The 108,234-nt window shown below is 46.9% G+C and overlaps 1 protein-coding gene across 4 annotated transcripts; it reads right to left on the bottom strand.

Moving 5' to 3' along the window:
* Positions 1 to 9,385: 9,385 nt before the first annotated feature.
* C19H1orf216 (chromosome 19 C1orf216 homolog) lies at positions 9,386 to 98,128 on the bottom strand. 4 transcript variants are annotated; one of them, XM_075121287.1, is made up of 5 exons: positions 97,960 to 98,128; positions 92,674 to 93,511; positions 84,272 to 84,383; positions 36,781 to 36,897; positions 9,386 to 9,712 (listed from the first exon to the last, which is right to left on the bottom strand). In XM_075121287.1, the coding sequence occupies exons 2-3, from the start codon at positions 93,496 to 93,498 to the stop codon at positions 84,327 to 84,329; spliced, it is 882 nt and encodes a 293-aa protein (XP_074977388.1). In that variant the 5' UTR covers positions 93,499 to 93,511; positions 97,960 to 98,128; the 3' UTR covers positions 9,386 to 9,712; positions 36,781 to 36,897; positions 84,272 to 84,326. The 4 variants fall into 4 exon arrangements, with proteins under 4 accessions (XP_074977388.1, XP_074977387.1, XP_074977389.1 ...); XM_075121286.1 differs by lacking the exons at positions 9,386 to 9,712; positions 36,781 to 36,897 and adding an exon at positions 70,963 to 71,286; XM_075121288.1 differs by lacking the exons at positions 9,386 to 9,712; positions 36,781 to 36,897 and adding an exon at positions 83,262 to 83,539.
* Between the last annotated feature and the right edge of the window lie 10,106 nt (positions 98,129 to 108,234).

Raw genomic sequence — 108,234 nt, 5'->3', positions numbered from 1 at the left:
CTATTTACTAATTTAAGATGGCATTTGCAGGGGAAAGGGGAGGAATAAATATCTGTTTACTAGGTGCTGATTGCCCCAGCCGAGAGCCAAAAGTGAACAAGTCATTCCACCAACAGTTGGAAAAAGACAGAGTCCATGGAGTCGTACACTGTTTTTTCAAACCTTTCAGCAGCTCTTTTTTTATCCTTCACAAGTTGTCCACCCAATATTACAGTTGTTATTGTTACGCTTACCCAACAAGCAAACAGTTAACCTGATCAGACTGCAGTCTTTCCCAGAGTATCTGTCCATCAGCTGTCTAGCTATCCTGGAAGATGTCTGTGAGCAATAGCGCACATCAGGATGTGTGGTTGTAATAGTAATACTGAATACTTCAAAAGCACTTTTTACATTTGTAGCTCACAAAGCATTTAACAAAGGCCACCCCAAAGGATCCTTCCCAGATTTTACACAGAATCTAGTGCCCACCAGGACAGGCAGTATCGTGTGAAAAGTCATGCAATACAGACATGACCAGTTTTTGTAGTTGTGGAAACTGAGGCTCAGAGCAGTTGTGTGTCACTCAAGGTCACACAGCCAGTCTACATTAGAGCCAGGTATAGAATTCAGGCCTTTACACTCTTGGGTCTGATCAAAAACTCCCCCACAAACATATTAGTTTATCAGGCATAGTATAGGGTTAGAAACAGTGTTATCTGTTGGCTGGAGCAGGGGATTGGGAATTAAAACGTCTGGGTTTGATTCCTGGTTCTGTCACTGATATATCATTTGACCCATGGCTGTCAATTAATCTAGCTGTGCTTCAGTTTATTCAGTAGTAAATGGGGTGCCACTGTTTTACCTATCTTACAGCAGTGCTGTGTGGTTTAATCCATGATTATGGAATGCTGTAGGAACACTGAGCAAGGGATGTTTTGGAAGAGCAAAGCACAAGGATTAGAATTTTTATTTTCTAGATGATTTGATTAATATTTCTGTTATGCTGCTGCCCCTCGCTGTTGTATGTTTCAGCATTGCATTTGTAGAGATAGTTTTATAATGGTCATAACTCTTGGCACTTACACCTCATTTTCTAATGAGAATCCCAAAGCCCTTCCCAGAAGTGGGAAAGTATTGTTATCTCCATGTTACAAATGGGTGAAATGAAGGCACAGAGAGGGGAAGTGACTTATCAAAGGTGACACAGTAAATTACGGGCAGAGCTAGGAATAGAACCCAGGTTCACAAGTCCCAGCTGAGCTGCTGGACCAGGCTACCTTCCCATCATGTAACACATGAATGACGCTTTATGAAGCTGAGATGATTTTTTGTTCTTATTTAGCCTGTCAGCCCGAGCTCCACAGATGCAACTTTCAGCCTCACTCCTTCATCTTGCTGTGGGCTTAAATAAAAATAAAATTAAAAATGGAGCTTTTCTCTAATCACACGGGAAAGGACTCCTGCAGCAAGAAACCTCAGGCTCCTCCTCCACCCAGGGGAGGCGAGGATGGTGAGATCCCTTTGTCATGCAAGTAAACTGATTTTGCCCAAGCTTACTTGAGTCTAGCTCACCTGTGGTGAACTGTGCTTGTCGAGGTTTCAACTGGCAAGGTTTCCATTGCTGAGCATTTGTTTCATGTGTTGTTTGTTTTGACAGATGGGTGTTAAACACTACCGAGGTGAAGGGGTTTTGTCAGTTTATATTTAAATCATGAGTTTGGTTCTCCTGGGATGCAGAGTGAACTATTAGCAGGATGAAAGGCAGCTCACCGCAGTGCTCGCTTTCATGCACACAGCAGCTTTGAATTGGGTGTCCTATGAATATGGAAAATCTCCCGTTCATCTGACCCGCGCATCCTGAAGCAGTGGTGATTATTGTTAATATGGAAAGAATGTGCCTTCCCCATATAGAGACGGTAAAGCTCCTTGCTGAGGGCCCGCTCTCACACTGAAATTGAAGAAGCTAAATGGGAACTGGATGCTCCGATAATGCAAGATGTTGAGCACCCAGAGCTATCACTGACTGGCATGCAGTGGGTTAACTGGCTCCTCCACTTGGAGCTATAACCGTTTCCTGATCTCCAGTCATCTGTAGAGTGTTTACTCTACACCTGTGATGGCAAGAATGGAGAATCGATTGGAGTTTGCAGGTGAAAATGGATTGTAACCTGCTGTCCATAGTGTCAATGGAGCTGATTAGCACGTGCGTCTATCTCTAATGGATTGTTCTCACAGGTGAGAATCATTCAGAGACCAGCTGGGGCCATGGCCCGCCTGTAGGGTGTTCATTCAGTGCAGCACTCACTGTGTCATTGTTCAGTCTGTGTCGACAAGGGGATGTTCACTGCAACAAAGCAGCAGAATGAGTGTAATTTGGACTTAATATAGCCAACGATCACTGGGACATGGGAAATGTCAGTGCTACTGTACAGGATTACTTTAAAAGACTCCCCAATAGCATAGCAGGATGCATTCCCTTCCTGCTGTATTACAGCTCAAAAAGAGAGCAAACGTTAGGGAGAGTAATAGGATGCCCGTCTCATATTACTGACAGGGGTTAGAATTGTATTTGCTTTTACCTAGCACCTTTCAGGCCCCAGGTGTCTCAAAGCACTATAGAAAGCAATTTATTAGCTAGTGATGCTGTTATTATTTATATTCCAGGGAACATGTAGAGGCCCTAATTAAGGTTCAGGGCCCCATTGTGCTAGGCACTGTACAAACATGTAGTAAAGAGTAAAGACTCTCTGCCTTAGAGAGCTGAGAGTCTTGTGCAGTGGCTCTGCTGCAACTTGTGGCTGCCCTTGCATGCTTCTTGGCAAGAGAGGGAATTTAGATGGAGGCACCAGGGGTGATATCTTAGGCCCATTGAAGTCAATGGCAAAACTCCCATTGATTTCAATGCGGCCAAAATTTCAGCCCCAGATTCTGTGTCATGGGATTTTTAACGGCTGCTATGGATAACCCACTGGTGTTGGACAAGAAAGGGCTTTGCTTTAGTGTAATCTCCGTTGACACAATGTAGTAAAATTGGAGCAATATTACATCAATACTAAATCATCACGCAGTAATATGATCTTATATTTACATGGTGCATAGCATCAGCAAGGTTAGTGATTGTGATTAAGGAATCCCTTCACCCACAAGTGCAATGCAGCCACATCTTGGGTGGAGCCTGTCAGCTATTAAACAGCATTTAGTAACTCTACACAACAGGTAAAGACAAGAATAGACAAAGAATCCCGTATCCAGTTGAAATAGCAAGGAGGATTTAAATGGGCAGAATCAGTGACCCAAAATGGAATTCAATCAGGAGACTGGGGTTAACATCCTTGCTCTTGGAGAAGTTGCCATGGTGTGATTGTTCAATAGGGACAAGCGCTCAGTGAGACTACAGGATAAATCAGGAATGTCCAGGTACTTTAGTGAGATAGCTGCTCGTAACTAAGGTAACCCCAGGAATGCCTGAAGTACTTGGAGATCAGAAACCACTTCATCCCTGGTATGAATCCACTAAGTCAACACCATATTAGCACCTTCACTCAACTGAGGCCCCAGGACTGGAGTAACAAGAGCAGGTGTAGGTCATAACTGGAATGTATCCACAGAGCTGTCTGGGGGCTCAAGTCAACTGGGGGCAGATCAGGACTGCAATGCGTTGATAGAGCTGCAGGTGGGCTCAGAACTAGAATGGAGGTGGCAGGAATGCTGTGGGCCAGGAGCAAGGTATTTTAGGAAAGGTTTGGGGGAAAGTCTGCCTGCGCTGTACTTCTTTCTAGCCAATGATCTCAACTGTTCACTTTCCTGAATGCCAAGTACACAGAAATGTTAAAAAGAAAAAAGCCCACATCACAATATGGGTCAAAGGATCCCTTTCTTTTAACAGGAAGAAGCTTTGCAAGTTGGTACATAGACTGCTTACTTTATAATGATATTCAGAAACATAGAAGTCATCTCTACTCTCAAGAATAAGAGCCAAGAATAAGCTAGTTTCATTGCACATTGCAGGAGAATTGCCACAGTACAATCCACTCCTATAGATAGATGCTTCTACTGCGGCCGCTTGCTAATTCCAGAAAGACAGCTACTTCCACACATGGATGCTGCAATAGACGAGGTGGTGGGACACACACTCTGGACCATCATGTACCAAGATGTAGCAGGACAATCTCAACACTCCAGAGGTAAAACATGCAGTGGGAAAGGTCATTTAACATGGCCATTTGCTTAGTGCTGCTACAGCCTTGAAAGGAAGAAATCTGCAAATGAGGGTTGGGGAACTGTTGGGGTTCAGAGCTTTGATTTGGTTCATTATATAGACAGGGGAGAGCTGTAGCATTCAGATCTGGATTCAGACTTTCCCAGAGTTTTGGGATGTTCCGATCTGGGATTTTGCCACGAAACCGCTTCACACTATTCTACTGCACTCTCCAGAGAGCTTCTCTCGTAGAACTTTTTTCATGCAGGTCCTAGTCTTATGCCATGTAGGGGCCAGGCAAGGAACTGAAATGTGTTCATTAAATCAAAGAAGTGGTGTGAAGCATATCATCTGGGTTGTCGTGTTTCACTCATTTTCATTGTATCCCCCAGCTTGGTGCTCCTGTTTGATCTTTTTGGGGAGCCTGAGAGGTACAATGCAGAGCACACTTGTACTCCAAGAGCTGCATGAGGTGAAATAGTTCAGTGTGTCCAAAAATGATTTCCAGTTTTGAGCAGCATGAGCCGTAACTGTGGAGGTCTGTGGAGACCAGTGTAATGATCAGATTTCACAATCAGTTGCTAAGCTTGAAATCAAGCCATGAGAGAGAAAAAAAGCTGCTTCCCGTTATTTGATACTTTTTCCCCATTGAGAACAGACCAGACAGGAAATCAAGACTCAATGAGCTTTTAACAAAACAAATGGAGACTTCTTTAATGCTCTGGATGTTTCATAGACAGCAGCATCAATTCAAACCTTCCTCTCCAATTTCTCTCTAACTCTGTCCTTCTGTTTGAATTCCTGCAGGTCACTGAAATGTCTGTCTTCTCACCATTTCCTGTGTTTCAAAATTGGGGAAAGCACAATCAAAACGTCATCATGCTTATTTGGTTAACTACTCGCTTAGTTACTTATTCAGCTAATTAAAAAGACTGGCCACTTCCAATTCTAAGGAAATTCGGAGACGCAGTTCGGAGACAGGATACAGGGTGAAATGGACCATTACTCCAATCCAACGTGTAGCAATTCTTTATATTCCTTCATTTCCACTGTGTCACTTCTATACGTAGTTCATTAAGGATTCTGGACAACCACAAGAGAAAAATAAATCTTTGGCTAGAGATTCTTATTATTTGTTAGGATCCATTTAGCATTAATCCAAAGCGGCATAGAAGACCAGACCACATACTTTAGGGTTCCTTTTTTTGCTGAGAGAAATGCACTGCTCCACAGGTCATAAGATGTCTGTAATTATGACCCTGAATAGATAGAAATGTTGTTTCTTGAGACAAATTCTATCTGACAGTTTTTACAGAACGTTCGTTCAGAGCAAAATGCCCTGTCCCCTGTCACCCGGATTGAAATTATTAAGAAAGACAGACATTTCACTGACAACTCTAGCCTCAGGGGGGAAAATATTCCTTCTGTTCCCCTCTGAAGGTCAGAGCTCACATAATGCAAAACACTTACAACACACACACACATACACACACACAAAATAAAACTTTCTCTTCACTGGAGCTCTATAGCAAACAGGAACCCATTTCACACACATTTAATAGGAAATTCAATAAAAAAGGATGATCCTTATAACAATGGCCTGTGATGGGTTTTTAGATGGGGTAAGATCCAAGTTACCCGGGAAAGAATTTTCTGTAGTATCTGGCTGATGAATCTTGCCCATATGCTCAGGGTTTAGCTGATCGCCATATTTGGGGTCGGGAAGGAATTTTCCTCCAGGGCAGATTGGAAGGCCTGGAGGTTTTTCGCCTTCCTCTGTAGCATGGGGCACGGGTCACTTGCTGGAGGATTCTCTGCTCCTTGAGGTCTTCAAACTACAATTTGAGGACTTCAATAGCACAGATATAGGTGTGAGGTCTTTTTTAGGAGTGGTGGGTGAAATTCTGTGGCCTGCATTGTGCAGGAGGTCAGACTAGATGATCATAATGGTCCCTTCTGGCCTAAATATCTATGAATCTATGAATCTATGAATTTTTTACCATAAAGCTGTTTTTCCAATGTAATTTCTATCTATTTATCTATTATGTATGAACACACATATAAACACACACATAAATACACAGTCATACATGCATACAGACACACACACATATATATACCCATATACACATTACAGAGAGAGAGATTAAGTAGCTGAGCAAATAATTCAATGTGATTGTTTTTCTCTGACAAATTTCACCAGGGAGAAGATCACAATTTCTTTGTATTTCTTTGTTATTTGAAAACAAATTATGATTTTCTTTTTTTTGCCATTTTAAAAAAATATCTGTGATCGAATTATATTCGCCGTTCACTAGCCAAGTTATGATGCTGACTTTTTATTGGCCAGATAAGTCACATGGCATTGTTTCCATGCCAGGATTGGATGAGCACACATGTGCTTTCCATCTGAACACTTACTCATGTGTCTCTATATTTGAGAGGTTGTTTGTGCTGTGGAAGACACAAGGCATGGATGGCTCCTTTCTCTATCCACAGGTCTGATTGCATGTGTTAATATGAAGGTACACGGCAGCATATGAGCTGTCATTCACTAAGACTTGTGTGGGCAGCACTCAGCTCACTTAATTTAGGGCTGCAAATTGGATTTGAGCCAAGGTTGCTAAAGGTGAGAAACTGGAGTTCAGTTCATTAAACTCCTTCCATTGCAACAGTTAAAGCAATATCCCCATCTTCCAGCTCAAACCAGCTCCTCACCACGCTGACCGCAAGTGTGTCCTCTTGGCCTTGTATCATTTGTACTAACTATCTTTGAGCCTGAACAAAACTGGGTGTATGCGTTAGCCCTTCCGTTGTGAATGCTTTCCGGATGAGGGCATAACAGCCTGGCTTTATGTTCAGAATTCTGAAGTCAGTTTTGCTTGGGAGCTTGGGGCCACCCTTTGTGATTTGACCATGCTATGCTATGGTCTTCATGCCCTTTTAGTCAGTAATCCTCTGCTTGTCTCCTGAGCTCTTTTAAATGTTAGTGAATTCAGATGACACCCCTGTGAAGTAGGTCAGTATCATTATCCCCACTTTATCAATGTCAAAAGTGAGACACAGCAAGGTTTAATGGAATACCCAAAATCAGCAAGCGAGACAATGGTAGAGATGGAAATAGAACCCAGGATTCTTGGCTCCCAGTTCACATCACTGGACCATACTTGCTCTCAGCCACGGGGGAGTCCTGATCCTTAATCCCCTATTCTAGGCACCACACCGTACTCCCACCTAGCATTAAACCTCTCCAGATGCATGGCTTTTGCATTTGTTTACATGCTGTTGTTATTCTTCACTGAGTGCCATATGGACAAAGGGTGCTCTGGAAACATGACAAAGGTCCTCCCCTGAAGAACTTACAGTCCCTTAAGTATTCAGTCCTCCAGGCTGCTGAGTGCTTCCTCGAAGGCGCTGCTCCCATTCAGCTTCTTGTGTTGAAGTCAATGGGAGTTGAAGATGCACAGCTCTTCCACAGGTTCAAGCCCTAACTCAGACTGATACAATGCACTGGACGCCAGCTGAGATGCAAGACTATGAGGAGCTATTACAGATGAGAGAAGCAAGGGCAAGTTGTAGAGTGGCTTGAAAGAGGAATTGGAAGGTGCTTCTCACATGAGGAATGGGACGTTCTGCCAGGCATGGGGAGGTGGAATGGAAGAAGGAAAGAAGCTAAGAGTGGGAGAAGGGCAGAGAGGGATAAAGGCGGCAGCAGTTACAGGAGAACATCTGGGAGAGCATAAGAGCTCTGGGATCTGACCTTCAACACCAGCGATCTAGCTCTTGTGGCCTGGCTTCCCCTCTCTCAAGGAAACCCCAGCTCCTGGACAGCATCATCTTTTCAAATTTGTAAGAAACTTAAACTTTTCTTTCTTCTTCTTCTCTCTATTTATTTATTTATTTAAGTTTAATTCTGAACAGCCGGCTGTGTTCAGCCTGACTGGTTTGTTATGGCTTATAATTTGTGTTAGGATTAATTAACTAATTACCGACAAATGTCCGTTGGCAAGATTCTGCTTCTGCTTGTCAACTTGAAGTATTTAATTATTTTAATCATTTACTTTCATCTTCAGAATTTATGCTCTTCCAAGAGCGTTTCTAGGCATCTTTTAATTATTATTCTGGGTTTTTTGTTCTGGGGTGGTGTGTGTGTATAGGGCTCGGGGATGGTATAATTTCTCATTAACTATTTCAGCAAGTCAATGTGCACTGCTACATCCTAGAAACTTGTCCCTGATTCTTAAACCGTGGCTCAGAGGGAGACAGGCTGAGATCAGAGTTGTGTGGGTGCATAAGAAGGGATGGGTGTATGTTACATAAGCACTAAGCAGGGGCTAGCTTACCAAACCTGTTTCAAAAGAGTCATCCCTTTCCTGGAAAAAGATTTTTACAGGGATTCTTGGGAACAGACCTTTGTCACACCACTATATTCAGCTTCTTATTCTATGAACCCAGTCCTACATAGATATATGCACATGATTGACTTTATTCACTCTGAGTGGTCACACTGCCTAAAGTTAAGCACATAAGTAAGTTGGTTCCTAATTGTCTTTGGATTCCAAACCAAGACCCTCCTCTCCACTAGTAATAAAGTAATAAAATAAAATAATGGGGAAATGTCCATTGATACAGCATCTTTCATCCTTAAAGGATCCCCCCCTTTTTTTTAATACGGTACAAGCCAAATTGCATGCTCACTTACACTCCATTGACTTTAATGGGGGTGCAGGGGGGCATGTCAGTGAAGAATTTAGCAATATAGACATACTCCTATAGCAAATGCTACTCCTCTGAAATGCAGCCAGCTCTGCGGTGGGAGGGAAGCAGACAGCTAGCTGAATGACAGCGCGGCGAGGGGAAATCTCAGCAAAGAGCAGATCCCTCTGTTCTTATTGAAAGCGCTATGGGATCATCAGTGTCATGGGCCCTTCCTAGGAATCCCTGTATTAAAGGGTGATTTGCTATTTTTAATACATCTAGTGGGAGAAGGACACCCATTTAAACATATATGCAATTTACTCAGTGAATTCTGTGTCCTTCAGAACATATTGAACCCTTAATGTTCCTTCCTGTCTTTCGGCTTAAATTCACAACAAGGCACCTACTTACATCATAGATTTCACTTGCCATTCAGTTTGTACACAAAACACATGCTCATATACAATACACCGATATATACACAATATGTGTACTGGTACCACATATAGACATGCTGGGTGTCCGATCAATATGCATGTATAAGGTACTCATGTATAAGGTGTACATACAATATGCTGGTATACATACAATGCATTTGCAACATACCGTACCCAAGTCTGCATGCACAGATATGTGTACAATATCCCACTATATATACACAAATGCATATGGTCTATGGAAGCATATACACAAGCACAGGTATACATAAGTATATATACACAGGGGCACATAGAGTTTGCAGATACACCTACTGCATAGCAGCAGTGTTGTCCAGTTACTAGTGCTAAGCACTCACAGCTGCCATTCTCTTCAGTGGGTATAATGGATACTCAGCACCTTTAAAAAAATATAGATAGATAGATGATAGATACACCCATACGCACATACACAGTGCCTAGGTATATATAAACAGAAACATAAAATCAAATAAGCATAAACATGTAAAGCTAAACACCAAAAAACATCCGATGAAGTGAGCTGTAGCTCACAAAAGCTTATGCGCAAATAAATTTGTTAGTCTCTAAGGTGCCACAAATCCTCCTTTTCTTTTTACCAAAAAGATCCAATCTCTCTCTGCCTGTCCCTTTCTCTGTCTTTCACATATCAGGCAGAGGGCACTTCTAAAGGGTTAAAAAATGAAAAAGGAAAACAGGATGAGCTGATAAAAGAAATAGAAAGTCACTAATGTTTTCATTATTATGGTTCATCTGATTTTCCCCCCAAAATACTTTATACTGCCGATGCCCCAAATCCTGAGGTCCATTCCGAATTTTTACTCTGTGAGCAGATCGTCAGCTGGTGTAAATCAGCATAGCTCCATTGAAGCTGATTTGCACCTGCTATGGATCTGGCTCACTGAATTCAGGAGGAGTTTTTCCCAAATAAGGATTGATGAAGGATTTGGCCCCAAGAATTTTTCTTTTAGGAAACAAATGAGTCCCTTGGACCAGAGCGCTGATGAGACCGTGCTATTTAAAAGGTTTCTTCAGGGTACATAATTATATGGAAAATAATTAGGGACAATGCAGCAGTATTATTACTACGTATCATATCACTTGAAAGTTAATCGAGAGTGATCTACAGAAAGGCCCCAGAAGAACTGAAAATGGAACTTCCTTAACTAAGGTTACTCCATAATGCTGCCAGCTTGCCAGACCGATGTTGGTGACACTGGGCCAAGTTTATCATAGGCATAACTCCACTGAAGTCAATGGGCTTACACCAAGGATGAATTTGCTCCCGTATTTCTAAGGCCCTAATACTAGATTGTGCTCAGCACCCTCACCCCTAACCCCCAGTGGAAATTGAAGATGCTCCATTCCTTCTAGGTGAGACTCTAAGCATTGTTCCATCCTGGGATCAGAAACATGCTAGTTACAATGGTCTTTGAATGTAGTTGGCACTAGATGAGTCCTAGAATAACTTCCCCAAGCAAGGGTTTTACTAGCCATTGTTGTCAGTTGAACGACATGGATTTATACCAATTAAAGAGCTGCAAATGAGGTAGGTTACACATCTAATGCTCTCATTTCTACCCACAAAATTGCAGTCACAAAATGAAATGCTGGTTTGAGAACCCTTTAAAATGTGGGACTAATTGTCACCACCGTGACACTCTATTGATGAACGCTTTAGAAATACAGATAAGATAAATAGGTGGTTGACATTTGGCCTGTTCATTTTGTGTTATTTTTTAAATGTGCCCAAATGCCCAAAGACTTAGTCATGAGCTAATTTTGTCAAATTAGTAAATCAGTGCATCAATCTCAGAGCAGGACTTATGCTACAATATAGCTCCATGAAGCCTCGACAAATATACCATGATACACATTGTAATTGACATACCTTTTCCTATACAGTACTATTTCCTTAGATCTGCATTTCAGAAAGAACAACACCCACTACACCAAGAGACTTGCCTATTGACTCACAGCCAGATTCTGTCTGGGAAGCTCTCTACAGTCCATCAGTCCTATTGCCCCAGTTTAGTCTGATGCTAAATTTGCATTGAAGCACTTTTTCCAATCCCAGATAAAGGTGTGGACATGGTGCCTGATGGGGCTACCTGTTGAGGAGTTTGTTCGACTAGGAAGCCTATTCTAAATGCCAATGTTATTACAACCCCTTGGCTAGAGCCCCTGATTCCTAGGGACAGTGCAGTGAAAAGCTGAAATGCAATACTGGACATGCTGGGGTATTAGACATACTATGCATTGTTATCCCTTCAGACGAGCATACGTTTGTGGATCTGTCAATCTTTTCAGATGACATTCCAGTGCCTTGACTTGAAACATGACAGATCCTGCAGTGTGCACTTGGAGGGCTAATAAGGGCTCCGTAGCAGCTCACCGAAAGCGACATTGCCCTGGTAAACTGTAAAGGAGAGATCTAAATGAGATTAGAAAGATTGTCTTAATTAACTTCAAAATCCCATTAATTAGAAGCCTCACTGCATTAAAAATTGCTTCAATGACCTGGCCAAACCACAGCTATAAATGAAGGCTGATACAAAAATGGCACTGGGGCACAGGCAGGAGCTGGATTGCATCCAGCTCTGGGGCTTTTTCAGTTTGACTGTTGTATTCCGGACAGTAACTTTGGACTCTTTCATGCAAAGTGATGTCTATAATGCATGTGAGAGAGGGGAATCTGCACACAGACACTATTGTTTGCTCCTCTTTCCCAGCCCAGAAACCCACTCAGTACACCCTTCCCCAAACAGACAAAGAAGCTCAGACATACACACATGCAGAGCTCCCACCCCCTGCGCAAACTCAAACCTGTGAAGACACCCACACACATATACACATACTCAGATGCATAGAAACACACAGAGAGAAATGCACATTCAGAGACTGACACATAAATGCAAGTCCACACACACAATCCCTTTCCATCGCCCACCATCACACGCATGTGCACAAACACACACAGCACACACACAGGGCCCTGCACACGCGCACACACACAGAAGAATCACTCCTGCTCACACTTCCACCTGGGCCATCCACCCACACAGACAACCGCGCTCACAGTATGGGTGTCCTCCACACAAAGGACTCTACACTAATTTTGTCTCTTTGCAGTGTATCTGGAGACCTGGACATTTCAGCACTACCCCTTTAGTTATTTATACATATTGGACCAGATTTTCAAAAGTGCCCAGCACTCCGCAGCTCTCAGTGTGACAGTCATTTAGGTGCCTAAATGGGATATGGGCTTATTGAAAATCTGGTCCACTGTTTTATCCCTTACAAAATATTTCCATCCTGGTCTTTCTACCTGCCTGGTCTTGTGTTATAAGAGAAGATGAATAAAAGGCCCAATTTACCTTCTCTATCCCATTCACTGTATACCTGTACCATGCCCCCTCTTATTTAACTCCTCTCTAAAGTAAAGAGTCCTGAGGAATCAAAGACAAGAGAGAACAAATATGATTTCCTCTGATGGGGCAGCAAAATACAGGGTGGCTGTTGCAAACAGCAGCAAGGGAGAAGGTTCTTGAATCCATAATGACGACGGGTGTGAGGGAAGGGGAGGTAGAGAAGTGCCGGATGAGCAATGGGTGGGAGGAACAGAGTGGAGATCATGATACAGGCCTTGAGGTTGCTGGTGGGGATTGTTGGATGCAGGAGACCGAGGCTCAATTTCCACCTCTGCTGCAGATTTGTTGTGCGACCTAGGACAAATCACTCAATCAACCTGGGCCTTGATTCCCCATCTGTAAAGTGAGATAATAATGCTTCTTTTCCCCCATCCTTTGTCTGTCTACACTGTAAGCTCTTCGTGGCAGGGACTGTCTCTCACTAGGTATCTGAAGAGTGCCTGGCACAATGAGGCCCCAGACTCTGTTGAAGGCTGCTACGTGCTACTGTAATGTAAACAGTAACAATAATGGAAAGATTTAAAAAGAAAACAGGAAATGCTGCGCTGGGAATAGATGGATGTGAGTTTATGTGACACCCTGTCTGGTTCACTCTCTGGCACTGCTAAATGTCATACCGTTCAAAATCAATTCGAACCACGCCTCCTCCAAAAACAGCGCTCCTGCATGTGAACATGGGCCTGACTCAAACTCCGTGGACTCCTGTCCATGTAGTGTGGAAGAGCAGAGCTGAGTTCACAGGGCTGCAGCAGAGTGTAAATACAGCAGAGTGAGCGGAGGTGGAAGGAAGCAGCATGCTTTTGAACATCAAGAGGAAGAAACCACTGCAAAGCACAATGTCAAATGCAGCTAAAGGAGCAGAGACACCTCATCTGACCTAGTTTTAATGCTGCTGAGGAAGGAATCTTCCAGCCATGCTTCAGCAGAGCTCTGAGTCGTGCCTATGTGCTATCTACCAGGAAGAAAAGAAAAGTGTAAGAAATAAAATAACTGAGTGTGTCAAAGGGGGAAGATAATTCACAAGTCCAATAATTAGCTAGAACAGAATCAAAAAGCTACACCCATCTTCTATATATGCCAACCAAAAGACCTCTTCTTAAGTATTTATCTATTTATAGGCATTTCTGTGGCATTCATCCATATAGGCAAGAATGAATGAATGTAGCCTCCCAGTCCCTCAGTGAGGTAGCTCATCATGATCCCCATTCATCAGATAAGGAAACTGAGGCACAGAGAGAGGAGGAGGTGACCTGGCCAAGGTGACACAGTGTATCAATTGCGGCACTAGGAATAGAATCTTAGTCTCTGGGCTCCCAGTCCTGTATTTTAACTATCCCTCCCTTACGCCTGAAACCAGCCGTATAGAGAGCATGATGGGTTTACAGAAATCGCCATAGGAATCTATTCTCTCTCCCATATAGAACTTGAAAAATCACTGCCGCTCACTGAGGTGCAAGGCTAACATTGGCTCTGAAGGGTATATATGTGATTCCTTATAGGAAGGAATGCCTTGCCCTACTGCAGGCTGACAGAATGAACTTCAGTTTTTGCCCCTGGCATTTTTTTACAGCTCAGCTATTCCATTTAGGACTTCAGAGCCAGTGGAAGGAAGCTCAGATCGCTTCACTGACCAGCCATAACATCTAGCCAGTACATTAACTGCCCTGTTGCCCTGATCTGATGTGGTTTTACAGACAATAGCTACTGGCTATTTAGGCAATGTATAAATTAACATATTCTGCACAAACTAGGAACATATTTAAATTAGGGGAGAGTGCCCTTTATTTGTCAATCACTCAACATCCACATGCAAATGTTCGTTCAAAAAGACAATTCCAGCCTTTTAAATTATATCTCCAACTATTTGTTTTAACAAGGGGAAAACATTGTTTGATTGTTCAACTGTTTCTTCTGCCTCTCCTCCCCATTCCTGCCCCCCCTTTAATTAAAACAATAGCAATCTGCCCCCCTGGAATTTCGTTCCCAGTTTCGCTCAGTAACTTATGACCTTCGAGTCAGAACACGCTTATTTCTGATCGTGCTGAAGTTTGCCTGGCGTTTCAGGGTCACAGATGCAGAGATAAGGAAGTCAGATAACAGATTAGCAGACAGAATATGGATACCCAGTAGAGTCTATGGGACACTATAGTTGAATGTTATGTAGATGAGATCTCCAAGGCTGTTTCGGTCCCAAACTTTCCTTGTCTTCAGCCATTCTGCTTGTTGCTTGTTGGTGTCTGATGCTGCAAAGAAGCTAGAAATGGGCCAAGACTGAAGTTGTGCATTTGGACAAAATGGAACTCAGTCCTGAAAGCAAAACCCAAACATGACCCACAATATTTTGAAAATCTCAAAACAGGCAGGATTTTGCCCTTCTCTGAAGTGCTATTGCAAATCAGGAAGCTGTTTTAGTTTGGTGCAAAATTCAAAATAGCATCTGTGGGGACAGCCCTGGAGCCCCAGCTCACAGCCAAACTCCTACTGAAATCAAGGGGAAGTTAGCATGAAAAAGGACAAGGTAGTGTGTACTGAAAAACATAAACTATCTGTAATGATGAGGTGCAAGGGAAGGTTCTGAGCTGTCTGTCCCTGCCATCTACCCAAATGAACATGGTGTCCAGCGTGATGACTAAAATGAAACCTTTGCTCACCTTTCTCCCAAAATGGAAGTGAGCAGCAGAAAGAATTCCATTCAGATGGGAACCTTGCGCCTGCCTGTCCTCATATATCAATCTACCTTCACTTGGACCAGCCAGGCAGGCTACGGACAGGACACTGTCTCACTGTTCTAAGAACTATATCAAGGTTCTAGAACGCCCAGCCACCCATGTCATTGCAGAACTCACAACACTGCCTCAGGGTTCTGGAGCACAAAATACTGTGCTGCTTTTTAAGGGACAGTAGGCATTTTTGAGAACACACCTTGGTTCCAAGGAGCAGCATTCACTCTGTGTTCCAAGTGCCCTCAGCATGCTAGAAACATGTGCCCATGTTTACAGATGCATCAGACTTCAGGAACATAAAGATGCACTGCGTTCAAAGGGGAATGGCTATTCTCGGACAGACATGCAGACAACACATTCTAGGTGTCATCCGCATTCTAGAACACACAGTTACTCTGTGTCCTAGAGAGGACATTGACAGTCTAGACATCACAGGCTCTCAGTGTTCTGGAACAAAGTTATTCAAAATTCTGCATGTCATTTCCTGGGGTTTCTATCATTTCCCTGAGAACTGTAAATCCAGTAGAAGTAAATTTCTACATCTTAACAAATTATCTAAAGGTCTTTCCTTCCACAGCAGCTGTCATAGGGCACCTGCTCTGTCTGGCTAATCTGACCAATCAACAACAAAATACCTGAGAATGCTCAGTGGCAAAATAACACTAGATACCAGTTTCCCCTGCAATTATTTCTCTTTGTAAAGAAAACACAATTTAGCTGAGAAGATCCAAATCACCCATGTCTCCAAACCTTTACAACTGTCACATCCTGGCTTTTCCAGATCTTTCCCCAGCATCTATGCAGTAATGCTGTTATGGGTGGGTGGGGGGTGGGAAAGGAAAAAATAGCTCTCTGTTGAAGAAAGAGAAAATAAATGTATATTTTGCAAAGCTTGCCCCATCTCGTTCTCTCTAAACCAAATACTGACACCTCGCGCTTCCCCAGGAAACAGAGGCCATTGTGTTTATGTAAGATCAAAATCAGCATCGATCAGGATCTTTCAGTCATTACCCTGGAATAAACTGCTTAGGATGCCAGCAGCAGGTTTTGTAAAACAGGGAGACAGTAATGGACGCACGCTTGAATGAGCTTCCAGCCATTCGACTGATAGCCCCAAGGCTGGGATTTTTATTATTATTATTATTTAGAAAATAAACTTTTGTTTGTTAAGAAAATAGATTTAAAGGAGCTGAAATGGAGTGTCTCTTTAATACCAAGAGGCCTCTCTCATAAACAGCCTTGGAAAGAGAGACCCTCATCCAGGCATCCTTGGAGGTTATAATGTGAAAAGCACATTAGAGCCACATCGTGAATTACCTTCCCCTTTCATAAAACAGTAACCCTTCCAAACGTGCTTTTAAGCTAATGGTTTGCTTTGTGTAAAGTGATCTCCGTCCCTGATGGGTTCGTGGTACCATAGCCATTTCGGACACACAACACTGATCAGTACAAGAGAGGGGAAGCAAATGCCTTTCTTTTTATTGCATGTGAAAGGCACCAGATTGACACCCCCAGAGATTGAAGTCTGGTGTTTATCCACAGAGCACAGACAGTGTGGACAGTATCAGTACAGGCTTCCTTCTTGTTCTGTCGATGCGCCTCAACCCAGACCTAAATGCAGTCACATTGCATGGTCCATTCAGCCTTTTGCCAGGATTGCTGACAAGGGGGTCAATTAATGTCAGCCACAGAGGTATTTTTTTGTAATGTGAGCACTGGGAATGGCCTGAGACCCTGCCAAACTTATTTCACAGGCTGCTTCTTGGTAGCAGCTATGTGGATCTATCAGCTGTTTCCCCACTCATTCACCACAGATATCAAGCAAGATATTGTGGCGATTACCCCAGCCCTGAATTTGGAGTGACCTCTGTGGTAGAATTCCTGGGATCTCCCCAGCACACATAATGACTGCTCAGGCTGTGGGTTCAGAATTTGGCCTGAAGAGCATCTATGCTTGCAGATATTTCTCAGTGAATCATATCCTGATAATGTTGGCCAATGCTGGGTGCCAACTCCCAGACTAAAGCAATGCAGGCCAGGTAAGTACCTAGACCAGAAGCTAGAACCGCTGGGATCCAACCACTGAGCAGCTTCAGCAGAGTGGGGAGAGGAGAGCTCTTCCTTTAGAAGGACAGCAAAGATCCCTTAAAGTTTTGTAGGGCTCCCAGATCCCACAGGGATGGGCATGTTTGAAAGGCACAGTAATAATGAATCATCACTCAGGGACAATTACTTGTTAATAACCTGTCCAAGAGGTTTTAACACTGGAGCCTTTGGGAGACAGCAAATTACTAATAAACAAGTAAAAACAACAACAGAAAAAGCCCAACTGATTTCAAAATGGTGCCTTTCTCCTCCCTGCTTCCTCCCACACTCCCCCCCCCCCACTTCCCCAACACCCACCTGCCTTTCATTTCTCTCATGCATGGAAGGTATTAATTACTAAACTTGCTTTAATAGCTCACAGGAAGTTCCCTGCGGCAATTCCAGTGCAGAGTCAGCTCTGTCCTGCGCTGCTTCCTAGCCTGTACGGCTGGCACAGCTCTTTGTGACTTTTGCTTCCTAGCGGGCAGGGGGAAGGAATAGCCTGGTCTGCCCATTGGCCTGCCCATTGGCCTGCCCTGTTCTGTTGTAGGTTCCAAGCTGCACATGCAGAAGGCTGAGTGAGTTTGGTAGGAATTTTTTTGTGTCTTAAAGAACAGCTCCCTCCATGTCCGGCTCAGTGACTTTTCACAAGAGAGTTTAGCGTGGTCACGGCCTCACTCTTACAACCACTTCTTTAGGCAACAAAACAGTAACTCTTGTGAAACATACTCGAACAATTGGACCAAACACACAGCTGGATCCTAAACAGGAAGAGTGATCTTCTGCTTAAGGCATCAGACTAGGACTCAGAAAATCTGAGTTCCAGCCGTCGCTCTGCCACGGACTCCTTGTGTGTCATTGAGCAAAACAGTTAGACTCTCTGTGCTTCAGTTCCCCATCTGTAAAGGGGAGGTAATAATCCTTGCTTTCTCCCACCTTTTGTCTGTTTTGTCCATTTAGACTGTAAGCTATTTGGGGCAGAAGAGCAGAGTGGTGGCTCCAAATGTCCACCAGAGACAGCATGTTGTGTGCCAAGGAAAAAGGTAGAGAAAACAGAGTAGACAGGCAGCTGTCACCTGCCTGCAGTGTGAGCACTGACATCCTGAGAGGGCCTTTGACAGTCACACCAAGCTGTCTCAAAGTGATCTGGATGCAAATGATCCTCCAGTAGAGGGTGGATGATGCATATTGCTCAGGGTCTGCAGATCGGGAGATCTATACAAGAATGTTCCAGGTACTGTTCTCATTGCCCTGTGCTGGGTGCATGGGAGGGAAGCAGAGAGAAGGAGGGAGGAGAGGTTATTTTGAGGATGGAGATTTCCCTGTGAGCTTATTGAAGATGGTAGAAAAATGAAAACCTATTTGTGCAAAAAAGAAGTGAAATTTCTAAGTTGTCTTCACTTCCAAGTGTTTGTAATGGACCCATTTTTCATACTTTCAAAATAATTTTTGTAGACTCTTTGCAATTTCTTCTATCAAACACATTGAAATCTTTCCTGTATCACAAACCTGGGTTTTGGTCAATAAAAAATATGTTAACATTTTGATTTTTTTTTTAAAAAAAAAAGCATGAAATTTTTCTTGAAAAATCAATTTTTTGACAATGTTGAGAGAATTTTTTACAAAAAAATTAATTTAAGGAAATGACTCCATGAATGAAAAAAAATTTCCCCCCAAAACTTTCAACCAGCTCAGAGATTATGCCACTTTCTTATATTTATTCTTAATTCCATCCCATTATCAGATCCTACCCTGTCCCATGTTAAATAATTCCTCTCCCTTCTTGATGCTTACTCTTTTACACCCTGTAATGGACATCTAGATACCACAGTGATGGGCTTGCTGGCAATACATGAAAGCAAGCAAGCAAGAAGTTAGCTTGATGCCAGAGATGTATGTCAGGCAAAACTCCTACTGCCTTCAATGGGAGTTTTGGCTGAATAAGGGCTGCAGGTTTGGGCCCAATACTGAAATGTTTATTCCCCCGGGAGTAACACTCGCTAATATGCCAACTGATTTTCTCAGTGATATGGTCAACATGCCTGCTCTCATTAAAGAGATCCTAATGTCCAAGGCTTTGTGTGAGTTATTGGTGAGTACAGAGGGGCTAGCTCACACAGGCTCTGCAATAGCAGTATCCAACTCCCTCCCCAGCCAACACATATAGACACACTTTGAGGCCTCTTGTTCTTTGTTTTGTGTTTCTACAGCACTTGGCACAAGAGGGTCCCAATCTATGGCTAGGGCTCCTAGGCACTACGGTAATAAATAACTAATAAAAATCTAATTACATTCTTACGGTCGTCCTTAGTGCGTATGCAGTCATACCGGTATACAGGTGCCTTTTACTGCTATAGTTTATTCCCTTTCCCATACTAGAATAGCTATACCATTATAAGCACCTTTGTAGCCATATATCCGCCCTAGGGAGTCTAACTGATTTATCTGTTCTGTTCAAGTTAAAGTGGTAGAACTTTGGAGTATAGATGAGCCCTAGGGCTCTGTTTTATTCTAGTAGCCTTCTCTGCTACCTAACTTTGTCAGATGTTGATGGCTCTTGTGTGTGGTTAGTTGGTTAACCTTGTTGACATGACAATGCGTTAACCTTTTACCTCCTCAGTAATAAGCATTGCAGCTTGGTCCCATTGACTAACTTATTATTCCCCAGCACTCATCTGTGCCTAACCTTGTTAAGCTTATCAGCTAGAGCAGTGTTTCCCAAACTTGTTCCACCACTTGTGCAGGGAAAGCCCCTCGTGGGCCAGGCCGGTTTGTTTACCTGCCGCGTCCGCAGGTTCAGCCGATCGCGGCTCCCACTGGCCACGGTTCGCCACTGCAGGCCAATGGGGGCTGCGGGAAGGGCGGCCAGCATGTCCCTCAGCCCACACCACTTCCCGCAGCCCCCACTGGCCTGCAGTGGTGAACCGTGGCCAATGGGAGCCGCAATCAACCGAACGTGCGGACGTGGCAGGTAAACAAACGGGCCCGGCCCGCCAGGGGCTTTCCCTGCACAAGCGGTGGAACAAGTTTGGGAAACACTGGTCTAATCCAAAGTTTGTCCTAACGCTCGGACCCAAAGCAGATTCCAGGCAGATCCAGCACATGGCAAGCTGGGCTGTCCATTCTGCCTTCCCCCTGCTTCTCCCTTCACAGTCTCTCCATCCCTCTTGCTCTGTCGTCCCCAATGACCCTCGGCTGTCCAATGGCAGCCATATCTGGTCAGTAACTCAGCAAGGCAATCAGAGGGACAGACAGAATGACTATAATAGTACCTAGCTCTTACACAATGCTTTCAATCTGTAGAGCTCAAAGCACTTTACCAAGAAGGCAAGGATCATTATACCCATTTTTACAGGTGGGGAAACTGAGGCACAGAGGAGTGATGTGACTTCCCCAAGGTCGCTAAGAAGGCCAGTGGCAGAGCTGGGAATAGAGCTCTCCTGATTCCAAGTCCAGTGCTCTATCCAGTACGCCAGACACACCAGTGAAGGGGGTGGAAGAGAGTGATGGGGAAACACCTATAAAGTTCCCTGCTTTACACCAGCAATTTTGCAATTTAATAAGAAGGGAGTAAGAGAATAAACAGGCAGAGCAGCAATGAGAGAAAGGGAGGGGGACAGAGAAAAACAGGTGCTCCATCCCCTGTATCTGCTGTCTGCATAGACACCGCACTTGTTAAATTCTCTGGAGATGTAACTAACCCACAGCCTTTGATCCAGGTGCTCACCGTGCAAGGGCATTTAGAGGAAATTACCACATGTAAAATGATTAAGCAGTGAATGTCCATGAGATAGGCACAAGAGATGCACCATGGGAAAGGCATCATTTCCAACAGTGCAGGTCCCTTGGCACTGTCCTGCATGCGACCATCACTGGCAGTGGGTGTTATTTACTCCTGATTAGTATATCATGCTTTGTCCTGCTCTTTACAGTAGAGAAAGCCAAATGTGGAAGCCATTGTTCCCATTGGCAACATCTGGGTCAGTAACATGGGGCAATGGTGCTGTGGGCAGTTGCTCAGACACCTGGGGGACGGTCGAGTAGTTTGGCTGCCTGTTTGTGTTTGGGCTGCCCCCGGGCGCCACTTTATTTATACCAGCCTACAACAGTGGGTAATGTCTCATTGTATTGACATGTGTCTGTAATATCTAATGAATGTTATGCAAAGCTTCCCACTTCCATGCGACCCTGCAGCTGACTCTTCCGGGGCAAGCAGTGAAATAGTCCCAGATCCCAATAGAAAGCTATGATAGAGGAAGGACGTTTCCAGCCCTTAGAAAAGCTGCAAGTTACAAGTCCTGGAGGGGATGGTTTTGGGTCTAAATTTCAGGTCTGGAACTCGTTGCCTACCTTCAAAACATCCCATACAGCACTAAGTTATTGTAGAAGGTAACGCTGCAGTCTTGTAATCTTGCCTATGCTCTGTGCAAGATACTACTTGGCTAGGAAACCTTCAAGGAGCACCTAGATGCTAGAGGACTTGGTGTTTGTGATTCAGCAGGGGTTGCTCTTCCCTATGAGTCACACTGAACCTGAGCACCCTTTTCCCAAGGGAAGATGTTTTAGTGTGGGAGCCTGTGCCAATTTCTTAGTTAATTACATCCTGCCTCACCATTTGGATACAAGAGTCTCAAAGATTCACTTGATGTCCAAAACCACCCTTACTGATATGGCAGGCTCCATTCCAAGGGGCCTTTATTTCCAGTCCTGGGTAAAGTGTGTTGGGATCCTTCAGGTCTATAAAACGTAATAAGAAATCTGTTCTCCCTTGAAAGCCTTTTAATTTGTAGACTCTATTCCATGCTTAGAGGCAAGGCCCTCGGTTTGGGTCCTGACTTGCCTCTCTTTTCCTGCTCAGTCTACTCTGTCCCTGCTCCCTGCACCAGGGAAACTGAGCGCTATCAACTGAAAAGCCAATTTGCTTCATGCACACACGTATGGCACCTGCAGAGACAGCATTACAGAATGTTGGAGAGAAAGGCAAAAGAACATAACAGTGAAGCACAGGACCAGAAGGACATTAATCACCTCACCACGATTAGGGGCTCACTGAACACAGGTTGCCTCAGGGCCTTTCTGCTCCTGTACCTCCGAGTGCCCCAGTTTGCAGCACTGTGAAACAAATGCAGCCCAGACGCATGCATGAACTTTAAGTCTTGGAAACACTGGCTGGTTTATAATTCAGCTCTCAGATTCTCGTTGCTTTTTCTTCCTGTGCCTCCTTCTCCCCATCGGTTCCTAAAGGCTGATGTGTCCCCATGGTGTAAATGACCATTTCTTATTTGTTTTTGGTGCTTTGCCATGTGACTGATCAGTAAAATAAGGAACATTTGTACAGAGATGGTTATTCCTTGGGCAAGTCTAGACTGGGACCCTACATGGCTCCAGCACCTCTTTCCATTATCCTCCAGTGGCTTGAAGCTTTAGCACAGGCCATGAGATTGGTGTCTTGCTGACAGCCTGAGGACTTGTAGGTTGGGCTTTTCCCCACCCTTACCCGTGTCTGTTTAGCAGAGAGCCAATTCCTGGGGCCCAACGCATCTCCCACTGAAGTCAATACAAGTTTTTCCCTTGACTTGCATGGGAAGTGGTTTGGGCCCTGGGATAGGAAAGCAATTAGGGCCCACTCAAACACAAAACTCCTGTTGATTTCCATGAGAGCAGGAGCAGGTCTTTGCCTGGTGGGGCTAGTGCTTTCAGAACAATAACCTTGTAAGCAAAGAACAAGCTCAAAGGGTGAAATCCTGGCTCCCCCTGAAGCCCGCAAGAAAACTTACATTGACTTCAGTGGGCCAGGATTTCACCGTGGGGTTTAGTTTAGTTATGTCAGTGCTGAAATCTCACAAGAACAGGTCTACTAGTTTCAGTGGTGTCACTCCAGCCCTAGTGGCAACGCATCCTTAAGTCTAGAAGCCTAGTCTGAGATTGCATCCCAATGCTTCCGCTTCAGCCCTTGTGTAGGAAGCAGTCTAGGCATGCTAGGAACGATGCATATCTGGACTGCAGTGTTATACAAGGAATAGCCGGGGGTGCAGTTCTGTTTGCTTAATGCTCTGTGTAGGGCTCTGAGGGTGGATGGGTTGCTTGAAGGACAATCTAAGGATGTGCCAAGCCATCAGAAGGTTGGAGCATGGGGGGTAGGGACTTGCAGATGGCTCATAGGGAATCTCTCTGGCACTTTTCTCACAATGAAGGCCAAGGACAGCTGGAATAGGGGTTGCTGGAGCAGGAATACTTGAGGCAATCAGCTTGACCATGGCAAAGAGCCAGGAGCCAATACACATTCTAAACCACAAGTTAGAAGAGATGGTCCCCTGTTCCAGGAGTGGACCTGATGAAAGAGAGGGGGCTTGGAAGGAGACAGAATAACAGAGGGAGGGAAAGAGAGACAAAGCTGTAGAAAGCGAAAGGAAGAGGGTTGGGAAAGAGAGACAGGATGCTGGAGACCAAGAGAGAGGGAGACCCAGAAGAAAAAACACCATGACATATATCCCTGGGAGCACATCCAATCCTGCAAGGCCATGTGTCAAAAAATGCATCAATGTTTTTCCATGATGAAAGATGCAAACTCATTTATTTAGTTCCATCCATTTATTGCATGGAAATGGATGTATATGCACATATTATTTTAACTTAATGGTTCTCCCATCTGTACATAAAACAGCCCAGGGAGTTGAGGTTGATTCATCTGTTTGCCACAGAAGATGGATCAGTTAGCAAATTATTTTATTGACCCGCAGCTCTGCTCAAGGTCATTTGTTTCAGCGGACAAGGCAACCTGCCTGGCATGGCAAACAGGGACTGGGGAGGAAACCACCTTATATTAAAACCTCAGCATGGCTAGGTCTGTAGGATTTAAGCAGGAGCCTTGCCTCATTACAAAGCATATCCAGTGTTGTGCTGGACCATTCACAAATCCTGTTTGTTCTTCTCGGTATAAATTCAGTGCTCCGACTTTAATGCTGTGGATATCTAAGATCATCTGGGGCTTGCATTCATTATTGCCTTGCTGGGATATAAAAATCTCTTTTCTTTATAAAAAATATGCTTTCCAATTTTTGGTGTTTTAAAAGCAAAACATAATTTGGATTTGGGAGGGTCAAATAATGAAAGGGACGTAACCCTCCATCCCAAACTCAAACCAGATTCATAGCTCCATAGATGTTGAGGCCAGAAAGGACCATTGTGATCATCTAGTCTTACCTCCTGTATAACATAGGCCACAGAACCTCGCCCAGTGCAATACCAGTCTGAACCCAGAGAAAAATTCAGTTAACAACCTTGAAAATTCCACCCTAAAAAGCAATGCTTCCAACTCCCATTGAATTTCAATGGGCCTAACTCCCTTGGGCACCTTTGAAAACCCGTGCTTTAGATGTCAGTTTTGTAGATGGGCTGATGCACTCAGCCTGAATGGAAGATGTATTCATGAGCTTTGAATAGCTGCTTGGTTTGGGGCTGGCTGATGTCTTTAGTCTGCTGGAAGGTGCAGCTTGGTCCTCTCCATCAAAGATGGATATAGTCCCCTATTGATTTTCAGTTTAACATTGCCCTTCATTGTGCAACACAAGGAGTCAATGGTCAGCAAGGCTGGGATAAGGGTGATATTCATTAAAAACAATGTAATGCAAGAGATACACCACAAAACCAAACTTAAAACAAAGCAAAACCTCTCTGTCATCATCTTAACCATACCTCCTGGATCGATCTAGCTATCTATTCCCATACACCCCCTCTATCTATCTATCTATCTATCTATCTATCTATCTATCTCTCTCCATCCACCCGCTCTATCTATCTAATCTATCCCCATACACCCCATCAATCAATCCCCATACACTCCTCTATCTATCTGTCTATCTATCTAGGCTGATGGCTTAGTGGCCTTTGTGAAATTAACTGCAGGGTCTCAGTTTGCTTCTTAGGGCACGTGTGTCCACATCATCAAATCTCCCCGCTGCCTAAAGGAAGAAATTGGCTGACACAAAAGAAAAACCTGGAACTGAATGGATCATGGACAAAGCCAGCACTGCACCCATTCGTGGACAGGATGAGCACTTCACTCCCCAGGGCTATCAATCTGAATTCACTTCAAATATTATTTACGGACAAAAGCTAAACACTTGTCCTTATGGCCAAGGAGTGATTTTGGAGGTGTCTCTGTTGCAATAGAGCCTCATGTGCTTCTCTCTTGCAGTAGCTGCCTCTCATCCTTTTGAGGTTCCATCCATTCCACCCTCAAGAGAGGAATCCAGTCATTTCAACCGTTCACATTCTGGCTACCCATGTTCCAGCCATAGGCTGCATTGGCCAATGTCTTGTTGCCCAGCAGGTCTATCTCAAGAGTTTCCTGACCACTTCACTGCTTCTTTGCTGTTCATCATTTGAGTTCCTTGTTGAGCTGGATCCTTACTACCTGCATGACTTTTAGCCTCCACATTTATTAGTTGATTGCTGTAGGGTTACCACAGGCTTCTGCAGAAATTAGATGTCCACTGAGTATCCTTGCATGAACTACTGCCATATTTTCATCAACACTTGTTTGGTTCTGCGTCTGTTATTCTTACTGTTGAAGGAGCTTTTAAACAAAGACATATGGGTCCCATTAACACAGCGTTTTGCTCATTTGAAGCGCCTGATCTTAGGAAACCCCAGTTGATTTTCAGTTTACGGTGAAAATTCTTTGGCCTACATCTTCACAACTAGGTGTGAAAGCACACACAGAGAGAGAGAATTTGTGCATGCAGTTACTATAATCATAAAACCTGAGCAGCTGGCCATTTGCACATGCAATTTTGTCAGGATAAGGCTGATTGGTTGGAAAGATTATTGGGATCCTCTCAGATGAAAGTCACTATAGAGCAAAACAGATTAATTATAATGAATGTACAGCTCTTACTTATTTTATTCTCCCTTTTTGCCTTAGCTTATGACAGACCCTTCCTCTGTAAAACATTTTCATTTTGCATACAAAGGATGCTGGATGTAGCTAAATTATAATGTTGATACAAGATGGTAAAAGATTAAACTCTTCCATTTGTCTCTCTTGTCTGACCTTTTAGATAATGGGCTAGACAAATTACACAAAGGAGCCAGATTCTGGCCAGAAGTGATAGCAAAAAATTCCCCTGGTGGTTGGGAACTCCCTGATGATGGGAAGCCAGTATAGCTAGCACCTGTGCCAGCTTCCCCTGCCTACTCCCATATAGAGGGAACATGCTGAGGGGAGGGAAGGGGCATGCTCGAGATGAGGCGGAGCTCTGTTCCCCTTTGCCAAATCTCCCCTAGCCTATGGCCCTTGGGACGTTATGCCAATGATGTAAGTGAATGTAGCCTTTAGGCTGCTCTCATTGATGCTGGAGCGAGGCGGCACAGAATAAGGGAGTTGAATGTGGCTCCCTGGCAAACCTCCATCCCAGCCACTCCTCACCCCATGTGAGCAGAGCTCAGACACGGTGAAGAGCCAAAACCAATGTTTTCTACTGATGAGAGCACATCTAATCAATACTCTTTGGAATGTTTCAACATTAAACATGGGCAGCCTGTTTGATATTTATGTCCATAAGAGTTCAGATGTTCTGGTGGTTGCTGGGGTTTGGTAATTGTGTGTTGAAATAGCTCCGACTCCGGGGTAAACAGCAGATTGCTCTTACCTTGATGGCTGCCATTTCCCGAGATTTGGAAGTTGGTACTAGTTTGAAATCTGTATCGCCTAAGGGAGATCTTGTCTCACCTGCTGTCTGTTTAATGATGGGGATTAGAATATTGAGTAACAAAAGGACTACAGGTTTCAGAGTAACATCTGATGCATCCGATGAAGTGAGCTGTAGCTCACGAAAGCTTATGCTCAAATAAAGCATAGTTAGTCTCTAAGGTGCCAAAAGGACTACAGAGGCTCACCACATTGGTTTGTTTAGAAGAAAATGGTCCTAATTAAAGCTATCTGCCTGGGACTAATAACGAACCCTGGGAATAATCATATTGCATTATTTTTCAGGAGGCCTCTTATTCCCACCTCAGATACTTTTCCAAAGTGTGCTGTGCCTCAGAAGGTGTCTTACGGAGGCACTGGGAAGAGCTGGTTGTAAAATGGCAATTATTTTTCTTGGAAAATTTGTACAGATTTTCATTTACTTTCATTTTCATCTGAATTTCCCATAAAACATTTTGGGACAGGGGATTTTTGCAAAAATAAATAAATTGTGGTTTTTTTGGTACAAATGTTGAGTTTTTTTTATTTTAAAAAGTGTGTTTTGGCTTTCAGTTTCTCATTGAAAAACTAGAAAATTTGCTTTCAAACAATTTTTTGGTGAAAATTTAATTTTCAACTGAAAAGCCATTTTTCCTCAAAATTATCTTTCCATGAAAAAATTAAACCAGTTTGAGTTTTAGGGTTTTCCCCCCAAAATTTCCAAATGAACTAGGAAGTAAGGTTGAGAGTTGCAAAGCCACCCACTTCCCATTAATTTTAATGGGAACTGAGCATCTAAATGCCTCTGGTGTCTTTGAAAATCTCATTCTTGTGAATAGAGCTCGAGCATCGGGAGAAGCCCAAACACTCAGGGTCAATTTAAATTGTCGTAGCTCAACTGATGTCAATGGAGCTGGGACATTTAACACCAGCTAAGGAGCTGGCCCTTGGAGTTCAGGGGCAGAACATATGATGATTATCTGGACAATAGTCCTGATTCTTCATGGCCTTCAGACTTGTATGATCACCTGTGCTAAGAAGATGTGAAATTGCTCCCACCTGTGGCAGACTGGTGAATTCTTAATTGCGGGGGAGGCATTTTACACCCACTGTGCACAGATGTAGATGATGATCCAAGGTGTAGGGTGATGGAGAGTCAGGCCCTACCAGTCAGATTCTGGGGTAAATCCAGATGAATGTCTTTTGAGGACCAGAATTTGGTCCCATCTGAATTAGAAATGGAGCAGAACCACAAATCACTTATCATCTGTCAGACCAAATTTATCCTGGGCATAAAGTGGTGCCGCTCCAAGCCAAATGGGCGTGGCACTGGTTTACATCATAACTGAATTTAATTAGATTGTAAACTCATTGGGGCAGCGATGAGCTTTGTTTTATATGTGCATACAACACCTAGCACAAGACCCTGATCCCTGACTGGGTCCTCCAGGCTCCATCACAATACCTAATAATAAGAGTAATAATCCCTAGTGTTTGCCTTACTGGGCTGGAATTCTTGCAATTTTTCTGGTCCTTTCAGCATCCACCTGGGCTGGAAATATCATGAAAACAGCCTTTCTCACCGTACTTCTGAAATTCTGGCCCATACCAGCCAGGAGCAGAAGATGCAATGTGTCTTCAATAATAATGATGCGTCATGGGGTGTAACAGGAGGAGAAGGACTTACGTAAACATTTCAGAACCTTCCAAAGAAGTTTGGTTCCAGAAAATCCAAAAAGTTTGTGAGTTGCAGAGGGATGGGTCTTATTCTTTTGAAACTGGTTAAGCCATTCCTGGTGATTGTGAACTTACTTTTGTTAATTCTCAGTTAGAACCCAGATACCATAGTGATAGATAGATCTTTGGGCTAGGACATGGACAATTTCTGTGTGTCTCTACAGGGCTAAGCACATCACTGGTGCTTAATAAATTCAAGAAATATTGAGGCAGACAGAATAGTGTTCAGCTGGTATAAAGAAAGCTCCCCAAAGAAGCCAATTTTTGCTCAGTATGTCCCTGCCTTACAGGGATGTTATCAGGATGAATTCATGTTTGTGAAACACTTTGAGATCTCAGGGAGAGGTGCTAAGTATTATTATTTGGAAACTATTTCACAGGCCTGTCCTTGGAGCTTTTAGGAAAAGGTTTCTCTTCTCATCAGTCTTGTGTGGCAGCAGGAAGAACAGGGCTAAGCTCTTGACCTGTCACGAACCATCACCTCTCCCTGCATTTGCTACATGACCCTTTTCTCTTTCTCTCTTGTATGAGATAGAACAATAAGTCCTAGTCTGCCCAGAGTCAGAGCTTTCCAGCCTTCTGCCACATACGAGACAAAGATTTTCCCCCTGTGTCATGTGCCAGTGTCATGAGTTACAAAACCAATAAGGAAAAGAAAGTAGACGGAAGCCGCATTGTTAGGGTGACCAGATGCAAGTGTGAAAAATCGGGATACCTTTTTGGAGGGAGGGTGGGTAATAGTTGCCTATATAAGACAAAGCCCATAATGTTGGGACAGGCCCAAAATATCAGGACGTCTGGTCACCCTACACATTGTAGCTGGACCCTCAAGATCCACAGGCAGCATGCTGTGTGTCCAGGGAACTAAAAGGAGCCTCCCCCAGCTGATCTGATGAGAGCTTCTGCTGAGGTTTTCTAATTCAAAGTCACTCTCATGCACAATAATCAGTTGCCATTTCCTGCTCTAGAGGTGGCTGCCCGTCAGTGGTGGGCAAAGTGACTCTTGCAGAGAAAATCTGCAAAGCACTTGGAGATCCTTCAGAACTGAATGAATCTGGGGATAATCATGCACCCTGCTCCCTCAAGCATTTAAGGCCCACTGTGCAGTGGAAATGGTGCATTCTATTGCCTACCTGTGACATGATGCCAAGAGCCTGCACAGGTGTCCCCATTTCCAATCTGCTATAGATCTGAGCTTTGTAAGAGTTTCTTCCCTCCCAGTTCATGGGGAGAGGAGCAAGCAAGGGCCCAGGGAAGAGCAGGGATGTGGCTAGTGGAACCTTGACTACACAATCCCACCAGCCCTCGTCCTCTGCACCAAGCGGAGAGAAACAGAAGCTATCGAACAGCCTGGGGGGGGGGGGAAAGCGGGGAGTCCATTGCCCTGGCCCCTGAGTGCTACTGAACCGGCAATGACCAGGCCCATTTCCTGGGGCTTGGTGCAGGCTCTGGGGCTTGGTCTGCTAAAAACACAATAAAAAGAAAAGGAGTACTTGTGGCACCTTAGAGACTAACCAATTTATTTGAGCATGAGCTTTCGTGAGCTACAGCTCACTTCATCAGATGCATGAAGTGAGCTGTAGCTCACGAAAGCTCATGCTCAAATAAATTGGTTAGTCTCTAAGGTGCCACAAGTACTCCTTTTCTTTTTGCGAATACAGACTAACACGGCTGTTACTCTGAAACCTAAAAACACAATGCTGCTTAGCAGTAACCATCAATGGAACAGGTGTCAGACTGAACAAGCACCTTGCAAAATTGCTAATCAACCCAGGAGATGCTTCAAAGCCTTAGTGAATAGGCTTAGAGACTGCACAAGTAAAGCAGCCCAAGAGGGGAGGAAAGAGTGGAGGGAACGAAGGGTACAATCCTTCTGTCTCCAGGGCAAAGCAGCACCAGAAAAATGACTGGCGGAACTCTCCCCTCTGCTCCACAGCATCGCTTCGGGCCCATTGCAGAACAACACAAAGTCAGCTATTCATGGGGGAGGAGGGGAGGCTCTCCCCACTTCTGTCCAGACTCCGTCCTGCAAACTGCTCCCCTGAAACTCAACCAGTGAAAAAACAAGGGACCCTGTTACCCAGCAAAGCGTAACAGATCTCACATCACAAAGTGTGTGGACAAATTACCATCCTTTCCCCCCCACTCCAAAATATCATTTGCAGTAAAATAAAAGTGAGAGTTTTTTCATCCACCCGCCCCCCCACAATTTTCATGCTTTAAAAAAAAAATTACAAATGCTCCAGATTTAAAAAAAAAAAAAAAAAAAAAAAGCCAAAGTAGCACATCCCTTTGTGCAATGCTTTTTTAAAAATCCCTGTTAAGTTCCTGTACATGCTGACAGTTTTACAATTTACATGACAGCTGGCTTGCTTGGAGGAGATCTCTGTTAATTAAAATAACACAAAGGGAAAGAAGCGAAATTGTGTCAGCGGATAATTAATTCGGAGCAGGGCACCAGGCTGCGCGCCTATCCCGCGAACAAAACTCTGCAGGAATTCACAGCTTAACGGGGCACAACTGAGCTACACCTCCCAGAGCAGTTCTGCCCTCGCGCCCTCCACAACCTTGCTGTCAGCATGGTGTGGCTGTACGGTGGAGAGTCATTTCCATACCATAGGAGGCCACACCCCTCAGCACCAGCCATGCCACTGAGACCCCGCAGAGGGATATATGTTGCCTGCAGATATTATCGTTAATATTTGTATTACAGTCGAACCTAGAGACCTCTTTGTGCTAAGTGCTGTATGTTCCTATAGTTTGAAGGCGTTTGGATCCATTTATTATTATTTATATTACAGTAGTGCCTTGAACTCCAGCAAAGATGGGGGCCTGTTGTGCTGGATGCTGCACAGATGCATAGGAAAAGACAATCCCTGCCCCAAAGAGCTTACAATTTAAGTAGACAAGACAGACAAAGGATGGGAGAAAGGAAGGATCATTATCCCCATTTTACAGATGGGAACTAATGCCCAGAGAGACCCAGAGTCACCCAGGGACTCTGTAGCAGAGCTAGGAACTGAGCCAAGATCTCCTGAGCCCACATTCCCTTAACAAAGCTGATGGGCCAGTCTAGCTCCTATTTAAGTCAATCGCAAGAATCCCACTTTAGAAGCAGGGCCCAGAAAGAATACAGCTTTGGCGGAGTGAAGCATGTGGTTGTTTGCTCAGGAATGGGCTAAACCAGTCAGAATTGACTCCAGCTTTGGGCTGAAACTTGAACTGTTTCAGATCTGAACTTTCTCAAAACTCTACATTCCTCAGCTCCAAGGATCTGGTTCAGGTTCAGCACTACTAATTCCATCATCCCAGCCCTGCCTCACTCTGCCAAGGTCCCTTGCCATCATTATTATCTCAGATGGGAACAGGTTGAGTTTGTATCAAAAACACAAAGCCAAACAGAAACCAACTAGAGCTCCCTGGCTTTCAGTTGGAAGGCTCAGTGGCCAGAAAGTGTAGGAGCCACTTGCTGTACCTTGCAGCCCATCCAGCTTGACTTGCCATTGGCGTCAGAGAGAGAAAAGCCAGCCAACCACCTCCATTGTTCTACTCACTGGTCTTTTCAGTGCCACCAGCCCTGGGCCAGCTACAGTGGAGGCCAATCGTGTTTCTCACAGCAGGCTGGCTTGGTTATCTCCCTGTTCCAGCACTGATCATCTCAGGGAAGGCTATCAGAAGTGGATCCGGAGACGATGGAGCAGTGCACTCACAGAGATGAGCTATGTCCTTCTTGGCCGAACTGCAAATCTTCCAGGGTCTGCCCTTCCCACTGAGCCATACAGACAGTTCCTGAAGGGGGCAGGAGCTCCCAGGTGGGCATGGATGTTATATGGCACCATGATCCCAGAAATGTTGCTCAGCTTACAAAATGAGTACTATCATGCAGTATCTATCTATCTATCTAATCTATCACCGCACACATCATCATGGTGTTATTTGGCTGGGGCGGTGGAGGAGGCAGGGAAACAGAGCTGTGCAGAGACACACGGCTGCAGAAAGGAGAGCTGATGCATTGACTGGGCATCCCTCCAGGGTGCCTGTGCTGAGCAGATTTCGTTAGGTCTGTCTTGGGAGTGCCAGCAGTGGTATTACAAAGAGGGAAATAGCTCCTTCAGGGAAGGACTCATAACAGGATTTAACTGGGGCCGAACTAAGCTCCCTTAGCCATGACCCTTAGGCTGCCTGCTGAGCACAGGATCGGGGAGCAGGCTGAGTGCATCCCCAAGCTTTGGGTAGGTGTAACTCTGCCAGCTTGTCCTTAACCTCGCACACTATCTGCTGTTGCAGCCCTTTCACCTAGTCCATGCCCAGGAAGCTGTCTCCTGATCTAGCAGCAGCTGCTGGGATGGCAGGGGAAGCCAGCTCTGTCATCTCATGGGTGACAGGAGAGGTCCCGGACGACTGGGGAAGGGCTAACCTGGGGCCCATCTTTAAAAAGGGGAGAAAGGAGAAACTGGGGAACGACAGAACACTCAGCCTGACCTCGGTACCCGGGACCCTACTAGAGCAATGTCTAAAACATTCAATTTGCGAATACCTGGAGGACGAAGAGGTGATCGCTAGCAACCCGCCTGGATTTACCAAGAACAAATCTTGCCAAACCAGCCTGATTTCCTTCCTTGACAGGACGACGGGTTTGGTAGAGAGGGGGGATGCGGTGCACATAATGCCGGACACCAGCAAGGCTGTTGACACATCCCACGTGACATCCTGATGAGTCAGCTGGAGAAATGTAGAACTACCACTAAGAACAACCAGTGGTAAAACTGCCATTAAGTGGATCTGTAATTGGCAACCCCAAACAAAGAGTAACCATTAATGGAATGATGTTGGATTGGAGGGAGATCTCAAGTGGAGTTCCACAGGGATCTGTTCTGGGTCCGGTGCTGTTTAACGTCTTTATTAATGACCCAAATGTAGGAATAGTGAGCATACTGATCAAACCTGCAGATGACACAAAGCTAGCGGGAGTTGCCAATACTTTGGAGGACAGGGCTAAAAAGCAGAGGGATCTTGATAATTTGGAGAACTGGGCTATAGCCAACAAAATGAAATTCAACAGAGACAAATGTCAGGGGCTCCACTTAGGGAAGAAAAACTAAATGCACAAATACAGAATGGGGGAAAACTCACTTGGCAGCAGCACTGCTGAGAAGAATCTGGGAGTTGTGGTGGATCACACTTCAACATGAGTCAGCAATGCGATGCTGTTGCAAAAAAAGCAAATGCAATTTTGGGTTGCATTAACAGAGGCATAGCATGCCAGTCACAGGAGGTGAAAGTACCACTCTACTCAGTGCTGGTTAAGCCTCAGCTGGAGTACTGCGTCCAGTTTTGGTCATCAGTATATAGAAAGGATGTAGAGAAATTGGAAAGGATCCAGAGGCGAGTGACAAAGATGATCAAAGGGGCGGAATGCCGCAATATGAGCAAAGGTTGAAGGAACTGGTACGTTTAGTTTGAAAAAAAGGAGATTAAGAAGGGATCTGATAGTGGTCTTCAGACACTTGAAAGGCTGCCATAAAAAAAGATGGAGAAAAGTTGTTGTCTTTTCCACAGAGGGCAGGACAAGAGACAATGGGTTCAAACTACAACATAGCAGATTTAGATTAAATCTCAGGAACTTCCTAAGTGGAAGAACAGGAGGACAATGGAACAGATGCCTAGGGAGGTGGTGGAAGCTCCTTCACTGGGGGTTTTCAAAAGGAGGTTGGAGCCATCTGTTTTGGATAGTTTAAACGCAACAAATCCTTCATCTTGGCAGAGGGTTAGACTAGATGACTGTTGCAGTCCCTTCTAATGCTAGGATTCTATAATTCTATGATCTCAGACATGGATGCACTCTCCGTGTCGCTGTAAGTGCTGGGGCTGAAAAGAAAAGTCACCATCACACCCTCTAAGGAATGTAACAAGCCCTCTGCAGTTTGATGCTATGGGATTTGCACCCAGTCCTGGCAGCATTTCGGCAGTGGCTTGTCTAACTGGGTGCACTTGGGGTTCTTTCCATGTATTGATTAGGGTGTTGCCAGACAACTGCATTCTCTGCAATGGGACTGAATTGTATGCACTTCAGTCACTTCAAATGTATGCACGTCTCAGACTCAGCATCCTCAGATTTTATTTGTTTTTGAAACTTTGGGGTTTAATTTTGTGTCTCTTAAAATAAAGGTATGGAAACAAGGAAGGTGCAGGGAGGTGCTGGGCAATGTTCCCTGTGAGACTCTGCCAGTGCATCTCAGTCCAGACCCACAGCCACTCATTGCTATGCCAGTCCTGCCAATGAATATCTATATCTCCAGCTGTTTGTCTATGGATTTCTAACCCTGACCTGCAATTCCCCCAATCTGCACTTCCAGGCACAAGCTGAGACAAAAGCTGAGTGAATAGTGGTTTATTTTCCTCCTAAACATTCATCTGGATTCTTCTTTTAAACAAATGTGCTTCCTCTGTGTTTTCAACTCTTGTGTTTGCTTTCCATGTTTGTTCTAGCCAAAGAGTTTGCTGGCAAGAAGGTTTGCTGAAAGAACAAATGTTAAGCAAACGTTGCAGAATTTTCATGGGAAGTGAATTTCAGATTCATATTCATGTGCATTTCCACCAGAAACAGGATTTGAAGAGGAATGCTTATCCAGTCAGGGAACAGAGATGATACCATGTGACTATACATTCAATCAGAACAGTTCAAATTGTAATTTTGAGTATTAAATATTTATAAGGAGGAAAACTGACAATATAGCAGGAAATTGCAAACACAGAGAGGCAAAATTGGTTGTATAAATCACCTGTTACAAACTATTCCCAGAACTCTATGTCAGACAGTCAGGGTGGGATTTCAGAAGCTCCTAAGTGATTGAGGAGCAAAAGTCCTATTGAAAGTCAGTGGCACCCTTTTGCTGGTGTACTGCACTATCCGTGTGTAGAACTGCACCATTTGCCCTCCTACATGCCCATCTATTTCATGTCTGAAATCTGGGGTGGTCAGTTGAAAAAAAAACCTTCTCCAGACTCTTAAAATCAACTCACACCTCTGCAGGCTGGGAGCTCTGGGAATGATCGCACCCTTGATAATAACTGCTTTTTCTCTTAAGCTAAAACCTTCAGTGTCTCTACATTTTTCTCCCAGCAAGAAGCTAGAGGGGGAATGATTAACTAACAGTGACAAGGACCCTGCTAATACCATGTGCATATCAAATACTCCCACATCACACCCCTAAACCCATTCATCACAGACACATACCCCTCTCACACACATGCATCTCCTCTTGCACAAACACCTGCCCCCACTCACATTCCCCACACGCTCCTGTCACATTCACATCCAGCACATACGTCCTGTAACAGGAGCTCATAAACCACACTTGCACAAGCTCTCACATCCATCACAGATACCCCCATCACACACACACACACTTTCTGCATAGACTCACACGCATTTCTCAGGGTTCACAGTGCTTGTGGCTGCAGAGTGGGTTTTGCACTGGGGGATTAGTGAGCCCATGCATAAACCCAGCTGTGACTATCTCATTCTCCTGTGGTTTCGTTTTCTATGGTCACAAAGCAAATTTTGACATTACAATCCAGACGTCAGCCCTCATGGGTCAAGATCTTATTGTTGTGATTTCACCTAAGAGGGCCCAAACGCTCATAGAGTCCACTGTTCAGCTCCAAACCCAGAACAAGAGGGTCACTTTGAAGTCTGGAGCCAAACTGATTTTTACACATAAAGGATTTGCAACCACACATGCCACAACAGAGGAACCTGCTGCACTGGCAGGAAAAAAACCTGGCTGCCTTGGCATCTGTTCCAAGGAGAAACTCTGAAAATGCAGGAGGCCTCTCAGCTGGTTCTGGATTCAGGAACCCAGGAGACTGGAAAAGGGAGACATCTCGGCATGAATATCTGAAAGAGAGAAAAACAACGAGGGTAGGGTGACCAAACTGCAAATGTGAAAAATCAGGACAGGGGGTGGGGGTAATAGGAGCCTATATAAGAAAAAGACCCCAAAATTGGGACTGTCCCTATAAAATCAGGACATCTGGTCATCCTAAACGAGGGACAGAGGGAGGAAAAGCAAGCAAGCCAGTACGATGCTTGTCTAGAGCTTGCAGTATACCTGGCTCCAGTCAGTAGTATCACTCAAGATGGGCTGAAGTCACATGATGTGGAGGTTTATAAGCAGAGTGCGTGGGTCTGGGGTTTGAGTCTGATCCATTCTAAAATTCAGACCCAGAACTGGATTTTGAAGGCCTGCAAAGTTCTGAGGGGCTTGGGATGATGATTTCAAGTAATCAGACCTTCACTCTTGTGAGCACTAAACGTAGCCTTTCCCGACCCCCAGACGAACTCCTTACACTAGTGAATCACAGTGAGATACACCCCGCCACTGCCAGAGCAGACCTTACCCCGGATGTGCCCCTGGTGCCCAGATCCCAAATGGGACCTGCACGCGGTTTGCAAACAACTGGGCTTGGAAAATGAAACCCATGTTCCCAGCAAACCAGTCTCCTTCTGTTTACATCAATATATGTAAAACTGACCACTCAGCAAGTTGGAGTTAAAGTTATGCTTAGTTAACTATTCTGCTGCTTTCTCTTGCAGCCTTTTAGTGTGCTGATCAGGCGAGCTTAGAGATGGGGGAAAGGAGAAAAAAATAAGGCAGAAAGGAAAGAGAAAGAGAAGCCCAGGGCTCCAAAGCAGCTGAGGTGTCAAAGACAAAGATTTAATGAATGTGCCTGCGGTTCACCTGAACAGATGAGCACAAGCTAGAAGGAAAGAACGAAGAAAATGGAAAAAAGAAAGGATCATTTTTCAGATTGGCAGCTCCCCTTGCAGACATCTTTTAACAAGAAAAAAACGGACTCCAGCCTTGCTCTTAAAGGGCCAGCGTTGTTATTCTGTTTCATGGCAGCGGGTAGGGTACTCCGGTCCTACCAAGTGGGATCCGATCTTGTTCTAGTTAGTAGGCAGTGGACGGTGGGGTGCAGCAAGAAGGGTGTTATGGGTCCAGATTTCTCCTCCCGGTCATATTGATTGGTTGGGTAATGATTCCCCTCGACCCTTGGGTGTCCTTACAGAAGAAAAGTAACAGGAATGGACAGTGCCTCACTCCAGACCCTCCTTGGCTATGAAAAAAGGAGTACTTGTAGCACCTTAGAGACTAACCAATTTATTTGAGCAATGATCAGTCTACACTTCAGCTCCTTCTTCTCACATCTGCACGGCTAGGGCAGTGTTGGCTTGGGAAGGCCAGTGTCCCCACTCATCAGCGTGTACTGGCAATGGCAACGTTTTTCTGTGATGGCTGCCATCTTGGCCAACGCCCCATGGATTGAACTAGGTACCTCCAGAGCTGAACGCAGCCACCTCTTTAGCTGGGGGCTGAAAGAGACTCAGCCACTGTGTGTCAGGGGGCACGTGCGCACTGACAGAGGGCTACACTTCCACGGCTGGTGAAAGAGGAAAGGGAGTCCCTGCCCCCCCCCACCCCCCATTACCAGCCCATGAGCTGCTGAGCCAGCAGGCATGGAGAGGTCTCTTAGGCTTTGTCTACACTAGCACTTTTGTCAGCAAAACTTTTGTTGTTGGGGGTGATTTAATTATGCAGGTGGGAAAGCTCTACACAGAGCAGGTACACAGGAGACCACTGTGAGGTCCATGGTGTAGACATAGCCTTAGTGATTGTAACAGGAGGCTGGGGAGGTAGGATTCTTCTGTTAGTGCTGTTGGTTGGAGCCCTGCAGAGAGCTCTAGGTTAATCAACACCTGGTCACTGGGGTCAGGTGTGGTTCATCTGACTCCACCCTGAACAGAAGGGAGGTGGGAGCAGCAGCCCTCTAGCAGAGGGAACTAGGGTCTGGAATAGGATCTCTGGGCTGCTCAGCCTAGAGGAGATGATATGGGTTGGGGGAAGAAGAAGCCCTAGGATCAGCCACGCCTATGGCTTAGTTGGGATTTCATGCAGTGCTATTTTGGAATGAGTTTTTAGTTAATAATACTAGCCCCCAGCAGAGGGTGACTTTCTTACTCCAGGACAAGTGCATAGGTTTTGTTTGGAGCTGGGCAAGGACTTATTGCCTTAGGAGCATGGCTGTGAGAGATTACATGGTAGCGTTTCAGAGATGGATGGAGAAGCACTCGCAGAAGCTACAGCAAGATCAGGCAAAGCTGTCAACTCATGTATCACGGCACCCACAGATCCCTTTCCAAGGCAAGAGAAATTCAATAAGTAGCCTGCTGGGAACATTAATCTGTATCCTGAGCATTTTACTAAATATGTTTTAGAAAAAGCCAGTGCAGGTCACTGGTTCTTCACATAGCCAGAAAGATTAACTGTGTGCGCACACAGCCCAATACATGCACCCGGCGCCCACACACTGTGTGCACACACAGCCACGCAATGCATGCACCCGGCACCCACACACTGTATGCACACACAGCCACACAATACATGCACCCGGCACCCACACACTGTGTGCACACACAGCCACGCAATGCATGCACCCGGCACCCACACACTGTATGCACACACAGCCACACAATACATGCACCCGGCACCCACACACTGTGTGCACACACAGCCCAATACATGCACCTGGCACCCACACACTGTGTGCACACACAGCCATGCAATGCATGCACCCGGCACCCACACACTGTATGCGCACACAGCCACACAATGCATGTACCCGGCACCCACACACTGTGTGCACACACAGCCACACAATACATGCACCCGGCACCCACACACTGTGTGCACACACAGCCACACAATACATGCACCCGGCACCCACACACTGTGTGCACACACAGCCACGCAATACATGCACCCGGCACCCACACACTGTGTGCACACACAGCCCAATACATGCACCCGGCACCCACACACTGTATGCACACACAGCCATGCAATACATGCACCCGGCGCCCACACACTGTATGCACACACAGCCACGCAATACATGCACCTGGCGCCCACACACTGTATGCACACACAGCCACGCAATACATGCACCTGGCGCCCACACACTGTATGCACACACAGCCCAATACATGCACCTGGCACCCACACACTGTATGCACACACAGCCACGCAATGCATGCACCCGGCACCCACACACTGTGTGCACACACAGCCCAATACATGCACCCGGCGCCCACACACTGTATGCACACACAGCCACGCAATACATGCACCTGGCGCCCACACACTGTATGCACACACAGCCCAATACATGCACCCGGCACCCACACACTGTATGCACACACAGCCACGCAATGCATGCACCCGGCACCCACACACTGTGTGCACACACAGCCCAATACATGCACCCGGCGCCCACACACTGTATGCACACACAACCACGCAATACATGCACCCGGCGCCCACACACTGTATGCACACACAGCCACACAATACATGCACCTGGCGCCCACACACTGTATGCACACACAGCCACACAATACATGCACCCGGCGCCCACACACTGTATGCACACACAGCCACACAATACATGCACCTGGCGCCCACACACTGTATGCACACACAGCCACACAATACATGCACCCGGCGCCCACACACTGTATGCACACACAGCCACGCAATACATGCACCCGGCGCCCACACACTGTATGCACACACAGCCACGCAATACATGCACCTGGCGCCCACACACTGTGTGCACACACAGCCCAATACATGCATCCGGCACCCACACCCTAGAGCAGGCAGATCCAGTCTCAGTAATGCATCTGTGGCAGGGTACATACAGACATCCTGATTGCCAACTAATCTGCAGACATGTGACACAGACTCTTTCAACTCCAGAACACTTGTGCTAAAGAAAAATCCTCCATTAATTGCTGTAGTTAAGGCTTTCTTCTTTTATAGGCTACAAAGTCGCATGCGATGACCAGGTCTGACACTCCATCTAGCAGAGGGTAGTGCTGCATGTACTCTAACCAGAACCTTACATAACATACTTAGCCACATAGTATTCGTACAGACACACATGCAGTTCCAATCATACCTACATAAAGAGGTCTGCACAGTCACACAGATAACCCCACCTCCATTTGCTCGTGAACTCACACGCCCGTTCGTGTCTTGATAGGCAGACACTTTCCGCAGACGGACAGCCTCCCGTCACAGATACCTCTGAGATACACATGATTTATTGTTGGGTTTTTTGTTTGTGACTTATTCCTCCAGAAGGAAGTTAAAAGTCAGAACATGAGAGAGATTTGGGTATGAGGTTCCTTTGCAATTCACCAAAATAGAGATTTTTCCCAGTGGCTCTTCACAGATTCTTTTCTGTGTCTCTTCAGAACCATTTCTCATGGATATCTTATTCTTCTCTAATCTGTTCCATATCCAGGTAATTGGCCATGATTTTTATCTGGCTTTTCTCTTTCAAATGTCTAGAGAAAACTATTTTAATGAAACTATATTTAATACAAAGGGTTCCAAGCCTGCACCCTCACTTCCTCTCTGCTCAAATGTCCACCCAGGATCATCTAGCTAAACTGGGGAGAGAGAGATCAGCAAGAATAATCCCTTAGAAAACCCACAGCCACAAGGGTGGCAAATTTACACCTCTCAAGGATCCTCCAGGCACTAGGAGGTGTAAAGAACATCTCAATTCCTCCAGCACTGCCCATTCTAAAAGATCCCAAAGCAAATTTGAACCTATAACTACAGGATTCAATTCACTCAACTACCAAAATACAGCCACATCTGGTGTGCAAGGTGGTAGCTTTCTGCAGCACTACATGTCACACTTTGGAGCAGGAGCTTACGATGAAACCCTCAGACGTTAGCCTGTTCTCACTCAAAAATTGGCCACAATCCAGAAGCTGAAATATGTTCTCTGTACTGGAGATGAAGACTTGAATTCTCAATTACACTAAGGCCCCGTTACACTGCTCTGGTAGTATAAAGGTGTTAGTACAAGGGTATGTCCGTGCTTCGAGCTGGGGGGTATAATTCCCAGCTGGAGGAGACATACTCGCACAAGCTTTGATCAGGCTAGTGGGCTAAAAATAGAGTGTAGCTGTAGCAATGTGAGCCAAGGGAGGGGCTAGTCACCCCAAGTATCTACCTGTCCGGGACCATTGGCGTGTACCTGGGGTGGCAAGCACTCTTACAGCTCGTGCTACATTAGCTACACTCTATGAGAGCTAACACAGGTATGTCTCCTCGAGCTGGGAATCACACCCCCCACTCAAAGTGTAGACATAACCTGTAGGAAAATCAGACCCAAATTGAGCAGATGGCTCAACTGATGACCCAGGTAAGGCCACATCAGTAGTCAAAATTCCTATTCCACAAGGTAATGCAGATTTATAGAGAATTATCGGGAGAGGACAATGTTTGTTTCACTGTAAATGTCTGATCAAAAAGCCCTTTCAAGTAGTCGCTGGCAGATGCTAAAAACACTGATCCTCGGTTTTCACATATTAGGCTTTAACTACTGATAAGTTAGCTGCATTGTTAGGAGATGCATCTTCCATCGGATAAGGTGCATGATGCTTTATGCAGAAATTGCAGCCTGTTGCACTTCCGCTGAACTCTCTAAGCAAGGCAGAAAGAAACGATGCCCAGTTTGTAAAGCAAATGCTAGCAACAGAGATTAGTAACTTCAAAGACCACTGGTATATAAGAGAGAGGAAAGGTACATGTCAAAACTGACTGCAAACCATTGGAAAAAGAAAAGGAGGACTAGTGGCACCTTAGAGACTAACCAATTTATTTGAGCATAAGCTTTTGTGAGCTATAGCTCACATGCATCCGATCAAGTGGGCTGTAGCTCACGAAAGCTTATGCTCAAATAAATTGGTTAGTCTCTAAAGTGCCACAAGTACTCCTTTTCTTTTTCCGAATACAGACTAACGCGACTGCTACTCTGAAACCATTGGAAAGTTTATTTGGGTGAAATCTGCCTGGCCTCATCAAAGTCAATGGACATTTTACCAGAGACTTCACCGGGACCAGGATTTCATCCCATGTGTCTTTAGCACCATCTAGAATCCAGAGCATCACGGTGAATCTGCAAAAATATGCTCTCTGTGTGGAGTATCAATCAGATAATGCACTGTACAATAGCAGGGCAGTTAACAGATCAACACCTGGCAATAGTGGTGAACATGAAAGACATACAGTGAGAATATTGCTTTTACCACCTTAAAATGATAAGGATCCTAGATCACCAACCGAGCACTCTTTCTCCCTTCAAGTCCTTCCCTAAAACTCGCTTTGTCCACAATGTCCAACATGAAGTGAACATGGATTAATATGTCTACCCTGCAAAGTTGACAACAAAAGTTTTGTCTTTCACAGGTACTTTAAAAAGCCCCCCACAGCGAAAGACAAAAGTTTTGCCGATGCAAGTGGCAGTGTGAACGCGGTTTTGTCGGCAGGAGCGCTCTCCTGCCGACAAAGCTAACGCTGCTCACAGGGCTGGAAGTATTTTGTTGGCAAAAGTGCCGACAAAGTACCAACAAAGAGCATTTACACACTCTGACTTTGGTGTAAACAAGCCCCTTAGTATAACCTGACAATGGACTCCAGTTCTTAAGTGCAGAATTTCAGGAATTCACTAAGATTTTCTAAAAAGAAAAGGAGTACTTGTGGCACCTTAGAGACTAACCAATTTATTTGAGCATAAGCTTTCGTGAGCTACAGCTCACTTGCATCCGATGAAGTGAGCTCTAGCTCATGAAAGCTTATGCTCAAATAAATTGGTTAGTCTCTAAGGTGCCACAAGTCCTCCTTTTCTTTTTGCGAATACAGACTAACACGGCTGTTACTCTGAAACCTAAGATTTTCTAGTTATCCTGTCACAAAATGTCCTCTCCAAATTACTCACAGAGGAATGGAATGGCCAGGAGAGCTGATCATCAGCGAAAAATATCCTTAAAGGGAGCAGAACACAACAATAGAAGATGTGTAAGTAATCCTATTGGATCTTAGAAGTGCACCAGCAGAAGCAGTGGCTTCACAGAGAAGATGCTACTGAGAAGATACATAAGGAATCCGTTTTCCACAAGGGTGCTGGGTCCAAGTAGCCTTAGGTAGAAATCACAAGATAATTGGACTGGAATGAGAATTGTATGCTTTCCCCCATCTCTAAAATGGGGATCTTGATATTGGCCTGCCTTTGTACAGGTAAAAAACACTAGATAAGAGGTAGGTAATGTTACAATTTTAAGTCATGTTAGTGACCATCTCTTGAGACAACCAGACAGATACACACGGGACTCAGATCAAATCTATGTGACTTTGAAAAATAGTTTCAGCATCTATTGACCAAACTGTACATTAAGATATTTCATAGTAAAAAATGCTGCCTTGGGGGAATTAACATAGATAAAAAGAAAAGATATATAAGGATAAGTATCAAGTTGCTGATATCTAGAGGTAGCCCAAAATGCCAACTGGGTTTTGAGGAAAATTTCAGGAAAAAATGTTTCTTTTCCCCTCAAATTTCTTGGAATTTTGTTTGTTTGTTTTTTGTTTTCCAATGAAAAACTGCAACCCCAACGTTTTTGTTTTCTTGCCCCTCGACCCCTTTTCTCTCCCTTTCTTCCACTGGTAAAATGGAAAAAGGGAGGTGGGAGGGGGCAAGAAAACTGAAATATTTAAACAAAAAATGTCTCAGTTTGTGGTGGGGTTTTGTTTGTTTTTTTCAATTTTTCAGTGAAAAAGCAAAAAATTTCCAAATACATTAAAAATATCAATGAACATTTTCATTTCAGGAAATTTTTGATGAAAAATGGTCTGGGTGGAAAATTTTGTGATAGGACTCTGAGGATGCCCGGTGTAAAAGGTATTATCACATATATCATGTGGTATCTATAGAGATACAAGTCAATATCTACACACATGTCTGATCTAAATCTAGATCAGACAATCAATCTCTACACAGAGAGAAAACTGGACTTTTTCAGAATCCTGAGCAGACTAAGGATGAGCTGAGTGCTCATCCAATTAATAAAAACTGCTTTCTTTACCTCCTCTCCTGACAGACTTGACTTCTGAGTGCTTATTAAACATTACAGATGAGGGAGCGAGGCTGAGGTGAGGCAGAAGATAGCTAGTATTTCAGGTGCTCAGGGCAGGTAAACACCTGCTTGCAATGCAGACCTCTGCGTTCCTTTCGCGTGATAATCAGCCCAAACAGAATTTACTTGCCCAGAGGCAGCCAAAGCTAGTGAATAACTCTTGATCCCAGAGGAATTGCAGAAGCAGGTCACAAGGTCAGTGCAGCTGAGCTGAGGATGAACAAAGTCAAATCAGAACAGACTTGCTAAACTTTAAACACTTGGCTTAGTGTTTTATATTCCAGCCTGGGCCCTGAAGCACATGGATTCTTTGACAGGATGTAATAAAATATGCTTATGGATGCTAGCAGATTGGGGTTTCATTTTTAATGTATAGAATTGAATTTGTTTGCAGTAAGATCTGGACACCTGTGTCCAATGACTGGATGCCTCACCCCGGGACCCTGCCAACTAAATGATATTTTTTAAGCACGCAAAGATTTAGGGCTTGATTCTCCCTGCACCTTGTGCAATTGTTTACGACAGTGAGAAGTCAGTGTAAAATGCTTCCTTTCTGATTTTGTAGTAGTTGACTCCTCCTCCCCCTTTGCACGGGGATGAATGGCTGCACAAGGTGCAGGACAATGGTGAATAAGTCCTTGGGAAGTTTATTTTGTATTTCTTTTCATTTTCATGCAGCCTCTGAGCTTCCTGGGACTGCTGGGTATTGGAAGCAGAAGTGCCAAAACACAAGCAAGCAGAAATCCATTCTCAGGGCCTGTCTATGATGCATCTTTCTCTAAATTAGACAGGGCTTCAGGCTCTTTCCAGACCTTTCCTTAATTCAGTTTTACTCCTGGGGGAATTCTACACAACAGTGCATGCACCAAATTTATGTGCCCCGCAGATTTCTTTGCTTCCCCTCAGAAAAATGACTTTCTGACGGGGAAGCAAAGGGAAGCCAAAGAGTGGTCAAGAGACCCTCCCCAGCAGTATGTTTCAGGACAGCCAGCAGAGCGGTAAATCACTGTGGGGCTGGGGGCAGGACTGGGGAAGACCAGGCTGGTTGCTCCTACCGTGTGCCAGGCTCACTGCTAATGCCGGCTGGGCTGGAGAGGATGGGACTTCCTCTTCCCCCACACGACATCCGGGGCTGGGTCAGACCTTCCCCCAGATTTCTCCCCAGCTGCAGAAAGCTCTGCAAACTCCCACCTCTCCTCCCCCACCCCCGCACTTCCTGCATCCATCGCTCCTCAGCTGTAGGGGGAGGGATCAGTGTCAGGAGAAGCTGGTGATGAGGGGTTTCTAGGACATCTCAATGGTTGTTAGGGTTGGGTGCAGTCTTCCCACTGAGTCTGTGTCCCAGGGGGTGCTGCACGGTGATCTCCAACTTCTGTGCAGCCAGTGGCCTGTGATCCCCACTGCTATGCTTGAGCCTCCACATTTATTTGGCAAATAAAATTTGCAGAACTTTAAAATATTGAGCACAGCATTTTTAATTTTTTGGCGCAGAATTTTTAATTTTTGGCGCAGAATGCCCTCAGGAGTAGAACTTTATTCTAACCGTCTTGTGCCTAGCTCCATTTCATGTGGGTGTTGGCACCTTGGATGCCACACTGTGAAGAGTTCAACCAAAGCTGTGAATTGGAACACTTTGCGCTGCCATTTTAAATGGCCATGGCCTACAGATAAATGGAATGTTAAAGGCAAGTGAGTCTGGCTACACAGGAGGTGCATTTGGTAGCACAAGGAGTGCTCATTGGCCACAGAGAGCCTAGGTGAGGTAGCACCAGACATACCCATGTGCCAGATGTACACCGTATTTCTGGCAATATGAAAGATACGCATTTGCCAGTCACACCCAGAGTTTAACTGATGCCATTTGCTGGTCACGCCCATCCCACATGGCATTGGTTAAATCTCTCCCCTCACTGTAACTCACACTAACCCTGGGAATTAAAGGAACAAGAACAGAAGTCAGAGCCCTCCTGTGAGAACGTCCACTTCTCCTGCTTTGCTTTTAAACCTCTTGCACGTTGTTTCCCTTGACTGTCTGGAGAGTCTGCGTTCAGCTGCTACAATTAGGGCTATCTAGGTTTCTGTTTAGCTGCGGGACAACATTTTTGAAGGCAGACTTTGATCTTGTTTCCTAAGAGTTTTTTCTTTCCTTTTCATGTGTGTTTTCCCCCTTTTTGGTCTCATTACTCAGGTGAACGCTGATATTCCTGAAGGCACAGAGGCTGCAAAGCCAGACTCATTGCTCTGGTCCAGTCCGGAATGCTGTGGGCCCAGTTACTCCGCCCCCCTTCGCACACCCCACATGACAACCCCAGTCACCATAACCTGGAGGCACAGGGTTGAGATATAATTTAGTCTCCAAGCAAGTTTGTTTGCGGGCTTCTCCTGGGCAGAGGTTGCCAATTATGCTCAATATACTGAACTCTGTCATCTTAGGTTCTTGTCATGCAAAATACTAGGGTTGTTTTTTCTCTGCTGTTTTAATGACATTGTCTAGGAATCCTAAAGATGGAGCTCAGGGGATGAGGATGGATATGCTCTTAGGCCTCCTGCATGTCGTCTGCCTTCTGACCCAACATCCCCCGGGCCTCTGCTTCTGCCTGCGGTGTCTGGAGTTCACAGATATCACGCATGCCATATGGGTAACTGAATGCATGGTCATGAAAGTGTGTCCTGATGTGTGTGCACAGCACTGCCCTCTCTGGGGTGGAATGAGTATTGCTCAACAGCGTGTCATAGACCCTATGCTGCTAAAAGGATTTGAGGTTCTACTTCAGCTCACGCAAGAGAGAACTGTGCTTTCATGTCAGAAGACATATCACTTTGAACTACTGACTGGTCACAGTGTACAGCGCAGTGGCAATCGAGACTGAAGTTTTACAATAAGGTCTCAGATTTGACTGGTCACCTATCCTCTTTGATATAAGGCCTGACCTATCCTATGTTGGGACTTGAACACACTTCCTAGGCTATCAGTCAGGAGTTGAAAGTTGTGCCAAATATTGGAAAAGAGGATTTTCCCTGACACTTGCCATTAGGCCTCTGACCTGACCTAGGACCTCAGTGAAGAGGTATTAGTGAGCTCCTCCTTAGCAACCAGCTCCAGGAGTCCTGCTGTAATCATTAGAGATGACATTGGGCTGCTGACGAGAGTTCAGGAGGTTTGAAGCCAGTGCCTGGGTGAAAACTGCACTGGAGCTAAAGCTGATCACAAGTAAACAAGTAAGGAATAAATTCTGTGTTTGGAGAGAAGTCAGTGTGGGGGACACAAGTGAGGGCAGGGTTTGGTCCTAAGTGCGAGGCAGTGGGATCTAAGGGCCTGATCCAAAGTCCATGACCTAGAAGAATTAGAAGCCAAGTATTGGATTCAAACTCTTGGTTCACCATTGACTTGCTGCCTGTGGTCTTGAGCAGGTCACTTCAGCGTTCTGTGGCTTCCTTTCCACCTCTGTGAAGGGTGGCTAATGGTATCTAGTTCCAACGGGCGTGGGGCGAGGGAAGCACTGTTGCAAATGAATTAATGAATAAGCTACATTTGTCTCTGGTGCAGTTCACCCGTGCTACAGCCCGGATGAATGTGACCCAAAGCCCGTATGACACTTTAAACATAAATGGTCCTGCCAAGTTCTGCACTGAGTTGCACCCTCTGCCTTCCTTTGGGGCAGCATGCTGAGGGAAGCAGAGCCAAAGCTGGCCCATAAAGTTATGTCAGAACTATTTACAGTGTTTTAGCACAAATACGGATGCCCAGCTGTGGCTAGATCTCTGCTGGCCAACCCAGGGCCCAAATAAAGCATTTAAAGCCCTGGAAATACAGAGGTCAAGAAGAAGAAACATCGGCTGAGCAGTAATAAGGGTGGAGTTCTTCCAAATCTGTCGATCTTAGTTTACATAAGAACATGAGAACAGCCATACTGGGTCAGACCAAAGGTCCATCTAGGCCAGTATCCTGTCTGCCAACAGTGGCCAATGGCAGGCGCCCCATATGATTCCTGTTACTATAGTATCTGAGTGCCTCACAATCACATAACGTATCTAATTAATTCTCAACACTACTCCCCCACCCACAGGTGGTATTATTGGTGCCTTTTCAACACCTCTGTGATGTATCACGATATTATCTCCATTTTCCAGATGGAAAACTGAGGCACAGAGAGGCTAAGTGACTTGCCCATGGTCAAAGTCTGGGATTTGACCCCAGGTCTCCCAAGTCCTAGGTTAGTCCCCTACCCACTTGAGCATCCTCCATCTCTCCTTCCAAAACATTTGTGCCCTTCAGCTTTGGTTGTGCAATTGTAATGTCACACCTTTGAGCGGACCACTGATAGATGGGATTTGAACCTGGGAACCTCTGGATGTAAGAGCAAGAACCTCAACTGCCTGAGCCAAAAGCCCATAGCAAACCAATACACCTCTCTGCAGTCTAGCCATTCTAGAGGGAACAGATGCACTGTGTAGGTGCAGGTTGCAGAAGTGCTTTACTTTATCATCATTATTATTGCTGATCATATGTTTTGTGGTAGCACTTGGAGTCCCAGTCATGGACCAGGACCCCACTGTGCTAGGCGCTGTACAAACTTTACACATGGAGAGAAGTCTCATTGACTTCAACTACTCATATGCTGAGAGTTCGGTGTGTGAAAAATACGTAAACAAAGTAGGGACATCTTGAGACTTTTGTATTTCAGTATTATCGGACTTGGGGCCAGGAAATCAAAACTAGGCCCCAAAAATATCATGTCCCTCTAACTATAGAATTTCCTCCCAGAACAGGCCAGGCACCCATGCAGCCGTAATCTCCAGTAAAACCAAGCTCTGATTAAAACTCTGGTATCAAGTGAGTTGTAATCCTTGCCACCTCAGGGCCATTTTTTTTTTTAATCTATTAAAAACTGTTTTCTTCAAATGAAATTTAAAAAAAGGATAAGATAACAAAACTCATTGCTTTTTCATATAAAAAAGGAAGAAAAATGTCACATTTAAAAAAAAAAGTTAATAAATGGCCAAGCCCCAACAGATGGGTGTGTGTGTGCAGAATTTGCATTTTTCAGATTAACATGCACGAGCGAAGATAGAAAACGCACTCGCCCCTAGGGAAATAATTTGAGAAATCTTTGCATATTTTATTTAAAAGCATGCCGCGTTAGGCAGGGTAATAATGCAGAGCGATGGTGATTAGGTTAGGCCTGAAGGGATCACAGCCTGGGACTGTCCCTCCCTTCCTCTCGCTCATCCGCCCTTCAAACTCCCCTCATGCCGTGGTTTACTCCCCCAGACAGGGCGAAGCAATATTACACTTTAGGGGGCTTAAACCACATTCTGACCAGCATGCAAGGCCCTGGGGGCAGCATAAGCCCCTTTTCAATCCCTATCATGGGGTTTAGGTGGATAGAAAATAGGGCCTGTGTGAGACCTGGGAGGGTGAAATTTATCCCTGTGCAGACAGACCAGTACAAGCCCTAGACAGCACTTAAATCCTGCTTCAACCCATAGGTGCTGTGGCCTGGAAGGGCTGAATTTGGATGTAAGCAGGGCTGAATTTGCTGAACAGTAGGGATTCCCCCTTGTGTGCGTTTTATAAGTGGCACCCTGCCTCATCACTTTCATAAGTGACTGAGAAATGTTTCCCTGTGTTTTAAACTCCCCATCACCACCATGGCCCAGCCTTGCACCGACGCTAACTGTAGACAGGCCATTGACAGGCAGGAGACCAATGCTGACTGCCCAGTTAGAGCTAGGGTGGGAAGCAAGTTTCCCAGCCTCTGAAAATGTTCCCAAACTGGGCTGAAAAATTGAAATATTGGAAATTTTCACAAAACAAAAATCTGAAAAATGTCTTGGTTCAGGCGGATCAAAACATTTTGTTTTGATCATTTTGAAACTTTTCATTTTAATTTTGACCATTTTTAAACATTCTAATTAGTTTAAATTGCAAAAGGGAAAGTCATCTTGTACCAGAAAAACAAAACTTTTCATTTAGAAAACATCAACATGTCCATTTTGAAGCTTTTTTTTTTTTTACTTCTATTTTTTATAATTTTGATTCAAGAAATTTGTCAAAAGTTACCCTCTCCCGGGGCAAGTTTTAGTGTCAATGAATCATCATTTTGCAACAAAAAAACATTACATCATAAAGTTTCCTGACCAAGTCTGCACCAAATCCTTTGGAGTTGCAAAGAATTCTGTCTCTCCTGACTGGCAACAGGAGGGTTCATTAACACAGGGGAAAGCCTGGTCACACTCCAAAACGGGTGACCTAAACTGCATGTCTCAGTGCCATATTAAACTAAGAGCAGCTATCATTTACTATTAATATTCAATATGATGGAATAACTGTGTGGCTCTGTAATAATGAGGAGGATTTATTTCTGTTATGGCAGCACCACTAGGTATGCCAATCAAGGATCATCAGGACCCTACTGAGCTAAACATTGTACAGACAAGTAGGAAAGAAGACCACCCCTGCCCCAGGGAGTTTATAGTCTGGGGTGTCAAAAAGGATGCAATTGGTGGGGAGGGATAGCTCAGTGGTCTGAGCATTGGCCTCCTAACCCCAAAGTTGTGAGCTCAATCCTTGAGGGGGCCATTTAGGGATCTGGGGCAAAAATTGGGGATTAGTCCTGCTTTGAGCAGGGGGTTGGACTAGATGATCTCCTGAGGTCCCTTCCAACCCCGATATCCTATGGTGGAGGATAAAGAACAAGTACTTTGCAAACATTAACTGACTTATCCACACAACACTCCTGTGACTGAGAGCCAGGCAGTGTTACCCTTATAATGCATGTGGGGGATCTGAGGCACAGAGAAGTATTTATCTGGCCATCATCACTGTAGTATCTGAAAAAAGAACAAGGAGTACTTGTGGCACCTTAGAGACTAACATATTATCTGAGCGCATCATATTTACAGTATTTATCACAGCACTGCTGTAAGTTAGGGCAGGGCTTTGATTTCCCTTGTACGGATGGGATCTAAGGCACAGAGAGACTACACCAAGACTACACAGGGAATCTTGACAGGGTGTTGAATCCAGTCTCCTAAATCCCAGGTTAGTGCCCCCACTGGACTATCCTTCTTTTCCCAAGATATTAAGTGACTTCCTTAGGGCCCAAGAGGAAAACAAATCTAAGAGCTGGAATTGGGGCTCACGAGTTCCTGGCTCCTTGTCCTGTGCTCAGGACATTAGTCCATGTCTCTCAGTCCCTCCTCCTCCGCAATAAATCTTCCCATTATATGGACAGAATTGGGATGTTCCTGTGAACCGAAGGCAGCATCACTGGGTTCCATGATGGACAGATCCAGTCAGCCATCCCCTTCTCCTTCCTCCTCTTCTTTGGTACAGACACGGTGCTATAACTAGATGTGGGATTGTCGCTGTAGAGTCATGCTCCAGCAATTTAACCTATAATGGTTTCTAAACTGATTTAGTGGAAACACCCATGTGGACACTCTTATTTTAGTATTAAAGTGGCTTAGCTTAAATTGATGCCTAATCGACTAATAACCAGTTTAAAATCACATCTTAGTTAAACCAGTGCAACTTTCTTGTGTAGACAAGACCCAGCCCTGTATCTCCCTTTCTGGAGTCTCTGGGCTCTGTTCTCTATTGCCCTCATGAAGTCATTCAGACCAGGCCAAAGTGAGCATAAATGCTGCCCAATCTGAAAGGTGAGGGCTTACCCCCACTTGGCACAGGTGTAGATGCCAGTACAAGGCACAGGGCATTGGTACGCCAGGCCCTTTTCTTGACCCAGGATTGAAAACCACAAAGATGTTATTAGTCTAAACATTGTTGAAATGTATTTGACTGCATCATATATGTGGATTTTCTATGACAAGGATCCAGTAGCCAATGGGAGGCAGAATCCACTCGCTGCTAAATTGCCTCCCCAGCTGCTTTTGTACAGTGTACACAGATGGGGCAAATATTAACCTTCTTAAGCACATTAAACAGCGGGGAAAGTGCATGAACAACCCTTGTGTTTTGCTAATTGTAGCTGGTTACTCATCTCCCATATGGTGCATGGAGGAAGCATCTTTATGATGATGAAGGGTATTTTCCAGTGACACAGAAGAATAGATACCTCTAAGGGAGAAACGATAAAGACTCATCCAAAATAGACAGGAGAAGACAGTTTTACTCTCAGTTCTCCAGGCGAATTCATCACCTGGGCTTGAATTTCTGGTCTAATCTCTCCTACTCATCCTTGTTGCTCTGCATAAAGAGATGATTTATAGGATGGCTGATCCAGAAGTTTGCGGGGAGGGGGAAATAATTGAATGCCACAATTCTCAGATCTACTCTGTGAGATGGCTCATGCAGAAATCATACTGCAGCGCCAGCATTGCAGATTGGTTCCTCAGTGGTGACATCATCCAAGAAAGCAATGCCTTCTCAAGGTGTTGCACCTATTTTATGTTCTCTTTATCCAGATGAAAGTCTATTATTTTTTTGAATCTTTGTGAGCAACTTGCCACAGTGATATCATGTGGCAGGGAGTTCCACAGGTTATTCATGCTCCATTTTAAATGTGTTGCCCTTCAGTCCATTGGGTGGCCTCTTGTTCTTAGAGGATGCCAAAGGGAAAGCATCCACATTACAAACCATCTCCCACTGCAGGTAGCACACAGTGAGAGGAAAGGTGGCTTTGTGCTGAAAGCACTGGAATAAGACTCAAGACAATCTGAGTTCCTGGCTCTGCCACAGTCTTCCTGTGTGATCTTGGGCAAGTCATTTAGTCTTGGTGTGCCTCAGTTTCCCCATCTGTAAAATGGGGATAATAGTATCTCCTTTGTCCTGTCGATTTAGACTGTCAGTTCTTCAGTGCAGGGACAGTCTCTTACACTGTGCATGCAGTGTCTAGTGCAGGAGTGCTGCATGAGAAGCTTGCAATGCTATGTACATGGTCTGCAGATACGGAGGAAGTTGTATAGCACAGCTGCCAATCTAGCACCTTTCACCAGCAATTCACTTCAGCTACGTAAGATGCCTGGTCTGGCTGCCACCATACAATCAAACATGCAATATCTTCCACTGAGAATCCCCTCAAGTGAGAGTTTTGCAGATAGCCCGGTATTTACACAGCAGAACAAGGGAATTAGGAATTTGGGTACACAGACCCCTGAGGCTCCTTTGAAAATCCCAGCCTCAAAGTTCAGCCCTGAAAACTCCAAGCTCCAATTTCTGCAGGAAGATGAATCATAAAGTGAGCATGAGTGTCATTAAAGCATTTGTATCATCTTGCCCCCTTTTGAAATCAAGTAATAAATCAAGGATCATCCCTTAAAATACTTTGAAACACTGATGAAGGATGTATTTTTAACAACACGGCCCTTTGTGGGAGCTTAAGAGAAATGGAATTGCTTCTCATAAACTGTTTCCGCTTGTGTAGAGCTTTTAATCCATGATACATCTGAGAGCACTTGACAAAGGTGCTAACATATATCCCTGTGATCCCCCACAGGGAAACTGATACACAAAAAGGTGAAGTGACTTGCCTACGATCACAGAGTAAGCCCACAGCAGTGATGGGACTAGAACCCAGGAGTCCTGGCTAACAGAAGTGTATGCTGTCCTTTGGACTACAGAAGGGGAATTGGCCCAAGATTGTCAAAGCAACCTGCAGAATCCTGCATTCTAGCCCCAGCTCTGCCACTGGCCTGAAGAGTGATTATGAGTGAATTACTTCCGCCTCTGTTTGCCTCAGTTTCCCCATGTATAAATAGGCAGATGATGGCAGCTACCTACCATCCTGATTCCCTCCACCCCCAAGCTGAAGTAGCTGGCTAAAGAAGCTGGGAGGTGAGAGGAAAGGAATTCTCTCCCAGGCTTCTCCATAGCTATAGAGCCCTCAACCCTGCAGCTGCCCCTGCTCTAAAGAGTGCAATGGCTAGCAGATTTTCATAAAAAGAACAGGAGGACTTGTGGCACCTTAGAGACTAACAAATATATTTGAGCACAAGCTTTCGTGAGCTACAGCTCACTTCATTGGATGCATTCAGTGGAAATTACTGTGGGGAGATTTATATACACAGAGAACATGAAACAATGGGTGTTACCATACACACTGTAAGGAGAAAGAAAAGGAGTACTTGTGGCACCTTAGAGACTAACCAATTTATTTGAGCATGAGCTTTCGTGAGCTACAGCTCACTTCATCGGATGCATACCGTGGAAACTGCAGCAGACTTTATATACACACAGAGAATATGAAACAATACCTCCTCTCACCCCACTGTCCTGCTGGTAATAGCTTATCTAAAGTGATCATCAAGTTGGGCCATTTCCAGCACAAATCCAGGTTTTCTCACCCTCCACCCCCCCCCCCCCAAATTCACTCTCCTGCTGGTGATAGCCCATCCAAAGTGACAACTCTCTACACAATGTGCATGATAATCAAGTTGGGCCATTTCCTGCACAAATCCAGGTTCTCTCACCCCCTCACCCCCCTCCCAAAAACCACACACACAAACTCACTATCCTGCTGGTAATAGCTCATCCAAAGTGACCACTCTCCCTACAATGTGCATGATAATCAAGGTGGGCCATTTCCAGCACAAATTCAGGTTCTCTCACCCCCCCACCCCCATACACACACAAACTCACTCTCCTGCTGGTAATAGCTCATCCAAAGTGACCACTCTCCCTACAATGTGCATGGTAATCAAGGTGGGCCATGTCCAGCACAAATCCAGGTTTTCTCACCCCCCCCCCACCCCCATACACACACAAACTCACTCTCCTGCTGGTAATAGCTCATCCAAACTGACCACTCTCCAAGTTTAAATCCAAGTTAAACCAGAACATTTGGGGGGGGGGTAGGAAAAAACAAGAGGAAATAGGCTACCTTGCATAATGGCTTAGCCACTCCCAGTCTCTATTTAAGCCTAAATTAATAGTATCCAATTTGCAAATGAATTCCAATTCAGCAGTTTCTCGCTGGAGTCTGGATTTGAAGTTTTTTTGTTTTAAGATAGCGACCTTCATGTCTGTGATTGCGTAACCAGAGAGATTGAAGAGTTCTCCGACTGGTTTATGAATGTTATAATTCTTGACATCTGATTTGTGTCCATTTATTCTTTTACGTAGAGACTGTCCAGTTTGACCAATGTAAATGGCAGAGAGGCATTGCTGGCACATGATGGCATATATCACATTGGTGGATGTGCAGGTGAACGAGCCTCTGATAGTGTGGCTGATGTTATTAGGCCCTGTGATGGTGTCCCCTGAATAGATATGTGGGCACAGTTGGCAACGGGCTTTGTTGCAAGGATAAGTTCCTGGGTTAGTGGCAAGAGTGATCAGGTAAGGTGAAAAGAAAAGGAATACTTGTGGCACCCTAGAGACTAACAAATTTATTTGAGCATAAGCTTTCTTAGAACTTAGTAAGTAATCTAGCTAGATATGCATTAGATTCTGATTTCTTTAAATGGCTGAGAAAATAAGATGTGCTGAATGGAATGGATATTCCTATTTTTGTGTCTTTTTGTAACTTAAGGTTTTGCCTAGAGGGATTCTCTATGTTTTGAATCTAATTACCCTGTAAGGTATTTACCATCCTGATTTTACAGAGGTGATTCTTTTTACTTTTTCTTTTATTAAAATTCTTCTTTTAAGAAACTGAATGCTTTTTCATTGTTCTTAAGATCCAAGGGTTTGGGTCTGTGGTCACCTATGCAAATTGGTGAGGATTTTTATCAAACCTTCCCCAGGAAAGGGGGTGTAACGTTTGGGAGGATTTGGGGGGGGGGGCAGAGAGACGTTTCCAAATGGACTCTTTCCAAATTATATCCCTGTTAGACGTTTGGTGGTGGCAGTGATAAGTCCAAGGGCAAAAGGTAAAATAGTTTGTATCTTGGGGAAGTTTTAACCTAAGCTGGTAAAAGTAAGCTTAGGAGGTTTTCATGCAGGTCCCCCCATCTGTATCCTGCTGAAGTGAAGAAACAGATAGATAGAGCCAGAAGAGTACAATACCCACCTGCTGAAGTGAAGAAACAGATTGACAGAGCCAGAAGAGTACCCAGAAGTTACCTACTACAGGACAGGCCCAACAAAGAAAATAACAGAATGCCACTAGCCACAGCCCCCAACTAAAACCTCTCCAACGCATCATCAAGGATCTACAACCTATCCTGAAGGACGACCATCACTCTCACAGATCTTGGGAGACAGGCCAGTCCTTGCTTACAGACAGCCCCCCAACCTGAAGGAAATACTCACCAGCAACCACATACCACACAACAGAACCACTAACCCAGGAACCTATCCTTGCAACGAAGCCCGTTGCCAACTGTGTCCACATATCTTTTCAGGGGACACCATCATAGGGCCTAATCACATCAGCCACCCTATCAGGGCTCATTCACCCGCACATCTACCAATGTGATATATGCCATCATGTGCCAGCAATGCCCCTCTGCCATGTACATTGGTCAAACTGGACAGTCTCTACGTAAAAGAATAAATGGACACCAATCAGACGTCAAGACTTAGAACATTCAAAAACCAGTTGGAGAAAACTTCAATCTCTTTGGTCACTTGATTACAGACCTAAAAGTTGCAATTCTTCAACAAAAAAACTTCAAAAACAGACTCCAACGAGAGACTGCTGAATTGGAATTAATTTGCAAACTGGATACAATTAACTTAGGCTTGAATAGAGACTGGCAGTGGATGGGTCATTACACAAAGTAAAACTATTTCCCCATGTTTATTCCCCACCCCCACCCCCCACTGTTCCTCAGACGTTCTTGTCAACTGCTGGAAATGGCCCACCTTGATTATCACTACAAAAGGTTCCTTCCCCTCCTCCCCCCCGCCCAGCACTCTCCTGCTGGTAATAGCTCACCTTACCTGATCACTCTGGTTACAGTGTGTAGGGTACCACCCATTGTTTCATGTTCTCTGTGTATATAAATCTCCCCACTGTATTTTCCACTGAATGCATCAGATGAAGTGAGCTGTAGCTCACGAAAGCTCATGCTCAAATAAATTGGTTAGTCTCGAAGGTGCCACAAGTCCTCCTTTTCTTTTTGCGAATACAGACTAACATGGCTGTTACTCTGAAACCAGATTTTCATAGTATCCCCTAACCCTCTCCTGGCTTGTCCCAGCCCTGACACCTAAACCCAGCTATAATGTATGGGGACAGAGAGGGTGTTCCCCCCTAGCCAGGCTATGTGGCACACAGGGGAAGTGGGTGCCTTAAATCCTGCCCCTATACAGCAGAGTCACCCCAGTTCTAGTGCATGGAGGACTCTGAAGAGAAAGGAGGCAGCAGTCTTGTGCAAATCTTTCAGGCTTGGAGATTGCCCTGGGAAATCTGCCCTTCTTCGGTGATGTCCCTGTCTGTCCCACTTGAGGGAGGTCAGTAATAACCATGACATCTCACATTTCTAGAACAATTTTCAGCCCTGAAAGTACTTTACACCTGTCTCCCTAGAGCAGCACTGAAAAGCAGCTGCCTCTAAGGTGGAGGACAGCAAACAACTAGCCCAACAACTTGAGAGGAAGTTCGGGTCAAGAACAAAACTCTCCTTTCTAAAAAGGGGTCAGAGGGTCTTTAATGTCCAAATAGGACACTGGGTTTTAAGGGCTTGTCTGAAAGATTCCTACATGGTAAATGTCAACGTACTTGGAAAGATTGTGCTGACTTTTGGTGGTTTTTTAGGTGGCTTTTCTAGGACCAATGGGTGCTACAAACATGTCTTGAAAGCAGCAAGGAGAAGTGCAGAGGTACATGAAGTTAACCAATAAGTTGACCAAACTTTTCTGAACCTCCAAGTTTCAGACTAGCTCCTATTTCACCTCATCTGATTTGCTCCCACTAATTTACTGTCTCACTGTTAACAGACCCCCCAATCAGACTGGTGCAGATAAGTGGTCTCCCTGGACAATATTAGGAGTCCACTTAGAGAACGGTCAGGTGGTAATATACCATGCAACTCCCATGGACACCAGTGGCTGGGGATTTAAGCTGCTGCAGCTGTGCAGCTTAACGGGGCATTAATTGGGTCCTGGGGGGTTGAGCATAAATAGGAGGTATGGCTACCTGCTGGTAAAGTAATGGGACAAATGCTGAGCTCTGCAGTAAAGCAAGTTGAACTGTTCTCTACTGCAGGCTTCCTTAGGCATGGGAGCTGCTCAGAGGCAGTGTGCGTGTGTGGCTGGTGAACTTATCTGGGGAGGGAGCAATGTTCTCTGGGCATTCAGCTGAAGGCAGTTCCTAAAGTATCTCCCTCTTCTGAAGGGGAGTTTTGCCGAGCGGTTCCATGAGGTGTTTAAGCTCTTGCTCATGCTTTTTTGGGGGGTTGTACCAGCTTGGCAGCTCTGGGGCTGGGAGGAGATAAAATCTATAGGGCAGCCCAAGTTATTCGGCAAGACAAAAGGGGTCTTCTCATTGCATTATCATTTTAGTACCTAGAGACATGAATTGAGATGAGGGCCTCATTGTATCGGGGGCAGTACACATACATAGTACATGTCTGCTTACAAATAACCAGAGAAAGGGGAGCGGGAGAGAGAAAAGCAGGCTTACTATCGGGGTGTTACCTGTGAGGGACGGAGATAAAGTGGCTTCAGTATTGCCAGTTTCATGTATTACAAAGCAAGGAGTCAGGCCTCAAAAATATTATGAGATTGTCTTAAAAATCATGAGATTTTTTTAAAAATGGGATTCTTTTAATTTTCATTCTGGTTTCTGAGCCTTTCAGGGTCACATTTTCTAGCTTTTCTGGGCACCCATGTGGGCTATAAATTTTTCAAATGAAGGCTGTGGGTCTCGTGTAGTCACATAACTCCAGAAGTTGGAGAATTTAAGAAAAGCATCAAAGACCACAGAATGCATGATAACATTGCAAGAGTTGGCAGTGCTCAGTCTGTGGCTGAAACACGGAGCAAACCAGCTCTTCGGAGTCTAAGCACAGGATCCTCCTGCTCCTTTAAAAACAGCATCCTGTTGTACAGAACCCCAATGCCCCGGAGTCAGAGGTTTTACAGCAGGATTTACTAGTTAGCTCAGTGTTCCTACCTCTTACTCAGCCATCCCTGGTCACTCCAGGCAGCTCTCGCTTTCTCGCTATTCTGGGTTCACAAATCATGAATGGACTCATATATGCAACATTTTGACACCTTCTCTCCCACTCCCATACTGGATCTCAGCCTGGGTTTATATGCGCAGTGGCTTCTGTTAGCTTCAGACTGAACTTTCTGGAGAGGAGGGTAAAACCTTCCCCCTGGCAAAATCCAGGAACTCGAAAAGCCTCAGCTACTTCCCCTAGCTTTGAAATCTGAAACAGAACAGTGGAGAACAAACCTTAAGCCTGGCGCTCTCTCTGTCTGTTTCCATTATTAATAAACTTTGAAGGGCTCCCTTCTGTTCTTAATGAGATTAGTGTTATTTTCATGCATTGCTGCAGGGCAAAGGACTGAAGAAGTGGCTGATCTGTAAACTAAAGGGTGCTAATCTATAGGGGGTGGGTTCCCCCAGCCCTATAGCCCCAAGGCATCAGGGGTTGGACCAAGAGTAATCAATTAAAAGAGAGGATTAGAAGCGCCTTGGTCACTTACTATATTGAGGTCACTCTAACACACTTCTGAAAACAAACAGCCAGAAGGCTGCCTACCCCGGGTGCCTGTGTGCTACAGGGGCTGGTGGGGAAGAGAGAGGGGATGGCTGCTGATCAGAAGGGGGATTCCAAATTTGACATTTAAACTCCCGCAAGAAATATCTTAATCACATGGCCTTTGTTTACATTTTGAACCAAAAGAGGAGGTGGGGAAGAAATCTGCCATTTAATTCATTAATAGCCAGGGTTTGGTTAGCAAGTTTGTCTGGGAGCGGATTTAAAACATAACTTTATTGGGTTTGTTTAGTTTATTGCAAGCTTTTTAGTTTAGCTACAAATTTGAGAGTTAAACAAAAGTAATGCAATGACCAAACACAACATTGCTTTTGAACTGTTAGAGCAAAGGAAAGGCAGCTGTGGCTCTGGCTGCATATATAGAAGCATAAAGCCCCTCTCTGCACCTTCTGGTCTGGAATACTGTGCCCAGATTTGGGCACTTCCCTCACCAAAAATAAACTGACAAGTTTTGCAGGGAATTGCGAAAAGAATAATAGCCATGAGCAGGAAGCCCATGCAGGTCAAAAACAAGCCAGGCTGCTGAGACACAGGGTGGTTGCGAAATACACCCAGGATGTCTATACTCATCTAAAAGAAAAGGAGGACTTGTGGCACCTTAGAGACTAACCCATTTATTTGAGCATGAGCTTTCGTGAGCTACAGCTCACTTCATCAGATGCATACCGTGGAAACTGCAGCAGACTTTATATATACACAGAGAATATGAAAGCTATTACCAGCAGGACAGTGGGGTGGGAGGAGGTATTGTTTCATATTCTCTGTGTATATATAAAGTCTGCTGCAGTTTCCACGGTATGCATCTGATGAAGTGAGCTGTAGCTCACGAAAGCTCATGCTCAAATAAATGGGTTAGTCTCTAAGGTGCCACAAGTACTCCTTTTCTTTTTGCGAATTCAGACTAACACGGCTGTTCCTCTGAAACCTATACTCATCTAGAGACCTGAGACCCTTTTAAGTAAAAACCAAACTACAATCCCCTCCTTCCCCCAGCTGCCCTCGCTCTGAAAGGGTCTCCATGATTCTCATAGTTTGCAGCTCTTGCCCTCAATAGTGGGCATGGATCTGTTTTCTGATGCTTTCTTCACTCCCAAGATCAGGGTCTGAATTTGGGGGTAGGGGGGTTCACCTGTTGCTATTCTCTGTGAACAGGGGGTTTGTGCTCCTTGCTACGTTTGCTCTGTCACCCCATAGCTCCTTGTTAGTTCTCACCTCCCATTCTAACTGTTCCATCTTTGGGGAAGAAGGGAGGGAGGACTCAGCTGATCCGAGAGCTCTGAAGCGGACTGTAATGAAATACCCTCTGTAGAGAGCGGATGATGCAGTGCACCCTAGCATGGATGCGTGTGTGGGATGCATCTGTGACGTGGGAGTGAGGCTGAGTTGCTAGGAAGCCCCAAAGAGACAACAGAACTGCTAGGCAGCGAAGTTCACCTGTGATTTAGGGTTCATTGAAGCAGTTGGCTTGACAGCGCTGGCTAGTCAAGTGCTCTGTTGCCCCACAGATCAGATACAGCACAGACTGATGGCGGAAGCCTTCCTCTATCCCACCCCATCACGATGCCTCCCTCTCTAGACGCTAAGGGGAATTCAGGCTCTATGGCCATTCTCTCATTAGCCTCTCTGCTGAGACAGCCAACAAAGTATTTATGGACTGCGAAAGGTGTGTGGCTGGTTTTGGGAACTAGGCTGAGACCCGTCAAGCTCAAATCATGTAGGGCTTGGGCTGGGTTCCAAGAGGAAAATGAAGCAGATTCTTTGTTAAGAAAATAAAGGTCCCGGAAGTTTTTCCAAAGGCAGGTGCGGCAACTCGGACTCCTGCTTTACAACGTCTAAACACATTCCCGAACTGTCCTAAGCATCAGCATCATCTAGCAAGGAACTGGCTGGGCCCCATCTGATAGATCTCACAGTCAGGCCAAGTTCCCCTGTATTCAGTCTAATTTTTTCTCTGCTTAGTTTCCTACCCCAACTCCCTAGCTACACACTCCTCTTTGGCTGCCTTCACCAACCCCTCACCCTGAAAACACTTGTCACAGGATAATGGTCTCCCACCAGCACATCAAGACCACTGAATAGCTCAGCAGAGCCCCACAGCATTGTGAAGTTGCTACTCAACACCCATGAGTCAGACCCCCCCAAGAAGGGTGAGACTGACTTAAAATCATGAGAGAATAATCATCATAAGAAATGCTGGGTATTTTTATTAACTTTCTGGTTTTTAGCCTGGAGGCGTCATGTTTGCCAGCTTTTCTCGGCAGCCAGGAGGGCTAGAAATTTTGGAGATGCCCACATAATCACTGGACTCCAGGAGCTGAGGCTTTAAGACAAACATTGCAAGAGTTGACAACACTAGTTGCATTCAAGGGCAGAGGGTTTGATCCAGCCATTCCTATGCTTTTACTGCTCCTACCTGTCTGTCCATCCATCCATCCCCTGGCCCTACGCCGTTCTACCACGAGGCAGAGGCACCATCACCACTGCTACTGAGTGGAACAATCCTGCACAGGGGTGGATGATCTAATAGATCTCTCACTTCTGTGTTCTCTGCACCACGGCGGGGAAGGGCTGCCTTCAGTGCCACCCCGCTCCCAGCCGTATCTGCACGCTGCTTGGTCTGTGCCAGTCAGCGATCAGCCACACCTCACTCCCCGCTGATCTCACAGTGGCAACTGCACCTGCTGCGTGACCCATGTGTCTTCCCTCTCCCACATGGCATTGCATTTAGCTGCTTGAATGTCTTTATTGGCAATGTTGTCCCCGAGGCTGTGGGGAAGTGGCCAGTAGTATGTACCTGAGCAACTGAACAAAAAGCCCTCTGCTGGCCCTACTGACAAGGATGCATTGGACAAACCGAATCTAATGATGAGTGAGAAGACACGGGGCTAGGACTCAGGAGACCTGGCTTCAATTCCTAGCTCTGCCACCAACTGCCTGAGAGACCCTGGGTGAGTCACTGAATGTCTCTGGGTCTCAGTTCTCGGCCAATGAAATGGGGATAATCATCCTTCCTTTGTCTGTCATGTCTATTTACATCATGAAGTCTTTGGGCCAGGGACTGTAACTGACTATGCATATGTGCAGCTCCTAGCACACTGGGGCTCCTATCTCAATGGAGGCCTCTGCAGCAATGCAATTAATAATACCCCAGATCATGCAGAATCCAGCAGCCTTGTATCTGCTGGTCTTGTACTTTCTGCTGAGGAGGGACACGGTGGGAGACGGTTCGGGATGGTGATTTTTCAACAAAGGCACCCATTCACGGAGCAACGGCTGTCGCCAGCAGACATGGCACAACTGATGCTCATCTGCCCTGACTCATGGCAATGAAGCTTTGCACAGAGGCTGTGCCAGGAGTCAGATGGGCTGTGTTGCCCCACAAAGGGTGCCACCGCGACATATCTGTCAGCCCACAGTGCTAAACTTTGGTTTGGACTCCCCCGCCTTCCTTCTGCTTCCTTGAAAGGGTTTTGGAGGCTTCCTTCCATCACTCTCCTCACGTGCGAACAGGGCTGTCAATGTGTTTGCATCCCAAGCCCGTTTACTGGCTTGGTGATAGTTGTGGGGTGCTAAACAGATTAGCAGCCCTCCCCGTCTGCCATGCACAGAGATCTGGTACAGCTTCTTGCTTCGGGAGATAATGCAGAAGCAGTAATGCAGAAGAAACGGAGGCTGTGAAAATGCTTTAACTTAATTTAAGATCAGTTTTAAACAAGGGAAAGACACAACGTTGGATCTTTGCCTATGAGGAAAGAGGTACTCTTCTTTTGAGGGTACAGATAACATTGACCCCAGGCCATGAAAGAGGGTGCTCTGGGTAAACCCCAAATTCCAAGGGGGGGGGGTTCCCTGCAATTCACCCTACATCAAGGATTTTAACACTCCACCTATCCCAAACTAAATTATATTGTACCTGTGGGTGCAGGGGAAAGTCTCATAATTAAGGCTCTGGTCTGGGACTCAGGAGATGTGCATTCTAATCCCAAATCTGCCACAGACTTGACCTTGAGCAAGTCACTGAATCTCTCCGTGATCCATTTGTAAAATGGGGCTAATAACACTTCCTTGGTCTGTCTACACTGTAAGCTTTACAGGGCAGGGTCTGTCTCTTCCTATGTGTCTCTACTGTGCCAGGGGGCCTGATCTCAGCTATGGACTCTAAGTGCTACTCTAGTCCAAGTATCAACGATAAGTTGTGGGAGACACCTAGCCTCGGAGGAGGAGGGGGGATGAACTCAGAGATGCTCAGGCAAGCATCATACGGGTGTCCTGAGTCGGCAGGAAATGCCACAAGACTGCTTTTCTGGTGGTTATCCTGTTTGCGATGCAGACACAATATCCCCTTTCCAGCAGACTCCTTTGTTGTGGTATTTTGCCATTTCAGCTGCCAATCCTGTCCAGAGCCTGGAAACTCAGATGCAGGAGCCAACAAGAAAAACAGTGGAGTGAGTTGAACTTTTCCAAACCTCAGAAAAGGGTTGATTTTTATTGCATTTGAACCCAGTCACCTGTGGGCCCTAGCAGTGGCAGCCTGGGAATCCTTCAAACAGGTGAAATTAAAAATAGTTTTAGCAGCTGCTGCCTGTAGTGAATATTTTACTGATTTTTGTGAAAACAAAAGGAATAAAAGGATGGATGTAGCAAAAGCAAACAAAGAGCAGTGAACCAGAACTGAGAATTCTCAGGATCATCAGGTATCTATACAACGCTCCTGAGAAACTGAGGCATCTCCAGTTATGGGAGTAACCAAGCGTAATGCTTTATGGGCATCAGCTTCCATCAGTAGGGCTTGTGCCACTGCCTTCAACGGAAGCAAAATCAGACCCTAAACATTAACTTAGTCCCCTGCAAACCCTACGTGAGGAAGGTCAGTGGGAGGATCAGTTTAATGGAAGTGAGTGGAATAAAGGTATTAAGAATAGTAGTAATTATTATTATTATTTACTAAGTGTATTATGGTAGTGCTCAAAGATCCCAGTCAGGATTCTCTGTATATTTGTGCTCTGTGTGCATGTGTATAAATATAATAATGGGGGGGATGTATGTATTCCCATTTCTTCTATCCCTGTATATGCTCTGTGTACATATAGAAATGCGCCTATCCTGACACTGTAAGTGCCCTTGACATAACTTAGTAAGTACATCCCAAACCATACCCTGAGTGCAGCTGAGCAATTTAATACAACCCGTCACCAGTAAGCCGGGTAATTTACCAACTCCAATGCCACTGTGCATCCAAGGATGTGAAATGGACTTCACAGACAGCAATGTACCAGCCCTCTCTAGACACCCTAGCTGTCTGCATTTACTTATTTCATTCACAATACGGGACGCCCCTTCCTTCAGATGCCATATTTAGGTGCATTGTTTCCTTTTGCTCTTCCATGTTTTATGCTTAGTCTTTCCTGCATAGCACTTCAATGCCCTCGCCATGAGTGTCCTGAACTGTGTACTAGTGAGGAAGAAGAACAGCAAAAGGGTCAGAAGAACGGTCAGTGAATCTCCTCGTGCAAGTCCTGGAATGGGACCTAAATCCAACTGCCCACTGACTGTACGTAGGGGACTCTCCTGGGGCAATGCCCGGCACTCAGACTGCAGTTCTAATGTCTCCCGTGGTTTACTGCAGTATAACAACTTTTCCCTGGAATCTGGGATGCGGGCAGCGAAGTGGGGGGCTCTCATTCCGCCTTTGGGAACCCTGCTAAAAATACCCTTGTCATTAATTTCACATCTATAGCAGGCTCAGAGAACTGCACCTCCTGCCTCCCACCCACACTCAAATCATTTAGTATCAGATGTGTCCCTTGTTTTTAAAAAGGGATCATTTTAGCCCTTTAATTTTGTTCTTTTAAATGGTTCGTTCAAGTAACGTTAAGTGCAGTTTGTAGGAATAAAATTCTCAATGCTGGGCAAAATAAACCCCAAACCCCAGTGGATTCATGGTGGCAAACCAGCATCCCTTATCCCCCTTTAACAGAAAGATCTTTCTTCATTCCTAACTTGCCGGAGGGAGAACCCATCTGAGTTTCAACTTTGCATCCCTCCCACTAAAGCCTCCCCTTGGCAGTGGGTTTAATCCTCATAGCCGCACGGTTTCACATACTTCATTATCATGTGTTTGTGGATTAAGGACCAGGCCCTGAACGCTCCTTTGTCCTGCCCATTGTTGGGCATTTTGCTCGCCTCTGCTTTAAACCTTGTAACCATTTTGCTGCCTTTTAAAATCAGTCTGAATAGGGGGTTGGCTCAAAAAGGGGGAGGGGGGCAAGTGGGTGGAAAGGGATCCGAGGCATTGAGGTTAAACAGAAGCATTCAGACTGCAGCTGCCCCATCTCCATATATTCCCAGTGACCCCACAGGCACAGCGGCAGAAATGAGCATCGCTGGCAACGTGGCTGCCCCAGGACAATACACCTGCTTGCTTGGGACAACCACTTTCATGCTTATTGGGATTAGAGATTTTAAGTGTCGTTCCAAATTGTGTGGATAAACAGTCTTGTGAAAACTTATCGTGGCAAAAAGGCCCCTGCCACCACCCTTCGTCCCCGGCCTTTTGTCTGGGCAATTTTTATTGGGGGATTGGATTTGATGAGGTTTAAGGTTTATTCTAAGGACTCCATTGAAGAGCTGATCCTTTGTCTCACGCTGCCGAGCGTGAAGAATATGAAACGTGGGCAAAAATAAATCTGCTTTTCACATGCATTAGCCACTGGAACACACGGGGACCACCAAACGCCAGCTGAGAGCCGCAGACCCTGCTCTCCCCATCATGCCAGCCTTGGGCTTACAGGGTTGGAGTGGACCTCACCGCCGTCTTCATTTTTGGGTTCAGTTCAAAGCCTCCCTTCTTGTTTTTAAAACCCCTCCAAGGCCTAGCTCCAGACCCTCTATCTGTTCCCTTCCCTGATACCTTGGCCTCATCTACCTCACACCAGCTTCCCCTTTGTCCCTTAGCACAATCTGCCCACCATCCAGACTATTTTAAAGCAGAGGTACTATAAGCCCATGCCTGTGGCCCCAGCTGAAGTCATGTGATGACATCAATCTCCAATTTTCTTTTATTTAAAAATAGTACATTTTCTTTGGTTTGTGGAAGCAAAGAAAACCTTAAACCTGGAAGCAAAGAAAACCCTCCACACATGTAACCAATGCCTACCTGCCTCTGCAGAGAGCCTGAAACAATAGCTCGGAGAAGTGTGAACTGTCCCGTTCATCTTAACTTTGAAATCTAATCACCTTTTATGATGAGATTACTGGTTCTGTGGATGAAGGGAAAGCAGTGGATGTATTGTTTCTTGACTTTAGCAAAGCTTTTGACACGGTCTCCCACAGTATTCTTGTCAGCAAGTTAAGGAAGTATGGGCTGGAAGAATGCACTACAAGGTGGGCAGAAAGCTGGCTAGATTGTCGGGCTCAACGGGTAGTTATCAATGGCTCCATGTCTAGTTGGCAGCCGGTATCAAGTGGAGTGCCCCAAGGGTTGGTCCTGGGGCCGGTTTTGTTCAATATCTTCATAAATGATCTGGAGGATGGTGTGGATTGCACTCTCAGCAAATTTGCGGATGATACTAAACTGGGAGGAGTGGTAGATACGCTGGAGGGGAGGGATAGGATACAGAAGGACCTAGACAAATTGGAGGATTGGGCCAAAAGAAATCTGATGAGGTTCAATAAGGATAAGTGCAGGGTCCTGCACTTAGGACGGAAGAACCCAATGCACAGCTACAGACTAGGGACCGAATGGCTAGGCAGCAGTTCTGCGGAAAAGGACCTAGGGGTGACAGTGGACGAGAAGCTGGATATGAGTCAGCAGTGTGCCCTTGTTGCCAAGAAGGCCAATGGCATTTTGGGATGTATAAGTAGGGGCATAGCGAGCAGATCGAGGGACGTGATCGTTCCCCTCTATTCGACATTGGTGAGGCCTCATCTGGAGTACTGTGTCCAGTTTTGGGCCCCACACTTCAAGAAGGATGTGGATAAATTGGAGAGAGTCCAGCGAAGGGCAACAAAAATGGTTAGGGGTCTGGAACACATGAGTTATGAGGAGAGGCTGAGGGAGCTGGGATTGTTTAGCCTGCAGAAGAGAAGAATGAGGGGGGATTTGATAGCTGCTTTCAACTACCTGAAAGGGGGTTCCAAAGAGGATGGCTCTAGACTGTTCTCAATGGTAGCAGATGACAGAACGAGGAGTAATGGTCTCAAGTTGCAGTGGGGGAGGTTTAGATTGGATATTAGGAAAAACTTTTTCACTAAGAGGGTGGTGAAACACTGGAATGCGTTACCTAGGGAGGTGGTAGAATCTCCTTCCTTAGAGGTTTTTAAGGTCAGGCTTGACAAAGCCTTGGCTGGGATGATTTAACTGGGAATTGGTCCTGCTTCGAGCAGGGGGTTGGACTAGATGACCTTCTGGGGTCCCTGCCAACCCTTATATTCTATGATTCTATGAAATCTGCTGCCACCCCAAAGTAGAGGGTGGGACCATGGTGTGGGGGTGAGGATATGGCAGGGGAGCGGGACAATAAGGGTCATATGTGGGGTGTATCTAAGGCCCCAGGTTGCCTTAATTTGTCCCAGTCACTATGATGTAAAATCCATTTTCACAGCTGCCCCCATCTCTCCCACCTTGCTGATTCTCCCTTTGTTTTCAAAGCATATTGGAAAACCTCCCTCTCTCCTCCCTGGCCTCTCTGCCTCGTGATATTTCTCTCCCCCAGACTTTTATTCATGACTTAGCTCTCCCTATATTATCTGACTGCAAGGCATTCAGGGGATGAAAAAGACGCTAGGGAAAATAAAGCCATGTTGCTGTATCAAAGTCTTTCAAATAGAAAGGGGAAACTTTTCCAGGCCCTGAGAGATCTGGGGGGCTTTGCAGATATGCTTTGGAACTGGAAGTCCACTTTTTTGGTGACCTCCTGGTTGCTTGGAGAACAAGCGATTGCGTGTGTGTGTGTGTGTGTGTGTGTCCACGCATGTGGCCAGTATGTGTGATGGGTCCCACTCTGCGTCTGATCCAGAGGATACCAGCCTTTTACAGCCCCCAGCTGTGGGACCTGGCCCTTGAGTTTAAGCTGCAGACGCTGATGGATTTAGCTGTGGAGGCCCCAGTTCAGTCAGTGAGCGTGACCAGGATGGTGGTCATCTCACACCTACGCAGAGCTGTATGAAAGGCAGCCATTTTGGTTCGTGAGGGTTTGTGCCAGCTTTCATTCTGGTTTGGGTTTAAATGGTTTCACGCACTCCACAATTCAGTTAGAACAAACCTGACGCTTGCCTGTTTAATTCAGCCCAAATGGCCAAGACTGGCACAGTTTCTACCCAAACCCACAGCTGGGTCCAGAATCTCTGGAAACTCAGCCCCAGCTCACTCCAAAACTCGGCCAGGGACTGTCCCCAAACCCTGCTGCAGAGCTCACGCCAAACCTGCCCCACTTGAAACACAGCTCATGTGGGGCAAAAGGGTTGTGCAAATGTAATGGCATCTGTACATTTTTGTTTGGTTGCTGGGTGGGGGGCAGGAGCCCTGACAGCCTAGGGGCCTGTTTGCCTGAGCTTCGAAGGCCGTTGCTCAGCTCCAGTAAAGGAGCGTGTTGGAGCAAGTTCCATGTAATAAAGGTAGAACTCGTTGGGAGCTTCTCCCAGATTAAAGGCAGCCTCTAGGGCAAACCTTCCTCAGAAATTACCCTGTTGATTAATCGCTCCCAAAGTGACTGGTGATAAATGAAGTGACTATGGGACAGACCTGCCAGTGGGGTTTGATTTTTTTTTTTTTTTTTTGGAACGGGGGGAAGCAGGTGGAGAAAAAAGTTACAGAGCATCATATGCCCGCGGGCTTCAGTGGTGCACAGCAAACCAGAGCCCAGAACCCAGGGCTGGCCGTGGTTTTGAAATCCTACCCTATCCATGTCATACTGTCTTTTGTGAACCGAGCTGGAGGCGGGGGAAGAGGACGGGAAGGGTAGTTTGCTGTGTAGTCTGTATCGTCAAGATGTGTTCTTAACTGTACGCACCAAGGGAGTGTGGAAGCATGGAGAGAACCGATTTCAGACCCAGGGGCTGTTTGGTTTGTGCCTAGAACATTCCTGATGTGGGTGCAGCCATCTTAGCGATTTCCATTAGGGTGTATAAGTGTTCATCTGTTTAAATGTAATAAGAGAGTTATTGCATGGCCGATCCATTCCACTCGATTACGGGCCCTGATTCCTGGAGTCTCAGGGTGGAAATCTACCCGTTTTGCTGTGCTTAGCCAACCTCAGTACATAAGCCTTTTAATAATCAGGTGATATTTTATTAATACCCATGGCTAGCCACTGTGCTGCTGAATGAAAATTAGATGCCTATTTGGGGCTCGTACACTACAGCTCCAGCCTTTCTAAAGGAAACTCTCCTTGGAAAGGTTCCTTTATTCTGAAGAAAAGAGAGATGTGATCAGATGGAAGCCCCAGTCCAGGCACTGCCAATCTGGGGAAGGTGTTCAAAGACGGGATCTATGTATTACATCTCTGGTCTATCTCTAGTAGTAAATGCTCTCAGGAGAGTAACAGAAGCTTCTCCAGTTATCTGACTCCAGAAGCCACAGGATTTAAACACCTGCAATAAAAGGAAAGAGAAAAGATGAAACTCCAGGTTCTGATTTAAAGCCCTAGAGCATCAGAAATGCAGAGGTTTTGATCTGTGCAAGAATTGGGCACTTAAGGGCCATTCGGAGCCGGGGTGCATAATTCAGGAAGGGCCAGCTCAGCTTTTCTTGCTGCCGTAAGCAAGGTGGAAAATGCAATCCCCATAGTCACTCACACAGTCAGAGCCTCTGAGCATTTTGCAGCTCCTAATATTTTGCTGGCCCAAGTTCCCAATGGTCTGTTCGGGCCTGCTCAGAAGAGTTAGCTATGCAGTAGTCCTTCAAACAGCTCTGCCAATGCAGTGCTGACCCAAAGCCCTTCCCTCTGCTTTTTCAGTTCTGAGTCTGCACACACATGGCTCTGCCAATGCACCTCGATCCTGACGTAGCACCCCGTGTTATCCTAGTCCTGGGGCCTGTCGAGCCCCCACATTCACAGGCTGTTGTGTGCACACATTCACCCTAGCCTTTAGAATCCCGAGTGCTTGAGCCCCTACCCGAGGGCACTTTCCCTTTTGTTTGTTCTTTTTCCTATTAATGCACAAGGGAGTTCAGAGGGAGCTGCATTCTGCCTTGAGCAGGATGTGTCCTAGCTGCATAGCTGGCAGTAGAGATTCTTCTCTTTCCCTTGCAGTTGTTTATCTTTGGACAACGATGCCCCACCCAAAACGATCCTGTTGTTGTTATTATTTGTAGTAGGGTCGCTCCTAGGAGCCTTAGCCAGGGACCAGAACCCCTGGGTATTAGGTGCTGTACAACGTAGAACAAAAAGACAGTCCCTGCCCCAGAGAGTTCACAATCTGCATATAAAACAAGAGGCAACAGGTAGATGAGACAAGGAAACGATGAGACAACGCTGGTCAGTAGGGACGATTGTGATTATCTAGTCTGACCTCCTGTATAACACAGGCCAGAGACCTGCCCCAGATTAAAGCAAGTTTTCCAATCCTTTAATCGTTCTTAGGACTCTCCTCTGAACTTTCTCCAGTTTATCAACATCCTTCTTGAATTGTGGGCACCAAGACAGGCCACGGGATTCTGTCTGCGGTTGCATTAGCGCCAGATAGAGATAAAATAACTTCTCTGCTCCTCTTGGAGATTTTGTAGCCTAAGTATCCCAGGGTTGCACTAGCCCTTTTGGTCCCAGCATCACTCTGGGAGCTTGTGCTCGGCTGATTACGATAAGCAGTGGTCCCGGCACACCAGCTTCCTAACCCATCTGTTCCAGGAGCATTTTTCACCCCCTGATTTAAGAGCACGTAAGCCTTGCAGCCTGGCAGGTAGGTCTGAGGGACACTTCTCCCCCCACTGAAATGTAGCTGCCTCTTTGGTGGACTAGCAGCCGTTTAATGCTGCCCATCGGTTTAAGACAGGAATACCATGAAACTGCAGACAGGCTGGATAGATTCATCTGAGTGAGAATTTGGCCAGGACACCCGGGGTAACACCACAAACACAGGACACTTCTCATCCAGCCAAACCAGCAGAGGAAGAATCCAATGGGAAAAGAATGAAGCCACCTTTCTCCGTTAGAGGCACCTGCAAGCATTACGAATGTCGGGCTGATATTTGGGCTGCAGACTGGCTAGCAGAGATTCAACGCAGAGACTCTGGACCTCGGCACAGCGGGAGCTGGCTTAGGAATGACAGTTCCAGGGACCTCTGACACTTTATTTCTCAGAGCAGCTGCCCTGAACACGGTGGGGTAGAGGGAATGCAAGCACATGGTTAGGGCCCTCTGCATGGATGGCTCATTTCCTTGCTTTGATGCTTAATGTGCATGAGGGAATTCCAGTCAATCAGCATGCATCCTCCCAGGCTCATGTGAACAGGTGGCCTGCTGGTGGGCTCAGCAGGCCAAGGGGGCAAGAGATGAGAGCACGAAAACATTTAAAGGTGTCTCCAGCACAGACGCACAGGAGTAAAATGCTGCTTGAGCAACAAGGGGAACAGTGAGGATGACACAAGTGCCGACATTGTATGATTCCTGCAGTGCCCGGGCATGCATGGCACTTTGCAGACGTACCAGAAGACACGCATCACAATCTTATCATCTAAGAAGGCAAATGTGGGCCAGTGGCTAGGGAGTCAGCAAACCCTGGGCTCTAGTCAAGTCACTTCCTCACACTGTGCCTCAGTTTCCCTATCGATCAAATGGAGGTAATTGAACTGCCCTTGCTCTGTAAAGTGCTTTCACGCCTACAGACGGTGAGCTCTATATAAGAGTGATGCGTTATTATGCACAGATAAACAAGATTGGTAGGAAATGTGTGTGACACAAAACCCTGTGCCTCTTGGCCGTTTAGCTGGTCACTCTGCTGTGTGTAATAGACCCTATATTGCTGACAGTGGTGATTCTCTTTTAGCTCTGGGCCTGGACTTCTGGAGTAGGAGGATCTGAGTTCTATCCCCACTCTTGTCTTGTAGTTCCTACCAGCCATGGTGTACTTATCATGAGCGCTCTGAAGTTTCCAGCTGGCTAGGGATACATTTATACAGCATCTCAAAGCATATGTGGCTCTTACGAAAGGGACAAAATGCTAAAGGGAGACCCCGATCCCTACCTCAAAGGGGTGAGAGTGGGAAGGAACCAGCTGGCGTGCAATGTGGTGAGCAAAGCGGGTGTGTGCTCATGGTGGCTGAAGGGCACATGAATGTGGAGGCTCCAAGCTAGGGTGACCATACAGCAAGTGTGGAAAATTGGGACACTTTTTTGCAGGGGGGCATAGTTGCATATATAAGACAAAGCCGCTGATATTGGGACATCTGGTCACCCTACTTCAAGCATACAGGGAGGCATGGAATGCAGCACAAAGAAGCATCTAGGAGAGATCGAAGAGAAGCTCAGGTGAGCGTATGAGTTGGCACAGGCAAGGAATGAAGGCAGGTGATGGCAAAGTCGCTGGGAAAGTTATCAGGAGAAGAAGCTTGAACTTTGTGTGGGAGAATCAGGGAAACCATCTGCCCTTTTTCTAACCCCTTTCACCTTAGGTGCTTACACAGCTTTTAAATCATCCATCCATTCTCTCTCCCCCAACCCCTGCATTCTGATGGCTCAAGAATAAAACTGAAGAATAACTCTTGGTGAATGCTGCTCTCAGGTGCAAATCACTGTTTGTACTAAAATTCACTCCATTTTTGGGTTCTGTGAACATTTTGCTGAATCCGCAGCAGGTTCCAGAATGGCCCTGGATATCGGTGACCCCACAAAGCAAATTGGGTGTCTTCACCAATGAGAGTGTTTGCAGACCAAGTCTCTTGACATGCAACCAGCGGTAATGGTGATCCCCAGTTTAAACCTGGGAAAGGTGAGACACAGCAAAGTTAAGTGACTTGCCCAAGGAGTCATTCGCAGATCTAAGGACAATGGATCTCGTTCAGACGGAAGTCACAGGCTTGGTGCAGAAATTATTGGGTGAGGTTCTCTGGCCTGTGCTAAGCATGAGTCAGACTAGATTATCACAATGGTCCTCTCTGGCCTTAAAAACTATCAATCTAGGAACTCAGGAGTATGGACTCCCAGTCCTTCAGAACTAGAACTGCAAACCAGGCAGGCAGTCCCCTACTCTAACCACTAGACCACATTTACTTCCAGAGCTGCAAACAGGTCACCTTTTTGACCGTCTCCTCCAACCACCGACACAACACTGCCTCCTTCGGGATGTAGAGCAAAAGTGCTGTCTGTAGGACATTCTTCTTTCCCCTTCCCTTTCCCAATTTTCCCCAAGTGCAGGAGGGCTACAGACCCATAAACTGCCCTGCAGATTGATTTTTTCCTCTCCCCGCCTGCCTCCATTTTGCTGTCAGGTAGGATTTTCTCCGTGTGACAGGTTTCTTTCTGTGAGGGAGCATTGCACAGCCCATCTTGGGCAGTGCTCAGCAGCCTTTTGCTGTCACATTGCGTTACTTGCTTGACGAGAATTGACTAATGAGCCTTCTTTCCGCCCCTCCTCCCCCACCCGCCTTCCCTTTTCTGTGAGATTTCCATTTGCTGTCCAGCCACATTCATTCCAGCGACAGACATTCACACACAGAAGAATTTACCCTGTGCAAGAGGAAGGAAACTCCTGGAGCCATCTATCCTTGCAACATTTTCTTTCCTTAGCTGAACTGAGAGCAGATTCTTTTGTACTCGTGGTAGGCATATCAGCTCTCCATGGCTTTGCACAGGAGTCACCTAAGTGGGCTGTGTCCCCCTCTTGTGGCCGCTCTGTGTAAGAAGATAAGAGCCTGCTATTTCTAGCAACAAGGGGATTTATCCAATAGATCAAGTGGGAAGGGACTGTGCTGAAGGTCCCAGGTTCAGTCCCTGTGATGACCGACAACAGGAGTAATCACAGAAGCTGCCTCTCCACCCTCCTTGACATGAAGAGTATAGCCGCTGTACTGCAAAGAATGAAAGGAGATTCCCTTACAGTGTTGGCAGAGGTTTCATCTTTCAGAACAGGAAGATCTCAGTTCTATTGCTGTGGCAGATGTGAGATGGAAATGATAGCCAGGCTGGAGCATGCGGTTACCAATGATTTGTTCCTCCCAGAACAGGTTTTACCAGCTGTCTCAGATTATGTAAGCCTGGTTGCAGCAGAAAAGCAATTCTTAGCCGGCCTGAAAGCATCATTTTGGAACCGGACCCAAGATGTGTTTGGGGGCCTGGTTTTATATCTGTGCCATTCCATCAAGCTGCATAGAGCTACTTCCCCTTCACACTGTGTGGGCCGAGATCAGAGTCAAAGGCCCCACCTTGGGCTGCAATTAAAATCCAAAGTAGTGAAATGGGGCCCAGAATTTGACCCTCCTCACATGGCCCGTCCCTAACCCAAGCATTCTGCATATCTCTTCAAGTAGAGCTCTGACCTGGAGGAGTCCATGTTGCTGACCCAACCTGCTCCTTGTTGCAAGCGGGGTGTTATAAGCAGTGCTTGATTTTGAGGGGCTGATGGCAAAGAGAATGGGATTTTGCAGCAAGGTCAGATTGAATGGGAGGCTGCTTCTCGCAAGGCCATACACTCGATGGATTGTGCGTTATTTGTTTGAGAGCTACAGGGTGTGTAGAGGCAAGAGGGTTTGTAAACTATTAGATCAAATGTCGTCGTCGTCATCATTATTATGAGTATTCTGACTACATCTCCTCTCGGGCAGTTGCCATGGGATACTCATGGGTTTACTGGGGGGCTGGAATTCTTCCCTGGATTTCAAGGCACCTTCTGGTCCATAGCTTCTGTGAATAGCAGCAGAGAGTGCATCCTTCTCCTGGTTTTTTTGAGACTCTTGGATTCTTGCCTGAGGGAGGTTTTCGGTAAGAGCAGTATATGGACAGGGGGTGTTTTGGGGGGAATAATTAGTGGGTGACACTAGCTCTGGAGGAAGCAGACCCCGCTGCATGTTTTCACCAACTCTCAATTTGCTCTCCATTTATTTTGGTCTCCCCCACCCCGCCCTCTCAGTCTCAGCTGCCTGATGAATGAAAGATGGTTTTTTAAGCCTTTTTCCCCCCCAAGGCCTGCAGCTCTGGCTTGGCTGCTATCACTGGGATAAATGCAGGCTTTTCGGCCTAGAGCAGAATCAGGCAGAGCCTCCCCCAGCCCCCTCCTTGAGTTAGGTTATCAATCCAAGCTCAGAATCGCTAGCACCAGTCTGGGTTCTCTCCACTGGGAGCCCTTTTCTTGCCCTCTGGCCACAAGTAAGACCAGTGTGACTTAATTCTACACAGTATCAACACCAAACAGACTCAGCCCAGTGCTACTGGCTTCTCTTAATTCGTCTTTGTACTCCTCTTTTCCATGCATTTTAAAAAACTTTCTCTTTCTCTGTACATCTCCATATTATGTGCTGGCTTCAGTGGGGTTTATTTTGTTTGTTTGTTTTTCTCTTGCATTTCCCTCTTCTCAATGCCCCGGAGAAAACAAAAAAGACAGAAAATCAGATTGGATCTCCCCGCTCCGCCTGAGCAGAGGGTTGGAAAGTTTTTGGATGGCTTGAGAAAAAAACCTCCTGCAGCTGCTGAGATGAAAGGACCCATCCGGAGATCAGAACCATTCTGGGCTTTGGCACGACCCAGAAAGTGCCCCAGTGCTCTCTATCTCAAAGGCAGCATCACCTCTTCCCCGATCCCATTGTACGTTCAGCCAGCATCCATGAAGAATATGGATATCATCACTTCCAACCTAGGACTGGAACTGGGTTATGTAACTAGACTTTTTAAAGGCAAAAGAAAATGATCAGAGCCCTCGTGGGTTTTTACATTTTCTTCTCCCTCTTTCGCCATCTAATTTCTGCTCTAATGCAAAAATGTGACTTCAGACACGGGTAAGAAGTGGAAGCTGCTCTCTCCCTCCCTGCTCCTTCCATCTGGAAGTGTAATTAGGACGAGACTGGAGAAATTTAGAGATTAGCCCAAGAAGGAAAATACAGATCCAGGATTTCAACGTGGCCACAGTTGGGGGATGTTTAGAGCTGGCATTTGGTTTGAATCCACCTGTAGATAAAAAAAATAATGTGGCTCCCACCCAATCCTTGACCTTCACCCAGCTTTGTAGTCTGAACCACTTTGTCTCCAGGTCCATGGCTCCTTTTGCACTTCCAGGTTCTAGCCTAGACCAGGCAAATCACTGTGACAGAGGCTGCTTTTGTTGCATTTTCATCCAGGGTTGAGGAGGTCAGTGTACCTCTAGAATGCTGATTTTGTGACACGCTCAGCCGGGTTTTGCAATCAGTGGGGCTGCCCTCACATACATCAGGTTTGAGTTTGGCCCCGGAAGTTCAGATCAGCAACCAAACCTTGGAGTGCTGATCCAAATCGAACCCAGATCTGGAACCTTCTGAGGCTGTCCCACCACTGTGTCAAAGAAAGAAAGGGACTTGTGTAATGGCCAAGACTCCTGGCCTGGTATTACATTAGTACAAATGTCGCAACAGGGGCATACAAAGTTCAGCAGCCAAATTCCAACCCTGGAATGTGCGTTGCAAACCATACTGCCCCTAGAGGGGGCTGGGTAGCCAGGACAGCTAGGAGGATAGATCGGAAATGTACATGAATGAATCCCCGGGGTGCCTGCCAGAAGCAGGTAAAACAAACACATTCAGAAAATAACAGCAGTGCAAACCGCTGCAAACCAAAGGGGAAGGGTTGGGGCGATCCCTGCTGAGTTCCCTGGGGGGACTCTGTACTGTTCTCTGGTTCCAAAGTTTGCAAGGCCACTTTCACTGTAGTTTTGTGTTACAGCATTTCATGGTGTAATATGGGGTCTCAATAGTGATAGCAACAATGCTATGTTCTGTCTTACTGAAGGATCCCAATGCACTTTGCAAACTAGCTAAAGCACCAGCATCCTGATGCAGCCAGCTCTGGGGCGGAGGGCACAGCCAATCATCCCACAGAGAGTTTAGTACCAGTGGAGGGAGCTAGGGACGTTCTGGATAAGGATATCGGGCTAATCTCTCCATTCCTACCAGAAGGTGCCATGAGATTTTTCTAATTAGCCTGGTAATGATTGCACCAAATTTGGAGGTGTAATTCACCAAGTGTTGTTCTCTTGAATGTTCATGGAGAGCCACTGTCTTTAAGATACCAGCTGAAACACTCATTCATAGGAAACTGCGTGGGACTCAGATGATTATCCCCTGGGCGGAATGAAGTGCAGCCTTGGACTCTGCTGGGAGCTGAACCTCTTGTTCCAGGGGTCTAGGTACTTCAACTTGGATCTTAAAGCCATGGAGGCATTCCCTCCAGCCAGGCAGCTACCGCAGCACACAGATACTGTGCTAGGAAACAGTGATGTACAACGGGCCTTGAGGCACTCTTTGCAGCTCCGTCAGCCTTGATGACAAAAGAATAACCGAGAGTTTTATTGCTTCTTTTCTAGTGATCTTTATTCCTAGCTGTTTTCTCGAAGATCTGGATTCCTGTATCCAGCCTAAAGAACAGGGGCCAGAATCTTAAAAGTGCTGGGCACCCACAGGTCCCTGGACCGCAGGGGAGTTGAGGCTCCTCCGCTTGTCTCAAGAGTAGGAACCAAGAAAGGGGAACCCTTAGTGGCCACTGATGGACACCTTAGGAGAACCCACGCCTGGTCTGCTTTGTTTAGGCACAAGCAAAAGTCCGGCTGCAATTTGCAGTCAAATCTAAGTTGCTTTGCAGCAACAGGAACTGAATCCCCCTCCAGTCTCAGCTTAAGGACACTTTGCAAATGATAGCAATAAATGCAGTCCTTCCAAGGAGCTGAGTGGAATGAATATGCTTGCACTGATTGTATAGATATGTTCCCTGCGATTAAACACCCTAGGTCGTCCTCCGAAGGGGGAGCAGAGAATGGTGCTGTTGATTAAAGTGTTCTCTCTTTCTCTCTCTCTTTCACCACCTTGAGCCAAAAGTATTATCGCAAGATTCTGGCCACATGAGAACTTTGAACCAGAAATTTTTAGGGAGGGGGTCACTTCTAGGTTTGGATCTACCATGGTACCAGCCCAGGGGGCTGGCTTTGGATCCAGGGGTTGGAATCTGCCGCTTCTCCTAAGATAAAACATTCAAAGAGACTTAGATTTGAGGAGCTGGGTTGGGATCCAACGGTGCTTCCAGAGTCCTCAGATCTGTGCTAAACCAGATACCATGGAGATGGGCACCTTAACAGTGCCCGTAGTAATAACACTCCAAAAGTATTATTGATACAATTAGCATGGGGGGGAATCACTGATCATGTAGCCACCCCAAACACCAAGGCATGGAGAGGCAGTGTGGCTCAGTGGATGGGGCACCGAATTGTGTCAGGAGACCCTGCATGCAGTCCCTAGTTCTGTGTGACCACCTGAGCCAAGTCAGTTCATCTCTCTGTGACTGTGTCTTCTCCCAAGCTCTTCAGAGCTGGAGCTGACTCTTCCTATATGTTTGTGCAGCGCCTAGCACAGTGGAGTCTCTAGCTGCTACTGTCATAGAAATAATAGTAACCACTCCAGCTGCTCTGCCTAAACAATAGGGGAGGAATGTCACTAATTCTGGCCAAATTCTTTATTTATATTCTTATTTCCATCAAAAACAAAACAAAAAATTATGGCCACATCCTTAGCCGGTGTAATTCAACCTAGCTCCTTTGACCTCAGTGAGACACCATCTGTTTGCAGCCCCTGCGGATCTGACATCTGCACGTTCCATCCATTTTAAGAAATCATAAAGGGGACACACACAATTTCCCGACCCTTCTCGACCCAAAAAGTGAATGGAAAATCCTCCACACCTACAGGAGTTTGTGCAGGGGAGGGGCTGGGCTGCTGCTTTTCTTTTCTCCCAAGGAGCCGTGCGGCAAACAGCCCAATTTATAAGATTTCTCTATCATTAAAATGTAAATGAAAACAGACACGAAAACAATCTGAATTTCCAGCCGAGTTGCTCTTGCTTAATATTCTACCCTGAAGGAAGATGTGTGGAAGTAACTACATTTCAAAGGGAATCGTTAAAGAAGGCAGTATCAAACTGTGTTTTCATCAGATAGTATGGCACAGTTAAACACTCGGTATCTTGCCCATCATGGTGCTGCTGAAAAAGAGACAAGAGGGAAGCAGTTTCAGAAAAGAAACCTCAAAATTAGGGAGCCAAGGAATAGCAATGTCAGCTGTGTGTGTGTGTGTGTGTGTGAGTGTGAGTGAGAGTGCAACCTACGCACGTGTGTATTTGTATACGTGTGGGATCTGTCCTTGGAAAGGAGAGTACATGTAGATCTGTGCATATATACACACATGAAGTGACATGTTTGTGCACAAGCACCGTGGGTGCATGCACTCTGTATGTGCCCATGTCACTTCTCTATGTTTGGTGTGTGCCTTTTAAGTGTGACTTGAGTGATCGTGTGTGTCAGGGGCATGTGTATATGTTGGCATATGAGTGTCTACGTTTAGAGGCGTTCTGAAAATGTGCCATGTTTCCTGACTGTGAACTGACACTTTCAAACCATGGCCTGACATTTTAGGAACACAGGCATGGCAAATATGGAACGAGATGCTGATATTCCCACAATCTGCCTGCAACCTGCTCTCTGTTCTGTATTGCTCGCAGCAGCTTCTGGGATTTTCCTTTTCGGCTTCAGGCAGAGGTGATTGTGTTTTTATACAGCTACCACAATGGGTCTAAAGCCAATACAAGATAGAGGGGAGTGAGAACCAGAGCCTGAAAAATGTAAATCATGATGAGTCCTGTTCCAGCCATGGCATGCTGGGATAGCAAGAGGGCTGAGCTATTTTGCTTGAATCACGAACACAATATTTGCAACCCTAATAAGCTGAAATGTCAGCCTCGTGTCTGCCTTGGCTGGCACAAAATTGCTCAGAGGGCTTTTTTGTTTCTGTTTAACTTTACCAGAGGTCACCATCACCAAATGAGATGCACGGGCGCTGTCAGGTTGCAGGATTGCCTTAAAAGATCCGAGTCTTACATGGGCGCAGCTCGCAACACCAGAACAGGTTTCTTGTTCATCTCATAGACGGTTCCTCATGAAACATGCATGATGCCAAGACGCTTCTGCAGAGGGTCTGCCATTTAGTTTGATTGCCCCTGGTGTATCATTCATCATTCCACAGATAAAACCAAACCCGGTGCAGCAGAGTGGTTGATCTTTTAAGAAAACTCCTTATTGCTCTCAGTCAGGCAAACGGGGTGTAGAAGGCTCAAGGAATCACAAAGCTTCCAGTTTCAGATGAATGCTTTAATTTAACAATGCGGCACCATAATAAATGATACCCAGTTTGGCATGGCCCAGAGAACCCCTCAACCGTCTGTCTCTGCAACTCTCTCGAGCGCTTGCTGCTTCCTCTTAGATATATGCGCTGACCACAAGGTGGCGCCATCCCACAAGGGGCAATCTCAGCTCTGACGAACCTCCCGGTTGCTATGACACGAAGGAAATATCAGGACCCTTGGGCAACATATTGGTTTAGGGCAGCAAGAACATTAAGTGCCTTTGGTTGCAGGTTCTCCCAGAAATGCAGCTCAGACAAGTCCTACAGCCGGCAAAATCTGTACTGCCTGCAGTGAGAACATTGCAAGAATAGTGCAGCAAGCCACCAGGATGTGAAAAGTTCTGAGCCGTAGCTGTCTGGAGTCCAGGCACTCATGGGCTGTCTCCGGTTCTGGCCCTTGAACTCTCCACAAGGGTCAATCATGCCTAGCCCAGGGCTGTATGAGAATGAATCTGGATTGGGTAAGAAGCATTTTCTCTTGCCAGGAGACAGCGAGTAGAAACTGCTTCTTAATCATTAATGTAGAGCTGACTGCAGGGAGACCATTCTGCTTCACGGCAGCTTGGGCGGTGACGAAATTTGTTTTCATTTCGCACTGGAACAAACCCAAACCCTTCCCAACGTTTTTGCAGAGTGGCTAGTTCCAGATCGAAAATCTCAGGTTTCAAAGCAGGATGCTCCCCACTCTCGCTCTCTCTTATCCGAGGTGACCAGCCAGCCCCTGGACTACAGAAACTGATGAGTCTTTGAAAAATGTTTTGGCTTTGATGAAAAGTCCCCGATCCTTGTGTGGGCTGATGCGGGACTGACGTGGCCCTGTGCTGCCTTGTGCTGTTCCCCTGCACAGGGGTGACCCTCACCCTGGGAGGAGGGCAGGTTTGATGCCTGGCAAGGGTACGCAAAGGGGTGGAAGGCTCCTTGTACCTGCTCTCCCATGCTGCAGCACTGAGCACTAACAACATCCATGCTTTTTGGTTTGAAACCCCCACGTCAGCTTGGAGCCCAGGTTCAGCCTGGAGTACAAGCGGCAGTGCAGCCGTCCTCCCGAGTGGGTGTGATTTCTGCCGTCCAGGGAAGGGGGCTGCAAGATCGACACAGCTCATGGAAGGATAAGGGGAGGGCTGCATACAAAGGGCTCTTAACTCCACTGTCCAGGTGCCCTGAGGCAGGACGGCTGAGCCCTGCCTGGGGCACCAGGCACAAAGAGAGCCCCTCTCTCTGCTTTGGCATCCTCCAGAGACCTCCCAAGCTGCTGCAGGTGTGTCTAGCAGGGAGGCACACATGGAGCCTGGAAGGGGATGAGCTCATCTTGCAGGGTGACTTGTTTGCCGGCCCTAGTTAGGTTCACTGGCTCCCTCGCCAGAGTGGGAGCTGTGAGTCCCGTGGTCGCCTCAGGAAGGGAAAATCCCTGGGTCTGGGGATCATCCGGTGCCGGAGCCTTTCACCTCCAGAGGGCTGCTCAGAATCCACCCAGCGTGGCCCAGGGCCGTGAGCCTTTGATCCCTGGGGGGTGAAATGAATTTGGTGGGTGTCAGTGGACAGGTGCCGGCATCCCTGATATTGAGCTGCGGCTCCCATGGACGTCGGCTGGGTTGGGGGGTTCTCAACCCCTCTGAAACATAAACCATGTGCGTTTGGGCCTAAATTGGAGGGCAAAGGGAATTGCTGGCTAAAGGCCTTGCTTAAATAAGCAACAGGGCACTACCGCGGGTGACAAACTGCTCACACAGACTGCCCCACCCCTTGCCTACCCAGGACATTACAAAGTACAGGGAACAGTGCCACATTTCTGAGCCCTGGGGGCTTTCAAGGGCTCCTGACAATACCACTTACACTAATGCACATTCAAACCCCATTAACTGCAATGGACTTTGGATCAGACCCTAAACAAGGAGCACCTCTGCAAAAGTCAATGGCCAAACATATGCAAGATCAGACTCAGGCCCATAGTGTGTAAAGCTTTGAGAACCTTTTGCCATGAAAGGCAATATAACTTAAATATTTAAGTTAATATTTAACGGATCATCACCTTTATGTTTCATCACGAAGGGACCAACCCTGCGATCCTTCCCCGTGCCGAATGCTGGTGGGATTGGGCCAGAACACTTGTTAAAAGAATTTGGGGGGGGTGGCGGGGAAGAAAGGCAGGTCTCCTTGCAGGTTGGTCATTCCCAAGTTCAGCATCACATTTGTCCACTACCTCTTCATTGTGTCTCGTCTCTCCATGGTACTTACATGGCCCCTGACGGTGGAGTATCCGAGTCCCCCACAATCTTCTGTGTGTTCCCCCTCAGAACACTGCTGCGACGTGGGACAGGGCAACGATCCCCATTTTATAGCTGGGAAACTGAGACACACAGAAACAAAATGACTGAAGGAGTCTGCGGTGGAACAGAGATTTGAACCCAAGACCCCTAACTACAGGACCATCCTCCCTCTCCCTTTTGTATTTATTTTCCAGTGCCTGCAGCGCAAGTCAGACTTGCATCAGCTGGGGTTACGTTTGCTGGGAAACAGCGTGTGATTTAAAAAGAAAAAATGAACTAAAAACCCCACCATGGAGGCGATTCTAAACAGCAGGCCTCAAATGCATGAGCAGTGCAAGGGAGATGGGGAATGCAATCCCATACCCGGGCATGGCAAGGAGACCTCGCTGGGTTCATTGCCTCTCCACGGACAATGGCAGACAGACAAAGCACTGGACCAGATCCTCAGCTGGTGTCAATCAGCTCCCCTTTATACCAGGTGAGGTTCTGGCCCTCTGCCTGCTGTATCTATCCTGCTGGGAGCAAAATTGATGTTGGCCAGTGAAAGAAGGGAGGTCACTGGCCTGCCCTGCAGATCAAAGGTTAGCGATAGTGCAAAGGCAGCAATGATAGTCATCTTAGAGAGACAGGGACAGTGGGAGGCTGAAAAGAGCAGGCTGGGTGTGGTTGATAATGGAGGCCACCGATTGTAAAAACAGGCATGAAGGGAATTTGTTTTGCAAAGTTATAATCTTCCTAGATCTGAGTGTCTTGGAAATAGTAAAGGAGCCCTGGTGGACTCTGAAGTTGGCATGCAGTCAGGCTTTTCCCCCCCTGCAGTTGGGAGGGGTTTTCATTAATTTGCAAATCTTGTTTGGGTATTTAGAGGAGGCTGGAAATTCAGTATGAGGTTGATTTTGCAAATCAAAACTGGCTCTCTAAAAGACAGCACTAAGGGCGTAAGCAGAGGGAACTTCACAATAACCGAGAAGGAAGCCTCTTGTTTACGGAGCAGATCTACCCCTTTGATCTGCTCCCTGAGTTATTCCTTCATTTCTTGAGCAAATAATCTGGATTTTCACAATATTTACCTTGGAAATAATTATTTATATAAAACACTCGACCAAGATAAACAGAGAATCACTCGCTCTCTCTGCGGGTCAGGACAGCAGACAGCCCAGGGTCTAATGTTCTCTTAATCCTGCAGAGCCCCTGTCTGAATGAATGTGCCACAGGCAGGCAGGCAGGCTTGGAATTAGAGCTCAAGCCAAAATGGAAAATGTTCCTTCCTTAGACAAATAAAGTTAGAGCACACACAATTCCTAATAAAATGGCAGATGTTGAGGGACAAAATTCCGGAGAGCTCCCACCAAGCGGTGAATAAAACCAAAGCCACCCCGCCTGAGACACCCGTCCCTAGGTCCCAAACAGAGCCTAGGTTTGTGTGTGCGCATTGTTTTTAAAAGGGGCCACGGCAGCTTTGAATTCCCACAGGTTGTCGGGGCTGCAAAGGAGAGGGGGGAAAGGTGACGGAAGGTTCGAAGGCCTGGTATGGCTTCCCTTTTTATCTCTATTTAATCTCTGCAGTGCCCCAGGCAAAGTCACCTTTAGGTCAATACTCAGGTGTTTTATCTGCCACCCATCTGCCTGTAGCAAACATCCCATCTTTCCTTATTAACCAACAGCTGCAGGGCAGGTGGGACCGGGGAGCTCAGGGAATCCAGTCACCCTGGTTTAGGAGGATGGTAAATAACGCAACCACACAAGATCACGGGAACAGCACAGACGTTAGCACCGGCTCCATTTTGTTCACGCTTGGGAGGTGGGGAGCAGCCTCTGTCTTGGATTTTTAAAAGTTAAATGGCCGCCAGTATTTTACAAGCGTCACCGCGTCTGTGACGTCAGTCCAGCTGGCGCTCTGCACATGCCCTTGCGGGGACTGTGTGCGCACAATTGTACGTGCAAAGTGCGGAGGATCACAGAGAGGAATTCTTACAACTCTGGGCCTTTCTGTGCAGGTGTTTATAGTTCTGTTTTGCACCAGCTGATGGTAAGGCCAGTTAGGTAAATGAACAGAGAGGGAGGCAGACTGATTGCTGGCCTTCGTGTCAGAGATATACCTGGAAAGTCTGAAGTGCTACTTTGGGGGCATGGGGCGGGGATCCTGAGCTTCTGGTTTAGCCCCATGTCTGCTTTTTGGCCGGTTGGTATTGCTATTGTACCAGCCCTGGAGGCTGAACTCCACCTTTTCAGCCACAGAGTAGATATAGACCAAGCATCAGCAACATCAGCTTCCCCCATGCTGACTCAGAATGACTCTGCCTAGTGGTGAGCTCAGCCCCAGATGGAGCCAGGCCTTGGTTTCTCTTCTGAATTTGCCGATGGTCAGTGGGGCAAATATTGTGGTGGTTTTGTAACATGGACCCTTGTCTTCTAGAAATGAATCAAGATCAACCAATTGATTTTCAAAGAGATTCCCGAACATGTGTCAGATGGCCTGGGTGCAGAGCAGGTCCCTGTTGATAGAAGACCCTCTATCCCACTGTCAGCCCTGTGAGCCGTTCAGCTGGATAATGCTGGCTTTTTAATCATCTTGCGCCTAACCCTGCGGCAGCTTTTGTCTTCAGGAGGTGGGAAACCGTTGCTGTTGACGTGTCCGACGGGCTCATGTCCCATCTGGGAGATGCAATGCAAAATGGTTCCTCCAAAAGGACACTGGCCTTCAGGGAGTGTGAAACCTTGTCTGCACTGGCCTCCATTCCAGGCATTTTGACCGGCAGCCACCAGCCAGCTGCAACAGCTGAACCCCTTGGTGTACACAAGGTGAGCCCCAGGTGCAGCTCATCCCAGTTGCAAGCAGGAGGGTTTGCAGTGATGCACCTACAGCACTGGACAGGTATCGAAGTCTGACACCAGGGCGGATCTCCCGTGCAGACAAGGCCTCAGCCTGAATCAGTTCATGTCCCTGCTTGGACTCCATCTGACCACGTGCAAATGCCATAACACAGCCAGACTTTCTCAGATCATATGCTACGTTCTGGTGTGATTGGCCCATCTCAGGTACCGTACCATGTTGTCACGTGACCTGGGCCGCATTGTCTCATAGCTGGACCATCTCAGGTCATGTGCCATGCTGTCACATGACATGCGCCACATTGTTGCATGGCCACACCTTTTCAGGTCATATACCATGCTGCCACGTGAGATGTGCCACGTTGTCACAGGGCCCAACTCTCACTCCTGCTTGAAAACCCGTCTGTTAATTTCCTGACATGAGTCATGAAACTTGAGGTTTCTGGGACAGTAGCTCCTGCTATCTGTAATCGGCTATGATAAGCTGATCTGACGGGGCAAGCTTTATTCACTCTCTGTCATGCTCTGCTCTCTGCTTGCCATGTTTTGTCCTGCAGTTTACGCAATTGAACATGACAGCCAGTGCCTTTTTGGGTGTTTTCCTAGCCTGCCTTGGGTGGGGGCTAGAGAAAGGAAAGCAGCAACTGCCCTGAAATGAGCCACCAGCAGGCAAGGTGAGTGAAATTGATGCATAAACGCCAGGGAGTCGGTGAATCTCGGGCACTATTTATGGGGTATTATGGAAGCACCGGGGGGGTGGGTGGGGGTGCTGAGCTCTACAACACCAGTTCAGTCAGGAACCTCAAGGGCTCTAAAGCCAGCCCATACTTAACAGTGAGCAGGGCTGGGGCAGGGAACAGACCCTGTTGTGGGGCCATGGAAGGAGCTAAGGAGAACCGTCCTCACCAGAAACCCAAGTGAAAGGGATCATGGTCTAGTGTTAGAGGAGGGGATTTTAAGTCAGGACTTTTGGCTTCTCTTCCTGGATCGGCCATCGACCCTGTACGTGAGTTTGGGTATAAGTCATTTCATGTCTCAAGGCATCAGTTTGTCATTTGTGAAATGGGGATAATGAATGGATATTGGCAGAGGCTGAGGGCAATATCCATATTTATTGGACCCGTATTGACTAGGGTTGGCTCTGATTTTATCTAAGCCATCAAGAGCCCCATGTCACAGCCTGGGCTGGAGGAGAAGGTTACAAGGCTGCCCACTGATGGTGCTCTGAGCATGGACCAGAAGGAGGTCCTTCTGGAGAGAGGCATGGTGCTGAGCACATGACACCCTCTACATCAGTTCTACCCTCAAGTTGTGACCTTGATTCTCCTCTAGTCCAAAGTCAATATGCTACCACTGCAGCACCACTCCAGTACCCAGTGCCATATACTCACTTCCCACTGGTAGCTCTCAAGATGCTCTTTCGTACAGCTCTGTCTCCACACACGTGAACCAAACGCAGGTGAAGGCTGGAACCTCTGTTGCAACAATGTATATTGCCTTCTGTCAGTTCTACCAGTGAGGTAAAAGCAGGCCCCTGGTGTTCTAACCCTCATGCAACAGGATCAGGATGAAAATATCATGCACAGTACGATAGCCAGCTGTTGAAGAGTATTAAAGGAGTACTTTGTGGGATGTGTTTTTTATCTCCAAACTTTATTAATATGTATAATAATTCATGATCTAGCATGTCAGTGATACAGACAACAGCCAGCAGGCCCTAGAATAGAAGCAAACATGAAAGCAGTCATGCCCTTTGAGGAGCAAGGTATTTCTCCTCACAAAGAGGCTGGAGTCCTCCTGGCCGGGATGCAGATGGCAAGAAATCTGTTGCAGGTTTTCTTCTCTGCTGCCAGGACAAGATTTGGTCACTTTCTTGCATTTTGAATGCTGCCTCTTTAAAAACTGATTCTTAAAGAAAATCGCCCATTTTAGCTCATCTTTTCCATCCTTTCAGGGTCAAAACTCAGGCTACAGGTGTTTCATTATTACAGCAATGGGGTTTCCCTGCTCTCTACAGGACCTGACCCTGCAGTCCCCACTGACTCAGTTATTATTAGTTGAAATTGTGGTAGCACCTAGAGGTCCCAGTCAAGAATTGGGGCCTTGTTGTGTTAGGTGCAGAAGAGCTATCTAACAAGAAGGCGGAGCTTACAGTCTAAATATGCATCAAGATTGCAGGATCAGCATCAGAGCTTTGAATGCTACAACCCCTTCTCCCACGAGTAAGCCTTAGTCACGTGCCTAGTCTCATTGACTTTCCTGGAACTACACACGAAAGGGCTATGGGACCGTATCCTCGCTTCCGCTTACTGGAAGATATGAAGAAACGTGGTGCAAAATGGAAGTTATTGCAGGTATCAACGGCAGCTTTGTGAAGGTGCAGAGAGCATGGAATATAATCTAATAATAATAATACATAGTTAATTTTCATCTATCTGTCCATCTCAGAGCACTCTGTTAAGTTAAGTACCATAACTCCCATTTTGCAGATGGGGAAACTGAGGCACAGAGAGGTGAAGTGACACGCCCAATGTCACCCAGCAGGTCAGTGGCAGGGGTGGGAACAGAATCCAGGTCTCTTGACTTCCTAGGCCTCTGCTCTTGCCACTAAACCACACGGCCTCCCCTAGAACAGTACAATAAATAGAATAATAAGAATATGGAGCAAATTCACTTTTAAGAAAATATACCAAATAAACACAATGGTCTCTTTTTAATCTCTCTCATATTTCTTATACTCTGTATGTGCATTTCTCATTGGAAAAATGGATTAGAAAAGTTACTCTTTGCTTTACAACAATAAATTAATAGAACATGAACAGCACGGCTGTGAGAGAGGTTATTACTAGGGGATTTTTCTGATTTGGCACCTAGTTTTTAAATATATACTGTAGGTAGATAGGGGTATGTGGGATGTGTGTGTGTGTGTGTACGTGTAATAAAAAAATCTAAATCAATATATTGTAATACTGAATCTGAAAAAAATATTAGAGTTAAATGAAACTTGACCCTATTTTAAAGCATTTTGAGGTCAGTTCTTAGTAGTATGAGTCTCTCTCTTCGACCCCAATTCACTAGCCCATCTCAAGTCAGCAAAGCAGTTAAGCTCATGCGTAACTAGACATCAGTGGGAATTAAGCCTTTAAGTCAAGACTGGACATCTTTCTAAAAGGCACACTCTAGCTCAAACAGAAGTTCCGGGCTTATTGCAGGAATCCCTGGATGAAATTATCTGGCCGTGCTGTGAAGGAGGTCAGATGGCCTTTACAGTCTGAGCACGTGCTTAAAGTAAGCATGGGCTTACGTGCATTGCCAAATAGGGAGGAACTCAAGCATGGGTTGAAATGCTTTGCTGCACTAAGGGCCTTTGTCACCAGATGGACTTTTACACTCAGAGCACATCACACACTGCTGCAGATTACAATCCCCAAGCATATGCAACCCATCGATTCCTACAGAGCTTGCTGGACACGTACAATCTGTTTCTCACAAGGCATTGGCTGTCAACGCAAGACACACACAATAGTCGGGAGCTCATTCCCGTCGCAGCAGCGAACATGTGGGAGCAGCATACACCACTTGCAATTATATGTTCCACCAACAGAACAGCCTGATCTGGCATCTCAACTCTCCAATGCAGGCCCTACGATCTAAGCTAGAGAAGGGAAAATCCAGCAGAGGGTTAGTGTTTCCATGAGCTTCATGGTTCAAGGTTTGATTTGGGCTCTTTCAAACACCTTTTCCCCTTCATTTTAAGTGTTGTTTTTCATGGGAGATGTAGTAGATGGTACAGAGATGGGGTAAAAAGTTCCCTAAGAAACTGGCAGCCTGTGCAATGCAAACAATAACCTGACTGCACAGCACCTTTGACACCTGCAATTCATCAGGTCAGACTAGAACTGGATGATTACAATGGTCCCTTCTGGCCATTAAATCTATGAATAAAGATTCTCTTTTTCCAGCAGTTCTTATCGTGGCTTCTAGAACAACCAGAGGAGGGAAAACTCTGAAGGCCAAAACCCAAATGAAACCTTCAACCTAAAAGCTGTGAATTCAGATCTCAGTGCAGAAGTCACAGTTTTCCAGTGGATTCTAACAATGGCCCGTGGAGTTCTCCCATCTCTGATTTTAATGGCAATTTTCATGTCTAGATTCACACTCCAAGCTAAAGACGTACTTGGGGGCCAATTCCAAACCTTCCTAATGTTGCAGAGCCATGGTGAATAGGATTCCTTATTTAAAATGTTAATTCAAAGAATTACAGGGAGAGTTTCAAAGATCAGTATCAGATCATGAGCCTCAGCAAAGCTGGATTGTGAAGAGAATTGTGCCCCATTCAGAGCTGTAGTAACCAACAGACCCAACAGGCTGGGTCTAGAGAACACTCTTTGGAAGAGGCAGGCAGGGTGAGCATGGGCATGGGAAAGCCACAGCGGTAGCAGCAGCCAGGGGAGCTGTCTGCAGAGGGGACCCTGACGAACGGCTATCCAGCCAATGCAGAGAGCGGCTGAAGCTGTGCTGGCCGGTCCAGAGGGGGAGCAGTCACACATAGCGAAGCTGGGGGGAAGAGGTTGTTGCAGGGGGAGGAGGAGAAAGAGATTAGAGGAGGCATTGCAGAGCCAGTTGGGGAGACCCAGGCCTTTGAGAGGAGCCAGGCTATGACATTGCTGATGAGCTGTTCACTTTCGAAGCACAGTGGGACTAAATGGTCATGGATTTAGGGTGAAATTTGAGAGCCTCTGGGCACTCAGTGGACCTCTGAGTAGGCAGCTCAGCTGTGATGGACAGAGAGAGAGATAAGGAGGTGGGATGGATGCTAAGAGTGGTCAGTAGACTGACAGTAGTAGACCGTCCTTAGGGGTATTGTTATGATGGAACATTCCACCCAGAAATAACCCTCTTGCTAACTAATCAGGTACTAGCTTGCTGACTGGCCTGTGCCAATTCACTAGTGACCCCAGGTCTCAGGTGAGATCTCCAGTGAGACTGGGGTCCTGGGAACATTGGTGAATCCTGGCTGCTAATCAGCTGGCGAAGGGTTAATTGTTTGTGCTAAAGGAATATGCAGCATGGTGGGGCGGGGGAGGGGGTTGGGCTGAGAAAGGGTTAATCAGGCTCATTTCAAATGGCACCAGCCCCTCCCGTTCCCTGACTTCTCAACCACTAGCTGGGGCACATTTTGGACTTTTCACTTGTGCTCTCAGCGAGAGCCATGCATGGAAATGGACGGGAACATGCTTCTAGCTACGTTGTTCCCGCTCATAAATACCATGTGGCATTCGTCAGGTCGGGTGTCCTCACGCTTCACTAAATCCTTGGGTGCACAAGGCAAGAGCATCTCATGCCCGCCTCCCGTGCAGAACCTGGGAGCTGACTGCAAAGCTCGGTGGGGCCCAATCCTGGATGCTGTGCTCAGACGAAACAACTGGTTAGAGCCGGGTAAGGGTTGCGGGGGGCGGGGGTGGGCAGATCTAACTGTGACAGATGGGGAATGAGCCTCTTTCACAGGCCAGCGTGAGCCGGTGCTTTGGGACGCACCATGCCCTGCTGGATGTATCGGAGGAGCTCTTTGCGGTTGTCCAGGATGGTGTCGAAGCTCTCCTGCAGCCGGTTCTGCTGGTCCACCACTTTCTGCTGGAGGCTGCGGATCCAACGCAGCAGGGCCAGGCGCCGATACATCACCAGGTGGATGTGGTGTTTCTCCTTCTCCCGCTCCTTGTATCTCATCTTGTCCTGGAGGTTCTGGAAGGCCTCGGCCAGCACCGGGAAGACCGTGTCCAAGTTGGAGGAGTTTTCGAAATCAGCGTCGGGCACCTGAAGCGCTGGCTGGTTCCTCGGGTCTTTGGTGGTGGCAGCGGGGGCCTCCCAGGCATTGCCAGTGATACTGTCGGGGCTGTCGATGCTGAGGGAGCTGCTGGCATAGCCATTGTCCTCTAAGGGGGAGCCAGCCCATTTGCCACACTCTTTGGCCATGTCCTCGGTAGCCGCTTTCTCCTTCTCGGCACCACTGAGCTCGGCTCCCTTGTGGGGGCTGCGCACGTCCTCCTCGGAGAGTCCCAGCTTGTCTGACTTCAGCCCTCGGGGAGCATCCCTAAGCCTGCCCTGAGCTGTCTGTCTCTGCACTAAGAACACCAGATTATTGGCTGTGTTTTCTATCTGGCCGGAGCCCCCTTCCATCCGGGTCCCAATCACCACCTGGCTCCAGTTCTCGTTGCTGTCATACACTTCCGCCACAAAGTTGAAATTCTTGTCCTGCCTGAGCTCCCGTTCAGCGAGGAAGGCCGTGCCCAGCGTGGGGTCCCGCTTGCCCTCATGGAATGGAGCATTCAGGGGGACGTCTGGCTGGCACACTGCAAACATCATTCCACCCTCCCGGCTGGGAAGAGAGAGAGAGAACTGATGTGAAGGAAGGATCTTGGTCTGAGATCCCAGGGTCAGCCTGGCCTCCCAGCTCTACCGTTCCCCAGCTTCTAACTCTCCTGAGCTCAAAGGACCTGATTCTGCTCTGCATTGTCACTGCAGTAACCCCACTGACTTCAGGACAGTTACTCCAGATTAATACCAGCAGGATTAAGAGGAGAAGTAGACCCAGGGGATTGATGTAAGCACAAACCAGGGAGGAAAGAGAGGAGCATCTGGTCTGGTCTTGAATGGGATGGTACCCTAAGTTGGAAACAGGTTGATATGGCCTAAGATGTAATGTTTGGTTTCTAGTCTGAAGTCTGGGGGCTTGTGGGATTTTGGTTGGGCCTATGGTAGCATTAGGGGACAAATGTAAACTTCAGATCTGGGTCCTAAACTGTAGAAGCTCGGCTCCCAGGTTTTAGGTCTGGCCAATTTCTGGAATGGGAATAGAATGATAAGCCCTAGCAATGTATAGGGTATTGTAGCACAGTAACATAGGACACAGTCCTTCCCATGGACTTTGATGAGAACAGGATCGGGCCCCTAGTTTGGCCTGGCAAGGTCTGTTTGATTAAGATCTGGTAAAGTGAGATATGATAGTGGTGTGATGCCTTGTCTCAGTGCACCAACATTTGGCTCCGGTACGTGCTGCACTCACACTCTGGCCCAGCAAATATTAGAATAAAAGATCCCCAAAGTGTTTAAAACCTTCCTGAACTATTTCTTACGGTGGTGTTATGGGATGCAGTGGAGCTGGCCATTTCTGACTCCCCCTGGTGGCAAGGTGAGCTCCTCAAGTGGATGAGGGGAAGTCTGGTTTATATAGGAAGGTTGGAACAGAGCCAGGCAGAACAAAAACCTTAATTTCTTGTCAGGAACCCTCAGTGGTCTGGCCACCTTGGGCCCAATCCTCAACTAGTGCACGTTAGCACTGCCCTGTTGGCTCTGGCGATTGACACCCGCTGAGGATCCAGCCCCACTGTTACAGAGCGGGGGAAATGAGAACCGATGCAAAACTTTGCCCAAGCTCCATTCAGATCCTGCATCCCGAATTGTTTGAAAATGATTGTGGCATAAGAGGGTTTTTTTCCCCTTTTCCTTTTGCATTTTTGTGGCCTTCCCCTAGAGAGCAGCTCCTTTCAAGGAGTTTCTGGGCTACTTTAGTAAACCGAGGAAATCCTCAATAGTTTGTCATCCAATCCCAGGGTCAGATTTTCAACTGGTATCAATCCAAGTAACTCTATTGAAGTCAGTGAGAACACCATCCACGCTTTCCTTAGCTTCCTGTACTATACTGAAATGTAGAATTACTATGGGCTGTTGCCCAGCTGTCATGTTCCACCCCAGAGGTGGCTGCTTGTAAGTAATAAATGAAGTGAATTCTGTGCATGTAACAGTTTGTGAGGGACTTTGGAAGGATTTGATGCTATAGAAATCTTGAGATGTGATATTAGGTTTTCACATTATTAAATGAGTCAGTGGTTTAATCCTGTTTGCCCTAACGAGGGGCTTTATTTAATCATTCCCCAGCTGACTGTGCCTCCCCCCCCCCCCCCGACTGAGTGATGGATTCCGGTTCCTTCTCTGCTAAATGAAAGTGCTGAAAGGACAGCGACACTTTAAATGACTTGTGTGATTCCGCCAAGCAAAGGGACATGTCTGATCTGATATGTAGCAACATTCTGTCTAGATTAATCTCCCTAAATAGGCATCTTCTAAGACTATACTTCTCCTGCACCAGTCGGAAGCAGGAGATAAGTCTTTTAAAGAACTGTCTGATACAGGAGAAAAGTGCTGGAAACATAAAACAATTTACAAATACATCCCTGCTACCATCTGTAAGTGAGAACTACAGATGATTCTACATAATCATGGGATTAAAATCACTTTCCTTTAAAGACTTTCTTTAAAATGTGTTCAGCTTCCCAAATGCAATTCCATAGGACCCCATTAGATTATTTTAATAAGGTCTCTGCTGATTTCGATTGGTCTGCTTGATTTTAAATAATGGGCCAATAGCCCTCCCAAAACCAGTAGCCCCAATAGACCTGTTTCCTCATTACAAAACCAAGTTGCAAACTGGAACTAGTAAAAAAAAAAATTCATTGAAACTTTGACTCGGGCTCTGAGACGAGATGGATCCAATCTTCCAGCTTCATCACAGTGCGAAAGAAATTCACCGGCAGGAAAACCCAGGGGACCGCGATCACAGTTTTAAAGGAAGACAGAGCGTGGCAGACCTTTCTTTTCATTAAAAAGTTGGTGAATGAGCAAAGGAAGAACGAATCCTGGGTAAGAAATAAGTGGGCAGGCTTTGCCCACTTAGTCCTGCCCTGGTCAGTATCACTGATATTGAGTAGGCCTCACAAATATGGCATCTTTTGCTTATCTTTGTCATGTCTCAGTGAGGGAATGACAGATCTAAATGTCTGGGTATTTAGAGACAGGATAATAGTCCCCCTAGCAGATCATAGGTAGGGGCTAAAAGCCACACGTTTCCCTTCAAATAAAATGAGCATTTCTGCCCCACCGCCCCGCCAACAAAGAAAATCGTTTTCCCCTCTGCAATAGTCCAGCATTTAAAGCTCTACTCTGGGATGCAGGAGACCTGGGTTCGGACTTTCTAGGTGATGTTGGGCAAGTCACTTCAGGTGTGTCTATGGGGGATACAAGCCCTGCAACTTGGCCGCAGCTGGCCCAGGTCAGCTGGCTCAGGCTAAGGGGCTAAAAATTTTGTGTAGACGGTCAGGCTGGCGCTGGGGCTGTAGGACCCCGTGTGGGTTGAGGGTCTCAGAGCCCAGCTCCAGCCCCAGCCCAAACTCTGTGCAGCAATTTTTCAGCCCCGGAGCCTGTCTCTCAAGCCCAAGTCAGCTGACCCAGGCCAGCTGCGGCCGTGCTGCAGAGCTTGTCTCCCCGTGTAGATGTACCGTCGTCTGGCCGGGCCTCAGTTCCCATCTGTAAACTGGGGATCGTTGAACTTCCTTCCCGCCCAGGGATGTGGTGAGGGTACATATGACAGCAGGGGCCCAACAGGCCTGAATCTCGTCTACTGTCCCCCAGCATGGTCACTGACATCCGTGCAAAGCAAGGGCCAAATGTACCCTCTGAGGTAAGGGAGTGGAGAGCTCTGACTGGGAAGCACCTGCTCTGCACCCGTGGAAAGGTCGACTCGAGGGAGAGGGAAGAGGGTATCACATCCTACATCCTACCGCAGTTACTGCAGGTTTGGACCCTCTCTGCACGATAGTCCTGATCCTTTTCCCATTCACGCTGGTGTAAATCAGAATTAGCACCGTGTAAGACAAAAGAGCGACACTGGTGTAAGACTGATTAAGGGAGAGGAGAATCAGGCCCATTTGATGGGCTACCAGGAAGGGGTCACACACTCACCTGCCCTGCCTGTTTAATTTTTGATTCCAACGTGGTTGCTATGGCAAGGTTTCCATGGCAAGCAGAGACGTGTGTGTGTGTGTACACACCGCATCAGAGAGCACAATGTGCTGTGCTGGTAGCATGTGATGGATAGTGCCCAGAGGCGCAGAAGAGAGCTGTGCTGAATGATCCTGCCACAGAGACGGAGGGGGAGTCACAGAGACAGAGGGATCCCAAGGCCCCTAAAGCCCTGCCTTGTGGGATGTCTGCAGGGGATCCACGTCCTTCCCCTTCCCTCCCTCAGCTTGCAAAAAGCAATTGCTGGTTCCTTCTCCCCAAATCACACTGTTCCCTGGACTGGCCAGCTCTGTGAGCAGCTTAGCGAAAAGGCAAGGGAAAGAGATACCCGGAGAGGAGGAAGGGAACAGGCTTTTAATGTGCATGATAATCTATGCAGAGGGAGGGAGGGGGCAGCTGAACAGATGTGATCAGGGATTATGAGACTGCTGGATTCAATGCCCCAGCACACCCCCACGTGGCTATAGAGTTAGCCTGGATACCCATCCATGGCAGAGTGCCCTGTACAATCTGACAGCATCATAGCACGCCCAGCCCTTGGCTATACATAGGGGTCGGGGGGGAATGGTTGTGCTCTGTGTGTGTGTCGTAAGGTGTTGCCTGTCTCAGCCCTAAAATGGACCTGAGCAAAACCCTTCCCTGTGCAGTACGGCCCCTGTGAATGAAATCAGAGAGTCAGTCAGCACACACACACGCCCACCCAGAGATCACAAACCGGGGCATTGGCGCCATCCGCGTGGGGGGCAGGATGAGGAGGTGCTGTTGCTTTTAGATCCCTTTTAAAGCTGCTAATGACGATGAGAGAAATAAACAGCCCCCCTCGAAGGAATCCACATGTGGCAACAGGCATAAGCTGTCCACCCTGATCCCAGCACCCAGAGGAAGCAGGTGGCTTCAGCCCTTGGCACCAGCCTGTCTCCTGCATCATTCCAAATACCCCCAGACCCTCAGCGTACAGCTGACACTCACCGATGGAGCCTTGGGAAAGTGAAGGGGGATTTTCAGGCGGCTGCTCCTGCTGCTCAGCTGGAGAGAACGGAAATAGACCCCTCCACGGCAGCAGGAAAGCGTCATGCACTGCACACTTCCGACAGCAATGAGCGCTGCCGGCAGCAGTGTGTCACAGGCTGATCAGCAGCCAGGCGAGAAATGCAAAGGCACCACCAGGAGCCACCTTAACACAAACCCCAGTGCCGTCCGGGGGCGGGGTGTGTATGTCCCTTCAGAGATGACACCAAATTCCCTGCCGAGGATAAAAATCCTCCAAGGGAGGAGCCATTAAAGAAAGGCAGAGGCATTCACACAGGGACGAGAAGCCCATATTATGCCACGCTGGGATTGACTGGTCTAAGCACCAGCTTTAAACTGTCTACAGTCTGAGGCGCCATAGGTTCAAATCCCCGCAGAGGCAGCTGTTGGGGGCCCTGCTGGAGACCTGTGCAAGGGCCCTGACTTTCGGAGGGCAGGTGCTTTATGAAAATCTGGCCTCTTTCAGGTGGCTCCAGTTAGAGACCAGAAATCACTAAGCCGCAGACAGGCCAACAGATTGCTGAGATTATGGTGCCCTGGGGGCAGGGACTGTCCCTTTGTTCTGTCTGTACAGCACCTAGCACCATGGGGCCTTGGGCTCTAGGACTGTGGTGCTATCACGATGCAGATAATAAGAATGATGGTAATAAATTCCCACTGTCGGTCTCCCTAGCGCCTTCGCAGAAAGTGAACCCCAAAGGCATGTGCAGCCACAGGCCAGTGAATTGGGTGAAAACACTGAAGAACATTCACCGCACCTCGTCTGCTCGTCTCTAACTGCTTTTCATAAGCTAAAAGCTTGAGCGGGGCCCATCCTCCCTCTGTCCCCACTGCCCACTCAGCTGACTTTGAATGACCCTGTCTTTTGCAGGAAACCCTCTGTAGCCCTTTCTTTCCGTCCTGGGGCTGGGGAGCGGGGATAAACAGTCTCTGTTGAAGGTGGCTACTCATTCTGCCCCTTGTTTCACTGAGGCCTCCATGCCGCTCCGAGGAGCAGCATGCTCTGCTCCTTTGTATCATTCTGCGCAGTTGGACAACATGTTGGTTACTATTCCAGCTGCTCTGGCGCTCAGATACCATGGTGATGGGCGCCGTGCAGGAACCTGTAGAGAAAAGAACGGTTCTGGTTGTACCTTGTTCTGTGGGCAGGGGCTTTTGGGGAATTTCCAAATGCGAGGAAATGCTCGAGTGGAACCCTGGGCAGCTGCGAGACTGCCGGGAAGAGACTGCTGCAGATGGTGCCAATGAGGCTGGACCTGAGCTACAGGCCTTCTCCCAGGAATTGCCTCCATCCGTGAGGGTGTGAGGTGCTGTGGCCCCATCACAAGCGCAAGGCTTTCCCCTTGGGAACGGAGACAATGGATGCTGCTGGCAAAGGGACACCGTGGGGTCAAATCCCAAACACAGTGCCTAGCCCCAGAGTGGGCGGATGGTCCCCCCCCCCCCCCCCCCCAAGGACAAGGGTGGGATTCCTGGGTTACACTTGGCAACACTTAGTGTGCTGTGCTGATAATGTCTCCTTAGGTTTGTATGTGCATGTGTGGAGCCTGCTTGTGTGTTTTGGGGGTGTGTGTGTGTGAGATGATAAAACTCACACAGCAACACACTGAAGAGCAGACCTCAGAAACCACACTCCACACACACCCTGCCCAAGGGTTTCCCAGACTCCCCCACATTGCCCGCTTCTCAGCCCATCACCCATCCTGCGGCCAACGGGGAAGGGGGGCGATGAAAGCCGCTCTCTCAATAGTCCTCTTATTAGGCTGTGCAGGACTCAGGTGTCCTGAAACTTTAAAAAATAAAAGAACTGGCACATCAAACAACTGCAGTGAATGCGACGCCTGGAGGGGAGAGGGTCACATGAAGCACCACGAACATTTTGGGGATAAAGGGCTGTTGTCAGCACCCGGTGCGTGTTCAAGAAGGGCTCTGAACGGCTTGGAAGAATCCAGCATGTTAAGCAAGAAACACGAGATTTGGTGGCTGGAGAGACCTTTTGGCCGGGGGGCAGGGAAGGTGTCGTGCTTCACAGGAACACAAGGGGGGCTTGTGCTAGATCCCGCTGTGCACCACCCCTTCCCACTTAGCCCTCTGCCTGCTTGTCAGTTTAGAGTCGGGACTGTCTTCTTCTTCTGTGTCTATGCTGCAACTAGTCCTGCTCGGGGACTGGGGCTTGCAGGTGCCCCTGCAACGCCGTAACAACAAGCTTTTCAGGACAGGGACGGTCTCTGATTCTATGTTTCTACAGCACCCAGCACCATCAGCTTCGCAGGGGTCTCTAGACATGATTGGAGTACAAATCATAGGAGAAAACAGCATGGCCAACCCCAAGCGCCCAAGAGTCGTGCGTCAGGCCCCCCAAAATAACGAGATTTAACAAATAACCAGGGCTGGGGTCTGTTTATTGGCCTTCTAGTCTTGGCATATATAGGGGTGTAAACAAATGGCCTCTTCTTGGGCACCCCCTTGTGGCCTCAGGGCAGCCCTGCAAGTAGCTTCACCTCAGGGTGCCTCTTGAGGGCACAGTAAGTCCAATACAAGCATGTCCTCAAATCAATCCTAGTTTATTAACCGAAACGCAGTGCAAGAGTCCCAAGGCACAACGTTATCCATGTCAGGCCCATGCGCTGAATCTGTAAAAACATGGCTCTGTTCTCACCACCCTGGTGTCTTCCGCCAGCCCTGGACTCTCCCAGCCATCCTCTGTGCCTCCACCAGGACAGCCACCCCAGCCCTAACCCCGCTCTTCCCAGTGGGACCCTCAGAGCCTCTCCGTTGGGAGCCTCTCCTGGTTCCTCTGGGATGCCCAGGAGACGCCCCTTAGCTGCTCCCCTCCTCGTCCTCGGGCCCTGCAACTTACAGCCAGCAGGTTCCTTCTGCTGCTCCTTCCGACTTTCAGCAGTGTCCCAGCCCTGGCTCTCCAGCTTGGGGACCCCAGCCAGAGGCTGCTACACTCCTGCTTTCCAGCCCTCCCCAGGAACTGCTCTTCCTCACAGAGCCAGTCTGCTCTCAAGTCACTCTCAGGCCTCGGACAGCTTCCCAGATGCTGCCCTGCCCTCTTCATTGGCCCAGCAGGGAGCCTGGCCTGGACCCGGAGAGCTGAGTCCAATTTCCTTTAGTGGGCCAGCTACCCTGCCACAAGGGATCATGTCTTCAAATTTTTCTCTGCAACCAAGCGGGCCAGAAACTTTCATTTTTTTAAAATGAAAATGGAAAGTCTCATCTAACCACCTGGGTCCAGGGGCTGGGGCTTCACGAAACACACCAAATAACGCAAGTTGCATGATAAAACAGCAAGAGCTGGCGACAGGGCATGAATCATTGTTAAAGAAATAGGTTCTTCTCCTCTGAACATTACCTCCACTTAGCAGCCCACAGGCCATCATCTGCCTGTTCCTCACTGCCGCCGACAGCACACAGAGCATTGCACGGCTATGCAGACAGCGTGACCCTTTACCTTCTCCAGCCACTCTCCATACCTCTCCACGTCACTAGCCGCTGTTCCACACAGGGGGTTGTCAGTCACTTTTCATGAGGGGGCAGGAATACGACATCATGCTAACCATAGCATAACAAGCTAACAGGGTTTGCCTGAAATGCCCACCCAGATACCAAGTGTCAATCTTGCTGGAAGAAAGCTGAGTGGGTTCTGCTGGTTCACTGAATGAAGTAATTCATTGTCTGCACTGGTATAAGGCACCAGGAGGGCCTACCTGTGGAGTGAGGATCTAGGGTGTGACAGAGCAGTCCCAAGGGAGGAGCCCTAAGAGCAGCCCAGTCTGGGTGAGAAAGTTTGAATCTAATCATAGAATCATAGAATATCAGGGTTGGAAGGGACCTCAGGAGGTCATCTAGTCCAACCCCCTGCTCAAAGCAGGACCAATCCCCAATTAAATCATCCCAGCCAGGGCTTTGTCAAGCCTGACCTTAAAAACTTCTAAGGAAGGAGATTCGACCACCTCCCTAGGTAACGCATTCCAGTGTTTTACCACCCTCCTAGTGAAAAAGTTTTTCCTAATATCCAACCTAAACCTCCCCCACTGCAACTTGGAATATATAGGGGTGTATGTTATCTTATGATTCTTTGTTAATGAACTGACCCACAAGACAGGGTGAGTTTGCATGCAGTCAGTTGGTTATGTTTCTAAAGCAGGAAAGACACCTGCTGCTCACACACATATTAGCTCTTCCCACTCCATAAAGTGTCCAGGGCAGGTCAATCTGAATGTTCCCAGGCCTGGTTAGAACATGCTCCACTTTGAATTGATTTAAGTCTCTCCCAGCCTGAAACCACCCCCAACATTTTGCCCTTTTCCTTTCAAGGACACTGGCGATTTTGCAAGCCTAGATTTATTGATTGATTTACAAAGTGAACCATGGGGAAAGTTTGCAGCCGTTTCACCTTTTCAAACTGTAGTGTCAGACTAGAACTTGTGCTTTCCCCACATAAACCATGGGATTATTGTATTCCTAATTCAGACCAAGGTAGCACTGGCCATTTACCGTTAAAAAGATCCTGCTCTCTCAAAAAATGTATCACTAAAACCCATCCACCCACCCAGATTTAACAAATCCATCCATTTGCAGCTGGTGGGTAACTCCGCTGTACCAAGCTTCCCTGGTTAGAATTGAGCCCTGTGGCAGAATGAATTTCATGTATATTGTCGGTAAAAGATGTGGCTCGAAAGCGAGGTCCTATTTCTCCACACAGCAGCCTGCCCTGCACAACCCTAAGTAAGTGAATCAAGGCCTCTCCCCTCCTAAAGGGGACACATCTCCATGGCCCATTATTGGGTATATCACAGTATAACCTCAGAGTCCCTACCACGCCCGGTATTGTACATACAATTAGTGAGAGAGAGATTCCCTGCCACACACAGCTGACAGTCCAGATGGATGTGGAAGGGGGAATCAGAGGTGAAGTGACTGCCCAGGGTCACACAGCCGGTCAGCGGATGAGCTGGGAACAGAACTCAGGTACCCTGACACCTGCTCCAGCACCGCATCCACTAGACCACACTGCCGCCTCACAGATGGGAAACTGAGGCAAAGGGAGATAAGTGACCTGCCCAGAGTCACCTCAGGAGTCTGTGGCAGAACCAGGAACTGAGTCTCCTGAGTCCCTGCCCAGTGCCTTATCCATGAGCTGTTTTCTTATTCCACAGCCTCTCTGCTGAGCCTGCCAGCCAGTGACAGTTACAGTGCTGGTTTCTGGGATGCAACCACCTCCCCCGCTAGGAAACAAGCTGGGAACCCACCATGACTGAAATCCATAGACAGCCCTATCGCCGCCCCGGCTGTTCAGAGGCAGGCCGCCGTATGGAGAGATGCTGCCTATCCAGCCACAAACACGGCTCGCAGCAGAATGCAGCAAGAACCACGGAATTCCTTTGTGCATCTGCTACAAAACCAAATCTTTGGCTTTTCAGATCAAAGTCCCTCTCGTGTATTGATGTTGGATCCGGGGCTGCCATTGCTCCAGAATTTCACCCTCCGGGAGGAGGGTAGAATCTAGACCTGCACTCCAGATCTTGTGGAGGTAGCCTTCTCTTTTCAGCAAGAGAAAGATCATAGAGGAAACCAAGTTCATGGCCAGGAAGCAGGAAAAGGGGGAGGCTCTAGGGCAGGGGGGATGCAACATACTGATCTTCTAAGAGGAAGGAAGAAAATTGGACTGGGGGGGGGTGGATTTAGTGCTGAATTTTAGACTTGCTTTCCCCTCCCCCTCCCCCTCCAAACCCTGCTTCAGAAGCAAATTAAAAACTATCCCTACAGGAAATTGAAAATCATTTAAAAGACTCTGAGCAGAAAATCTAATGAGCTGGATTTTCAGAGCTAGATTTTCTGGAGGAGATAACACAATGCACTCTGGGGTTCGACCGAGGAGGGTAAGGAGACTGAGTGAATTGTAGAGATATATTCTAGGAATGACGCGACATAGGTCTGGTGGCTAAAGCAAAAGACTGAGAGGCAGGACTCCTGGGTTCTTTTCCTGACCCTGCCTTTCATTTTTTATACCAAGGTATTGCTGTGGCACCTCTGACCTCAATACAGGCCCAAATTTTCAAGAGTGCCCTCTAATTCTGAAAAAAAAAAAAAGAAGGACTTGTGGCACCTTAGAGACTAACCAAGATTAAGTGAGCTGTAGCTCACGAAAGCTTATGCTCAAATAAATTTGTTTGTCTCTAAGGTGCCACAAGTCCTCCTTTTCTTTTTGCGAATACAGACTAACACGGCTGCTACTCTGAAACCTCTAATTCTGAGTGTCTCAGCTGTCACATGCCCTCCTTGAGACACCAACAGCCTGATTCCCAGGGGTGCTGAGCACCCACCGCTCCATGAGGCGCAAAGCCCAGAGCACATCTGATTTCTTGTGAAAGCAGGGGAAGGATCTGAAAAATGGCGAGACACAACAGTGACACTGGAAAACTGGCCATTTTGGAACTCTGCCGATTCTCTTTACATCGATCCATTTTTCATCAAAAACTCCAATGCTGTGCAGAGCTGATCTTCTGGGGTTTGTTCATTGCCATGTTTATGAGCTTTTTACTAAAGACTGAACTCCCGTTAAGGCTGTGGCAGAAGCTTCAGTTTATCTATGCATCACTCCCAGCTCCGCCATCAGAAACGAGACAGACAAAGGGTGGGAGGGAAAACAGAAGGGAAGTGATTTGTCCCAGGGCAAACAGCGGGTCATTGGCAGAGCCAGGAGTAGAAACCTCCAGATCTTACAGGTTTACAAGTGTGGTGGCAGATTATTAGCGAGAGAAGCCTTCCAGATCCCTGCTGCTGAGGATAAATCCAGATCCCAGCCATCGCCACCACTACCCCTCTCCACACTTGACCCAGCATTCATGCAAATAGCCTGCCACCTGCTTCTCATATGCTGAGTTTGCCGTTAACCAATGCAACGTGCCACGCGCTTTGAACAAAATTGGTCCCAGCAGAAGCCCTCAGAAATCCACTCCAGTGCCCCCATGACGTAGGCTCCATGTCACGAGAGCCTGCTGCTGGTTCCTAACCTTTTCTGCTAGGAAGGCTGAATAAGGGAGTTCAAAGCCTCCCACATGCTGGATCAGTTAGGGGCAAATACGGCACGCACAAGGCAGGCAGCGCAGCGGCCCTGTCCAACTGCCGGGTTCGGGGAAGGGACGCCCCTGCGCATGGCTCTGGCCAGCTTTGCAAATGGGGAATGTAGGAAACAAACAATGGACAATGGCCTGTTGGATTCGCCGCGCTGCTGCCAGGGAGGGGACTGGATGGCACTTGATAGAGACAGAGTTGATGTGGGAAGGAGCTGTGCAAGCTTCCTCTACCCAGCTCTGGGCATGCCCCTCCATCCCGACCCGCAGCCCCCCCGCTATTCCAGTCTTGCCTTCTCCACACACGGCTCTGGGCATGCCCCTCCATCCCAACCCGCAGCCCCCACGCTATTCCAGTCTTGCCTTCTCCACACACGGCTCTGGGCATGCCCCTCTATCCCAACCCACAGCTTTCCATGTCTGTCTTTGCTACTCATTCGCAGCTCTGGCAATAATTCCCTTCAATCCCAGCCTGCAGCTCCCTTTGCTAGGCCACTCCTGCACTCCCCCACCGCTCCGCTGACGCACCTGGGTCCTGACCTGCAGCATTCTCTGCTATTCCATGCCAGGGCCTCCTGCACAGCTCTGCCAATGCTCATGAATAATGATACCTGGAATACCTGTCCTCCAGGTATCTCAGACTCCTTCAGTGCCTGGCAGCTCTAGCACCGAGAGCAGGCGTGTTCAGGTGTGACCGTGCTCCCCACCAGTGAGTGTGTGGGGCAAATCTGGTGCAAACCCCACAGCATGGACCACTGTCCACAGCATCTGTCTATTCAGATGTAACCCCCGTGGTGAGCAGGCCCAGCAGGAGGGAGCTCTCTGCTCCCTCTGTTGGGTCTTTTATTTATTTTACAGGACACCTAGTCAGATGGAACCAGCCCTTGCTGCCATTGGCACGTGGCAGAAGGGTTACATGTCTGAATGTCTGCAATAACAAGGCTCTCCAAGGGTCCCCATCGGGTGGTCCTGACACCCATTCAGCTGGGGGCCAGTTTGAATTCTGTCCGGCTGAGACAAAGCCAAAATGGCACCTGGAAAGCTGAAAAGTGTGCAAATTGCAAAGGGGCATATTGTTCTTTCGCAGGCATGGGGGTGCCAGCTGAGAGCAGGGACGGGGGGAAACCAGGCTGTGGGAAGGCCGGAACACTGAGCCAGCATTCACATGCCACCATTTGCTGGTTCTTGCCCTGGTTCCAGTCACCTTCCGTTTTTTTTAAAAAGAGGCAGAGATTTCACTTAGGAACCGCGTGGGTCAGAGCTTTGCTGTCAGAGCCGGGCCTGTCCCATGATATTTTAAGAAGCACAAGAGATGTGACAAAGGGAAGCAAAGACAGAGAGAGAACTTGGGGTGAAGGGGGAACTGCGAGCCATTTCCTCCCCACCCCCAGCTGCCAAAACCTGGATTCCTTCTCCAGCTGGCAGCAGCAGCCACCGGAAGGTGAAGCGGGAATGGGAAAGTAAGCAAGAGGCCTAGCATTTTGGATGGACCTATGCATAGCCAATGAAGCCAGCTTGCATTGCTGTGCACATGAACCCAGGTCAGGGCGCGCATGTGGGCTGGAATGTGCTGGTGCTTGAAGGAAATGAAACATGGTTCTTTGGGAGAGTTCCACATTCTTCTTTCTTCCTGTTTTCCTTCTGGCATTTTAATTCCCGCACGGGTTGCCACTCCCGCCCTCTCCCGCCCCCTTGCACTGAGGGCAAAGGCCTCCGCAAATGGCGTCCTGCCCTGCAACAAACCCCACCAGCTCCCAGCACCTCAGAGTGTGAGACCCAGGGCAATTCTAAGTTGGGGGGAGGGGTATGGGAGCCCTTTTCTTCTCTGCTTCCCTTCGCTGGGGGTCTTAGTCACACACTTCCCCTGGCACTAATGATTGTGTAGCATGCAGCACACCCCGCAACCGGATTACGAAATTCCCTCACCTCACACAGCTCTGTCGATGTCCCTTAATCCAATCCCCCTGCTTCCCCCCACACCCACTATTCCAGTTGTCATACACACCTCTCCGCCAGTGCCCCCATTCAGCTCCAAGCATCAGTCCCAGCCTAGTTTCTCTCCATTGTGAAACATGAAGTTCCTGCTTGCAAAGGCCCTGGGCTTGTAACAAACATGGGCCAGAATGAATCAGGTCCAAGTGAGAGCACTAAGGGTACGTCTACACTGCAATCAAAATCCCATGGCTGGCCTGTGCCAGCTGACTCGGGCCAAGGGGCTGTTTAATTGTGGTGTAGATGGTTCAGGCTTGGGCTGCAGCTCGAGCTCTGGGACCCTCCCATCTCATGGGGTCCTCATGAGCCTGAGTCAGCTGGCATGGGCCAGCCGCCGGTTTTTAACGGCAGTGTAGTCAGACCCAGAGGGGCCTGGAGACCCAGGGAGCAGCAGCCAAGGGGGCGAGTACATTGGCTAAGCTACCCTCACCATGATCCAGCCACCGCATGCCACAGATGTGTCCTCCCCTTTGCCACTCAGCCCCACTTAAAGCTCCCCCAGTAGTAGCAATCTCCTAGATTCATCGATTCCAAGGCCAGAAGGGACCATTGTGATCATCTAGTCTGACCCCCTGTATAGCACAGGCCAGAGAACTGCCCTGAAAAAATCCCAGAGCACCACGACCCTTGGTAAATTGTTCCAGTGGTTATTTACCCTTGCTGTTAAAAATGTATGCCTCATTTCCAGCCTGAATTTGTCTAGCTTCAGCTTCCAGCCACTGGATCGTGTTACACCTTTCTCTGCTAGACTGACGAGCACATTATCAAATCTTTGTTCCCCATGTTGGTTCTTATAGATTGTGATCAAGTCACCCCTTAACCCTCTCTTTGTTAAGGTAAATAGATTGAGCTCCTTGAGTCTACCACTGTCAGGCAGGTTTTCTAATCCTTTAATCATTTTCATGGATCTTCTCAGAACCCTCTCCAATTGGCCAACCTCCTTCTAGAATTGCAGACACCAGAACTGGACACAGGATTCCAGCTGCGGTCACATCAGTGCCAAATACAGAGGTAAAATAACCTCCTTGCTCCTACTCACGATTCCCTTGTTTAGACATCCAATGATCGCATTAGCCCTTTTGGCCACAGCATCACACTGGGAGCTCGTGTTCATTTGATTATCCACCAAGACACCCAAATC

The sequence above is a fragment of the Caretta caretta genome, chromosome 19 (genome assembly GCF_965140235.1).
Source record: "Caretta caretta isolate rCarCar2 chromosome 19, rCarCar1.hap1, whole genome shotgun sequence".
In the NCBI taxonomy this organism is placed as follows: Eukaryota; Metazoa; Chordata; order Testudines; family Cheloniidae; genus Caretta; species Caretta caretta.
The sequence above is the reverse complement of the archived record's forward strand: the minus strand, read 5'-3'. Positions and strand labels throughout refer to the sequence as shown.

Coding starts and splice junctions, on each gene's coding strand:
- C19H1orf216 (XM_075121287.1), bottom strand. CDS start 93,498: ATGATGTTTGCAGTGTGCCAGCCAGACGTCCCCCTGAATGCTCCATTC. Junction 84,384..92,673: donor GATACATCCAGCAGGGCATG/GTGCGTCCCAAA, acceptor TGTGTGTCTCAG/TTTCCCAGCTATAAAATGGG.